The following is a 144,179-nucleotide window of genomic DNA, read 5'->3' as shown; positions in this document are numbered from 1 at the left end:
CATAAAACAAGTCTAGGTAATTTGGCGATTCCATGTATTTAAATTGATATTTTCAAAAAAACAATTCGTACACAAATAATGAAATATGAAAGTGAGAACAAAATTCATATAACATAATTTCTTATCAAGACATTTCAATCAAAAATTTTCCATTTTATTTTACATTAGAAAAATTTGAATATAATTTGGCTAGTTGGGATAAATGAGTTTCATCATGATTAATAACAAAATAATACAAAAATGTTTCATCTTAAGTAACTTACTCATTTAAATATTCAAGGTTATGCCTCCAACTAATGTCATCAATTTTTTATTTATTATAAAATTATTATTTAAAAAAATAAGACTAATCTTTTCATATTTATTCGTCAAAACAAATAATAAATATTAAAAATCAAAAAATATAAATAGTTAAAGAAGATCGATACATAATTATAGATAAATAATATAAATAGGATTAATGTATAAATAATATAAATAAAAATAAAAAGGATGATAACAGACCTCACTGAGCATAAATATGAATAAATAATTAAATATAATGAAATTATAGGACACCTCGCTTACCTTAATTAGAACTATCAAAACGGGTAAGCCAACTTGACCCGGATCCACCACGGGTTAATGATTTAGTGAGCCAACCTAACCTAGCTCACCTTCTAGCGAGCCAAAAAAATTCGAACTCGGCCTGACCCACTACGGGTTGGCGGGTTAAACAGGTTGACTCACGAGTTCACTTAATTAAAAAATATATAATTTTTTTATTTATTTTTCAATCAAAACTAAATTATAATTCTAATTAAAATCTAAATAAACTTTAATACAATCCAAATATGAAACAAAATAAAAAAAAAATACAAATTGTTCATGTGTTGGCAAAAAAAAAAAAACCTAACATGACCAAATGTAAAGCCCAACTTAATAAAAAAACACTTGTGTGACACTTTTATCTGCGAGTTGGTGAGCCAACCCGGCTCACCACGGGTTCAACCCGGATGAATCGGGTTCTAAATGAGCTGGGTAAAAAATCAACCCGTATTAAAATTTGTAAAAAAATTTCAACCCAACCCGATCCAAACTCGTGGTGAGCCGAGTTGGCTCGCGGATTCCAACCCATTTTGACAACTCTAACCTTAACAACTATGTTCTATAATGAAATATAAAATGAATATAATTTCAAATGTCTCTTTTCCTTACCTTAACAACTTAACAAGATATATTGGACTAAGAGTGTTTAAATATAACTATGATTTCTTCCTATTCTTCTCTTTATGATTTCTTCCTATTCTTCTCTTTATCTCTCTCCTTTCTCTAATTTATAACCTAATTATATTAAAATTTTATTTATTTTATTGCAAGTAATATTACTTGCATTAAGATTTTACCAATGTTTATCACATCAACGTGCTCCTTAATTTCGATAGTGTGGAGTATTTTTCTTTAAAATAATTCATGTTAGGACACTTAATTTTTCCTTTATCATCACTAACATTGCATTGGACAAAACTAAGTTTATTTTTCACTCCTAGTTTATAATAACTACTTTTGTATGTTGAATTAATCCAAATCTAATTAATTAAATAATTATATTTTAATGTTGCTAAAAAATAAAATATAGTTATACGTAAAAACAAGTTTTAATTAACATAAAAACCAATAAAAAAATAATGTTAACCGTTAAAAAGTTTACCAAAAAAATTAATTAAATATGAATGTGAGACTTCATTGAATGGAGAGATATTGTTTGGAAATTTCTAAAAGATATCACTACTAAAAACAATCATACTTCTTGTTAATTTTGTTTTAAATTTTTTTCGTAGATAATACTTACAAATTTTGTTGTGAAAATAAAATTGCAAGAAATTGTTATCAATTTTCTTGCAAAATATAATGTATAAAATACGTTTCAGAAATACTTACAAATTTTATAATTTTGTAGGAAATGATTATCCACAAATAAATTATCTGTTAATTAAAATTCTTAGAAAAAATAACAGAAAAAAATATTTTCTTGCAAATTTTTTTAACAAATTTGCAAGTAAAATTTCATGTAATACGAGATTTACTAGTAGTGTATTTTTGTTTTTATAAAATTTGTTATATAAATTTATATTATTTTAATTAATTGAGTTAATTATTCAATTTTCAATGTAAAAATGATGAAATTAATGATAGTTAATTATGCCTTAACCTAGATGGTATTAGTTAGCATTCTCCTATTAGATATCACATTTTACTTCAATAACAAATCTAACTAATCTCTTATAACATCATTACATTTTCATGAATTTTTCTAATATACATTTTAATGATTGTGAATTTAATTTGAATTACTCAATCTATTTCAAATTAATTGAAATCTACAAGTTACATTTAAATATATACAACAAATCAAGTTTTAAATTTATAAATGCAAGTTTCAATTCAATCCAATCACCTTATAAGCTTTTTTATTTAATATAATCAATTAATATCTATAAGCAACACATTCTAAACAAATATATAATTCAATGACACTTATTAATTAGTTCAACAAATTAATGATGAAATAATAAATACAAATAACTATCTTGAATGTTACAATGTGGATCCAAAGCAAAAAAAAAAAAACACTAAGAAAGACAGAAACAATTATGTCACACACTAAATGAAACATAAACCAATGGAGGTGGAGACTGGAGGAGACACTAATAACACATGGAGAATTACAAACACAAAAGTGTATGTATATAATGCTACCAATGACACAAGCAAATAAATATTGAAGGTAAGACTTACACAAACAATTCTTTTAATAATCTTCATAAAAAGATTTAAATGATAACAACTATACACATAATCATTGGTGGTGATTACTGATGAAATATCGTTATTATAAAATTGTCATATTGGCTTTTCTTTTTGTCAACAGTTTTTTTTATATCAATAATCATTAAAAAACATTATGATAATTTTATATATAAATAACTTTTTCTCAAACATTCTTCTATACAAGAGATTTAAAAATTAATGAATATATATTTATATATAAGTTAATCAATATTTTATATTTTAAGTTCAATTTAAAAATATTTAAGAGTAAATTAAAATATGGTCATTTTTAACAACAAATATGATTATTTCAACATTTTTCTATTATAGGAAAAAATTATAATTTAGGTATGACAAATTTTACTATTTTCACATACTAGACACTTTATGTGGGGTATTTTCATTCTTTTTTAGGTATGGAAGAAATTAAAAAGTGTAATATATGAGAAAAATAAGAAGCTGAGTTGGAAAATAATTGACATGGCAAACATGGTCCCCGTGGTTCCCATGGGAAGTTGGTTGGCACACGCGTTGGGAAAATCCTTTAGCTTTGGTTCCATCTGATGCATCCTTGTGGAGGCCACGCGCCAAAACTTCTTAATATGTCTTTTGCACACTTCTCCAAGACTAATATTTTATTTTTAGGATAATAATATTTTGAGTAATAAATTTTGATAACTTTTTTTATCATAAAATGTTATTTTTAAATAATTTTAAAATATTAAGAATAAAAAAATTTATTTAAAAAATAATATATAAAATTATAAGAGAAATTTGTCGAAATTTAATAATATAAAAATATTTAATAGTTAAAAAATATTTTCCTTATTTTCAATAGTAGGATAAATTCGAGAACTGTCCCTAAAAACTTAAAACTGCATTTTTTTTTATAACAATTAAAAGTATATGTGTTCAAAATGAAAATAATTAGAAGGGCTTTGGTGTCTCTGTGCTATCAGGATTTGGAGTTCTTTTTTGAGCCTAAGATCTCTTCAAAACCGAAAGAAGCTTTTCTTCCTACACCCTGTGATTGCTACCTGCGTCCCACAGTAAAAAGCAAAATGATCAAAATATCCTTGAAGTTATAATTTTACCCTAATTCTAACTCTTTCTGCTTTCACTTTCACTTTGTTTATGGTTTTCTGGTTTACATGTCTCCATCACACCATATAGTCACCATTGAAGTCCACCACATTATCCCTGAGTTCATGCATTGTCACTATTTATTCTTCTTTTTGTCAAAGATCATGTGAGAGCGTTTGTTTTATTTTTTATTTTTCTTGGGATGCATGGGTATTTTAAAAGTCACAGGGGTGCTACTAGTAATTGTAATGATGTAAAAGAAAAAATTATCCATACGCGTTCTACATTTTCCGCACGATCTCATGAAGAAACAACTTAATTTGATCTATTATCTTAACATTTTTAACAATTAAGTCATACAATTTAAAATATATATATATATATATACCTTAATTAATTTGTATGTAATTTTTATTAAAATAAATAAAAATAAAAATAAAAATAATAATTATTATTATAATTTATGCATTATATAAATATATTATTTTTTAATGATGTTTGTTTTCTTTTAGTTTATTTAAATTATCTCTTTTATTTTATTTTATTTTATTTTCTTTGTTACACATTCTCACTCAAACAATCTATCCAAAACAGAGAAAGGTGAATATAGTAATAATTATATATATATATATATATATATATATATATATATATATATATATATATGGAGAAAAAATTAAGAAAACTTACGGGAGTATGAATTTAAGTTTGTGTAAATAAAAAATGTTTAAAAGAAAATCACGTGGCGAACTCATCGGTGATTGCTGATTGCACTGAATGAACTTGACCTGGCCACGCGCCTTCGTGTGACAGGTGCTATCCCGCCACACGCCATCGCGACAACCCAATCCTCTTTCCTCTTTCTTCTGCCCTAATTCTCATTTTCTAACTCTCTTATTTTTACTCCAAACTCCATCCTTCAATTTCACTGTTCCAATTCTATTTCTGTTCAGTCTCCTTAGCGGTTAGTAAGCAAAACCTCTTTCTCTTATGCGATTATGCAATTTTTCTGTTTTCTTTGTTTTATTCAGTTATCCCCTTTTATTATCCTCTGAATTTATTGATGCTCTGTTTGGCTGCTAAGAATTGTGAGAATTAAAATTGGGAATTCAACTTCTTTTCTCCATATCTCTATCTGATTGGATTGCTTGGGAGGGAATTGATTGTATCAAGAAACATGGATTTTTCTTTGGTATCCGACTCAAAAAAGAAAATTAAATATTTCTTGGGGTGTTCAATTTACTAGTCCTTACTTTTTATAAGAGGAGTAAGTGCAGTCAGTATTGAAGTAGTTTTGTTGTTTCCTGTTTGGGAAATTTTAGAATTTTGGTGCTGGAAGGCTTTGTTCACATGGGATCAGAAGGTGTGGCTCCTGCTGTTGTTGAGACATCAAAAAGCAGGTCAGCTATTCTCATGTTTTAATGGTGATATGTCATTTCATTGGGACAACTGCAAGAATAAGATCGATATGCTCATGTTGTCTCTCATTTTTAAAGAATGTGACAAGGGCTGGTAGTTTTTTCTCACAGTGGCAATTCCTTTTGTACTTCTTTGGTTCAAATTCATGTGGACAAATTTACTGAAATTGTCTGAAACATTTGATCTATTGATTTGATGCAAATATAATTGTAATTCTGTGGAGGAAAGCTATTAGTTAATTTGTCTGGCTGTACTTGTTAGGACAAAAGATTTGACCAGAACTATTGATAAAATTTTCTTCTAAAATTTTAAATTAAATTTTAAAATAGCTAATTTATAGAAGTTCTTCACCCAGTTTTTCCAAAAAATTGTTTTTGATTAATATTTAAACTAATTTTAATATCTGTGAGAAACTTAATTTATTTTACTTTCTTAATTTTCTTCTCTAATAATTACATATTGAGAAGTGTAAAAGAACAGGACTAATATCACTACTTTTTCACTTCTCTTGCATGACACTATTCTATGTGAAATTACAAGTTCATCTCTTGCATGAGTAGTTTTATGTGGAATTACAGGTTCTTCATCTGGATTCAGTTCTTGTAAACTTGATTTGCTTCAGGTCTTCTTCTGGTAAAATGAACCAAGGGAAAGTTCCCAAGAAAATTCACAAGGCTGAAAGGGAGAAAATGAAACGTGAACATTTGAATGAACTCTTTCTTGATCTTGCCAATGCACTTGGTAACCTCTTGTGCCACTATCCTGTATCTTGAATATGTTCAGACTTTACATCCTTGGTTTCTTATTACTCAACATGATTTTAAGTGTTTTTTGTCTTCCTTTTCTTGGTATTTTTTTTTTGTGAGGATAGATGTGAATGAGAACAATGGAAAGGCTTCTATATTGTGTGAAGCGGCTAGGTTGCTAAAAGACTTACTCTCTCAGATCGAGTCCCTCAAGAAAGAGAATGTCACACTGTTGTCTGAATCGCATTATGTAAGATGGACTCTCTTTTTCCTCCTTCATTTTTACCCTTTTGAGAGTGTTAAATAACATGTGGATGACTGGAAACACTTTGTATTTACTTAATACTTCGGCCAGATCCTTGAGCAAATTACCATTTCATCATATTTTTAAAATTGATAAGTTTATGTAGTGTCACACTGTAGCCTTGTTTCTCTTTTGATTTCACATGATTGCGTTCCTTGGGCAGGTGACCATGGAGAAAAATGAGCTGAAGGAGGAGAATTGTAGCCTAGAAACTAAAATTGAGAAACTTCAAGGAGAGATACAGGCAAGAGTTGCTCAATCTAAACCTGACCTGAATGTACCTCCTAATTTGGAACTTGAGCCACTGGAGCAGTCAAATTTTCCAGGACAGAGTCTCCAATTGCATACTATGGAACCTAACTTGCAGCAAGGATCTGCAGTTTTGCTTGTCCCTTTTCGTCCCGATCTTCAAGCTTCGTTTCCAGCTCCTAATGTTAACGAAGTAGCTCCAAATTCTAGTTCTGTTATCAGTAAACCGCATGCAAGGTATCCCACAGCTGCAGATTCATGGCCATCACAGCTGCTTGGATAGTAACCAAACTTCAATTTAATTTGTATAGTTTCGGCATTGGTTTAACATGCAACTAGCTTTCTTGGTAGCAATGCCTCTGTGGAGATTTCATGTATAAATTATATATATTCAATTATCAACTACTATCTCACTCGTTTGCTTTGTTTTCTTGTGGCTGAAAGCCACTGGTTACTTGTAGAAACGTACGTTTTTGGGTGCTTTTCCTCGGGACCACGTCTGATGAATGAGTCGTCTATTCTCGGATGCAATGTTTTCTTCACACATTTTTTTTAAGAAACTTTTTCTTCCGCCCATAACATGCCAAAATTATTATTTTCTTCCGCCCATAACAATATATTCAATGAATGAAGCAAAGACCGAATTCAGGTTTACATCCTTAAACTAAACATTTAATAATATAAGAGTTCACTCATGGTGCTTACGAAGGACTTACCAATTTGCATATAATTTGCATATCAATGACACACAAAATGTTACCCCTAAGTGCATGCTTTTTGTGAATGATATAATATTTGATTGAGGTATACTTTGAAAAACTAAGAGCTTTTGTGTAAGTGCGAGTAAAAAGAGTATGTGCATTACAATTTTAACAAAAGACAATAAATTTAACTTGAAAGAAAAAGCAGTAGAGAATATCATACTATAGGCTCCTAAGTTTGAATGTTCGGACCAATCGTATAAAACAACGGAGGAATCAATAAACATACCACATGACTATAACTTGGATGTAAAAGGACATTACAAATTATTTGTGATAACCACATAGTAATTCAATTAAAAATTGCATTTTAGTACATAATAGGAGTAACGAGACAGGATAGTCCGGTTCATTTTTGTTCGCCTGTCCTTAACCCGCCAAAGAGGATATCATTGGGTTGACCTATTACCATAAATGGGCCAGAAAATGTAACCTGCCCTATCACAGGACAGGCTAGCCCACTACTTTTTTCTTAAATCATTTTTAATTTTTAATTTTCAAAAAATTTTAAATTTGTATTTATAATTTTTGTCTTTATATATACTTATAAATGAATATTTAAAGCATATTTATTTATATAAATATTTTTTAAGCTTTTAATTGATCAATTAATATTTTTAATTAGATTAATTAAAATAATTATTACATTTACATGTTAAATTACTTCATTGTAATTAATAATTGAAACTTAGTTTATAAGATTAATGATTTAAATTATAATAGTAATGTATATTTATATCTTTACAAAAAGTATAATATAAAAAAGTTGATCTTTTAACTTGTTTTTAAATAAAAATTTTATAAAAAAAAGTCCACTCTTTGTCGCTCATGTTGGCAAGTTAGACGGACCGGACCAAAACAGATTAGCGGATTAAAAATATTTATTTCGTTTTGGTAGACTGACTCATCAAGTCCAACTTACTTTACATCAATTTTAAAGGGATAATATGAATGATAAGTAACACTATAACAAAAATGATAGAATTTAATTTGAGATCAGAAGATAGAGGGAAACGACTTGAATTGGAATGAATTAAACTAAACTTTTACGTAATGTTTGATTCCAACGAGAGATTTTTAGGAAGTAAGAATTTGTAGATCAAGTTAAACAATCAATGCATCTTTTCACGAAGAACGAAGTCAATATTTTTTTAAACTTTCTTCGCATAACTGCAAAAATTTGCGATATATATTATATATATTAGAATGAAAAATATTTAATAATATTTTATATCTTTTATTATATATATTATTTCTATAAAAAATAATATAATATAAAAAAATACAATAAAATACTTCTTTTATTCTAATAAATATAATTAATTAAACTTCATAAAATATCTTTTTATTCTAATACAATAAATATTTATAATATATTAATAGAAACTAATTTTAAAAACATATTTAATCTATTATATCAATTGCATCATTCACATATTTTTACAAATTTTTTCTTTAAAATCTTTTATCCACTGCTTTAAATCTCTTATCTCTTAGTCTAAATAACATCATAATCAACTTTCCATATTTTTAAATTTGTCTATTCACTCTCCCTCATATTCATTCCTAGATCCAAATACGTTGTTAGAAATTAAAGTCATCCATCATTAGAGATGATAAAAAATTATATTAAATCATTTTAGTGAAAATTTATTGAAGTTAATTAACATTTTATTGGTTTTATTAAATCATAAATAACAAAATAAAGAAAAGGGATAGTAATTACTATACATATTATTGTTAGAATAATAGTTTATTAAATTTAATAAATTGAGTCGGTATTAATAATATCATAATTAAGAGATTACTAAATTTACTGGAATGAACATTGGAGTCTTGTGTTTTTTCTTATCTTTTATTTCTTAAGTATTTTAGCTGACAAAATTATTAACTTCTTAAAATGTTTACGGTTTTAGAATATTCCTATTTAAGAGGTCATATCATTATGAGTGAAATATAGGAAAAAAAAATTCTAGGCATCATGAGTAATGTTCTTTTTTAGACTTCTTTGCAGTGGCAACTGATAATGAAAAATTAAACATCATTTGTGGAGCCGACGAATCCTTTGTTTTATGATCAGTGTGACCATTGAGACGGTGACCCAGAATTTGGACAAAAAAAATTAAGATTAAATATGTTTTTGATTTTTTAATTTTCAGAAAATTTTAAAATTAATTTATTTTAAAATTTTGAATTAATTTAGTTTTTTCAAGGCATGTTGATTATTTTTTTTTAGACTCAAAAGTATTGATAGGTAATTAAACATGGTATACTTGAAAACAATGAAGTGCTCATAACAAAAAGAAGTTTGATGCACTAAAGCTTAAAAAATTTAAACCCAAGAACTATTTGTTCTGAGCCATCGGTGTATTTTGGGACCTGCAATTTTGTTATATTTGATTTTATGATATTTATAATAGATAAATGTTTTTTAATAGGGTAGCACAATAAAAAAAACTCTATAATTATATATATTTGTTGATTAAAAAAACTTGGGTTCAAATCAAGAAGCATCAAGGGTCTATAAAGACTAGACAACATCATTAACTTCGTGGTGAGTTTGAAATAATTCAGATAAGTATGGATAATTAATGTATATATGTATGATGACATTTGTAATTAGGATTCTCACATATGGTGACATAATTGAAGAAATAAATGTTGTTAAAAAGATACTTTGATCTTTAACATCAAAATTTAATTTGTTGTGTGCTTTAAAAGAATAAGAAGGAATAGATGCTCTTTCACAAAAGTTCATTATTGGTGTAAAAATAATAAGGAAAATGGTTTTTTAATAACTAAATTTTGTTAACTTTATCTTACAATTTAAGGTTACAATTTAAGGTGACATCTTTTAAATGACTTTTAATTTTTTCATTTTTTCATTTATTTATATTTCAAAATCACTTTGAAGATGTCACCTCAGATTGTAAGAAAAAATTGTCAAAATTTAGTATCATTATCTAAATAACAAATTAAACAGTTATAAGCTGAAGAACAAACATTGAAAGCTTCTATCAATACTTCATTCCAACTAGGGGTGGTAATATGGGCTTGGCCAGACAGGCCAGTCCACAAGCCCGCCTAAAAAAGCACGAACTAGGATATTGAGTCTGCTGACCCACAAAAATTCGTAACCCGCACTAGCCCGGATATGATACATGTATTAGATACGACACGTATATGATTGTCAATATGTTTATTTTGAAAATAATATGATACAATATGTTATATATGTATATTGAGAAGTATATAGAAATTCTTAAAAGTATGGTATTATATAATTGTTATTGTGTGAATCTAAATTAAAATCATATCTATTAAACATTGTCATAATTAGATACTTTATTGTTAAGTATCAATAAAATATCTTAAAATATCGAACATTAATACATCTCACACACAAATACCCATTTGAAATATAGGTTCATCATAAAATTTTGTAATATAAGTCCTGTTATGGTGAATGAAATATATAAAGAAAGAGAAGATTGTCTATCAATTATTACATATGATAGGTAATTTTGAATGTAAATTTATTTGTTGGTCTCTCCGTATAATGTATATATTTAATAGTAAACAAAAGTAATAAACTTTTAATATGTAGTAACAAAATCCACTTAAGAAATTTATATATGATTAATAATAACTAATTCCGTTAATGAAATATTTTATTCTTTCTTTCACAACATTCTAATACTATCAGTCGAATTAATAGTTGAGTGTACACTTAATTATCTTTTTTAATCTTTATAAATATAATATAATCCCTCTTACATAATATAAAACTAAAATCCTTTAAATAGATATTAATACAGAGTAGAGGAAGTTATTTTTTGATCACACAAATAAAGTGAAGTTATTCTAGAAAAAAAGAAGCACAAAGGATAAAGCCCTTACATTAAGCATACTGTAAAGTAATGTTTTAAGAAAACAAAAGAAAATAAAAAGAGGTTGGTAGTTTAGTTAGGACAATGTCGGTGGCGGCAATTTCGTGATACCCACGGAAACCAAGATTCTTTTGCTTCACCTTCAATTTGACTTCGTAAGTTTAAATTTTTAAACAGTTTCAGAAATAAATATTTAAGAGTATTACACCTGTTTCTCTGGAAAATGAATAAATATATCAATACTAAATTACATTAAAAAATTAGTGATTTATTTATTATATAATTAAGGGTTAGTTAGCGCCTAGGTAAATAACGTTTATTTGGTGAACCAACCCAGCTAATTAAATCGTGACGGGAGAAAACTTCACTGCCAGAGGACCACGGTGTTCCACAATCGATCCCAACCACGGATGAAATCTAGGGCGTAATATACGGTGAGATGCAGATAGTGTTATCGTAGTATCGGATACACAAAAAACAAACTTCCCACCGCAATTCCACTCTGTTCAATTATTCTCTTTTCTCGTTACTTTCACCACCGCTAGCTCCTGCTTTTTCTTCATCTTTCTGAATTTTTTCTCTCACACGCAACACACAGTGCTAAATTGCGCACACAGCACTTCACACACTCTTTTTCTTTTTCCTCTTTCCGTTGCGAGTGAGAATAGAGAAGTGACAGAAGAAGCCCCCTCAAAAAAGTTAAGCCCTTAAGAGAAGCAATTACTCTATACATCAGAATGGGATCTGGGGCTGGTAATTTCCTCAAGGTTCTTCTCAAAAATTTCGATGTCCTTGCTGGGTATGTTTCTCTTCTTTTTTTCTCTCTCTAATTTGCGTTTTCTTTTCTTTTAGACTGATGATATATTACATTGTCTATTTTTTGTTTCTATTGCAGGCCTGTGGTTAGTCTTGTTTATCCTCTGTAAGTGCAATCTCAAATCTCCTCTTTTCTTTACACTTAGGATTTTGTTTTTGTTAAATGTTTCGTTTGCATTTATTCCATCGAAATGTTAGGTCAGAATGTTGTTTGAGAATGATAGAGTGATTTCTGATTGGCGTGGGTTTTTGTATTATGATGCAGATATGCTTCGATTAGGGCAATTGAGACCAAGTCTCCTATTGATGATCAGCAATGGCTCACTTACTGGGTTCTCTATTCCTTAATCACCCTCTTTGAACTTACATTTGCAAAACTCCTTGAATGGTATGCCACCATTTTTTTTTTATCTCTTTTATCATTTTTCTTGTTTGGGTTAATTGTTCTTGAAGGTTGTTGAGTACTATGTAAATGCGGTGATAAGTTTGTTGGGTTTTCTAGAGAAATTGTTGTTAGTTAATTTATGCCACTAGTTTTTAGGGGGGTAAGGCTGACTTTGGCCTCCTGTCAATTTGGGGATATTCATGAAATCTTAGTCTTTTTGATGATTAATTAGGATGTAATTTATGCTAAGAGAAATCAAGAAAAAGAAGCTGCTAAATTATTAATTACATATTAGTACATAAGCATGAATGCAAGAGCTATTATGGAAGGCACTACAAAAGGCTTCACTGAGAATATTCTTCATAGTGTAACCAGAGAATGTTGAATTGCTGTAATGTATTTTCTGTGTTATATCAAGCTTTTTTGTATTAGTAAGTTGTGACAAATATATTTACAAGGGTAATTTCTTTAACATGTGGCTGAATTTTCACAACTATGTATTTCAGGATTCCGATATGGCCTTATGCAAAGCTAATTGCAACATGCTGGTTGGTCCTTCCTTACTTTAGCGGTGCTGCTTATGTATATGAGCATTACGTGAGACCTATATATGTGAATCCTCAAACCATTAACATCTGGTACGTTCCAAGGAAAAAGGACACCTTTGGTAAGCGAGATGACATTCTAACTGCTGCAGAGAAGTACATCCAAGAGAATGGAACTGATGCATTTGAGAATCTGATCAATAGGGTATTTCCATCTATAGAACCCAGTTGTTCAGTAATTATGCTTTGTTTTTGTGTCCCACTTGTGCTAACGGTGTCATGGCTTTGCAGGCTGATAAATCCAGAAGGGGTGGCGGTTATTATACAGCGTATGATGAGACTTATTAAGCGCAATCATGTAATTTCTGTCTTTCGTGGATGTACATGTTATTTATATTTTTGTTTTACCCTCTCTGTGGGAATACTTTTAACCTTTTTTTTCAACCCTTTACCGAGTTATTATTATCCTGTAGCTAGCTTGGGATTAGTCGTCTATGCTTTGTATAATGGCTATGACACCCATGGTATATGTAATGTTAGTTCAACAGCAGAAATTCGTTGATTTTTTTCCTTTTGTTATATTCCGAACAAAACCACACCAATGTTAATGCCACTAGAGGTCTCATTGCTAAAACATCTTTTTGTAAATCTAGTTATAGTCATCAATTAGCCTGACTTGAAGTAAAAACTAAGACTAAAATATTTATGCCAGGCGTAAACAAATGGAGTAACGAAAATGGGGTTGATGTGGTTTTCAGATGTATTGAAAATCTCATTTTAGACAATATTAGACAAAGTAAAGCTCTGGAGTCGTGATTAGTATCTCTTTCTACTAGACGTGAACAAAAAAACTTCAACAGGAGGAATCTAAAAAAATAAAATACTAGTTACGATAAATTTGGAATAGGGTTGGTATTGAATAAGTAAAATTAATCTGAAATCCTAATTCAATCTAATTAGTCCGAAAAATCTATAGGTCGGATATGAACTTTAAAATGTTAGATTTAGATTGTACTAAATTGGTCATGTGGAATCCAAATCTAATCCGATCTGACTTTGCTCAAGTTAGTTTCTACAATCATAGATAACTCTCTACTAAAGCAATAGAACAAAAAATACTTTAAATACTTATAGCTTAAAAACACTATCTTTAACCAAAACACATTTTATTCACAAATATATGTATGTGGTACACATTTTATTGTCTGGACGTAGTGTATGTTAGGGGTGAATCTAATTAAGATTTTTTTTTTCCGCAATTTTACATTTTTAATTCATTATATATATAAATTTTTTAATATATTTTAAAATATCAAAATTAGTGTAAATTTCTGTATTTTTGAAGGTATAATAGATGAATAATACTGAAAATTGAAGAAAAAAAAATTCTAAATTTAAGAGTGTTTTAATTATTACAATAAAGTCTTATTTTATATATTTTGTGTGTTTTATCTTAGGAAATGAACAACTATTATTATTACATTATAAATATTAATAAGCGGAACTATTAGAAATCATTTTAACTACATATATGAATTTAATTATCACCAATATTGAATGTGAAAAGAGAAATATTTATTAGACATATAGATAAAAGTTCATTTAATCTAATGCTTTATTTTTTTATTAGGTGTATTTTGGTCTGAATATTCTCAAAACCCATTATTGTCCAATAATGCAAAGTATAATATCATTTCTATGTAAAAAACATGATCTTATGATGATTGACAGTAAACAACTTCTGTTTTATTAGTGGTGTGTCTCTCCAATAATTTTTTTCAAAAAATTTAACCCAATCAATATCAAATACCTGCAAAAAAGTGGCTATTATTGCATTACCACTTCCATTTTCCAAAGAATGTTACTAGATAGATATAATATAAATGAAAAGGAATTATTAGATTTAACTCTTATTTGATGGAAAGATAAGTCATTGTTGTACCATTTGATTATCCATCCAGCCACTAACAAAAAAATTGAGGCACCACACACCGCTCTCAGTAATGATAAACATCATCGAGTTTGATTCAAGAAGTGCTGACAAATATCATGTATATACCAGCCTGGAACTGGTTTCGGGTGTGATCATGCTTCAATTTCAGCTTCAGCCGCAGCTTCCACGGCATTGAAAGTTTGATAAAGGTAATCTAGAGCTTCTTCTAATGCTGATTCCTTTGGATCATCAGCACACAAAAGCTTCTTGTTACAAACATCTGGATTAAAAGTAGTTGATGACATGTATTGCACAAAGCGCAGTATACATTAATGACAAACTTTTTGGTTGGATCTTGAAGATTGATCTTGCAAAGGTAAATAACTTTCACATATTTGACATTCTTCAAGAAGTTCATTTAGACAAGTTGATCCAACTGCTTCAACTTTCTTCACAATGCTGAGTTCTTTATGGGAAGAACTTGAATCTTTAATACCAACATTGCCAACAAATGTAATTCTTCATATTCTTGCAATCTGATAAAAAATATGAAACATATAAAGATAATGTTACATGCTTCTTGAAAGGGCTTAATAGTTTCAATCTTGTTAAGGGCCAAATTCCTCTTCTTGATTCTCTTCCCCTCATAAACAAGGCTTCTGCTATGATATCACAACAAGAACGCAAGAATTCTGATGCCAAACCTTCCAAAACTCTTACATGATTCACAAGAATGATGGACAACCGCTGGATGATCAGGCTGCTTATAAACATCTCACAGGTAGACTTTTTTTTTATCTTACTAATCAAAAACCAGATCCCAATTATTTTGTCCAACCACTTCTCATTATCAAACTGTTGTTCGGATACCTGGCTAAATTAAAGCTACTGCAACTCATTCTTCTTTTATTCCTCATATTTTAAACTGCAACTCAACTTTTTCAAATTCTGATTGAACAGGTTGTGTGGATACTAAGAGATCCACCACAAGATATTTTCATTGGGGAATCTTTAATATCTTGGCATTCAAAGAAGCGAATCACTATCTCGATATTCTCCTCTAATGTTGAATACTGCACCCTAGTTCTACCACCTAAGAAATTCAGTAGCTCGCTTACATTCTTCAAGAACTGCAAGTCTGCAACTTCCTTTTATTGAAATAACTCTATTGTGACAATCAATATGCTCAACACATAACCATCAATTTTACCTTTTATGAGCAAGCTAAATATATTGCAATTGACAACCACATTCTTTGCAAGAAACTTCAACATACGCTTTTACTTCTTCTACCTTGATCTACCAATCAACTCGCGAACATCATAACCAAGCCCCTTGACTTCAGTAATCTTCACAATCTTTTATCCAAGCTGAACATGTCAAGTATCCGTTCTTTAGCTTCTGGGGGCATTGGAGCAGTCACAGCAGTAAGACAAAATGATAAATTAATTTTCTGTTTATCCATATATGTCTCTATATGTTGGAAGTCTACATCAACTAAAAATAAGGTCATTTCATATTATATAAGTGAAGTGCAAACCTCACCTTACAAGTCGATTTTGTGGGGTTGAATTAAGCTTAAAACTCACTTCCACTATATACAGAGATCTGCCTTGTATCCATAGATCGATAACCATTTCTTCAATAAAATTGTGTTTTTACCTTCGTTTAAGCTATGATAAGATCAAAAAAAATCAGTTGACTCAGATTGTGAAACACAGATGAAATAAATACCAGCAGGGGAGTTTCAGAAGAATCAATAATGTGAGTTACAAAAACGCATTGGAGCTCCCCCGCTGTTGGCCTGCTCCACTTGACCTGAAATTTTAGGCCCTTACACTCAAAAGAACGAAATAAGTTTGTTTAATAAACTGAAAATAGTTTATATACAAGGTAATTTGTAAAAATTCTCTAACATTACAGTAGCTTCTCCGAAATTTGATTGTTAAGTTATGCATGAACTAATTTTAGTTTATAGGAAAAACTATCCTCTTTTATAAATGTTTAAGGTGAAGTATAACCAAACAGGACCGTACATTGATATTTTGAAGTGTTTAAATGATGGCAAAACTACTCAGAGCAAGCAGCATACTCATTCATAATGACACCATTGATGGAATCACAGTAACGTTTCAGCCATTGCAGGAACTCCAAGTTGTCCAAGGGTCAGCCTTTAACAAGTCTGCTAACTTCAACATGCTGCCACAGAATCATTAAAGCAACCATTGAATATAAACTGGTGATTCCAACCAGAGTACCTTTTTCTACAACTCTACATACACTCACATGCAAATTTATTATCTAAAACACATTTACCATTAAATCGCGAGGAAAAGTCACACTTTGCTAAAAATAACTTACCCAACCAATCAAACTGAGTTGAGAATGAACACCAGATAAAGCACCATAGTTTTCCTTAACCAAATTTCTAATGCAGCCTAAGTCCAGCCCACATTTGCAGTCTGCCAGTGATTCATGCTTGAGGATACATATTGAGGCCATGCTAAAGGATACATTAATAAAAAAATAGGTGATATGAAATCCACCATCAAATTTATTTATACTTTTCATTTGATTTCTAGGCCTTGATAAAGATAAACACAGTTTTTTCAGTTAAAAAATGTTGATCAATATACTAAAACATTTCCTAAGTATAAGCTATCCCCCTGAATATTTCATTCTCAAATATTTACTAAAAAAAACCATCTTTCAACTCCCAGTATCCCACTTAACATAATCGTCCTGCAGAATTTTGTAATTCTGGATCTTATCATATTCAGACTTTGCATCAAAGTTCACCTACAAATAAACCCACATTAAGAAAATAGTCCGAATTCAAAAGAGCTCAGAAAAGAAAGTTAAATCAAAGTAACGTCGCTACCTTGTGCATTGGAACAACACCGGGAAACGTCATATTCATCATCTGGCATTGTACAGCCCCAGGTGCAGCCTAGCCAAAAGCAAAACAAAATTATAATCTCAAAAAGTAGATTTTGCCCCACAACACAATTCTTCTTAGATTATAAAGAAGAGAGAAATTGAAAAATATATACATGGATGTGACACTAGAATGGTGGAGTTTAGCTATTTAAATTCTTCTTGCTATTCATAACTGTTCCAAAATTCGTTTGAAATGAATACCAAATGTTCACTTGCAGCAGTATACAGAAGTACAATGTAAGGTGCGAGTTTAGCAAGAACATGCAAAGGGGTGCACAGAGTTACCTCCTCGATGCGGTAGGGATTGAGGTGGAGCTGCTGTTGGTCCAAGTTAGAATCTGATTCCTGCCGACAAAGTAGGCACTATCCATTATGCCCATACTCGACGCCATTTCTACAAACACTGTAAGTAGGAGAAGAAGGAAAATCTTAATTGGGTTTCAACGAAGATTCAATAAACTTATTATCTTTTACAGTAATTATCTTGAGTTTGTATTGATACTATTTTTATGAGTAAAAATTATAGATATAGATTTACTTTACACAATTAATGTTTCATTATTAGATAAACATATCACAAATTATTTAACAACAAAAAATAAATATTAGCATGATTGACAAATTTGTTTATTTAGCTATTCAATAATAATAAAATATTGAAAGAGTCAGTGTGTTACATTTTATTTGGTAAATCTGTTTTACATTTAATAAATATAAAATAAAACATCTATCTTTAGAATGATTGATTTGAGATAATTTAAAAAGTTATATAGATTTGATTTAGGTGATTTAAGATGATATAGAGGAAATTTTTTGAAAGAGAGAATATGTGATAAAAGAAGAGTGATAAAATTGTGTGGATTATTGTGTCAGTTAACATTTTATCCTCACTGGAGTATTTTCCATGTGAATATTTGGCCAAATGGACACAACGTTGGTGTGAAAAGGAAAAGAAAAAGAAAAAAACATGTGAAGAAACCTAGTGCAAAAGATCTCCGATTTTTTTTCCCTTCAAATACACTATTTTTTTAAGTTTAAATTATTTTTTGATTATTTTACGACGTGTCAATTTGTAGGTTTTTTTAACTTTTTTTTAATTTTTTTACATATGTCAATTCGCAGTTGTTTCATATTTTAAAATGATTCAATTTAGTCCTAATTTTTGTAAAAATGAAATAAAATTGTCTCTCCTTAACTTAAAACTTGATTTACTTTTTGTATAAAATTTATGTTTATATTTTTACTAAAATTAACATTTTTATTAAAAACAAACCTTTTATTTTTAGTTTTATTATTAAACAAAGTTAAATCCTAGACTTAATTTCAATAATTAATCATTTTTGTCATAATATATAAAGATATCAAATGTATTATATATACTACAAATATATGGAAGATTAAAAATCAAATAATTTGTCACCCATAACTAGGGATGTCAACGGGGTGGGTAGGGTACGTACCCTACCCGCTGGATAAATATTCTCTCCGTACCCGTACCCATATCCGTCGGGTATTCGTTATGCGGGTAGCCGTCTATTTTTTTCATATCCGCGGGTATCCACGGGTACTTACAAAAATATTTTAAAAAATAAATATTTAACCATAATTAGTGCTTGGATCAACAAAGTCATTTTCTCCGATTGATTCTTATAAAAACAAACAAATAAAAAATCACTAACAATTTATATTGTAGTTTATTTTTGAATTAAATATTAAAGAAATTACTAACTTCATCAATGTCCACATCTTGCAACATTGTATAAAGTTTCATATTGTCCAATTTTAATCTAGAAGAGCATGAAAATATAAGAAGTTCATTTTTTTTGAATTAAAGTTTAGCGGGTACGGATATCCACGGGTACGGATACTATGATACTCGTACCCGCCCCGTTAACATGCAGGTATCAAAAATACCCGTATCCGCGGGTAACGGGGATCCATTTTTAATATCTGTTTCTACCTGTTACGGGTTTTATCCGCAGATACCTGCGGGTACGGATTTTTTTGACATCTCTACCCATAACTTTAGGAACTAAATTTCAAGTTCAAAACAAAACCAAAGTTTAAAGTTTCGTATACAATTAATTTAAAATATTTATGTTAATATTTAATAAAATTGTTAATTTTAGTAATAATATAACTATAATATTTATCCAAAAAGTAAATTGAGTCTCAAATTAAAGAGAGACAATATTACTTCATTCTTACAAAAATTGGAACTAAATTGAAACTAAAAACAAATATAGGGACCAAATTGAATTATTTTGATACGTGTCACGGCTGAGAAGTGACATGTGTAAAACAAAAATCACAAATTAACAAGTGGCGTTGACTTTAACATTGTTTGGTCAAACTAAGGATAATGACCAAACTGAATCATTTAAAAAAAACTAAAACCAAAATTGAGACAATAAAAAACTTGAGAACTAATTTGACACTTTTTCACAAATAAAATGATCAAAAGAGTCATTTAATTTTAAAAAAAAAAAAAACAAAACTTCACTTTAGTTCATATACCAAACTTAAAAATTTGATCCCAAGAAAATCAAATTTCCACCGACGAACACGATTATCTTTTTTTCTAAAGAAAATATTTTAAAAAATTAGGTTACAATTTGATTAGTCAAAATTTCACTATATTCACTATTGTGTCTGAAAACTGGTAAGCGGAATTTTAGCTTTATTTTTCAATTTTATTTTAAAAAATAGGGAAAACAAGTGGGAAAATTATTTCATGTTAAAATTTTAAATCTCAACATAAATTTATACTCAATTTTTTTTTGTATATATTTGTTTTTTTTAACATCTTGATTTTAGCAGTTTAAAAATTAATAAAATAGAGTGCTTTTATCATACTATTACAAAAGATAGGACTATAGAAATATATCATTTATATACTTAAACTAAACTAACAAGTTATTACATCAGGTAATTACTGCTAAAACTCTGACTGAAACTTTTCATCAACCTAAAAAATGACTCCTCATCCTTCAGACACCTCTAACAATATTAGCTTTCCTGACTTGTTATCCTGCTTAAACATATCTTTAAAAGAAAAACACATCTAACTCCATATAATGCTTTATCTACATGTAGAAACATCACAAGAACGATAAGAACATATCGTTATGATCACTAATCAATATTGACTCCTACTGATGATTAAAAAGATACATGCAAGCATAAGAGAGGTAAAATGTAACATAAAATAGAAATAGACCAAAAAGAGGGCGAAATTCAACTTATGCGAACGGAGAAACTAATCGGTTCAAATTCAATAAACTAATCGGTTCAAATTCAATAGCTCACCGAGAGGATCAATTCTACGATCTCGGTTCTTCGATCAGACCAACAGAGAGACATAATTCCTAGAGAGACGTCTATAAAAGTGATTTGTACTAAGATTATGTGTCTAAAAGAATGAAACTCTTTTACAACAAAGATTCTATTTATATTAAAATAATTAAGTCTCACTATTTTTAAACCATCACCACTCTTACGATATCATTTTGTAGGGTTTTATCTTTTTCAATTTCAACTTCCAATAAAAGTTTTTTAAATTAAAATTATTATTTTATTAATTTTGCCTTTAAAATAATTATTCTTTTAAATTTAACCATTTTTTTATTTAATTTTTTTTTAATCTTAATCATTTATACATTTTTATCATTATAAACCTAGAAAAAAAAAAGATGAGCATCCTTTATTAATAATATGTTCTTTTTGTCAAAGCAAGAAACAGGACATAATTGTCACGGGCCTTTGCGAACGATGGGTTGTGGAATGGGCCTTGTAGTTCAAGCCCGGCCTTCCTATAACTAGGGTTTTGAGATCACATAAAAGGGAATCTGTTTTTGAACCCTAGCAGCGAAAACCTTGTGCACCGTAAGGTTGAGAAGCAGCAAGAGAGGAGCCATGGTGCACGTTTCCTTCTACAGAAACTGTGAGTATTCTACATTGCACTCAATGCATCTACCTATCTATGTTTTATGCGTTTGTTTATCCGAATTTTCATTCTATTCAATCTCGGTGTGATATATGTGATCTGAGAATGAGGCATCATTTCCAACAGAATTGAATATGTTATTTGCCTGTTTGTAATTGAATAGATGGGAAAACATTCAAGAAGCCTCGTCGTCCATACGAGAAGGAACGTTTGGACGCTGAGTTGAAGCTGGTTGGGGAGTACGGGCTTCGCTGCAAGAGGGAGTTGTGGAGGGTTCAGTACGCCCTCAGCCGTATCCGTAACAATGCCAGGAATCTGTTGACGTTGGATGAGAAGAACCCGCGCCGAATCTTCGAGGGTGAAGCACTTCTCCGAAGAATGTTCCGTTACGGACTTCTTGACGAGACGCAGAACAAGCTCGATTACGTGTTGGCCCTCACCGTCGAGAACTTTCTCGAACGCCGCCTCCAAACCCTCGTCTTCAAGTCTGGCATGGCCAAGTCCATTCACCACGCCAGAGTCCTCATCAGACAGAGGCACATCAGGTCTAATTTCTCACAATGATCAATAAATAGTAGTCATTATTTATTCTGGATCATATGCAATGCTATTGATTTCACTAAGAATTGATTTCGGATAGTGTGTTGTATTGGTATCTTTTGTTGCATAATTACGGCTTGATTATTAAATAGATACTGAACTCGTGTAGTTGCGGACTTGCTCTAGTATTGATATTTTTTGTAATGCTTTCATTGGTTTTACTTTAGTAAATTGTGTAGCTTGATGGAGATCATTTGTCATGTTTACTTTGTTTTTTAATGATAGCTCCTTCTGGGAATGAATGTTGATGTTGTTTGTGATTTGGCAGGGTTGGGAGACAGGTGGTGAACATTCCATCATTCATGGTTAGGGTTGATTCTCAGAAGCACATTGACTTCTCACTCACGAGTCCTCTTGGTGGTGGCCGTCCTGGACGCGTGAAGAGAAAGAACCAAAAGGCTGCTGCTAAAAAGGCCGCTGGTGGAGATGGAGATGAGGAGGATGAAGATTAGGTTATTAATTGATAGCAACCTTTCAAGATCTTGTGCGCAGTTTTTAATTTATGATGTAGACAATTTAGAATTTTGTCATGCCCTGACTCTTATAAATTTTTCCGTACTTGTTTTTTGTTTGAGGTAAAGTTGTGCCTGAGATATGATGATTTTGAACTGTGCTTTCTCAAAGTATTCAAGTTTTGCTGCAATGCTTGTGGTCATCTGGTATTTTCACCCTCGTTATCAAATGCCCTTACATTTGCGATTTAAGGCTAGAAGCAATTTTAAAAAAATGATTTGGTAAGTTGCTCATGGTTTTGGTCTGAATGACAGTACAAAAGTGACCGTAAACATCACTGAAATTAGCAATAATATTTGAGTTGATTTTCTCTTGATTCTTGCTGGGTAGTGCTGCTTATATTAAGGATTTTAAACATTGTTAGTGTGAAGATCTTTTTAGAACAATTGTAATTAGATAATTCAATTGCGCTTTTCTTGGTACAAAACAGGGCAGAGTGTTTGCGAGCAAAAAATAGCAATTTATTTTAAGTGTGGAAAAATGAAGTATCGGCTGCAGGAAATCCATTTATTCAATTCATATTGCGTAAGTAAACACTTAAGATGTTTGTTGTTGTCTCCGACGACTCTTTTGCCTGCCCATAAGTATTATGTGCTAACTCGACCATGCTACTATTATAGATTCTAGATCTCAAAATCGTGCTTAAATGAGTTGCACACCTCGTTTAGTAGCGAATTTTCATTCCCTTATGAAAATCAACTATGTTTAGAACTTTAGTTTGTTTTTTTAGTAGTACTTGACCGACATTGGTGGGAACAACTAATACTGGAATGAAATGATTTAGAATAAAACTAATTTACATTATAGCATCTTTAAAAAAATAGTAATTAGTTATATATGATTTTGTATTATTATGAAGAAAATAAATTAATGTATTTCCTGTAAGCAATTAAAAATGAACGATCATTTAATTGTTATTCATTGGTAAACAGAATGTTCGACGAAATTATAAATTACAATTAGCGATAAATTAGAATTATAACTAATATTATATTGGTTTAAAATTTTTCAATTCTCCATTAGTAATAATATATATGAAATGATATTTTAATTGTTTATTAAAAGCCGATGTTTAATTATATACTATAACATATTTAGTCATACTCTGTTTAGATTGAACTGAACACCGTAACCACATTAAAAACGAGGAGATTAATTACGAAAAATAGATATATCAAATTAATGATCGAATTAAAGTAAAATTGATATGATTTGCTAATTTATAATTTAGTCAAATTAATATACGAATATTTAAGATTGAGAAACTCTTGAAACTAAAATTCACAAACTCTTAAAACTAGAATATAGAGGTGTATATTTGACTTATAGTTCATGGACCAACTCTAGTCCACTTTGAATATAGGAGTGTAAACCTTCAACTCATGATGACTTTACTCTACCCTTCGAGCTAAGTTGATGACTTTACTGTACCCTTCGAACTAAGTTGATCCTTCGATAGAGGTTGAGTTGGGTTGATCATCTGTTTGAGCTGATATGGTTCACCTTTGGTCTGGACTGACTTAGGTTGCCGTTGGGCAAAGTCAACTTGGATTGACCTTTAACCTGGATCGTTAGACTTGGGCTGATTCGCTTCGACTATCACCTGGATTGCTCGACCCGAGACAACTCCTCTAACCTTTGGTTTGGACCAGCTCGATTTGACTTTTGGATTTGGCTGACTTGAGTTAACATTCGGCTTGAGTCGACACAACTCTACCTTATATATGGACTGACTTGACTTGATTCTTTGGCCTACTGGTTGACCCTTGTTGACCCAGACCGACTCAAGTTGATTAGGGTCAACCTTCGATCTAGATAAACTCGCGTAGACCTTCAGTTTGGACTGATTCAAGTTGGGCCGACCTGAGTCAACATTTTGTCTCAAGCCGACTTGGACTGACCTGCAATCTTGACAGGCTTAGATCGACCTGTAGTCCTGACTAACTTGAATCAACCTTCAATTTGGACTAACTTTGATCATTCTTCGTCCTAGGTCAACTTGGGTCACCTTCGACCTAGGCTAACTTGTTTCGGAATTCAACCCTTATCAACTTGGCTTGATTATTAGTCTAGTTCACCCACACACAAATGCATATGTGCTATATATTTTTCATTTTTCATTTTAGATTTTTTTTTTCTCATACACATTGTGTGCACACGTGTATATGTGTTATATACTTTTCATTTTAGAATTTTTTTTCTCATTATATCACTATTTATGATCTCACATCCCTAGTGTTTTTCTTTTCTTTCAAACACAACACAACAACTTAACGAATAATACTTACGATTGACTCGTAAATTTGTTGATGTTGTACCATCTCTTAATTTTGTGTTGTGAATTGTAAAACTAGTTACATTTGATTCATTTGTGTTGTAAAATTTTATATTAGAATTCCCTTTGTGAAAAAATAGAAACACATCGCAAAACTAATAAATGTCTATATTTGAGGTGGATTAAGCGATATCATCAAATATTTACTTCTTTTATGGTAAATCTTAAGAATTAGTGTACTGATGAAGAAATCATTTTCCAAAAATGCGTGTTACCAAAGGAGACTCATTTATGAAAAAATAAAAATAAATATACTTCTTAAAGTTAGTCTAGTATTTGACATTGATTAGATGTTTCACACTTAATAAATAAAATAATTTGAAGGCTTCCTAAATAGCATGGTGATATAATGTCTAAAATACTAGGTATTAATCAAAATTTCCATGATACTCTATATTAACCAACTTTTTTATTAGAGATGTCAAAAAAAATATGTACTCGTGAGTATTTGAAGATAAAACTCGCAATCTAAATATTGTAAATAGATACTTGCAGATAACGAGTACAAATATTTTTTGTACTACGGATACCCTATCCGATATACTCTAATATAAATTAAAAAAACAAAAGTTAAAAAAATGGTTAAAATATTAACACATTAATTTTGAATGGGTTATTTTTTATCAATTTGTTTTAAAAAATCTTCATTTCTTTGTTAACTGCCATCCAACACTATTTAAATGAGTTGTTTGTACTTTGTTTGAAATTTATAAATGTTATGCATTGTATTTTTATTTGAATTTATGGTTAAAATATATTATTAAATATTAAATTTTTCTTTTATAAATATCCACAGGTACCCGTAAATATCCGTGGATATTATAAAAATATGTGAGTATCCGCGTAATGAATATCCGCACATATAGGTACAGATACGGGACGATGAATATTTATCCAGCAGATAAGATACAGAGGAGCTACTACCCGTATCTTATCATCATCCCTAACTTTTACCCTAATATAGTGTCCATTTTGTTCGACATCCAAAAGATCAAGGTGTTATAAGATAGGAACCAACATCTAAACATATGTTTTATGATCAATTGTGTGTTCCTCTACTTCTTCAAATTTCTTTCTGCACCCCATCTAACCAGATTTTACACACTAGATTATTTCTGGAAAAAAAAATCATAAGACATTCATCCCATTCCTATTCCGGATAAAAATTTCCGAAAGCGTATGGTAGGGTGTAGGAAGAATTTTGATGAATTACAGGATCAATCATGTTTTATTCCGGTTAAAAAAAATTACTTTTATCGACTTTTGTGAGTTTTTCTGTTCTTTTCCCTTTCTATCCTATTTTTCTATTTTGGTATTTCATATATATATATATATATATATATATATATATAAATTTTGAATTTATGAATTACACATTGAAATATGAAGTCAAGTAATGAGATTAAAAATTCTCATAATATTTGAAGTTGCAAGAGTTGTTTATTCATGTTTTTCGTATAAAATCTTACTGTTGTTATGCGTTTCTTATAGAACCACGAAAAATGATATCTACAAAAGAACGTTATGTTTTTTTCTCTCCTAATGTCCAGTTGACATCCCAATTGTTTGAAAACGAAAAATCACTGTGTTTGTTTCAGGATAAATACTGTGCACAAAGACGGATTTGAGAATGTTTGTCGTGTTTGGATCAGCTTATATGTGAAGAAATGCAGGCGTTGAATTGCGAAGTGAACACCGTTTGGTCCTTCGCAATATTGAAGAGAAAAGCAGGGAAAGTGAGTTAAATAATATGAATTCACGAAAATGTCCTTCTATTTCAATCAGAGATGTAAACAAAATTCGTTTCGTATCGGTAGATAAAATTCGTTTCGTATCGTTTCAAATTTTATATATTTAATTATTGTTATAAATATAATAAAATTATATATAATTTAATATTGAAATTTTTTTATATATTTTTCTTAAAATAAAGATAGTTTTGAAGTTATATTTTATATGAAACTCATTTTCAATAAATTTTTTTCTAATTTTATTTTTTCACCAAATATTCTCATATTTGATAACGTCTTCTTAAAATAATTTTCAAATAATTAATATGAAACTTCTCTCCTATAATTCAAAATAATTAATATGAAACTTCCACCTATTATTTTTTGAATTTTAAGAAAAAGAAAGATTTTTCTAATTCAAGAATTGAATCCTTCGTATCATGCTTGAAAATAGTTTAAAATAGGTGAAGAAGTAAATTTGCATTGTTTTCATCTTCACGTATGTTTCTTGTTATGACTTAAAAGAAAATGAATCTATTAATTTATTCTTCATCGATATATCTATTTAAAAAAAAGATTAAAAAATAATTTATCAAAATCTAATAAAAAATTATGAGACCTAATTACTATAAAAAAGTCTGTGATAATCATTTCACATATAAAAAATGGGTATGAAAAAACATATAGAACATAACTTTTTCTTTCCATATTCATAAAAAAAAAATATACAAAAAAACTCATAACATGAAAAGAAAAAACCAAATATCAAACTAATATTTCTCTATCAAGAGACAAAAGAGAGAGTTACTTTTTTTTTTTTATCTTAGAGGAAAAATGAGAGCGAAGAGAATGAATTTGTGTCTAACTTTCTAACTTTCTATTCTTTTTTAAAATAAAAAAACAAAAGAAGATATACAAGACTAGTAAATGAATATAATGTGTGAGGGACTTAAAAGGAGACAGAATAAGACAAATATTTCAATAAATTTATTATTTTTTATTATATTTAATTTTTTATTATATTAATTATTAATATTAAATATTATATTTTTTAAAAGAAATAAAAATCAATCCAAAAAATTATAAGAAAATATATTAAAAATATTTAAAAAAAAATTAAAATTTGGGGTATTATGGCGCCCTACAAGCCTTCTCAGCTACGCCACGGGATAAAACTCACAAAGTGTAGGAGATGAATATTGTAAATGGATATTCGCGGATAGCGGGTACACGTATTTTTTATACCCGCATGTTAACAGGGTGGGTATGAGTATCATAGTATCTATGCCCATGGATACCTGTACCGCTATACTTTAATTTAAATTAAAATAAATAAATAAACATGATTAAAACATTAACATATTGATTTTTATTATGTTATTTTTTATCAACTGGTTTTAAAAAAATCTGCATTTTTGCCTAAACTGTTATTCAATACTATTTAAATGAGTTATTTGCACTTTGTTTAAAATTTATGAATGTTATACGCTGTATTTTTATTTAAATCTATGGTTAAAACATGTTATTAAATATTAATTCTTTTTTGTAAATACTCTCCAGTACTTATAATTATCCGTAAATATTAAAAAAATATGTAAATATCCACATAGTAAATATTCACACATATGAGTATTGATATAAAACGAATACTTATCCAACAATAGAGTACGAGGGGTTATTACCGGTACCTACTCACTTCATTTACATCCTTAATCCTAACCCAATGTTCTTACTCCCTCCCAGCCTAAAAACTATGTCCAGATTTTTTACTACTTCCATTGCAACTCTCACGCAACCACCGTAGTGAAGCCACCAGTCAATTCCCGTATACAATCAGTTCTCTATTAAGTTTTAAATAATAACAGTAATATAAACATTTTAAATAATAACAATAATAATAATTTTTATCTTTAACTTTTTTAAATAGCAATTTCATTTTTATTTTAGCATAAATTTCACTACTGACATTTAAATTTATATCACATTTATTTATAAAGATAAAATGATAATTATCTAATTTTGTCTAATAAACAAATTTGTAATCTCTCATGTTCATCACATCTTAAAAAATTGATATATTTTCATCTCAAATCCACTCAAATCACACAATCTTTTTCTTAATTCAATCAATTACATATCCACCTCCAAATCTATTCGAATCCACTCCTTCAAATCCATCCATCAATTCAATAACAACCTTAATGAACCTATTAAGCATAAAAAAAATCTCAATCCAATGATCAATAAATCATTCTAATTCAAAATTTGTAACAATTTTAATTAGTTAGAACTAATAAGGAGATATGAGCTTTTATTCTCCTTAAAACATCTTTATGCTTTCACTTGTGAAAATTAATTTGAAGGAGAGTAAGAAGATGAATTTAAGTGAATTAGAAAATGAAAAGTGTGATACTTTTTTTAAAAAATTTAGGAGTGAAAATAAGTGAATTTAGAGATAAAAAGGATATACGAGTAAAAATGAGTAAATTTAGAGATAAAGTTTCTGAAAGTTTATGAGTGTTTTGAATTATGTAATAGATAAAAATTAAAGTTTTAATAAATTAAAATATAAGATTACAATTTTATATATTATTATTATTATTTATTTTTATTATTAATATTATTATTTATTATTATTAATATACTAATAATAATAATAATTATTATTAAAATTATTTATTATTGTATTTTTTATATTTTATTAATATTATTATTTATTATATATTAATATTATTATTAATGATAAAAAAGTCAAGGATAATAATGTAAAAAACTACTTCCTACCTTCAAATTTTCTCATCTTAAGCGAGATGTTCTGATAGGGAAATTTCATAAATCCATTCCAGATCTTTAAATACGAACACAGTATGTACTTACTCGCAAATTCATCTCCTTAAACTCCTTTTAACAATAGATCATTTATGACAAACGCATCTTAAAGTGTTGCAATTTATTATTATTATTTATATTTAAGAAATATTGAATTTATATCTCATGAGGTTATTTTAAATTGTATTCGTATCTTCTGTAAATTATATCCCATTAGAAAATACCCATACGAACACATAGACAAATTTCAATAACATCTGAAAGTATATTTAATACCCATATCATACAGTCAAAATGATGAATTTGACTTACTTTTGATAAATTTGACTTGTCTAACATGTTTAAATATTATCCTTTAAATTTACATGAAATTTAAGAAATTAATAATTATATTTTTCATATTCAAACATAAATTTTTTATTTCGCAAAGTTTCTAAAGTTAAATGCCAATGATAAAATCAAGAAATTATAATCATCGTGATTTGTAAGACCCTAGAAAATGGCGTTTTAAAAGTGATAGTGGTTTAAAAATAGTGAGATTCGATTATTTTAATATTAAAAGGTTTTAGTATAAATAGAATTGTTATAAACGAGTTTTATTATTTTAAAACACACCATCTCTCTAAAAACCACTTTTCTAGAGTTCTCTGACTTCTCTCTAGAGGTTCTGTCTCTCTGGTCGTCTGATTGAAGAACCGAGACCGTAGGATTGATCCTCTCGGTGAGCTCTTCAAATTGGACCGATCAGTTTCTCCGTTCGCGCAAGTTGAGTTTTCGCTCTTTTTTTTAGTCTTTTTTCTGTTTTCTATTGCATGCAAGTCCTCTTTCGCTTGCATGCGACGTTTTAATCATCAGTATGAGTCTCTGCTGATCAGCGATCATAACGGTATGTCCTGATCGTTCTTGTGATGTTTCTATGTGTAGATAGAGCATCTTGTGGAGTTAGAGGTGTTGACGTTTTTAAGGCGTTAACGTTTATAAAGTTGTCTAAACATGATAACAGGTAAAGGAAGCTAACTGTTTTACTTGAATTTCATCTAGAAATCATTCTGATGACTTTGAATTGGATGATTGATTGTTGTATGAGTGCTTGAATTGCGTAATTGAGTGTATGCTTGGATTGTGCTAGATTTCTTTGCTGTTGCATGTGAGAACAGATTGAGAATCTGGTATTTTCGCCTAAGCGAGCAGCTCTCGCCTGAGCGAAAACACTAGAAACTCATCCCCTGTTTCTGCGCGAGATCTCGCCTAGGCGAGCCAGTCTCGCTTGAGCGAGAGTCACTCTCATCTAAGCGAGACAACTTAGCCTGAGCGAGAATTCGCCCAGAGTTTGGGTTGTTCTCTGTTTTGAGCCTCGCTCAGGCGAGAATGACTCGCCTAAGCGAGAGAGCCTTTTTGCCTAGGCGAGACCTTCTAGCTTGGGCGAGAACCCCTGCAGTTGAGTGTTATTTCTTTGTTTCTAATGGATGAAGCTATGTTTGAATGTTAAAATATGAACTTAGTTATGATATGCATGAATTGTTATGACTGGTAATATGTGTGGTGAAATTGCATGAAGTTGGAATATGAGAAGAAGTGGTTGAACTAGGATTTCAAGGGAAATTCTAAGAGGAATGTTTTAGTGTATGTAAGGACATAAGGACTCAATTTTGGTTGGTATCCTGACGCTTCTAGTAACCATTAAGACTCATGTAGAGTATGATGGATTACGTCGGGGGGAGTAGCAGGAGGTCCTGGTCTATGGACCCGATCCGCCATAGAGGTGATGGGACTTACCTTGGGAGTGGTTGGGTGATAACCCCTTGTGTCCAAACTCTGCAGAGTTTGGGAACCGTCGCAGGTGCAAGCCACCAAGAGATCCGATGTCGCTTACATAATCCAGATATTGAGTCTAGAGTCATGTAAATGTGTTGTGGTGGTCTATATGATTATGGTGATAATGAGAAAGATTGCATGGTTTCTGTTTATAATTGAACTGCATGATTCCTTAATCAGATTAGCTTACCCTTGCTTTTTGTGTTCCTGTCTTGTGTTGTATGTTTCCTTTTGCGATGATCACCTATTCGGTGGGAGCAGATATGGTTGCAGTGTCAAAGGCACTTCCGGAGGATGAAGAGCCATCGTGTTAGTGTTGAAGAGGAGGTTTCCAGTGGAAGCTTTAGCAGTGATCGGTAGTACAAAGTTTATTAGTTTAGTTTAAGTGTATAAGTGATATATTTTTATAGTCATACCTTTTGTAAGACTGTATTAATATATTGGGTACACTGGATTATCTGTTTTGGAACTATGATGAAACTCCCTATTTTTATTAGTTTTAAGCTGCTGAAATTGGGATGTTACATTTATGGTATCAGAGCAGTTCGTCCTTAGGATGACCTGAGGGTTGTGGGTTTGTCATATCTTTTCTGTGTTGGAGTTCGAGTTTAGTAGAGTTTGTCTTTGAAACCGAAAGTATTAAGAACAAAAAACATCTTGATAAAGTAATGAGGGTGCACACTCATGACTAGATCAAAGATTATTTTCCTTTCTTAATTTTACTGGTTTGAGAAAATAAGAGAGATAGATAAAAGTTTTGGCTATCAATAGATGTTAGAGTTTTGCTGTTTGTGTCCATGTTTGTTTTGTTGCACCTCTGTGGTTTGCGTTTAGTGTTTATAGTGATAGAGGAATGCAGATTCAACGTCAACTTGACCTGCTTTTGAGATAACTTTTTGTCTCAAGAATATAGGTTTGTTGTATGAAGTAGATCGATGAGCGAGGAAAGTTAAGCTTTGGATTAGTAGACTATATAAAGAGGTTAAATTTTAGCATCAATGTTTAGACTAAGGAAGCTTCAAGGGCAGGCTCACGAGATCAAATATCACAAGTTTAGACTTTTACTTGTTTTGTTTTCTTTTGTTTATGAAGAAAAAAAGAAAGTTGAACAAAAATTTATTATTTTGTGCTCTCATTTTTGTATGCTTTCTTCTATTATTGAAGAGAAAAGTAATTCTTTTTTTCTTAATTGATAGTGAAATATTAGTTTAATAATTAATATTATTTTTTATCTCACGAGCATTTGGTATATTCATTTTTATAAATATCGAAGAAAAAACAATGCACTAAGTGTTTTTTAATAACTGGTTTTTAATTGTGACTTGATTATCATATATTTTTCTTTTATTAATTACATATCACAATTTTTATTTAGATTATGATAAATTATCTTTTAGTATTTTTTTTTTAAAACATAAGTATATTGATGAAGAAATAAAAGAATAAATTAATTATTTAAAAGTGATAAAATGGAAACTACTGTGAGAAAGAAAATAGAAAAAATCAATCTTTGACAAAAATAGGAAGTCAATTACATCTACTTGATTGATTTTTTAATCTGTCTCGTCTTATTTTAACTCTTCTTGTTTCTACAATCAGAAAGATGAAAATTATCAAAATAAGACTGTAAAATAAAACGGAAGATGAATTTTTTTGCTGACGATATAATTATTTACATTAAAAATAAAATATAACTAAAAAGTTTAGTATTGATTCAATTATTATGAAGTTAAATAATCTTACGGATCCATAATTAAATATATAAATTAAATATATAAATTTTAAATATATTTTGATACCCCTTAAATATCGAGCAAATTTCGCCACTGCCATCATGACATCTTGTTATATACTTTGTGAAAATTTCGAGTTCCAATGTTTCTTTTTCTTTCTCTATAACTAATATTTTCATTTATCTTTAATTTTGTCCCATATGTGACCCCATGAAGTGGACCTATTTCTTTTTAACAGTGTTTTGTCTGGTAGCTAATCTAAATCACTTACATAGCTCTTTTTCTGAAGAGGAAAATGATTTCTTCACAACTATTATATTTTTTATATATTTAAAGGTTAAATATATATATATATATATATATATATATATATATATATATATATATATGTCTCTGGATTTTTAACACAAAATTAAAGTTCATTTTTATATAAAATTTTAATATATATTTTTATCTTAAATTTTAAAAATAAATAAATAAAACTCTTTTAATTTAATTACATTAAAATTTTTGACGTGTAATTTTTCTATACTAACATAATATAAATTATTTATATTATTTAACATATTTTTATTTGATATTAAAACAATAACATATCAAATCGTTTAAACAGCTAAATGTTAACATAAAAAATATTTGTCATATAAAAAATATTTAATATAATTATATTATAATAACTATACTCATTTATTTGTTAAATTTAAAGATCTAAATGAATTAAAATTTCGTTTTGAAATAATTTTTTTTTCCAAAAATCTGATAATAATTAATAATCTTGTGATAACATTAAAGATAGTACATCAACAAAGTAAAATAATTAATTAGATAATTAAATATTTTATTATAATAATAAACCAGTAAAATTAAACTAATATAATTATATCAGTCTAAACAAATATTATCAAGTCAATAAAATTTTAGTAATATATATCTGTGCCCGATGTGGACCTTATACCCAAGACTTATTATACCTTGACCAGCCAAGATGGCTATTTCTGTGTGCCATGTGGGCCTTACAGTGGTGTAACTGTAGTACTAATACCAATGTGTTTTTCAAATTCTATGCTTATTCCTATAACACATTCTCCAAGAGTAACGACCTAAAATCATAAATTGAATATATAATACACCCATTTACATTTATTATTTTATTTAATAGTTATATTATCATAAAAAATGGATTGACAAATTGTGTTTTTGGTATAAAAAAAACATATTTTTTAAAAATAACTGCTAAGCCAACTCAGTCTATTAAACACTATCAGATAAGCAAGAACTACACCTGCAGGACAGGTGTCCTGTACAAACCATGAAAATACCGGGATCTTTATAGAGAGAGTACCAAACTTTTTTATATTTATATAATTTTGAATGTATTTATTTTAAATTTAATATATTTAATATATTTAGTATTTTTAAATTTTTTTATATATTTATATTTTAAAAAAAATATTTTGTTTATATTCATTTTTTATTTTACTTTTTAAATATTTTTTTAAAATTAAAAAGATTGTTTTATTAATTTTTTAAGTGAATATTTATTTAGTTTAATTATTTTTTTCAAATTGACTGATTTTTTTAAATATAATTATAATAAATGAAAAATAATTACAGTACAATTATAAAAATTATTTATATTTAATTTTATAATTATAAAAATGACAATAACAATTTTATTATTTTTTATTATTATGAAAAAATTAAGTACAATGTTTTTATTTGTTTATATAAAATTTATTTTGGTTTAATTATCATTTTAGTTAAAAATATTAAATTGGTCTTGTAAATTTTTTTAGTTTTAGTTTGACATTAATTTTTAAAATTGATATAATTTAGTTTTTTTTGTTAAATTTTTTAAAAATATTAATGTTTCTTTTTTCAAAATTAAAATTGTGAATAAGAATAATTTACTTTATTGATGTAATTAATTTTAATATTAAATTTAATAAAAAGATTTTGATCTTCTTAAAAAATATCTAATAAAAAAATTAAATTATATCAATTCTTAAAATATTAGAACCAAATTAAAATTAAAAAAATATCAAGAATTCCAAATGATGTTGGTTGAAGATGTGTCCTTGCATGAAAATCAATAGACCCACGACATCTGATCATGTCAGAGGATAATTCATAACCACCATGGTGAGAGGAAAAATTAAACTAGAAACTAAAGTTTCTGAAAAAAACTGCTTTATTTCAAATGGTCATATAAAAAATATTGTTTTTCTCTCATACATGCACATATTTATTTGTCAGCACAAACCTTCCAAACAAGTTATAAAGATGGCAATTGGTATGAATCAGCACCAGCCACTGAAAAAAATAAAAGAAGATTGAAAAAGTTTTGTAATTTCTAATGTTAATACAAATTGATTAGCAGTGTAATTCCATGCATTGTCATGTGTTTGGTTTATTGACTACAGATACATAGCATGTTATTTAATCTTTTTAAGAAAGCTTGCAAAAAAATCTTTCAAACTGACTACTAATATAAGTTCTAAAAACATATAGTCGCTTGTATAGAAGTTATAACTACACATGCAATTTTTTAAATTACATAAACAATCTCAATCTGATTTCCTTAAAAACAGCTTCCTTAATCTGCCACTAAATTTTACAACTTTGGAATCCCTGGATTACACCCTATACATTGACAGATTATGGAAAAGAAATAAAATGTTTTTGAAATTACTTAACACCTTCAAACAACACCCCATTCACATAAATGTAAATCGTGCATTAAATTCCAATAAAAAGTACCAACAAGTACAGAGAAAGAAAGTAAAGTTTCACAAGATTTTTAAAAGGAAGATTCAAAGTTAATAAACTAAAATAATATTCTCTAAAATTATTGTCTTCAAGTGGATGTGTTTGTGAATTTAATTCAAGTGGATACTGTATAAAAAATCCATGTATGTTAATGGCACACCCTAATATGGAATATATTAGATTTGACATTTAGTAAATTAGATCAATATATATCCCCAAATGAAGGTAATTAATAACAAGACCTTCAAAAGCTTACGGTGAGACATAAGAGAAAACTAAGAACTAGCCCAATTACTTTTTCCACTGTGAAGATCCTCGTACGATAATTCAATAATTCAATCATTCAAGCAAGAACGAAGTTCAAATCCTGAAATTCATTCAGCAGAAGCTAAAAAGTCTGACCTATTAGTCTGTAACCTTTAATTTCCTGGTATTTTATCGTTAATCGGATTGAACCTTGAAATTCCTCAGTTGAATAGACTATTTAGCTGAAGTAGAACAAAATTGATTATTGACAAACAGAATGATACAGCGGTTTGAGTGAGCAACTAACACTGTTATCTAACACACAAGGACGTGAAATTACTTTTACAAAGAGTGTTTTTTGTTGAACAGTGAGCAAACAGTGAAATAATGACAGAGTGTAAGGTTTGGAAAGATAAAAAAAAATGTAATTAGAGATAAAATAAATCAATTCATGAGTCCTCATTCCTCACTAGGATTTTAAGTTTGATCATTTATATGGTACCAAAGTTTCTATGATCAAGTAGTTAGTAAAAGGTTAAAATTTTGTGCAAAGTTGTGCATTGTCCTTGCTTCAGGCTCAAAGAACCCTTAAGTGAGAGTCTAGGGCATGATTTCACCGAAAAGATTAACCATTGGGAGAGTGCGTTCATAGATAGATAGATTAGAAGAGAAAATGATTAAGAAAACAACATGAAATGGAGACCAATTACAATTACATTTACCAGGATCAGCATCTGAGCTGCATGATATAACATTTCAAAGTGCTGTAATGGTCATTTAAAAGGAAAAGACTGACACCAACTATAAAATACCAACTTTAGAAGAACATAAATAAACATCTACTAAAAAGTCTATGATTTTAAATAAGCAAGAACATGAAAAGAAAAGGCCCTCAGCATCCCATGACTGCGCAGTTGCTGACAAAACTCCCTATGTGTCTTCTGCCAAGGATGTTCCACTGCAGTGGATATTCACCTGGGATCCAAGAATTGATTTCAGTCACACCTGCACTCTCAGCCGTAAGTCCACCAATAACCATTAGTCGATTCCCACATGCCCGAAATCCTATTCCCCATCCATGCACAGAGGATGTTCTCTCAGGAAGATCTCCAATGGTTACCCATTTGTTACTCCCTTTCTCATATCTCCTTACTATATGCTGGTTACAATCTGCAGAAAACAACACATTGTTTACAACTGCAACCAAAGGAGGAGCTCCTATATTGACTTCTCCACCTCGCGGAGGAAACATGTCCGGTATTTCACGCCATGTTTTCCTCTCCAGATCATACTCCTCACCGCTGGTTAACTCAGTTTTGTTGTCTTCTGCAATCCCACCAATCACATAAAATTTCCCATCCATGAATACACCAGAAGTCATCCTCCTTTTTCTATGCATGTTTGGGAGAGTCTCCCACTTTCTGGTGTCTGAGTTATAAAGCTCAGCTACGTTCAACACATTACCCACTGGGTCAACACCACCAGCCACTATGGCTATTCCTCCAATGCTTGCAGATGCAAACAAGCATCTGGGAATGTTCATTTCTACAGCAATTGACCAGGTGTTGGTCAAAAGGCTATATCCATAAACCACTGGAGCCGATACATCCCTTCCGTAAACAAGAAGATCAGTACCAACACCCAAAGACTCCTTGTCCGAACACATAAAGCAATCGTTACGAGGCATTTTTGGCAACTTCATCCACCGCTCACGGTTTGGATCATATGCCTCCCATTGGTGGAGATTGCAAGAGAAGTAAATCCAATGCTCTACCACACCCATTTCCCGCCTCAGCCGATACAGTTCTCCACTCCGAATCAGAGTTCGAAAACTACTGTTCAATGCAGCAACTAAACCATAATCAGACCTTGACAGTTTTAGGAGAACATTGATAGAGAGATCCTTGTACAGTTCTCCAATACGTGGGGTCTTGTCAGGAATCTCAGTTTCATGGTTTTGTTCATTCTCTTGGCCACCCTCCTCTTTGGGATCATTTGAAGGTTTGAACAACTTTCTTGGCGCATCTCCTTCCTGGGAACCCTTTTTGTTTGAGACATCCATGGAGGTTAAAGTATCACAAGCCCCTTTGTTCTCCTCTTCACTTGAGTTTGTCTTGTCCTTTGAAGCAGATGAACCCTTCAAAACACACAAAATTTAAAGTGAAATAGTCCTTGGTCAGTTCAATAACATCCATTTTGGAACAAAATTCTTACTACCACCACATGCCACAGTACCATAAAATATAGAAGTGCTCTTAACAAACATGCAAACAAACGCCTTATATCAAAGGTAAAACCACAGGCAACACATTAATCATTCTTAATAGTCATTGTTACGCTTGAATAATGTTTTTGCAATTCCGAATCACATTTCTGAATTCTGACACACAAAACAATTGTCCGTGAATAAAAATACTTTCTAACTCTCGAACCGACCAACCTAAATTAGAGTTTATTTTACGCAGATCAATACAGCATCGAGAGTAAAGTCAGACCCAAACGCTTCCAGAATTTAGTGCGGATATTAAATACACAGCCATGAACACCGCCACTAACCATAATCACATCCCTAACAAAAAAAAATCAACACAAACATCCAAAAAATTAAAATTGAGATGTTTTCGTGATTGGATCATGACGTATCAAGAGGGGAAAAAATGGACAATTCTGAGAATTGAGAATTGATCAGAAAAACAAAATTCAACAACAAAAAAACTGTATATACATCCATGTTAGAAGACTCCGCCAATCCATTTCATAAAAACCCTTTTCTAAAACCAATCCCTCGTTTAAACACAATTTTCTACAATCGCTCCTAATTTACATGAGAACAAATGATATTTTATCAGTCAAGATTGTTCACTCGTTTAACGTTCTTTTCCCGAATGAAAAACATGTTACCCAATTTTTGTATGATAATATAAATAATAATAAAATTATTATTATTATTATATAAATAAATTTTATAATTTTATTGTAAAGGATTTTATTTATTTTATAGGTACTTTTATAATTAAACAATAATTAAATTTTAAAAAATGGTTAAATTAAAAAAAAGTTAAAGAAATAATTTCTTAAACAGTACAATTGGAAAAAAAATTATTTAAATCTAAAAGATAAAATTGAAAAATAAATTTGAACTCAAAAATAAAAATCCTTTGTCTATATAAATATAAATAAAATTTACTTTGATATTAATTTTTTTTACTCTTACTTTACATTACCTTTCATTATTTTTTTTTATTAAAAAAGTTTATTTTTATTAAAACTATTTTACCGTAAAAGATTGTATTTCCTTGTTTCAAATAACTTTTTCTTTCCTTCTATAATCATTTCATTTCATCCATTTGTCAAATTATTGTTTTTTTTTTTGTCAAAAAAATATTTTCTCTTTATATTGGTAGCAACCCCATTCATCCCTTTACCACGCTTTCTCTACAATTGACATAAAAGATAAGAAAAATTATATTTTTACAAAATTAACAAGCATGCATGCAAGAAAAACTCCAAAAGAAAAAAAAAAAAAAAACAAACAGAAACCAAGAAAGAGTTGAAAGAAAAACTTACAAGTTTAGCACAAGAAGCTATAAAACTAAACTCCCTATAACTTGTGGGGTTTACCACTGTCACTCTCTAAATACCTATGAAGTTATTGCTTCTTCACCATTCACACTGAGAGAATAAGAGTCTGTGTTGTACAGAGATGTCCCTGATACTTTATTTATAGTCAAAAAATATGAATAAAGTAATAAAAATATTATAGATAATAACATAGAAAAATTGTGGGGCCTACTGTGACGGACTCAGAGTAGTGTGCAATTCCCATTCACTTTCAGTGGAGAACCCAAACAACTAACACTCATTGCTGCACGTGTTCGATGCACAGTGGCTGTGCTATTTCTTTCATACCTGTGTTTTAGTTTTAGTATTTTTCTTTTTTTTTTCACTCCCTCGTAATACTTTTTTTTTCCAACTCAGCAACTTCTTTATGATTAAACAGTTCCTTGTCTTTGCCTTCACTCGTTTATTAAAGAACATATTTATTCCTATTTATTATCTAGTTTCAAAACATTAATAAATATTTGAGAGTAACCGGGATGCTTGAATGTGGAAGTTACTTCATTATTATAATAATGGATAACGTTTATAAGTAATAAATGCAAGTTATTCTTTTAATACATATAATTCAATTTCTTTGACAGTATGTATTTATTGACCCGTATAACTTTAACTTTTGAAGAAATCAAGGAAGGTCCCTTGAACTATCACCCTAAAATTTAGTAGAGATTTATTTTTAGATTTCAAAAGAAATTTTTGATTAAGATTAGTTGAGATTTAATAAGTATATATATTCTCAAAATTATACTCTAAAAAAGGTAAAAAGAGATATTTATCTCATAAAAAATTATGATGAAGTTTTATGTGTATGAGTTCTTTAACTTGTGAAAGCAATTTAAGTTGACTTATATTTATTTTTTCTCTCATGAATATGAGTTGAAAAATTTATTTAACTAACATTATAAAATTTTATGTTTTTTTTTTGTTTCATTTGTTTTAATAAATTGTCGTTTTTTTAATGTCTATGACTTTTTTATAGATATTAATTTTAGTAATAACTAAATCAGTAATTTATAACTGTTAAAAATATCATATTTGACTAGAAAAAAAATATGAGATTGGAACAAAAACAAAATATAAAACAAAAGAAAATTGAAACAGTGTTAAAGTACCTAAGGGTATAATATAATATATGAGAGACTATTGTTTAAATTTCATCTAAGAGATGTCCTAAATTAAAAAAAAAATTGAAAATGGAATTAATTAAAAAATAATAATTTAAGACTTTACATATGAAAATTATATATCAGGTACTATTTATATTTTGATGATTAAAGATATTTCACACAGTCATTTATATTTTTGAAAAAAATTATTTCCTATCTATCAGTTACCGGTTTAGAACAAAATATTAATTTTAAGATTAAAATATTTCGTTAGTCATCGTTTTTACCAAAATCTCAATTTGGTCCTCATATTTTTATTAGTCTCAATTAAGTCCATATTTTTGTAAATTAGTAACAATTAGGTCTTTTCCGTTTAATATGAAACAAACACAGTTAATTGTTACTTATTTACAAAGATGTGAACCTAATTGAGACTGATAAAAATATGAGAACTAAATTGAGATTTTGGTAAAGAATGAGGACAACCTAATTTTAATTATATATCAATTAATATCTTGGTAAATACAAAAATAGATAATATTATTTTCTACATAATTAGGAGTGATGGTTATTAGATTAAAAATTTGAGTGATAAATAAGTAATTAATTTAATTTTGATGTTATAAATATATAATTAATAGTTTTTATTCACTTATTTAATATTTAGTATTAAAAAAATTAAAAGATTAATATATATATATATATATATATATATATATATATATATATATATATATATATATATATATATATAGAAAATCAAACTTCTCCGTAAATATTTTTACCAGAGAATAATAAAAATACAAAAGATGAGCTTCTCCAAAAAAAATTAAAGTAGATTATGTTTCATAATTTTTTTTTTTAATTTATACGTAAATAAATTTTAACATAAAAAATTTCTTTTCTTTTTCTCCTAAAAATTCTTACAGAAAAAATTGTTTAAACATATTCTAACTTCTTTTAATAAATTTTTAAGTTTTAGTTTGCTACATAACTTAAAAAACGGTTTATTATTATTTGGTAAAATATTTCTTCTTCATTTTATAGCATTTCAGGGACTCATTTACTAATTTTTTGAAATAATATTTTTCTTTTTGCATATAATACTAAACATTTCCTAGCTAATATCCAAATTTAATAATTTTAAAAAAATATTGAATTAAAATAAAGGTAGACTTAATTATCTTTTAAGTTTATAATAAAATTAAAAACTTTCAATCATGGTCAATTTTTCTAGTATATTGAGTATTCAACAAATTTAATTATTTTAAATGAGTTTTTACGGTTAAAAAATTAAATCTATTAAATACTCAATATACAATATACTTCAAAAATTTATCAGAGATTTAGTTGATATGAAACTTTTCAAATTTATTAAGAACTTAAAACATAGTTAAGATAAAAAGATATAATTTAATTATCTAAAAATATAAAATATATATTTCTTATATTTTCATTAGAGGTGAGATGATTAACTTCAAATAAATTATATTATAAATATATGATTAATAGTATTTAATGTTTGTATGTAAGGAAAACAAAATATATGTTTTACATAAGAATGGCAATAAATATGTGACTTTTTTAAAAAAAATTATTAAAATGACATGTTTTTCTTCAATATATAAATTATTTTAAATAATAATAATAATAATAATAATAATAATAATAACTTTAAGGATAGATTAACAACTAATAATGATATTTGTTTGAAAGATGATATTTTGAAAATATAAAAAGGACATATGTGTATTTGTATTTTTTTCAGTAAGAGTGTAACGTAGGTATACTAGTTTATATATAAATAATTACTTATGTACATCGAACTATTATTAATGTTTAATTAATATAGAAACCACCAAATTATTAAAAACATTAAAACATTTATCCAAGTTTTAGGTTAATAATTATATACATTAAATTGAATTAATTATTTTAAAATATTTGTATAAAATAACGTACATTATGTGTGGATACATGTACCTACAAATATATATATATATATATATATATATATATATATATATATATATATATATATATATATAATTATTAAACACGTTTCACTAAAGACTAATACATCACACGCTGAAAACTCCATTAATGGAAGTTAACATCATTATACATGACGCGTTGAAAACTCTATTAATAAAAGCTTTGACATCAGTTTTTGTTCTTTTATATGCTACCATAGTTTCTTTTATTTATCATAAACAATTTTGATACAAAAAAAATTCTTCAACTTTTTATTACTTGAAAATATTATTAATCTGATTATAATATTAGGGAAACAAAACATATTTTAATTTATTATTATGTAATGTACTTTTATACTTAATATTGAGAGATTCAAGACTATAATTAGAAACATACGACCCATAAACAAGGTTACGGTATCTTGATCATAATTAGGCCTCACAAAAGAGAAAAAAACAACCATTAAAAACGCTCTATCTAAATATAGGTAAGGTAGTTGGTAATTTTTACGATCTGCATTTAGTAAATTAATTGAAACTGAAAATTTATTTAAATGTTAAAGTATCTTTACAGAAACCTAATTGACCGATCTATTAAAGATAGATGGTTGAAACCAGAACAATTACAATAACATTTTTAGATCACTACTTTCAAAAGCATAATACTTAATAATTAAGGATTTTTTTTTTATAATCTATCAAATATCTTCTTACTTAATACTATGAGAATTTGATATTCATGTCGTAAAATAATAAGAATAAAAAAAAGTCAAGTTGTCACTACAAGAAAATTTTTAAATAGTGATCGATTTTAATAATAAATAATGATTAGTAACTATAGTATCCAATTTAGATATTAATTTACAAAATCAAAAGTTATTAGTTACTAAAATAGTCATTATTATGAATAAAAAATTATAATTAGTCACAAAATTGGTCTTTAAAATTAATTACCTTAGTTTTGACTATCAAAGGATATTGGTCACTAAAAGTTAGTTATTTAGGTTTTAACTACTAAAATAACTTAATTTTTAAATTGGTCTCTAATTAATTAGTGACTAATTTAGTAACCAATTATAATTTTTTATTTATAGTAGTAATTATTTTAGTAACCAATAATTTTTAATTTTGTGAATGAATATCTAAATTGGTTACTACAATTACTAACTATTTTTTTTTTTAAATTAGTTTCTAATTAAGGATTTTATTGTAATATACTTAAGATGAACCAATGACTTATGTACGTGGATCTGTCTGTTTCAGTTTTTTATTTTTTATTTTTTTAATGAATTTAAGATAAAGATAACATTGTATTCGTTTATCCTTTAGAACCCAAACAATATGGCTATGTTTAAATTTGTTTGTTGGGAGCATGTGAGTGGAGGTGGTAATTGGTGTGATTACTTGTCATACTATTATTGTAATGGGGCAATTGACCAAAAAATTGTTTCATATAGAATCAAAATAAAAATATCGAGTGATAAAATACAAAGATTTATAAATATCAAATTTTAAGATTTTAAATTAAAAATGATATTAATTTTTTAAATAAAACATAATTAATTCTTTTAATTTATTTTAATAAAAAAGTTCAAAATGTACCTCTAAAAAGTGCAATTTAAAATTAATTATGTTTATATATTAGAAGTTTCACATAATTAGAGATAAAATATACATGTAGATGCAAACCTTATTTTATATATCAGTTTTGTAAGATTGGGTTAGACTTAAAATTTACATAATATTAAAACTATATGAATTAGAATTTGTCCTAACAAAATTTTATATTTGTTAGATTTATTGTTCCACTCGTTATAAAACTATAAAAGAAGTATTGAAAATTCTGCATCAATTAAATATAAAACCATTTTAATATATATATATATATATAAAAGGTCTATTTTTAATTCAGGATTTTGGGCCCAACCTTAGTTAAAAGGGGTTCAACTTAGTCACATGTTCCTTATTCATAAAACTTTTCAGTTTCTTCATTCTAGCTTTTTCTCTCTCAGTTTCCTTTTTTTCTCTCAAACTCACCCCTTTCCAGCCACTATTCCACATATTTTTTTTTCAATTCTAACTCAGTTTCTACCACTTCTTGAAGCAGAGACTGAAACTGGAACTTTTGCGGAGTTCTGATCGAAACGAACTGAACATTCCCTTTCTCCTGATAAGTCAACCCCAACTTCGCACTCTTTCATTTTTCGCCTCTGAAGTTTCATCTCTATCTGAGCTCGATCAAGGTCTCATGTTTTCTTCCCCTATGTTCTTGCATGTCAGCTTCTTAGATTCTATTTGGGTTTTCCAGTGCTTTCCACTTGGGGCTTTCTTCCCCTCGTGTTAGCGCCATTCAAGGTAAGGGAAGCTAAGACTTTACTATTTTTTTAAGTGTCTTGCATGTTTTTGGTCTTGAATCATGTTTAAAATGTTGGTTTGATGTTCGTGGTTGTGTTTTTTTAGTTTTGTTGGTTGGGATTTTTGGTTTTTGCATGTTGAAACCAGTGAAAACATGCTATTCTAGCTTAAGCAATAATTTTTAACTTAAGCGAGATCAGTTTAGCTTATGCAATATGCAATATTTTCTAGCTTAAGCGAGATCAGTCTAGCTTAAACGAGAATTCTCAGCTTAAGCGAGAATAGTAGAACTTCACTTTGCTCTCTATTCGAATTTTAGTTTAAACGAGAATTTTTAGCTTAAGCGAGTCAGTCTAGATTAAGCGAGCAGTCTAACTTAAGTGAGAATTGCCGCAAAATGTTAATTCCTTTTCTAACTTGTGATTGACTGAGTTAATGTTATAAATATGATGTATGAACCTATGCATGAATGATGTGGCATTTTTTTGACATGTACTTGATGTGTGTAGCATGGGATGATAATTATTTTAAGATAACATGTGGAATGTTGATGATGAAAGAGTTTCAAGGAAAATTCTTGGTGATGAGGTGGTTAGTGTATGCCTTAATACATGAGATGTCTAGACAAAGGAAGATATTTTGAATTCTGATAATCGTTCGCACCCATATAAAGTAGAATAAATTATATGGTGAGAGTGATAAGAGATTCTAGTCTTGGGACATGTTTGGGCCCAAACAACAACAAATCTTAACCAACATTGTTGGGGGAGCCAAAATAATACGTTCAAAATTTATATATTTAATTATTGTCACTAATATAATAAAAATGAATACATAATTTAATATAATCATAACTAAAAAAGAAATAAGACTACAAATGAATATACGGAAGAGTTGAATTTGTATACCTATTTAAAAAAAAAGACTAAAAAATAATTTTTCATAATGTATTAAAAAACTGAAAGACGTAAATACCAAGAGAAAATTCAATGATAATCAAACCACACTTAAGATCCAGTTATAAAAAACACACACTACAATATTTTTTTCTTTTATGTTCATAAAACAAAAAATTAATATACAAGCTCATTAAATAAATTAATATACAATTATTAAACTAATATTTCACTATCATGTGATACAAGGGAGAATTACCTTCTCCTTTATTTTTTCGAGAATGGAAGACAACAACTTATGTACGAGAGCAAAAATAGTAGATCTTTTTCTCTTCAGAAACAAAAGAAAATAGCTGAGAATGGGAGATGATAACAATTCATGAGAAACTCAAGTCATATAATGAACCACGGTTAAAACCCGGTTATAAAAAAACACACAGTAACATATTTTTACTTCTATATTCATAAAATAAAAATTAATATAAAAGAGACTTATTAAATAAATTATTAAAGTAAGATGAAAGAATTACCTCATTTTTTTCCTTCTCGTGAATGAAAGAGAACGAAGAGAAATAAGAGCAAAAAAATAGATATTTTTCTCTTAAAAAACAAAAGGAAAAATTTGAGAATAAGAAATGAAAACGATTTATAAGAAGCTCAAACCATAATGAACAATAATAATAAAAACATCTTGATAAATCTTTTTATTCTTTATTCTTTATTATGTTTGATTTTATATTTTATTATTTATTAACATTAATTATTATATTTATAAAAGAAATAAAATATTTAATTTAGTCATCATTAATTTATAATATATTATCTAATATCTATAATATATCATCTAATATCTACAATATAAAAAAATTTAAAATACCTAAAATTTAAAAAAAAAATTCAAATTTTTGGGGGGGCCATGGCCCCTCCTGCCACCACAAACATCTGCCACTGGGCCCAAGGCATAATGGGATTAACCTTGTGTGTGGTTAGGTGATAACCTCTTGTATCTAGACTCTGTAGAGTTTAGAAACCAACATAGGTGCATACTTCTTTTAGAATTCTATATCAAGTGCATAATTCGGATAATCGAGTGGAGAGTCAATTAATTGTTTAGATGAAGATAAGCATGTGAATTATTTTTTGGTTGTATGTTGCTTGTGTATCATACTTGTTTATTTAACTGTTAAAAATTATTTTCACTAGCTTACCTTTCTATATGTGTTTTGTATCTTGTTTGGCTTTTCTTTTTGCGATAATCACCATTATTGGTGGGAGCAGATGATGAGGCACCTGTTGATCTGGACTCGGGACTCGGTGTAGGGAGATATTGCTGTTTATCTTAGTCATTATAGCTAGTTTCCTTCTTTGAGCACCCTTTTATAAGAATTTCTTGTGTTTTGTTTTAGTATTCTATTTTGAGTAGTCTTTGAAAATCCCTAATGTAAAGTTCGGATGATTGTAATGGTGATTCTTTTGTACTCTCTATCTAGTGTTACTCAAAATATCAAATCGTTTTTTTTCAATAACTTTCGTCTATTAAATAGAATATTACAAATATATATATATATATATATATATATATATATATATATATATATATATATATATATATAAATGGAAACTAGAGATTTCAAACACACTTTTCCAAACCCACATCTTTAGTTTTGTGAAACCAATTATTTTATTTCACCAGGAATACAAAAGTCATAATATATACTTTTATTTAAATAAATATAATAAAATAAAAAATTTATGATGTCCCATCTTAAAAATGGCTCCACATAGAATTGTTGCATTGTGCTCTCCAAAAGGAACCGTCATCATAAAAACCTTTAATATTCTCAAATACCTTATGATTTCACATAAAATATTATGATGAAAAAACTGATATCTACGTGGAATCTTTTGTTGACTAACACTTACAAATACATTAATAACTGAATAAATATATTGAGAGTGCACAAAGTGTTTTTTTTTTTCAAATTCGAAATCAGCCGTTAGTTAAATATATTAACAGGCAATAATATTATAATTTGATTATGAACAAAATTAGTATACATTGTGTACAGACTCATAATTTTCATCTTTCAAATACAATTCATTTGATACATAAATAAATAAAAAAAGACATGGAAAAAAATGAGCACGCATAACTATATAAAATAATAAATTTATTTATAAAAAAATAAAAAAATTATAGAGCTACAAAATTAAGACAATATAAAATAGGAATTTATGGATTTGTATTTAATATGGAAAGTAACATCATCTCTGTATATGCATGTATTTTGAACTGCCATGTGGTTTTAATTTTCATAATCTTTTATTTAATAAGGTATTAACAATATAAGAAAAATAAATATTTGATTGAAAGTTAATAAAAATGTAAATTTCATTAATGTGAACTTTAGAACTAAAAAAATGAATACAATTTAATATGACTTTAGAGGAGAAAAATGTATTTAACTGATAAGATTATATATTTTTAATTTGAAATTATAGTAAATTATAACTATTTTAAGACTTACATATACTTTTAGGCTTTATTATGTTTAATAAAGTCTCTTTAAAAGTTTTATAGCTTGTTTGTCCCTCAATTTTTCGAAAGTAAACATTTTTAATCTATTGATAAAATATTTTTCAAATTTACATAAAATATTAAATTCTTCATAATAATAACAATGTTAGTTATATATTTACGTAAAACATTAACAATCTTATAAATTATAATTTTTAATATTATTATCAAGTAATTTTTTTTAATATTTTGTGTTAACATTTAAATAATATATTATGCTAAACAAAAATTATTTAATTTTGAAAATTTTAAAAATTAAATACTTTATTAAAATTTTATAACACCCAAAAGATAAAATTTGGTCGTCAATTTAAATAATAGCATAATGTAAAAAATGCATACGATTTCTCATATAAATATATATATATATATATATATATATATATATATATATATATATATAATTTTATAAAAATAATATTTAAAAAAATTGTTTAAAAAATAAGTCACTTAGTTATTTTGGAATGAAAGTAAAGTGTTCAATTAATTATTTTATTAAATAAATAAATATATTATTTATTATTTATTCTAAGTATAACATTATCATAAATTACAAAATGATATACACTCTTCATAAATTTTGATAAAAATATGAATCTTACAAAGCACATCACTCTTAAATCGAAATTAAAAATAAAAAATAAAAATGGTGTAAAATGATGAAACTATTTAAAATAGAATAGAATAAGATATCATTTAAAAAATATTTAAAAAACAGTACTTAAATTAAAAGTATTATGAAAAATTCAACAAACTGTAATTTTTTAAATAAAAATGTGAGTTATGGCAGTATTATGAAAAAAATCTAAATAATTTTAAGTACAAATTTTAATTTGAAATTTAAAGTACAATAAACTATAATTTTTCACTCTTTTTTAAGTTTTTTTTGTTCGTAACCACCTTCTGCATTGTGACTATTCATCTTATAGTAATTCCTTCACAATAAAGCAATAAAGTTTCACACAATATTTGATTTAGCGTCAATAGGACATTTAATTGATTTCACAATTAACTGAAAATTTTACGTTAATAAGAAGCAAATAATATTTGTTTTTTGGTCGAAGAATTGATTCCAACTTTTTCATAGGGTGGAAATTAGGGTCTGGCCCGTCAGACCGATTCGCAGGTCTGCAAAAAAAAATGCAGGACAGGTCAGGTAGTGAGCTCGCAGTGGCCCGATTCCATAAGCCTGTAGCCTGCGTGGACCGGCCCGCAAGCCCGCATAAAAGAAATTATACTTGCGTATATTAATTACTTTTTTATGGACTCTTGCATTAACGTTTCAATTATTGTATAACTGAACAAAACAAGTATTATGTATATTTTAATGTGCTAAAATTTAAAGAATACACTGTGTATGTCATAGTATGAATATGATGAAAATGTTGAATTATCAATTTATCATCCAATTCTCCAAAGTCTTCACTTAATTTTGTGAACTTCTTAAAGTTTTCCAATTTTTAAACATTGAAAGTTTTATCATAAAAATTAAAAAAATTAAAAAAAAAACGGGCCAGCCCATAGGTCCGCGGGCCAAGTGTGGAACGAAACGAACCAGTAATTGTAGCCCGCAAAAATTATGCGGGACAAAACGGGTCAGCCGGCAATATACAGACCTTATGCGGGCCGAATCTAAATGGACCGGGCCGGCCACATTGCCACCGCTATTTCTCAACATGTTACCAAAGACACACTTAACCTGTCATTCATGTTCTTGAACTCACTCGAGATCACTCTCAAGTTTTTAATTTCTTCCTCTCTTTTAATGAATTGAATGTCACAAGACAATTTTATTTATGGGATTGAAGTTTGGTACAGACATTGTGTGATTGGTTTGGGTTTTAGAATTTTGAATATTTATTTCATGATAAAGTTAATGTTTGGTGCATGAGTTAGAGGGAGCGGTGACATCGAGTATATTATACCAATATATTTATAAAGTGTCACATTTGGACATTATCTGACCTGCATTTCACCATCATTTAGTGTGGAGATATATGGTTTTCAAATTTTTCCTAAACTAATGTATTTGAATTATAGTTTTCACTTTCTGTCACTCTCTATCTATGAATATATTTCTCATATTTTCAACTTATGTGAACAATAAAATTTAAAATAGAAAGAAGAAGCAAAAAATATCTAAAAAAAATAAATGCAATGAAAAAAGTAAGAATTACATATAAATGAGGGTTAAACCCAATAAATAAAATGAAGAAATATAAGTCAGTTGAATTAAGGGATAAAAAAGAGAGTTAAATTGAAACTCGGGATAGTTTATAAAAAGCACTAAATTCTTTCGATAGGAGAAGTAAATGTAGACGTCAAATAAACATTACATCTAATTAGAAACAATTTCAGAGACGATTTTTTCTATACACAAAACTAATTCATAATAAAAATTATTTTAGTTACCATTAAATATTTATTATAATAATTTTTATTAATAATAAAAATTATTTTAATTATTAATAAATTTTAATTTATAAATTGATATTTAAATTAGTTATTATATAATAATTAATTACTTTTTATCATTAAAATTACTCATTATTTAAAAAAAAAAAATTGCAATGGAACATTATAAATTAGTACCATTAATGTTTGAAGTAAGCTACATATCATCGGTGTCATTTCTCAAATCTAAATTTATTAGACATTTTACTCTTTTAAATTTTAAAAAGAGTTATAAGATTACTAAATTTTATGGAATGAGCAAAATACTGAGTGAGGAATAATACACTAATTTGCAGATCTTGCCAAGTTGGAGTTCCACCATAGCCACCACGAATCCAAGGCCGAGAAGTCATGGAAGATGATCGCAAGATCCTTGCAATTCATACTGGGTTGCAATGTGGAGTTGAGGATCACCGATACAATTTGTATTCTTTAGTTTATGTAGAATTCTTAAGTTGTAGAATTCTTTTGTTTACATACAATTTCATAGAGTAAGTCTTTTGGGATAATATTTGTTGTACAAATTAAGTTAATAAAATTGTTTTTCCTATAAATTGTATATTGGTATGTGTAGGTAAATAAATTAAGAACGGAGAAAAACTGAAAAATAAAAATAAATTAAAGAAAATGTTCACTTGATATCATCGCAACATTAAATTCTTTGCTTTTTTAATTCAGAAATCTACTAAGATTTAAATTTTCTGATCCACAACAATTTGTTGGTCCACAAGAGGACTTAAAATTTAAGTATGTTGGTCAACAATTAACATCACTCAAAACACAGTGACAACAACTTTTTACCATTTTGAATGTTCCCGAAATCAAGGATTCCATTATCGGTAAGTATAACATTCCTTAGATGATTGACAACGAAACCTCACATCATATGACAAAAAAATTATTTTGTTTGATAAATGTGAAAAAGATTACAATGACACCAGTGTGATTGTCGAATCGGAAGGATGTCATTCCTATGAAGGAGGGTGGTGTGATTTGGAGAGTGGTTTAAAGCTCGAGAATGTTCTATTTGTGTCTCAATTAACTTATAACTTAATTTCTATATCAAAATTAATTGATGCTTTCAATTGTATAGTTCAATTTACTAATGCATTATGTGTAATACAAGATTGTCAAGATATGGAGTTGATTTTTTTTTATTTATCAGCCAGAACACATATATTAATAGGAGGTAATTAAGTTACCTCAACACATAAACAATAAAAATTAAAAAAAAAAAAACTATGACTTTTTTTCATCATTTTTCACATAGCATAGTATCTCACAATCATCACAAAAGAAAAGACACAAAAATTACAAATAAAAGGCATATCCTTCGTGACTTTGCCTTGAATACAAAGCTTAAAAAATTTTGAGGTAGTATCTGCACAGAGTAAAAAGACATGGAGTTGATTTAAGCTTCTGAACGGATGTTGAGGTAGTATCTTCACATGGAGTTGTTATGGTGATGCAAGAAAAGAGTATATGGAGACAAATATGGGAAAGAAATGAGAAACAAAATTTCATTGACAAAATATAAAGTTTATCAACTTAACAACATGCATGAGGTACTTTTTTCCAACAGACATCGAAATTTTGTTCCGGTAGAAAAAGAACCTAAAACATTTTACAAAGGTACACAACTAGTAGATAATATTGTTATCATTATGGTTATTTATTTTATTATGAAATATATTATTAGTCTATTTATGGACATTATTTGATGGACATAATTATGAACATTATTTTATTATTAATTAGAAAATATATTTTTAACCTATATCTATGGATATAATGATCGATATTATTTGAGTTTTTAAGAATGATATTTTTTGTCTTTATTTAGTTCATTGTATATGTATATATATTGGTGGCCTATGAATATAAAGTAGATGAATTTTCTTGTTCTAAAATTTATGATGGTATGAAAATTATGATCAGAGCTTATTTTCACGAAATTTGTTATTTGTTGAATTTATTGTTTAATTTGTTTTCGAATTCGTTATTGAACCACTTATTAATGTCTAGTACAATACATAAAATGTTATTCTTTGGTGCAAAGAGTATTTTAAAAGTTTCACATCAACTATGCAATATATATTACTTAAATTTTTATTTATTTTCAGCTTAAATACAATAAGCACCAATTAATAAATCAAATTATCCATGTATGCTACATAAAGAAGGGTAGGAGTTGAATCCTGAACTCGTTGAAATGGAGAAGACCATTTGAGACAAATTTATTCGTGGCTTTTAGCGTCCCAGAAGAGATTAGACCTTGAGAGAGAGAGAGAGTTATTTAAGGATTGAAAAAAGTAATTTAAAAAAAGTAACGATATAAACATTTAATTACTATTTACTATACTTTTTTTCTTCCTTCTTTGTCTTTGCTTGTGTTAAATAGACTTATTAATATTTTCCGAGATAAGGGTGCCTAAACAGACAAATAACTGTCCCTCTATTTATGCTGAGATTCCACCATTTGACCTTTGCAATGACTTCAAATTACCAAAAAAGTCATAGAGACACTGTTAGTTACCAAAAACTAGCGAGGGCATTTATAGAATAAACTAGTTCGATTGTGGAGGATGTTTGTCCTGGTGGCAACCTATGAAAATAACATGTTTGTCCTTAGTTATCTGTCTCCAAACGTTTATATATACGTAAAACTAAGACAACTCAACACTATAATCTGGTTCTCTTGTTTTTCGTGTTCTTCTCTGGAAACACGTACGGGAGAAGAACAAGATGCAAAAGAGAACCACGTGAAACAAAGCATTTGGAGATTGGCGTAGATATCACGTTGCATGTTGAATCGTCCTTTATTCTTTCTTGGGTTTTTAGAAAGGGCTAATTGTTTCCTCTGATGGGAAATTTCTGTGCTCGCTGCAAGAATGATGGCAATTTGAATCCCCACACATGTTCTGGTAGCATTTTCCATAATTAATTTCTATTAATTGTCACTGTTTCGGGAGCGTATGTAGGGGTGTGTTTTCTTTTGGTTTTCTCGTATAACTCCTTAATGGATATTTGAAGAAAAAGAAAATGGTTGTGGATTTGATAATTTGTTTTGTTATTATTCATCGTGATCATGCACGAATATATATATTTTTTTAAACATGACGCTTCCCGTGAAATAGAACATAAATGTAATTAGATTGCACAGCCATCGGAATTGTTTTATTCTACTTGACCAGCTCCTCTTTATTTGGTTTCTCATGCTTAAGAGATTTGGCTCAATTTATAGAGTCATAATGGATTCTCATGAATTGAATCCTCATCTTCTTTGTTTTTCTAGACAATAACGAATGTTAAAGGAAACCATCGAAGAACTAAGAATATTTCGTGACCAATCTGGGGTCCTTTATTAATCATACCACATAGCTCTATGAAAATGGTCATCCAAAGCATATATAGTTGCATGAAATAATCCCAGTTGATAGTAAATGTTCTTTATTATAGAAAGTATATAGGTTGGGCTAACTAACGAAACAATCTCCTTCTCCCCGTTTGTTTTATGCTTGCAAACTTTCTTTGGAGACTCTTGGGAACATGTGAAGAGATTTTTTTATTTTTTATTTATAAATACTCTTAAAAAGAAATAAAATTAACCTAAGTATTCTATAAACTAAGCCAAATTTTGAAGAAGCTAATAGAAAAATAACTTTCATAAACTAACCTACACATAAATTAAGTCTAGTTTATAAACCATATGTGATTTTATTTTATTTTTCTTCTAGAAAGCAACCCTAATTAATTATGCATCTCATGTCATAAATTTTGTGCAGATGTTTCTTTTTTTCTGTTACAAAAGAAAAATGTTGTCTTTTCACTGAGATGAAAATAATTTTTTAAATGTTACAGAAGTTCCCAGTAGAGGCACCCAGTTGTTCGTTCATTCAAATCCAAACGGGTATGGACACGTTGAGGGAGGGAAACCTGAGATTCTTCCTACTCCAAGATCTGTAGGGGACATACTTTCATCCCCACATTTAAAACCCTTCACATTATGTGATCTTAAGAAGGCCACAAGAAATTTTGAGCCTTATAATCTTATTGGAGAAGGAGGATTTGGAAATGTTTACAAGGGGAGGATTAATGAAACTAAATCCTTCGGGGGTACAATTTCTGGATCTGGAACAGATGTAGCTGTTAAGAGGCTTAAGCCTGATGGCTTTCAAGGGCACAAGGAGTGGCTGGTAGGTTTCTTCCACAGGCCTTTAACCCTACTCCTTTTGTTTTATATGGATCAAAGTTCATAATAGTTCTCTTTCTTTGCAGTCTGAAGTCAATCATCTTGGCCAACTTCACCACCAGAATCTCGTCAAACTTATTGGATACTGCGTGGAAGGAGAGAACCGACTTCTAGTGTATGAGTACATGCCCAACGGAAGCTTGGAAGATCATATATTTCGCAGTATGTTTATGCCCTTGTTAGATTAGGTTTCAGAAACTAAAACACTTCCAACTTGTTTGTGCTATGATTTAACATTAATCAAGAAATCCAAACGTTTCTTTGAACTGTGCCACTGCTGTGTTGCAATTTGATCAACCATGGAACTGTAAATTGCAGAGGGCAGAAAACCACTTCCCTGGGCTACAAGAATCAAGATTGCTACGGGTGCTGCTCGAGGTCTTTCCTTCCTACATGACTCTAAGCAACAAATTATCTACCGTGATTTCAAGGCTTCTAACATTTTGATAGATTCAGTACGTTGGTTAAACTTGCATTGCACATTTTGGGAAAAATGCTTGCAAATACTGTATGGTGGTGCCTTCATTTAGCCATCTTTATTTCCTATCAGTTCTATTGTTTTCCCTCTTACTTTTTTTTTTTTTCTGAGATTTTTAAATAGAATGTGTTCCTAAATTTAACACACTCGTCCAATTTGAAATACTGATTCGAAGTACATTTATAACTTCAGTGTTCTCGTAGTCAATCATTTTAACTTTAAAACGTTTTCATACAAATTCAGGAATTTAATGCAAAACTGTCAGACTTTGGATTGGCCAAAGCAGGGCCCACTGGTGATCATTCTTATGTCTCCACTCAAGTTCTGGGCACTCACGGCTATGCTGCTCCTGAATACATTGCTACAGGTTTGTGTTTTTTCTTAAATGCTTTTTTAATTTTAGATTTTGTGATTGAGATATCTTAGGAACAATGCGTTTTTTGTTTGATCAGGTCGGTTGACATCAAGGTGTGATGTGTATAGCTTTGGGGTTGTGCTATTGGAAATATTATCAGGACGGCATGCTATTGATAACACAAAATCTGGAGTGGAGCGTAATCTGGTAGAATGGGCAAGACCCTATTTGGGTGATAGGAGGAAGTTGTTCCGGATTATGGATACCAGATTAGAAGGGCAATACCCGCAGAAGGCAGCTTATACAGTTGCAATAATTGCGTTACAGTGTATTTCTGATGCCAAGAGTAGGCCACAAATGTCCGAGGTTTTGTCTGCTTTAGAACACCTTCCATCCACTAGACGTTCAGCTAGCCCCACACAAACCCATACATAGTTCTCTTTCAGACACCAAATAGAGAGTTTTCAAATCCCAAAGAGAGAAAATAAGTTGGTATGTTATCTCTTCCTCCCCTTTCATGGGTACTGTTTGTTAATTAGGTCCCGTGAGTGGGTTAGTGACGGATAGCTACATAACCCTTATTCTCGATCAGGGGAATCACTTTGCTCTTTCCATCATATATGACACCATTCTTCTTGCAACACATGTAAATGTTTTTTGGTTTATTTTCTAAGATATTTCTCATATTTCAACATAAAATGACATAGGAAAAAATTCCGTATCACATTCCACCCTCAAAGACCATCATATCCTAACATAAAAATATAAAGGGAAGCGAATGAAACTTAAACCTTAGGCAACAATTCTTGAAATCTATTCAAATTTAAATAAATAGGAAGCAAACTCAAGAGAATAACTAAAGAAGATATAAATTCATTATTCGCTCAAGGTAAGTACATGTACTGCATTCCACCCTAGCTAGTTTGTAAAGCTATTTGTAATTCTGAAATCCACTTAGCTAGCTAGCTGTGAATCTGTAAAGCATGATGTGCTCGTAAGTCTCCCCAGGCTTCACAATCTGTGTTGGAAAATAAGGGTGATTCACAGAATCCGGGAAACCCTGTGTCTCCAAGGCAATGGCAGCAAACTTGTGGTATATGGCCCCATGCTTGCCTTTGGTACCATTCAACTGGCCACTAGTATAGAACTGCATACCGAGTTGGTTTGACCACAGCTCCATGTTCCTCCCAGAGACAGGGTCTCTCACTACCGCAGCCTTGCTTAACTGCTTTTGGAAGCTTTTGTCCAGCACATAGTTCATATCATATAGATCCGGAAGCTCACGAATGTGGGTTACAACTTTTTTTGGTTCAAGGAAATCATACGGGGTGCCCTTTACAGATCTGGTTTCGCCGGTGGGAATGAGAACCTTGTCCACGGGTGTGATGTATGAACCAAAGATCTGAACATTGTGAGAAAGAATGTCACCACTGTTGTGTCCCCCAAGGTTCCAGTAAGTATGCTGCGCAAGATTCACTGGTGTGGCTTTATCCACTGACTTCGCAATCATTTTCACAGCCAGTTGGTGTGCTCCTATTAGCTTGTAAGTCACTTGGACTTTAAGTTTTCCAGGAAACCCTAGCAAATTTAACCCAAAATATCTTTACAATGTGCCTAATTTTCTTAAGAATTTGTAAGTTTCAAAAACGTTATCCTATGAAGCCAAGCCAAATGACATAGTCTAGTTAGTACCTTGTTCGTTTTCGTGACTGTGATAGCTAAATGTTACATGACTGTGTTTCTTGTGGGATTCCACTGACCATATAACGTCACTGAAGCCTCTTGTGCCACCTGATTCATAAGAATAAATGGTTCGGTAGACAATTAAGTGAAAAATGATCAGAAAGTTGAAATCGAAAGTATTAACATTGATATATACCGTGAAGTGTGTTCCCGTGATCATTTGCGGGTAAGTGGTAGGTTTTGCCATCCAAAGTGAATTTAGCTCCTCCAATCCTATTGGCCACTCGTCCAATCAGAGCCCCGAAATAAGTTGTGTCATTCTACAACAAATTTTAAGATCATAAGTTTGAGAAATCTCACTGCAATATACAATATTTTCTAATGATAGTCCTAATAAACAAACAACAAAATCATTATACATTGAGTGTACTTTATGAAGAGTTAATATCAATATTTCAATAGGAGATAAAATACAATAACGCGAAATGTAGATACCGCCCAACTTAATTTTTGTAATCAGATCTTAAATCGGAAAAAGTATTGGATTGATCAGACACTAGAGAACAAATCAATAAATAAACCAAAAGCTTCAACCAAAAACAAAGAGCAAGGAAAAGGGACAAAATCATTATAGTTTCTTAACTTGAGTATCTCTTAACTGAGAATCAGACATTTCTTGTTTTTTGTTTTTCTTCTTTTTCAATTAGCCAACTGAACCAGAATTAATCCTACCTTGTAAGAATCAATGGAATCATAGCCAAGAACAATATCAGCTAGTTTCCCTACAAAGAAAGTCACAAGTTACATGCTTGTCTGATTGGGTAACATAGAAAGAAATCAATAATCAATAAGTAAAGAATGTTGGGGAGAAGACAATACAAACCGTGTTTATCAGGTGTTACGACAGACAGAATTGTAGCACCATAATTTGTGAAATTCAGCTTGAAATTTCCTCTCTTCAATTCATAGAACCCAATTTTCTTATGATTGCCATGAGCCTGAACAAGGAACAGAAGCCCCAAGAGAAAACATAACACCAACAACACCTTAGTCATGGTTCAGTGGATCTAATGCTTTTCTGTAAATTATGATCCTACCTCAGGATTTATATATGGAGGGAGCCAAACAAATAAAAAGTTTCAATTAAAAGAAAACATAAAAGAGAAGATAAGTATAAATTTCCATCTAAGGTATTAATTAAATAACTTTAAATTTGCATTAATTAGGATACATTATAAATGAGTAGTTCCGTTTCTCGAAAACATTGTCTTAGTGCTCACGGAATTTCCGATCACTTGATTTTAGAAAAAGTCAATCAAACTCATGATTAGAATAACTAGTTATTAAATTAATTTAGTTAACAATATTAAAATTATTCTAATTTTGTGTTTTTAAAATGCCTTTAATATAAATTTGATGAGACATATAATTTTTTTCCAAATATTAATACTTTTAATATGTTTATTTAGTAACATGCATATTTATTGATGGTAATAAACAAATATTTAAGATGTTTTCTTTAATCTTTATAAGGTTAGAATTTGAAAGAGTTAAATACATTAACATATTTTAAAAAAGGACCTTGTACAGTATTAAAAGGTATCTTAGAAACTAAAAAATGTTAAAAAAGATGGAAAAGAACATTCCTTTTATGCTTATTTAAAAAATTATAAGACAGAAGAGAATAAATAAAATAGTTACAGCATTAAATTATACAAATGGGAAAGTAAAAAGTGTAAGGAAAAAGAATTATACATAAATGAATATATGTAATTGATTATTATAATTTAGAATTAATTAAGTTTGAAATTGAGTACTTGTTGGTTGTTGGTTTCTTAAGTACTTCAAATTTATATATTTTATGATTATTTTTTTTATCGACTAATTTTTTTATTAATTAGATGATGCGGTTGTTATTATATATATATATATATATATATATATATATATATATATATATATATATATATATATATATATATATTGTCACCTTCTTACTTATCTCCAATTCTTAAAAAAATGAGAAGTTTTGTAATTAATATAAATAATTATTAGTATATTTAGAATATAATTATTAGAAGAAATAGTTTAATAATTATATTCTAATAATATTTTAAATAATTATATTTTATTTAATACTTGAATCCTTGAATAATGATTAATTTTAGTGACAATAAATAGTTAATTACTACTAATTTAGATATCAATTTATAAATTAAAAATTATTGATAAATAAAATAGTTTTGAAAAATTATAATTGGTAACTAAATAGTTTTATTATGAATTGATTACTAAAAAAATCCTTGAATAATGACCGATTTAGTGATAAAAATAATTAATTACTATGGTGGCTAATTTAGATATCAATTTATATTATAAACTAAAATAGTTTATATATATATATATATATAAATTGGTCTCTAAATTAGTAATTAAAATAGCTTCTATTATGAATTAGTCTTTAATTTGGTCACTAACATTAGTTATCAAGATTTTATCTAGAGAATGAATTGGTCTCTAATTAAGAAATTAATCTCTAAATTGGTCTATCCACACCTTTTGTCATTAAAATTGGTATTATGTAAGAGTTTTCTTGTAATGCATCATTAGTTGAGATAAATATAGTTAATTATTACCCATTAAGATTAAATGTATAAATTGTATATTAAATATTTTTAATGCAAAACTTAAAACATAATTATTATTTAAGTGAATCATATTAGTTTATTATTATTGTTAATTTATTATTCGTAGTAACCATCCTTAATTTCTAAAACTTAACATTTTAGAAATTGAAATTTATGCTTTAAATATGAAAGTAATCATCTTTATGTATAATTGAAATCTATTTTATTTTAAGAATATTTTTTTAACGTAAAATCTTTTTAACTAGTCTTGAGCGAAACTTTATTAGTATTATTGTGTAAGTGTAACATTACATAACATTCTTTTTTTTTCCTACTTTTCTTTCTTTTTCTTAAAATAAAGAAATACAAAAATGTAAAATGCTTATAATATAATTAATGTACGTTTGTTATTTATTATTAATAATACATTATTTTGTAAATATATGTGATTATTGTAACACTCCGGATTAGTAAACTACTCTTCTAATTTGAAGTATTTTAAATTTCACATTAAGTCCAATAACTAAATAACTAAATAGTAGATGGCTATGTATTAAAATATGCCACATAAGTTCCGTAATAACTTTTCTTAAACATAAATATATTCTAGATTTGGAGGAAATCGGTAATACATAAAAGAAACTATACATAAGCAACTCATATATATCTATATTATTCCTGAACTATTTTACTATTGAGGATTTTTACTTGCACTTTTTTCTCTTTATGTATAATATACGATCATTGCAGATGGATAATCTCTTTATGTATAACATATAATCATTGCAGATGGATAAACTGCAAAAAAAAAAAACAAGGATAAGCAAGAGTTATTAAAATTATAATAATAGTTCATCATTATGACAATAACAAAAGATCATACATATAATTGTTTTCACATATCAAATTTATAACACAAATCAAGAAAATGCTACAACTATAAAGATTCTCACGGTGTTCCCTCGATATGTACACGTAGACTCACAATTCTACGTGAAAAAGGGTTTCCCTTGACTCTAATGAGTATTTTTATCCTCTGTCCAAATAAAAAACAATACCAATTTAGTCAAAATGATTCATTAGATGTTAGAGATATATTTGGTTTTTATATTATAATTTTTTGTTATAATTTTCTATTATGTTATTATTTTCTGTTGCTTGTATTTTGTCTTTATATACAAGCATAATTCACTTATGTAATTAACTCATTCTCATATTTTCAATAAAGTATCTCTCTTCCAACCCTCCCTTAACTGATGATATTAGATGAAATATACCTTCCACATCTTTCGCCCTTTGCCACTTTACCTCTGATGAGTTTTGTTTCTCCTCACCCTATATTTCTGCATCTTGAAAAAAAAAGAAATGATGTATTTATTCTTTTATATCTCTTTCTTGTTAATAACAATTATCAACCATATGAAAATCTGATTGTACAATTTTTCAGCAATGGAAATTTGTTTGTACAATTTTCTAATCTGATTATATTGCATGTCTGTACAAGGTTCTCCAATTTCTCAAGGTTTTCTCCAATTTCTTAAGGTTCTCCATTCTCAATCTCTTAGGGATCTCTATCTCTCAATGATCTCCATCTGACTATGTTCCAAACTTGTTACTTTTAAGTTTGACTTTCATAATTTTCATGCCCACCTGGAGAGGGGTGTTAGAGATACTTTTGATATCTTTCCGTTATTATCTTCTGTTGCTTGTATTTTCTCTTTATATACAAGCATAATTCACTCATGTAACTAACACATTCTCATATTTTTAATAAAGTATTTCGGATGTCACTGTCTAGATCCAACCCAAAATTCACAACTAAGAGAATTCAACAACTTAAAACACAGATCGATGGATTCAAAACATGCAATACACCAACATTCAATTCACATATTGATAAACAATTAATTCATACCTAAACAATAAATAATTGCAAGAAAATTTTATTGTTACTAATATTTTTGTGCAATATTAATTTGAGAGTTAAATGTTATCTTTGGATAAACAATTTATTGTACATTTATTTTATTGATTACAAATTATTTTATTTCTAAAATCAAATTTATTACAATTGACTCTTAAGTATCTCTCTTCTACCTATACATACCCCTTTTTGCATGGGAAATACACACAACAAAAAAGTATAGTTCATATAAAATTGTTCTCTCTTCTTCTCTATATTATCTTTTAAAACAATGGTTGTTGTATCTTGGACGATCTGACTGGTTGTTGTATCTTGAGAGAGAAATGCACAAAAAATTGTTTTGCCCTATGCACCCAAGGGCTTTTATATCTAAGAACAACGCTCCGCCCTTAACCCAAACTATTTCTATTACTTTCTTCAATTATAATTGTATGATATTTTTCTTTTATTTGTTTGACTGAATCTTTTATATATATATATATATATATATATATATTAATAATTTTATTTTTTATTTTTTATTGCTTAATTTTATATTTTATTATTTATTAACATTATAATTTATAATATATATATATATATATATAATTTAATTTTCATAAATAAAATATATTGCATATAATTTAAAAAAAAAAAATGGGGGAGGGGGGCATGCCCTCCTACGGATCAACTAAGATCCGCCTTGATGCCACAAATATGATGTGCAACCAATGGGCAATGGATTATTAGATAAACTTCATCATTTATAACATCTTTCTCACACTTTATAAGAAAAAAGAATGATCAAATATGCAAACTCATTGGAAATAACCTTCCTTTTTAGTAGTTGATCACGCATTTGAATGTTGTTATACAAGACTTTTTAGACAAATACAATTATTCTTTTACGATGTTTTAACTTCCAACAAGAGAAACTTTACGATTACTTTTCAATTATAAATCATCTAACCAAGACTCCTCCTACGACAAACATACTCTTTTCTTAGGAATCAACCACCATCCATTAAAACACGATCCGTGATAAGCTAATTTTAGAGATAATTAAAGTTTTATAACATAAATGGTGTAATCATAATATTAATGTGTAAATAATGATTATTCATTAGCTTGCAATATTATTAAAGCAAATAAACACCCTTACGTGGATTCAGGAGATCATTTTAGAAAATGGAAAAAAACAAGAAATAGAATAATGAAACGTGAAGTTGTTTATATTAAAACAATATGAGAGTAGAAATGAATACAAAGGGAAGATAAATTTCTTCGTTATTTAATTATTTTTATTATTAAAAATTATAATAATTAAATATTTCTTCTAATTCATATTTTTTGTTTTTTTTTCTCTTTTAAAAATGATGATTATCTTCACATTTTTTTTTCAAATAAATTTCTTATATAATAAATATTTTGTATTTTTTGAGTCAAATCAATTCCAATTTTTTCATGTTTCATCAATTTCATAGTGTAAATACAAGCAAAGCATTAATAAGACAGACAGTTGACAGAAATTTAAGAATGTTTTATAGATGGATTTAGATATTTCACACAGTCGTTAAAATAAAAAAGCAATTCATGATTTAGGATTTTTTTTTTAAACAATAAATAATTTAAATGAATTCTTGTATAAATGATTAAGCGAGCTTTATATTTACTTCGCATCAGAAGGAAACTATTATCTTATCAACATCGGTATCAAGATGAAGCATAGATATGAATATTTTATACGTTCGGGTTTTTAGAATTATTATATCTTTATATTATTTAGTATGTTTTCAAAAAATATTTACAAAGTTCTTAATATTTTAATATTAGACGAGTTAAATTTCATAAGAAAATAATTATATTACCTTCACAAACTAACTATACATATACAATCGCGTGTGTGCGCGTGTGTGCATGTGTGTGTTAAGTTAAATTAAAACTTTTGATGACGTAACTATTTGAAATTATAAGCTTAAATAATTAAAATTAAGTTTTTTTTCTAATGATTCATTGAAATTAAAATATGTTGGTCCAAATTTAATTTTTTTCCCTAAGCCTAATTCTTTAAGCAAATTTTCATTTTATTGAACAATTTAGGAAGATAGAAAAAAAAAATGTTCATCCACAGCTATACAGTTTCGAGGCTTGATGCTATAAAACTTACCGATATACAGTAGCAATTTGTTCATTTATTTGGTTCTGAGCAGTTTATTGTGTATGATAATTATGATAAGGTATCAAATGCCTGAGCCTCACGTGCTACCTTAATGAATACATCTTCCAATGTGGTGTCAACTAAACCCCATGCACAAACACTGAACTTTCTCTTTGCAACATCAACAGCTTGGAACACATCTGATATTCTTACATCCTCTTTTGGCAGCTCAAACTTCTGAGTACCCGACAGATGGTATATCTTGTTGGCATTTGGGGTGAGTTTCTGCACCATGTTCTCCACATCTTTTTCATGCTCTGAAGATGTTGTCACTGTCAACACGTAGGTTCCTCCATACCTTGCTTTAAGCTATAAGAAACCAACAGAAATAGCTAGTGTTATAAGAAAAATAAAAGTCTACATAAATCTGCATTTTCTACTTTGCAGTTAGAGAATAAGCAGTTACATTCAAAGCTGCCTCCATGAATCATGTAACGACAAATGAAAGTAAAATGCCTTGTGCAGTCTATGGGTTTTCTATAAATTGCATAGATTTAACAGATTTATTTGAAAAAAAAAAATTGACACAGCTAATCATTTGAGCAACAATGTTACCTCTTTTGCATTTCCTACACACTGCAAGCTGCCATTGACAAAAATGCCCAATCGATCACATAAGGCCTCTGCCTCTTCCATGGAATGTGCTGAGGACATGAAACCAATATTTGTCAATATATATGAAGAGAGATCATTTTATTGTGAGACATAAACAAGTTGAGCATTCTATATCATGTATACACCAAGGAGAGTAATGTGATATAAAATCAAAATCCTAAGAGTGAGAGAATACTGGTGAGAATGATTGCACGGTTCTGTTTTGCATGCTTGACGACATTCCATAAGCTTTTTCTTGAGGCAGGGTCTAATCCGGAACTTGGTTCATCCATGTAAACAACCTTAACAAATTTTGCACATACAGAATTAACGAAACATGACTTGAATCTTCAAAGAAAAATTATCAGAATGAATTGAAATCTAAAACATACTTTGGGATCCCCAATCAATGAAATTGCAACACTAAGCCTCCTCTTCATCCCTCCACTGTACTTTCCAACTTGTTTATCAGCAACTCCTCCGTGAAAAAGGTTTAAACCCTTCAAAGAGTCCTCTACTGCCTGCAGAAATAGATTGGTAGCTAAATTTACTAAAGTCTTTTGTTTAGACAAAGAGAAAGCTATTAGGTTTTTGTTTAAATTTAGAAAGTTAAGATTGAGATATTGTTAGTATTTGATTTTTTGTTATATTTTTGTTTTATATTCAGATTTTTTTCTAGGAATAAAAGATGGTTTAAGCTCCTTTACATAATACATCCTTTACCCTTCTAAAATATATTTTCTAACCATAAAAACAAAACAAATTGGTATAAGAGCTATCTTGCTAGGGATTTGCAAGATTGAGTGAGTCTATCCATAATTCTTAAACCTAAACACAAGCCTGATATTCTTAGAAGAAATCATAAAGGTTCATCAATTCCAATTCCACTTTCATTATTTGACACTAAATACTAACAATGGAAGCCCATCTTGATGCTTGCGATCTATGGGAAGTTGTTGAAGGTGTGTATGAAGCTCCAATCATATGAGATAATTCAACGATTGGTCAAATCAAAATTCAGAAAGAGAGGAAGGGAGAAAAAAAGGTCAAAAGCAAGAACAACCTTGTTTGCTGCAGGATCATCCACTATGTTGATCAGAAAAATGTCGCTCAAAATATCCAATTAGAATTGAGAGTTTTTGAAGCACAAGTACCATAGAAATGAAAAGATGAAAGGATTACAAGTGTTGAACTAGATCCAAGAATTTGAGATGCAAATAATGAAGGAATCATAAACAAATAAGAAATACTCCGACAATAGAAATGTTGGAAAAATTCAACAGGGGAATTATCAAGCATTACTCTAGAATAGTTGTTGAATGCACCACATGCACAAGAGTGGCGCAACTAAATACCCTTAAGTCCTAAATAATAATAATAATAATAAGTTATTGTTATAACAGCATAATTTCTCTCAAACTAAATTACTCGCGCTGAGCAACTAAGACTTTTAAGTCTGCCATAAAAAAGTTGGTGCTCTCTAATAATTGACATGTCCTAAATAATAATAATAATAATCTTATTAATAAGACATGATTTCTCTGAAATTAACTTACTTGCGTCAGGACTGAGCCTCTAAGATTTTTTAGTCTGCCATAAAAAAGTAGGTGCTCTCTACCTGTCAAGCTGTCCCACAGCAAGCTACAGTATAGAGAAAAAAATAAGTTAAATTTTTTTACTTGTTAGAAGTTTGATTTTAGAGAAAAAAAAATAGAGGAATTTTCAACTTACTCATGTTGTGGACATACACCCATGGTAGTATATATTCCACCCATTTGAGTTCTTATGTCCAAGCCTTGAACAAATGCCCTACCAGAGGTTGGTTTTGTGAGACCAATCATCTATAAACACAGAAAAGCTAATTACATTTATGACTTCAAGAGAAAAATAATGAATTTAGCCCATTAGAGGTCTATTCGTAGGGTAGTTTTAAACTTGTTTTGTTTTCTTGTGTACACATCGTAAGGTAGTTTTAAACTTGTTTTCAATTCGCAAAGTAGTTTTGGGAATGCAAGCAAATTCTAATGTACATATCGGTTGGACAATTATAACTCACCATATTGATAAAAGAGGTCTTCCCAGCTCCATTGGGACCGAGCATACCAAAGCATTCCCCATGAGGCACAGAAAGGAACAACCCTCTTACTGCAAATTTATCTGGATTTCCATCCCTCCCTGGATAGACTTTTCTTAGATCGTCACATAAAATTGCATGATTAATAGTTGGTTCAAGTAGCAGCTCCTCCACCTTCTCCTTCTGAAAAGGAAGAAAGCAATTAACACCTTATGCATGCAACTCAGTCTCAACATATTGAGTACATCAGTACAACCAAACTTGTAACACATACATGAGTTCTTTAAGATAAAATACAAGCTTTTATTTTGTGTGCATAATATCATTATTTTGTGTACATCAGTTACTTTTAAGAGACAAATGAAATCTTTATTTTGTGTGCATAATAGTATTATCATGGTTTAAATATAGTGTCACATGCCTTGTTATTAGTCTCAACATTTGTTTCCATATTTAATTTAATTAGGATTACAAGTCTTCCATTAGTGTAAATAGAACTAGAAATTTTTTCTTTTATATAACATCAATCTCATTGAAACACGCATGGTGGGTCATATCATATTAAGTTATTAATTTTACCATATTCAGTCTCTATTCTGGAGTTATGAAATATTTTGTGGAGTTATGGAAAGATATTATTGAGTGATGAGATATTATCAACATTGTAGTTTTAATTATGACAATAAAGATATTGGAGATATTGAATTATTATTCTAGGGAGATAGAGCTCTATATATATATATATATAGACTCTCTTGTAATGGTTTACTATCAATTGAATTGAATCAATTTTCTTCTCTTAAGTGTTCAAGTATTTTCAACCTTGTGCAACATGATACTACTTGTTGCTGAGGTGGCACAATTACATCAATTTCTAAAAAACTAACATATGAAAGACAGCTCTTGATAGACCTTAGTTTACTCATTTTAATAATCCAGATGAACTCATAATATAAGTACATTACAAATTTATTTAATAGGAAATAATATTCACCTCTTGGATGACATCAGGTTTCTCCATTTGAGAGAATTCTTTTGACACCTCCATTTGGGTGTCAAGCTTTTGGAAAGGAGACTTTTTCTGAAATCCTTTCAATAAGAAAAGAGGACATTTTCTACTTCCTGATGACAAAACTTGATCAATGTAGAAGGCAGCAAAAAGTATCACAATCCACTCAGCAAACATGATAATTAAGACCTCTTTCATGCCATTAGTGCTTTCACTCAGACTATGCCACTTCATACCATCAGTCCCCCTTCTATTCCCTTGAATGGAAAATTGTGCTAACTCATATAACCCTCGGTATAAAGCAAACCCAGGATACAACTCCATAAGAATTATCCACCCTCCTGAAGAAACAACATAGAAAATTGTTAGGCTAGAATATTAGAAACTTACAGCAAAGGATATCAAAATTCTAAAATGATATCAAAGGATATTCATATAATTGTTGTTGAGTTGAGTCTATCAAACCAATTGTTATCAATCCATCACCAAACCACCCCGAAAAGTCTAGTCTTCTAAACTTGATAGTCTGTATGTCTAGTCCTGAGTGTGTTGGAGATTCAAAATTTACTACTGATATAGTAAAAATATTAAAGGACAACCCATGTTTCAATAGCCAGCTTGAGGATTGAGTTAGATTAAAACCCAAACTCTAAATAAATGTTGTAAATAACATTTTATTAGGATAAAAGTATCTTCAAGATCTTCGTTTTAACATAAAGGATTTTAACATTTTCCTATTTATTTTACCATATTTTGTTTCTTAATTTTAGAAAGATTGATTATTACAGTAGAGAAGCTAAAAATGTAATTTAAATGATTGTTACAGTAAAATCATTTTCTTGTTTTCCTATGTAGTTTGAGTTGGTAGTAGAGCTTCTGCGTGCAAACAAAGAAACAACCATATGACTTTGTTGTCAAATAAAGATGATCACAACACTAGATCATCTTGATAAAGGAGCCACCACCAGTAACTGGAACATGTAACCCACAAACTAATTTTGAGGACACCCACTCACCAACTCTGCCACTAATAGAGTTGTCAGATATCCCTGAGTTTGTTTCTGAGGGACTGTGACTACCATTTGCCTTCATTTTGAGTAGATATAAGTTTTTCGGTTATCTTGCCAAAGAAGTTGCCTTTTTTAATCAGGTCTATAACATTGTTTCTTTTTATAATGTCTAAAGTAAAATTCATCCTTTGGGGTCTTAAAGTTGTTCCAAAAGTAGTGGATCCTAAATGGTTTGTTGGCTTTCACTGAGGACATATTACATTAAGAGGATTTTCAAGGGGTGGTTAAGGTTAGACCACATCAATGGTGGAGAACCGAGGTCAAATGAATCTAATTTTTTTGGAAGTTAGGATAATGAAGACTCATTGATTATGACTTGAATGTGGCATCCGATGATTTTTTAGATAAGTTGAAATTGTATGTTGTCTTCCTCTGGTAAAGAGATATATGAGACTTTCTCATTGAAGAAGGATTTTGTTGTCTGCTATGACATTGAGAATAGTCTTTAATACGAAATAAAGTTCTCTCTCCACATGGAAACATCACAAAATTGTGAAGATGTGTAAAGGAGATGTCATTATAGATGCTAAAGTTGTGGAATCATGATGAATCTTCAAATTCCTACATGGTCCTTAACTACCTGTTGGGTTTAGAATAAAATTAAATGAATTAGTCGTTGGAGTCTTAATAACAATTAATGAGTTAGCTATTGTGGGTAGTAAATGTACTAGCCGTTGTGGGAAGTTAGCGTATTAGCCGTTGTGAGTACAACAAACATAAAAATGAGTCTATAAATTGTATTGTTCATTGTATGAAAAACAACAATAACAAGAGGTGAATAAAGTTTTTTCACAAGTGAGGTTTATTGTCTACAAAGTGGTATCAAGAGCCAGTTAGCTTGAATGTCTGAGTGAAAAAAAGAGAGAGCTAAGTGTTTGAGAAAAAGAAGAGAGTGAGATGACCAGTCTTACAAATAGTGTATCCCTGCCAAAGTTGACAAAGGTTGTCAACTATGACAATTGGAATCTCAAAATAAAGGCTCTTAGCTCCCAAGAAAATTGAGAGGTGGTTGAAGATGGTTTCGACAAACCAGCCAACACTACAAATTGGTCAAATGCGTAGTTGAAGGTGCTGAAAGAAGCATGTGTGAAGGACAGGGCAACTTTGTACATTTTGTACCATGTTGTGGACGAGTCCAGCTTTGAGAAGATTGCAAGTGCTAAATCTTCAAAGAAGCGTGGGATATATTCATGAAGGCGCATAAGGGGATGACCGAGTGCGACTCCAAACACTTAGGGACGAATTAGAGAGCATGAAGATGAAAGAGACAGAAGGAGTAGCCGAGTACATAACTCGAGTTGAAACCGTGACGAACCAACTTGCTAGAAACGGAGAGACGTTGTCCGCTAGTCGAGTTGTGGAGAAGATTATGAGGTCATTGATAGAAGATTTTGACGGTGTGCACGACTGAAGAGTCCAAGAACCTATCAACGCTTACGGTTGAAGAGGTTGTTGGATCCCTTGAGGCACATGAGCAACAGAAAAAGAAGGCAGAGCCACTTGATCAACTACTCCAAATGAAGGAGAGGCTTAGAACACTCAAGGTATAGGAAGATAACGAGGAGGTAGAGGAAGTGATCCTGGTGGTAGAAGCGGAAGACAAGAAGAAGAGAAAGAACAAAATTGGCGTAGAAGAGGACGAGGACCATAGGGAGGTCGATCAAGCAACTCAATTGTTTAGTGCTACAAGTGTGGCAAGTATGACCATTATGCAAAGGATTATTACTCAGACAAGTGTTTCACGTGTGAAAAGGTCGGACATTTTTCCAAAGATTGTCAGTATGAGAGTGGAAAATAAGAGACAATAAACCTCACAGAAGAAGTTAAAGAAGAAGCGACATTGTTGATGATGGCGTATAGCTCGGGGGTCGACCACAAGCAAAGTGGACAACTCGGCAAGAAGACCGATTAGCATAGAGAATTTAGCAAGAAGGCTGAGTATAGTTGATCACTCGACCAAACAGTCACGTAACATGGATAGGTCGACAAGACAACTGAGTAGGTTGCATAGGCTAGTGAGACATGCAGATAACCCGGAGAGGCTGGTGGAGCGTGTAGATACCCCTGATAACATGGTGGAGCATGAGGCCAGCTCAATGTGGCGCCTACATAGCTCGGTTAAGTCGATGGAGCAAGTGGAGTACTCAGATAGCTTGGTGGATCATGTGAAAAACTCAAGTAGCTCGAAATTTGAAGAAGAGCTTGTAATCCAAAGGTTAGAGATTACAAAAGGTGAGTTGCAACAAAGAGTTGAAGAGGAGGTTAGAGGTAATGCAATTTTACAAACAAGCTTAGAGAGAAGGAAGCAGACTTTGCAAAAGTGGCGCTTGGAACTTGAACAAGATGTTACAAGTTTGAAAAAACAGTTGCAAGTAGAGATGGATCTGAGAGCTGCACTAAAGGTGTAAGATGAGAAGCGACGACTTGCAATGGATGAGGAAATATATGTGATTGAGCGCAACAATATGTGAAAATCTTCTGATCCCTCAAAAGGAGGTCAGCCTATTGACAAAAATCTGGTTAAGAACGAATTGGCTCCTAGGATAGTAAGGAACCCAATGAGTAACAAGTTGGCCAAAGAAAAGAACAAGTTGGCCAAAGAGAGGAACAAGTCGAGCAAAGAGAAGATCAAGTCGAGTACGAAGAGAGTAGAGAACAAGCAGATTACAGTAAAGAGGAGTCGTCCATGAAGAGAGCAAAGAACTTAGCTATTCATGAAAGGGTCAAGCACAATGTGAGAAGGATTATTGCACGTGGAAAGTTGGGATGGAGAACAGAGGAACCGAGATGAAAGATAAGAGAAGCATTTAAGTTTACAGGAGAGTTTTGTTGGATTTAGAATAAACATAAATGAAGTAGTTGTTGGGGTCTTAATAGCAGTTAATGAGTTAGCCATTATAAGTAGTTAATGTACTAACCGTTGTGGGAAGTTAGTGTACTAGCCGTTTACAGTCGTTGTGAGTACAATAGACAGAAAAATGAGTCTATAAATTGTATTGTTCATTGTATGAAAAACAATAACAAGAGGTGAATGAAGTTTTTTCACAAGTGAGGTTTATTGTCTACATAACCCAATTAGGGTACAAATCTTTCAAAGAGAGAAGTTGTCACAACCATCAAAAGTCCTTTTATTGTAAGGGGAGAAGAAACCCAAGGGGCTATTATGCTTGATGGAGGAATCTCCAGCATAGGTTTTGCCATGACAACAAGGATAGGGATCCTCAAGAAATCAAACGTTGGAGAGGATTTCTTAGAAAAAGGCAGTCGTGGAGAGAATATAGTCCGTACTATAAAAGATTTGAGCACACTGAGAAAACATGCTTCAAACTCCACAGGAGAGCTTTTGCACGCATGAGAGACAACATAGGAACCTCATAGAAATGGGCAAGCCATACTACCTAAAAACATAAAGAAACAAATAAACCCATTGCTCCACCTTAACTAAATCTTGATATGAAAGCCTACAAGGAGGAACTTGATTGTCTTAGAACAATTATTGAAATAATGAATAAGCCTTCTCTATCATGTACCTAATTCACGAAGAAACATGAGTTCATTCAATATTGTTAGCCCTCTTGATTCAAGAGCTACAAACTACAAACCACATGACTCCATTTCCAATGCTCTTCAACTCATACATGCCAAAACGACTAGAGAATAACTTATTACAATTGTGAATGGCAATAGAATACCCATATGTAGATAAGAGAATATAATTTCAGAACCATCTATTGTAGTAAATGAGGTTTTATATGTTCCACAAGTAGCCAATAATCTTATCTCATTTAAAAACTTACAAAAGATTTTAACCACTCAGTAATATTTTTCTCCACTCATCATAAAAGACTTGGACATACCTTCTCAATTTTTTGTTCCCTTAATTGTTTACCAAAGAATCCGTTGAATCTTTCGAATGTGATATTTGTTAATTGTCAAATTGGCATTAGTAATAATAAAAGTAATCCCCCATTTAACTTAATTTTACTCTTGTGTTTGGGGACCTCTCTTGGAATTTATCTATAAAAAGAAACTGATTTATTACATTTATTGAGATTGTGCCCATGTCACATGAACCTATATTGTGATAAGGTTTGGGTGTGAGCATCTTGCTAATGGTCAAGGGGTTAATTTTTGGCTGGATAAATGGTTGGCTATTCCTGTAGTTGACTGGTTGGGACTCACAGTTATTCATTTAATCAAGTAGTTGGAGGCTAAGGTAGCAAACTTTATTTCAAATAGATCATGATCTATACCTAATGCTACTAGTTCCAAAATTTTCGCTCTAACTACTACAATCTATGATTTAGTGTTACCTAAGTTTGATATTGAGGTTTCATTTCGATGGAATAATTTTTCTGGAGCACAAGTTTGAAGAAAATTATTCCTCCATCAATCACATGATTAGCCACAATATGATTATGTTTCTTGTCATCTTTGCGGTGTTGATGTTCAAACAACAAAAAAACTGTTTTTGAATGCACCTTTGCAAAAAAGTCTCTTGGCTTGGCTTAGCACATCTTTCTAGAGCCACATTCTAGCTAATTCTATACCTCTTCTATTCTTTGTTTCTTGCAAAGATTCTAGAGAAATCAAGCCAAGACTGTTATATAGGCTTCTTTATTTGGTGTTATGAAAGTTATATGGACAACTAGGAACAAGATCTGTTTTGATAATCTTAACTATCCTATATCAGAATTAAACACAAGATTTATGTTGAGGTCAATCAGACTGGAAATTGGTATATTGGTTTATGAAATCTAAGGTGCAAGAGCATTATTCATAAAAGTTTTGGAGCATACACACATCCTAGGAAGGTTGCATCCTGTGTTCCTTTTTTTTTTCCTTCCTCCTCATTCTCATTGATTTACATGTAATAATGGGGCAGCTAAAAGTTCTACTAGTGTATCTAGGGTAGGGGGTACTATTAGAAATCATCATGCTTTAGTTGTCGGTTGTTTCTCTTAATGGTGTTCATAATGTTCTATATGTAGAGGCGGTGGCTGTGATTCTGGCTTTGGAATTGCAATTTTCAAAGGACGAACAAAACTTTGGATTGAGAGTGACTCTCTACTTGTTATTCAAACTTAGTCCAATACTTCTATTATTCTTCATGATCTTTATTTACAAAATTGACTAGGGAGATTAGGTTTGCACCCACTTACATATTATAATTTGGTCACATTTTTAGTCCAAGCGGGATCTTCTTCAACACACCATCTCAAGTTGAGGACTATCTTGAGCATGAGACTAGAAATTTGGGGTGGTCTAGTAGTAACCCGATAGTGAGTGCACAATGGACCCAACACACCTTACTAGGTTAAGCTCAAATACCTACCCCATAAAATTGGCTTATATTTGTGTCCACTTTTATGCTATTATTTAACCAAATCTCTAGTTGATATGGAATCTCCAACATATGTAATGGATGATTGAATTGTTTTGTAAATAGAATAATGTGTGTTTATTTTTCACTTATTTTTAGAGAGGGTAATCAATGTACTGATAAACTTGCAAAGTTTGACACTAGATCTCAAGGTTAGAATCGGTGGGATAGTGTCCCCAACTTTATTTGTCTTGAGTTTTTCAAGGATGGATTTGATTTACATTTCTATAGGGTTAGGGGTGTTGCATATGAATGGTGTTGTTTATGGTGCCAACATAGTTGGGATGACAAATAACTAAGCGATGCCTTAGAATCCTCATTTCTAATAAGAAAAAAATTGCCAATAAGAACATAAAATTATGTATGAAAACCAATAGAATAACCCAAAATGGATATGATCACCGACCATTAACTTACTTGGAAATGATGTATTTTGAACAAAGAATCGGAAAAGAAAGCCACCTAATAACCCGGTTCCAAAGACACCTATATATGCAGTTACTGCAATTATCAAGAACACAAATTACTCATTAATAATTAGATCTAAGAAAAGAAAATAGTAATACACCCATTTTTATGAATTACATAAACTGATAAAAGTAGTTATCATGAAACCTGTTGCAGTCTTGACATTTGAAAACATGGTAGCCACCAAAAATGCTAGCGCAATTTGTAAGTTTATATAGATAAAATAAAATACAAATTGGATGCTGTAGTCATTGACTGTGAAGATTTTTAATCCTGAGAATAAAGTCAAAAGCATTAAAGAAAATGGGAAAATCTGAAGAGGAATAAAGTCAATAGTTATATTCTTACCTAAGAGTGAGCCAAATATCACAAAGCACAACATGTAAATTACTGATATGACAAGAAAATAACCATATGAAATCATCCAGTATGGCCTATCACCAAGACCATGCATTTTCATCATGATTCGTAATTTTTGTTGCTTCTCATATACTAATGATGTCAAAATAACCTGCACAAACATAAAGAGCTTATTAAATTTAACATTTAAATGTATTATAGAAGGAAAGATCTAGGGCTACAGATAAGAAACTTTCAACATAAAGCATGTATCTTTTACCAGGTTTGATGTAAAGGTATTAAAGCAAAGAAAAGGAATTACATATGTTTTATATTGATATGGGAAAGGCATATGATTAATTACTACGAGAAATACTGCAGAAAGGCTCTAAGGTGATTGCATTATTTATATTCAAACCATACAAGACATATACAATGGGGGTAACTATTGGTGTAAGAACACTAGAAAGCAAAACTAAGGGATTTTCCTATAAGGATAAAGATCACATCAAGCATTAGCCTTGAATCCAGTTTAATTTAGTTTCGGACGTAATTATTGGGGTCATACATAAAATTATCCGTAATTATATGCATTTTGTGGATAACATAATTTCGATTGAGGTTTTAATTAAAAAGATTAACTTCGAACTTGCTCAGAAGGTAAGCTTTGGAATCAAAGAGTTCTTGATTGAGTCTCAGTAAGACGAACCATATGTATTTCAATTTAAGAAAAAACCATAATTATAAAACTTGAGTTTTAACTCATAAAAGTGTACGTGTTTACGATCTCACACACCTTATCCAAGTTAACCCAATCACATAATCATTTTGAGCGGACTCAATGGACTTGATGTAACCTCACGCGAGCATGGCCAAACTTGTGAGCTCATGACTAAGTTAGCAAATTCAGCTGGTTTTTCTGGTTTAATTGAAAATGACATCACTTTGTGTCACTTTGCTTGCGAAAATAAGAGAAAGGAGAAGACCCATAATTAAGATTCTCTGCAATGCCCTTTTTTCGTTGTATCTCTTTGTTGCTACTCAAAGAAGTTGGTGATGAAGATATTGTTTATTCATGATGCCCATCTATCCGTTCACTTCTATGTTTATCGTGAATGTTCTAACATGTGTTTTGTGTAGCTGAAAAATAAGTTAGGTTACATAGCATTTATAGTTGGTACAACAATAGACGGTCTAGTAAACCTATGAACGAGTTAGCAATTTGTATGATTTGGTGATTTGAATTGAATTTAAATAAGTTGTAAATAATAAAATGTTTTCCAGATAAACAAATATAATGATATGTTGTCATAATGATTAGAATATATATTTTTCCTTGAACACAATTAAAGGTGTGGAAGGAACAACCTCTAAGAATACATGAGCAACTGGAACAAAAAACTTTACAAACCCTCATGAACAATGGAAGCACACCCATGATTTCTTGGACTATGATTTTGCGAAGAGGTTTGGATGGAAGGATAATGAGACTGAATTGTCAACAATTGAGGTAGCTTGGGGAAGAAGCTTAAAGGTGCATGGTATGTGGAAGCATTTTAAATAGGGAATGCAGGCTGAACATTTTACCTACGATTTGAAGATATTGAGTTCCGCACGAATAATATGGTGTTTGGATTTAACTTGCTTAAAAGCATCAAGAATGCATTTTTGAACTATGATGCACTTGCCATGTAGGAAGATGCTTAAACTCCGACCCAAGACACCAAATAAATGTCAATTGATGGAATCTAAAAAGTTACAATCTGAAGATTTTGTGGGAGGGCAACTGCTGATGTTGGAACTAGTAAACTGTAGGGACAAACCAATTCAGTGCTTTTTGTTCACAAAAAGGTATTGATTGTATGAGCAATGAGCATCAATGGAGATAATCAGATGTAGGAATCCTCTTTTGTTGAGTAGTTTTTCGAAGGAATTTTAAAACTCTCGGATTTTACAGAAATTATCTTCCTCTTACCATCCTTCATGAGCCCTTGTATAAGAAAAAACCACCACTGCATATTCCCAATCTCCCAATGAATTTTGTTGTAGATTCACTTCACATAATATTAGTAGCAAGGAAAGTGGTGAGAGTTCATAAACGTCATTTACATCATATTTTTCAAGGTCCAATAGGGAATTTCATATGGGCGAGTGGGCCTGTTTCAAGTTTCCAGCAAGAAGCTTGCATAAACTTGCTCCGAGTACCGATAGAATTTCAGAAAACATAGGTACAACTGCCTACTTGCAGCATCCTAAAAAGTCTCTAACCCACTCAACATTTAATATTACAAGCATCCTCCCACTGATTGCCAACCAACCTAGTACTATATTTCCTGAAAAGATCTCAACAAAACATGCAAAGGAAGAAGGGTCATTTCATCACAATAATTTTGGTTCAGTGGCACAGTGTACCTAATGAGGAGGCGACATGGGTTCTTCTATTCAATTTTCAACAGTCATCCCCACTGTTTGAAATGCAAGACCCTTGAGGGCAAGGTCTTCTTTTCGGGAGAGGTATTGATATGTAAATATAAATGAGATGTTAGTTAGTCAGCTAGTTAGATAGGATTTTAAAGCTATTGGGTACCAGCCTATAAATAAGGTAGTATTGTTATATTTTATACAGACTAAATATAAAATGAGATTGAGTGATAATAACATAAGTGTAGTGCACGATTCTTGGTCTTTGTTCCTCTCATCTTTCCTCCCTCAATTTGGTTCTCTTTCCGCACCTAAATTCTATATCATATTTCAAAAGTCAAAGTTAACCAACAGCAACTATTTATGCAATAAATGATGGTATCATCCTCTCATTGCTCTTAACTTTTCTTAGTTGTTATAGACAACTCAATTCATAGCTCATGTGTATAGATATATATTCACTTACAGGAAAAAGTTGCAAGATGACCCATGTAAAGAACAGAGAGCCCACGATAGAAGATATGTCAAGCCTAAAAATGGTCTCAGGTTTTGGCATTTCCTTTACAAACTCAAAAATTATTTTGGTTCCGGGTCCAAGCAGAAACTGCAGGTAGGAATTGGAAATCTGCATGCATATATTGTCAGATTCCTATTATAACCTGTCAAAGACCAAATACTACTAAAATAAGAAATGAAAAAATGTGTATTTCTGGAAATTACCATCATAACATAAGATCAATAATATTTACTGACAAAATTAACCTTGAAATTTTCAATACAAATACAGCCAGCGCATCATGAACATAGTTCCACTTCTTCTATTCAAATCATGCATTTTAAAAAAAAATGTAACGGTTAACCAAGTTTTTCTTCTTTAGGAGTATGTAGTTCCTTGGTGCAAATGTATTCCATCAATAATGAATTATGAATCAATGTGTTTTTTATGTTAAAACTAATACTATTGTTCAAAAGCCAACATAGTTGCAGTCACTGTAGGTGATACTGTCTTGAAAAGTACTACCTATAAAGGAGTTGACGCGAAATGTTGAGTGAAGCCACAATGAAACTGTCTCCTAGCAGGCAGAGGTGCAACACTGACTAGAGACGTGGCCTAAGTAATGCCGTATAATGTATTATGGGAAAACCTCACTTAAACTAATGTTGCAGTGTTGAGTTAAACTTTAAGTTCAAATTCTAAGACCTATGATAAAGAAAAATTTAAGATCATTACAAGCTAGCAAGTAGCACGTTCTTTTTATTTTATAAGCTCAGATTGATCTATCTGTTCATTCATTATATTGAATCAATGGTTAGGATAACTGCAAAGAGGATGAAACAATTAAAACGAGTTATATATACCAGATTTACAGAGCGAGGAATCCGCAACAATGCATTGGCACTAATTCCTGTGTCTTCTTGATAGTAGGTTGAGTTGTACCATATACCAACATTATATCTATTACCATTTGAATTTAGAAAATCAAAAGCTGCCAAAATAATAAAAATAAGTATTGTCTTCCACAAATTGCATGAATTGAAACATAGTGATAGTTAAGTACCTGAAACTATCTCATTGATTTGTCCCTCTGAGTTACCTCTTTGATAACCTTTGTATAGCTCACTGTTGATCTCAGTAGAACTATTACGCCATAAATTTTTAGCCAGAGCACATTTAATCTCTAGATTCAGGGAAAACAAATTCAATTAGTAAATATACTCTACATGTCAGATGCAGGCCCTAGTCAAGTCTAGAGAGAAATAAGATTGTGTATATAAAGTACCAGTTTACTCCATGAAAAAATATTCAAATAATTTCTGGGTGCATTTATTTGGCAAAACTGATCATAAGATTATTACCATTGAGCAACTGTTTCAAATGCATCATGAAGGTTGCACTTATTGTTTTATACTGAACTTTACACATTTTTATTACATTCATTTGATGGTTCCCCAAGCTTTTCCAAAAACATGGAAGAACATTTAGGTTCAAGCAAATAGCTACATGAATAAAATAGCAATCAAAACACTACCCCTCACCCCTCCAAAAAAAGAGGTACAAAAGTTTTGAAATATTCTCTAACAATCTGTCATTTACAACGATTCATCATCAAGCATACACCAACTAGCAAAACCATATGAACATATGATACCTACATCTACACAGTCCTTGGGAACCACCAAGAGTGACACAATGGATTACAAATTGACATTACAAAATAGCCATGAGGCGTGAACAGCGATGCCTAATGGTTCAATTTCCTGTTAACACAAGGTACATTGATAATACAAGGACGTTCCATACCATTGTTTGCTCCTGTCAGCGAGGGAAAGGAGAATCCAGAGTTCTCTGTTCCTGTGCAGTTTGTTTGTAAATAATAAATGGGGAGTTTCGAAGAGAAAGCAGGTTCAATAAAATTGTTCCTTCCAGGTTTTGATTCAGATCCCTATATCAACATCATTTTGACAACAGCAAACATCACACAAAAAAAAAAAAAAAAACACTTGCAAAAGCAGGAAAACTGAAATGTCACACTAAAATTAAGAATATATAATACGCAATACATACCCGAACAGTTTACTCTGCCATTCAATCACAAAATAAATTTGTTTGTAGATTTCTAATCACTTAACGATGTAAAAGCTCTTATAGGTATTCAGTGTAAAACCTTCCACACTAACCGTAGATGTCTGTAAATCTCTAAAACTAAAAAAAAAAAAAAAAAAAAACATAAAAAAGTAATGTGTAAACAGTACACACTTCACCAATTGTGATATCATCGATCAATCACAAACGCCACACGTGGAAACTTTGCTGATTTTTCAACAATTATCTTAAACGTCACTTCTTCTAGCATCTTTTCTTATTAATAGACAGTGTAAAAGTCTTTGTATTCTTCGACGCATTGGAATTATTAAACTAAACTGAACAAAAAGACAATAACATACAACAAACTCACCAGTACATTCACGGCCAAACCAGCAAGGAAATTACTACCAAAATCACTTATACTCAGGGCACTCCGAAACATGTTCTCAGATACGCCTGTAAAAAAATGAACAAACACGTCACGAAAGAAAATCAGCAACAGAGCGAGAAACACAATGTGAACGGATCCATTACACCATACTCAGCGCAAAGGAGTGATTCTCTCCGGTGAAGAGCAGAGAAAGAGGACACGAGTCGGTTCTCCTGCACGATGCATCGGGCAAATCGAAAAAGGGAAGAAAACCGGTTCGCACAGCCCGGTTCGGGGGAGCAGGAAGTTGCAAGAGCGGTGGCCATTCGACGGGGTTGGGAATGGCGCACATGGCGGCTTGAAAGAAATCGGAATACTGGACCCCGCACCGCTTCTCTGACTCAGGGCACTGAGAGATTTTGGTTCTGTTGTCGGCACACACGCAGCCGCATTTGAATTTGCTTTTATTCAATTGCGTGTCGAATAAGAGTTGGAGCAGGAAAAGCAACAAGCATAGCACCACCGGGACCAGAATCAGCCGAAGGTTGGTTTTCACATTCCGTTTCTTGGAAATATGAGAAAATCAAACATCAACATAATTTCATGCGATAGAGTAATCATAGAAAGAAAGAAAGAAAGAGAGAGAGAAAAAGGGAAAGCGAGTAGTGGAACCTGAAAGGTAATGTTCTTGAGAAGAAGCGCGTTTGCTTGAGTGGAGAAGCTAGCAGAAGCAGAATTTGCCATAAGTTTGGTGTGTGAAGAGCGTAGACTGAATAATGGAAGCGTGTTTGTTGGTGGTGCTGTTTGATTTCACGACAGTGTCTGTCTTTGTGGGAGGGAAATACGAGAATGATATTATGACGTTACATATATACAGTGAATTCTTGGTAATATCTCGCTCGCTCAATCGTCGAGGTTCACCTTTTTAATTTTTTATTTAATTAAATACGGTTTTTCTTCTAACAGTAAATTTTAACTAAATTTATATTATAGATTTTGATTTTTTACTAAAAGATATTAATTAAATGAGATTTTATATTCAAGATATTAAGGGAATAACTGAAAGTGGTTTAAAGTATATTATTGTTAATTAAATCTTCACAATAGAGAAAAATTATTGTAATTAAATAAATTGATACTATCAATTAATTATAATCTGATAAATGAAGTACCGAAAGGTTTATTTATTTTATAACAACTATCTTAACGTTAGAAAATTAATTAATCAACACCTAACAACATTAAGATTAAAAGTGCATCTATGTTAAACTTGATTAAATAGGATAGTAAGGGGACGGTGGAGATGATTTTTGCTATTTCATACATATCTTCATAGAAAAAATACATATCATCCTCATATCAAAATCTAACGGATATATTCTCATATTCATACTTATACTTGTTTTTTTATTGTTTTAATGTTAATTAATTAAATTTTATAAAAAAATAAAAAATTACGATAAAGACAACATAATATATCATATATTTAATATTAAGAAAAGGAGTTGTTTTTTATATAAAATACTTAGAAAAAATTATAATTGCATAAATTTCAAATTAGAATACCAAATAAAATCTCATGAAAATCAAAGCATTTATTAAATTTGCAAATATTAATAAATCCTAGTTGATAAATTTTAAAAATATTTTTGAAAAAATATAAAAGGAAAATAAATATTCAAATTAAAATATATTTTAAATGTCTGTTTACTTCAATTTTTTAAATTCTAATGAATCTCTTTTTTATACTCTCATAAAAAATTATAATACAACACTTGATCAAAATCACGCGAAGAACAAATATTAAACTAATAATAATAAAAATTTAACATAAATCTTGTATATTTTGAAATTCAATATATGTTGGATGGTGATACAAAAAACATTCATGATAATTACATTAAATTTTTATATTATAATAAATAAAATTTATTTATTCAATTATAGTGACAAAATTATAGCATAATTATAATGAGTTAGGAAATAAAAAAAATTATATAAAATAAATTTAAATAGTATTCTACATGATAAAAATAAACAAATAAAAATATTAAAAAAATTATCAAATGTGTGTCTTAAAAACAATTTGAGAGATTATTGAATTAAATTGTACGAAGGTAAACAAATATATAATTAAGGGTATTATAAGATGAAAAATACCTTAGAGATCTAAGAAAACTTTTCAAATATCAATACAGTCAATGGTTGAGAAATAACACAAAATTGTTTTAACGAAACAAAAAAACAAAAAGGGTTCTTAAAATGAAACAAAAATAAATAATAATATATGTTATCTAGTAAAGGAAATGTTTATGTTATTAAACACTTAAATTGAGAGTTTTAAATATATATATTATGAATATTTTAATAATTTAAGCCGGGACGGGGATATGGCGGAGACAAATATTATGGCGGGTATAGGGACACAAATGAGATAGATATGTACATCCTTATACCCATCCCCAAACCCAATCGAAAATTCGGAAATTCTTCGTACCTATACTCATACCTAGTTAATGTTGAGATTTCCCGTCAAAACATTAACGGATTCAGACAATACCCACGAAAACAAGTTTATTTATCATCTCTACCGTAACTACCATGTTGTTCATATTTTACATAAATCATGTTTACCTTTTTAGAACTTAGAAGAAAACAAAAAAAAAAAAAAATATATATATATATATATATATATATATTGTTTTTGGATTATTTTGTAATAGAGTGAATTTATATTTTATTGCTGAAAATATTTTGTTTACGTCTCTATTATACTAAAGTAATAGATGATATAATTTTAAAAAATATAAAAAATAGGTAGTTTTGTAAGAATGATTAAACATATCAAAAGTAAACAATGAATAGCCTTGTATGTCAAATATAATGCAATCAATTTTACTTAATTATTTTCTTATGTTTATCTATATGTATTATATATATATATATATATATATATATATATATATATATATATATATATATATATATATATATATATATATATATATATATATATATGTGTGTGTGTGTGTGTGTGTGATCTTTAAATATAGCTCATTTTATAGTAAGCATTAATTACAAAATGTTATTTATTACTTTAAATTGCTTTAAATAAAATAATAATATTTGATAGTATTATGTTATTAAATATATTTTATAAATTATTAACCCTCACCCAAAATGAATTTTATCACACTCTATTGTCGCTGTAAAAGAGAAGACCAAACCAAGAAATGAAAAAGAAAAAGTATTAAAAAAATAATTAAAATATCTAATAGTTAAGAGTTAAGTCTCAACACGGCATTGCTGACATTTATAAGTCAGTGTATTCATCTTTGAAGCACCAAATATTTACTTATCATTTTTTATTATTATCTAATAAAAGATAAATATAATTAAAATTATTATATAAATTACATTACATCGTATTAAAAATAAGGATGATAGTGAAGTGTACAAATGTATATGTTTTAATATCTCATCTTGTTCAAAGTAAAAATTTTTTTTTATTTTTTATATTTTATGAGTATTAAAGTTTCATCTCATTTTCATCCCGTTGAATTATATATATATAATTTTTTACAAAAATAAATAAATATTAAAAATATGATATTATTGAATATTTAATGTTAAAATAATACATACTTTTCTTTCTCTGGTATCAAATACTAAATAATAAGTTTACTTAATTTAAAATATCAAATATTACTCATTCTTATATATTAATGTAATAATTTTTCATCAAAAGTCTGAAATAAATTATATTAATTTCCAATTAAAATAAAAAAAAATCTGCAGCTGTCAAATTGTTTTCTTACTGGCCAAGAAACTTTCCTCTAAACCCAAAAAAGAAAGTTCCCTCAATAGGGAAACAACTAATCTGCAATTAAATGCAAAGATGTAAATCACAAATAAAACAGAAGAATTAATTATAGTTGCAACTTTTGCCATATGAAGTGATTTTATTCCCACTCAAAATATATCCAAACAAAGGAAAAATTTATAAAATGCCCCATTGAGATCAAAGGATTTTCTTACAAAATGAATTAAAAAAATAATAATAGTACTGATAGAATATATTCTAACCTAAATTTGTATTCAATTACTTCATTCGGCTTCAAAAATAGAATATTGCATCTTTTGACAACAGAATAGCACATTACGTAATACACTTTTTTAAATAACTTGTTGGAAGCTATAACAATATTTATTAAGGAGAAATAAAAAAAAAAATGCTGATTATGTTAGTAGTACTACAATCTTGGTTCTGTGCGGTTTTAATTTAAGTTCGAAATAATTAAGTTTCTATTTAGCAAATCTAAAATCTTACGTTACCATGTTTTCACATAAATTCAATTAATAAATTTATCTTCTACTTTAAATTTAGCAGGCATCAAATTTTACTCATAAAATTAAATTTTCTTCTTCTTCAAACGTGGTCGGACAGACTTTTAAATCTTTAAATAAGATTTACCTTTTAATGTTAGTACGTCAATTAAAAGAATTAATTAAAGATAAGGTAACACTTAATTCACCAGCAAAAATCACTTTTTTATAACGATTTTTATATCGGTTATAATTTACTCAGTATATTAAATAACGCGGTAGCAGAGTTATAATTATATTAAAACTTTACCTGTATAGAAAGCGATAACCAGTATAGACACAATTGTCTTTCTATTTGAAACTCTTGCTTATGGATTTAGATATACAAGTAATTCTTTAATCCATCTATAATCAACAAATTATATGGAAGACCATGTTGAATAATAGTTACTAAAATACAGTTATTTACAAATTTTTGGTCAATTTCCTTATACTTTAATTTCCCGACATGATCAATAAGGTGGAGAGGGAATGAAGTGTCACGCGCATGGGCCTCTTTACCCCAATTTTTTTTAAAAAAAAGTTTGCTTGCATTTTGGACTGGATTGTTAAGTTAAGAGTGAGATTTTTTTTTTTTTATGTTCGGGCTTGTGAACCAACCTGGCTCACCATGGGTTTGACCCAGGTGAGCCGAGTTCTTAGTGGGTTAGGTCCATTTTTGGTCGTACTGAAATTTGTAAATCTTTTTAGTCTAACTCAACTCAAACCTGCGGTGGACCGAGTTGGTTCACGGGTTTTAATCTATTTTGACAACTCTAATTACAACCTATACAATTACATATGCCTCCTGAAGTCACAAACAGGACCACAAACATCCTCTTATTTTATATGTTAAGGGAATATTTTTGAAGTTCTCTTTGGCAATGGTATGATATGTGTATCAGTAATACAACTTTTGTTGATTTAAGTAAAATTTTATTTGTTTTATCAAGTTTGAATATATTCAATACGTTATTCTAACATTATTTATTTTCAATGCTTAATGTATATACATCGTAGATACACTTAGAGGAAGAATGATCACATATATGGATTTATTGACTCTATTACTATTCAAAGTTGTCAAGGTCGCTCAAAATGTTGTCAAGGTCGCTCAAAACCAAAGCATGCTCGCCTAAGCTAAAGCCACTGCCGCCATTTTCGCCTAAGCGACGCAGGACCTCGCTTAAGCAAGCGATCGTGCAGTGGAGACCCTCTCTTGCCGCCATTCTCGCCCAAGCGAGATCAGATGCTGCCAATCTCGCCTAAGCGAGATCCTTTCTTCAGCTCGAAGTACTCTTGCTCGCCTAAGCGAGATGTTGGCTTCAACACGTCTCGCCGAAGCGGGTAGTTATAAGTGTGGATATTATGTGATAAGGCACATGCATAGAATCATATTCGCAAACATTATTGACTCATGAGATCTGGTAACATATACAATTGATAACTCATCTTAAGTATTGTACACTAAAAGTTTGTTGACTCAAATTATTAATTGTGTAGATTTTCAATGACACATCTCCAATGAAGCAGGGATTCTCAGAGGAAGTTCGTGAGCAGTGAGTTTCATTTCTTTTGAGTACTTATAGAAAAAGATGATAGGTATTTTATGAGTTTGCATGTAAATATTAGATGTATAGCTATATTAGGTTTGGATTGTATGATATTATTAGGACTTTGAATAAAAAATCTATGTTGGAATATTTTGGCTACTTTGATTATATATATGCATATTTTCTATGTGAATAGTGTGGAAACAAACAGATCTGTAATAAAAGAAACTTCACATTTTATGTCAGTGAAGGCACAACTAATAAAGAAAGTATCACTTTTTATACTAGTTGTATCCTTACCTAATATAAAAAGGGACACTTTTTATACTAGTTATATCCTTAACTGATATAAAAAATCACTTTTATTATAGACTTTTCTCTTTTTAAGTGGACTTTTAATACCAATTTAAAATCGACATAGAATGTGAACTTTTTATATTAATCTCTAGAATCAACATAGAAAGTGAAAACTTTTTAAGTGAAAATTTTTTTAGTGGCGATTTTCATACACCAGTGCAAATTAATTCTGATACAAATGACTAATGTTAAATACAAATATTATTCTAAATATTAATTTTTAGTTTCGTAGTTGTTAAGAAGAGACTAAAAGACTAAATATACTTTCAAGGACTTAAAATACTATTTAATTTACTCATATTTTTTCCCTTTTTTGTCATTGGACTAATATTTCAAGGAAGCTTAGAAGGAAGTCTAATAATTTGAAAAAAAAAATACCACAAAAGTTGCAACATGGACATACATTTATTATGTTTGTTTGTCCCTTCCTCGTGAAGAATTATTTATGTCTACGGTAAATTTATGCAACACCTCCCTCAAACTCATGAAGAGTTTATTTCTATGGCTCACTTTATGCAACACGTCCTTCAAACTCATTAAACTCCTCCTTTATCTTATTTCATTTCTTTGTCTTTTTCCCTCACATCTTATTTATGTTTATGCTCTCTTTAATTCAATTCAAATTTTTCTTTACAATTCTCACTATTTTGATTTGTTTGAGCCTTGTATATAAAATGTATGGTCTTAATATTTTATCCTATCACATATTTTGAAAGAAAACTATTATTAAATTAGGTTCTTAAATTTATTTTAATTGATTTTTGTTCACTCAATAAAGGTTAAAGATGAAAACATGTAACTTAAATCAATATATATAATATATATGGACCATACAACATCACTCAAGCCTCCTCTAGCCACATGATATTTATAATAAAGTTAAATAATTTCAGAGGTCCCTATTTTTGTAGCGAAATCATAAGTAGGTCCCTCCATTTTTATTTGACTCAATTGAGTCCCTATTGTTGAAAATTCGTTGCAATCAGTTCCTTTTCGTTAGTTGTACAGTAACGGTGTTAATTATGTGCCATGTGTCAGCACATGTTTATTTTTATTTTTATTTTTTAAAAAAAAAATTAATAAATTTTTATAAAAATAAAATAAAAATTGCCACGTGTCAATCTGACATTGTGTCACATGGCAGAGACAATGTGATGTGGCAATGGCAGTGTCACGTGTCACTATTGGATGTGAAAACTCTCAATGTAGTTCTTGTATTTATCATTTTGTCTCAATTTGGTCCCAATTTTTTTAAAACTAAATCAATTTCATCCCTATATCAAATTTAATTTTTATATAAATTTTACAATGATATTTTTATTATAGTTGATATTTTTAACAAAATTGAGTTTATTTAAATGTATATTTTGCACTAATATTTAAATAAACTCAATTTTGTTAAAAATATCAATTATAATAAAAATATCATTGTAAAATTTATATAAAAATTAAATTTGATATAGGGATGAAATTGATTTAGTTTTTAAAAAATTGGGACCAAATTGAGACAAAATAACAAATATAGGGACTACATTGAGACTTTTCACATCCAATAGTGACACTGCTACTGCTACGTCACATTGTCTCTGCCACGTGGCACAATGTCAGATTGACACGTGGCAATTTTTTTTTTAATTAAAAATTATAAAAAAATTAAAAATTATAAAAAAAACGCGTGCTGACACGTGGCACATAATTAACACCGTTACTATACAACTAACCAAGAGGAACTGATTGCAACGAATTTTAAAGAATAGGGACTCAATTGAGTCAAATGAAAATGGGGGGACCTACTTGAGATTTCACTACAAAAATGGAAACATCTAGAATGATTTAATGATGGTGGTCTTGTAGTTAATATCAAAGTCAATCTTGGACAAATGGGATGATGTGATTTCAACCTGAGAACAATTATATGAGAAGGTTGAATTTGAAAGTATTAATATATATATATATATATATATATATATATATATATATATATATATATATATATATATATATCATGTCTTTTGTAATAAATCTTATGTGATAACATTTATAAGAAATGGCACGTATCAATTGAAAAGTTTTAAATTTATGAGAAGAGACCACAAAAATTTATTAGGAACTCAATTGAGAATTCTCAAATTTATCATGGACTTAAAATATAATTAAGCCATTATTTAAATGTATAAAAAATATTAGTCAACTTAAAATATTTAAATAATTTATACAATTCAAGGTCGAGAGAGTTTAGAGTGTAAAATAAGGTTGAGTGAGAAAATTTTCAAATTTCACCTATTTTGAATGTATTTGAATTTTTATTAATTTAACTAATTGAAATACTATAAAAAAAATATTGTATTTTAAATGTTTTTATAATTTCTCTATACAAACAGAATATTTTATTAAAAAAATTAAATTCTTCAAAAAAAAAAATAATATTTTTATTAAAATACTCTATTAGTCTATATGAGACATGTTATATTAGCAAAATAAATATGATAATTAATATTATTCATAGAACTAGAGTAAAAGATAAGTCTTACTAATATTAATTTTTAATTTTAAGATATTTAGGAAGTGATTAAGAAGTGACATACACTTAAAAAAAACTATTCAACTTTAAACAATTATTATTATGCATCTCAAAATCTTTCAAATCTTAGGCTTCTACAAAATTCTTATTTTTAAATTGTCAAACTTATTTTAGCTCACAGCTTTTATATAAAATAATGATTTAAGAAGAAAATAGATAATAATGTACATTTTTCTAATAAAAGATTGAAAAAACTCCGTTCTCAAAAATGTTTGAAAATAAAAGTTGGACACAATTTAAACTAAAAATATCAAAAGTGGGATAATAAGAATATTAATTTTAAAATGTTCAATTTTAAAGTTATTATCATTAGAAATTATCTATATAATTAATAAACTTTTAATTTTAAAATAAGTTGTCAATAAAGTTAACAAATACTAATAGATCCTCAATTTTAATTTATCTATAAAATAACAATAAAACGATTTATGTTTATACACTTAATAAATGTGGATTTGAAATAAATTATTATCTGTAATATGAAAGTTATAGTAAATCATTATCATATGTGGTTTACCGTACACTACATTGATAACTTTAAACTAATTCACGGTATATTTTTATCATACACCTTGACGATAATTAAAAAAATAAAAACTTTCAAATGAAATAAAACCTGGAGAAGAACTATCTAGCATACAAGCCAAATCATATAAAGATGTTAAATAATCAGGAGAAAGTTTCTAATATAATAAATATAATTTGAAAAGAGAGAAGATAGTAATTTTTAGAATAAATTATTCACGATGTAATATAATAAGGAGGTTATCATCATTGAGTAAGAACTCAATTTTCATATTTATAAATAAGGTTTTAATGTTGATGGCTAAGACTTTATAAAAAAGAACTCCCGAATTAATTGGACAAATCAATTTGGAAGCTTGAAAGCTTATTTTGCTTAGTTATTGTAAAAATGTTGTTTACTTAGTTGAATTTTGTAAATGATGATAATTATTGTTTCATCTTATCCTTATATTATTTACATTTTTCATATTTACCATTATCAATTTTATTCCATTAATATCTGTTCTATCACTCAAAGTTACCATTCATATTATATATCACTTGTCTTGTCTATGTATACATATTCTTTAAACATGTGTAATATTATATTATTAGATGATAATATAATATTATTAAGTTAATATATAAAATAAAATTATATTTATTAAAAATAAAGTAAAATATGTAAAAAAAGATGAAAAAATAATTATCAATAAATAAAAAAAAAATAATGGTCAATTTTCAAAAGTTTAATAAATAATTATATTTTAAAAAATAAAATTAGTATTTTAAATGTGGACACAAAAAAATCTCTTTATCTCTTTATATATTGTTATATATTCATATTTATCATCATCCTTATTTTTAAGCTTCAATATCTTGTCTTTCTATCACTCAAAGTGTGTCAAGTAGCGTCGGAACCTACATAGTATAATTTATCCAAACTCATCTTCCACCTCAACACAGCCAATATAGTCCCTTCTACAGCAATGAAAACCTCCTCTAATAACGCAACCAACATAAGAAAAAAATAGATTTGAAGAAATGCAAACAGATCTATAACCCCAATTCAGAAAGAAATGTTATTTGAAGTGCAAAAGATTGTTTCTGATTTGCTAACACAAATTAAAAGCGAAAGAAAAATGTCAGTGTAGTAAATATAACTAAGCTATATACCTATATTAATCTATTGACGGGTAATTATGGTACATTTTACATCCATCCTAATCTTCGCTTTGTCCATATAGTTAATAGATCCTTAATTTTGAAGTAAATTATACTGAAACATGTGAAAATCTTGTGAATATAGCATTATAAAATGAATGCAAAGGATGCAATTCAATGCCCAATCCTCGGCTTAACAAGGGAAACTTCCATTTCCCCCCACTCATCTATCGTTTCTATTTCGAACATCAAGCGCTTGACAAGAAAGCGAGTACAAAAACCTTTTCAATATTTTGTCATCCTAGGTTGGTGAGAAATCAACATAACAGAAGAATATGCTTTTATGATAGACGATGGGATGTTCAAATCCTAAAGAAACACATTGGAAAAAATACCTCGCAGGAGCATACTCTGGTTACCAGACCACACTTCAGGCCGGAACAGAAAAGTTCTGGTAACACCAAACACGTGTGCTAAATGAGAATTGGACATTCCAGAAATCATGCCGAAAACATAATTAACATTAGGTATAGTTGCATCATGCAAAACTAGAAACCTATAATGTACAAATCACCTTCAAAGCCCAAAATGCAGCAAGTGAAGAAATAATCTGAATTCAAGCACACCTATAGTCCTATGATTCAACAATTTTCATCAAAGATACACATAAACCACACGAGTTTCGGCATCCTCATGTTCCACTCCAGAACATCGGTTTTCCAAAAATTACCTCCTCCACTCTGCTTGAATTACCTTTCCTGCAAGGCGAACAGACACATTGATTATTACGATCCGTTCATAGTAAAAAGACATACCAGAATTTGACTCTGACTCAGATTGAAATTAGACTTCACATTTGCTAGGTTGTTTAATTGTTACCGTTTCGGAATTTGCAATCTAGACATGTTTGACATTAAGCTAATCTGGCAACTTAGCTAATAGAGTAATTTGAAATAGGTGAAATTATTTATCAATGAATGTAAAGCATTATAAATTTTTCGGGTGAATTTTGCAAACCACTATATGAAAAAACTATCACATACCATTCCCATCTCTAGAAGATGATGATACAGTTCTGTCACTTCTGTTGCCCCCTTTGCCACCTGAGTGAACTGGTCTATGTGTCCTAGGTGAATGCGAACTAATTTTGCTGTTAGTTGATGATGGCAAAGAATGGCGCCGGGTCTGGTTGTTTCTTTCACTTCCATCTTGTCCAAATCTCGGGGATCCTTGTGCCCTTAACTTTGCCTTTGCAGATTCAGTTGCTGCCATGTAACTTGGCAAAGTTGGACTATTCTGTATTCCATTATCTGCACGTTCCTGCTTTGCTACATTAGACCCTTTTCTGTTCGGTTTCTGGTTTTCACTGCCTATTGGATCTTCCTTGTGACTCAAATCTCCATTTGTCAAGTGAGAATTTTCATCTTTATATATAAGCTCTGGCAAATCTATGGGCTCATTTTTTAATTCATCGGAAATATTTTTATCTTTAGTTGTAATTTCAGTCAACGGCTTCGATTCCACAGTCACTTGATTACTGGTTGGTGTGTCAAGCATTTCATTACTAGCTGAAAGTCTTGGAGTAGTTTCTATATCTAGCACACTGGAAACAGTTAATGCTGCTTCCTTCTTGACCTTCTCATTAAAACTAACGACCTCTTGTTCTGAAACAGAAAGGGATGAGGTAACTGTGGCCTTTTCCAAATGTTCCTTTGGCATCTCAGTTTCAACTTCTGAAGGAACAGCATTCTCAACAACAGGACTATGAACCTTTCTCAAGTTACGTTTAACCTTTTCAAGCTCATTTTGTGGATTTTCCTGCACGGGATCTGAGGTTTGACTTGGAATTTTCCTTGTGTTTCTTTTAGGTTTTTCAAATTCAGGATTTGCTAGCACTGGTACTGAATCAAAATTCGAAGTAGGAAGCTTCCTGTTCGTACGTTTTGACTTACTCGTTTGAGTATCTCCAACTGAAATACTGCCATGCTTTCTTTGAGCCTTACTATCCTGAATTTTCTTGGGTTGGGGAACTGGTTTCCAAAATTGAGATGCTGACCAGCGCTCCAACCAACTTAGGACTGAATTTGGATCACCCGGAACATATTGCAAACGCAATGCCATTATTGTAGTTGACGAAGTAAAAAGCTGGAACAACAAACATTATCACATGCCCAAGTTAACTGATCATAAAAGACAAATAATAACAGAACTATAGAATTATATGCCCTAGATTATTGACATAGAAATAAAAATTAAAAAAAAAAAAAAACTATATACACCCACAAATTTTAGTGTTAAGATAGGCAAGATAAGCATACAAGATATATTAAGGTACCCTTTGTCACTTTAAAGACAAGTTCACCGTATAGAAAATTTAACCAAACAAAAGTATAGACACAACGAACATCCCGCTCAAACCCAGACAGAAGAAATACAGTCTCAACATTTTAAGATGGTTAATCATAGATTCTTGGTATGAATTCCTCCACCTACACATACATCCCAGGTGAATCAAAGCCTATTATTCCTGTGAACAACTAATTGATTAAAAAAGTAGCAGTAAATAAACTGCTGACCCTACTATTAAGATGAAAATTGAGCATGCACACACTTTAGCAACAACTAATTGATTTTACAATCTCATCATTGATTTAATTTATTTAAATTGGAGTCTCTAAAATTTTCAGCCTAACTTTACATATGTTAGCAATTCCAATCTATAAGTATAAGAAAACGTCTTTGTCGTTTGTTATTTCTAAAAGATGGACTTTAAACTTAACCCAATCTCACAACACACGCTCTTATGCTGAAAATATCAAATGTGGGAATAGAGAAGGGCCTGATAAACCAAACAAAACTCACTAAAATAAACTTTGATAGCATATAAACAAGTGAATCTTAAGCCTAATTTAACCTCAAAACTGACTTGTAAGGTGAGGTGTGCACTCACTTCTACACTATAATTTGATCATATCACTAATCAATGTAGAATATCCAAGAGATGTAACAAACTAACATTTCTTGGTATACCTAACGACAACAAATTTCATAAAGATAGTAACTTTGAAAGTATGAGCTCCAGCCTCTACATTCACGCAAAAAGTTCCACTTACTTTAAACAATGGTAAGTCAACAACAAAAACAAAATTTTGTGAACAGCCGGAGAGTATTAGAAGGATTACTTGTAATTTGTGTGGTGTAGACACTAGTATACATATGTGTATAATAAAGAGCATATGTTAATAAGGAACAAAATCAATGATTAATAATGAGAAATATTTTTAGACATTTCCCCATTTGATGTAATCACATCTTATCATATTTTTCTATTTAATGTAACCAAATTATCTATAACAAGGGGAATGGGGAACAGCAGACCATACATAACCAATTTTACGCCCAATTTCATGTTGAAGGTGATGATGCTCAAACGGATAGGGTACACAATCGTTTATAGTTGTAATCACTTCAGTATCTATCGTAACTAACTGCATTCAGTTATACTGAGTTGTCAGTTACTTAGATTAGTTGTAGTCTCTAGTCAGTATAGATTTCTGAGAACCTGAGAAACCACGAACGAAAATATACATCTTTGGTCCATACTATAAATCCTGTTGTTCATTCAGGACTCAGTTGCAGATGTTACATAATCATCTTACATAAAAAACTAGTTATGTATTAATTGAACAATGTATATTATTACCTGACGAAACCAATAGCATTAGTGTGGCAAAAAATCAATCTTTTGGAATTGGTAACTATTTAGAGAAATTAATGGAGTGTTTTACTGTCTCTCTCACAATGTTGTTTTCTCACTACAGAGATTCAACTTTTTACAATTAAAAAAAATAAATACACCGTAATTAACCAATTTACAAGGAAATACTAATTAACTTAGTTAATAGCATTAAATTTGTCCTACATCTATAAGTTCTTTCTAAACCTACCCTTAATATTAATGAGACATGCTTTCATTTTTTTTTTAAATATTTGTATACTCTCATCATATATATTTATTGCTCTTGTTGCATGTGAAGAGACAAAATAAAGTTGTCAAAGTACATAAAAGGCAAATTAGACTCCCAAAAAACCTTATTGAACTTGGACATAATTAAGGGTATTTTGAAAGAAAAATTATGTATGATGCATTTTAGATTGGTTCTCATAAAAAGGACTGAGCAAAATCTCTATTTTAATTCTTATTAGAAGGACCAGACGGAGCATACTATAGTACATTCTGGAATGAAACTTACACAGAATAAGTAGCCAAAGAAGGAACTTAACATGAACATAGAGTAATTACCTTAAGAATGAATGCATTTGCTGACAGCTTTGCAATTTTCGTGGATATAGCAATTGGCTTGACAAATTTGCCATCCTAAAGGTACAAGACATCGAGAAGGAAAACTATTAGCAGTAGTTAGAAATATAACACAGGTAATCTTCCCCCACCTTCTCTCATCCCTGACTTGTGAACACTCAAAAACGCGAAGTTATCAAATAACAGCTAGCCAATAACCAAATTCACTACTGAATAACCAAAAGAAACTCGTTACCAAATTCACAAATTGTTCAATACAGATTGTTGACGCATAGCAATATTTCATGATGTAAAAACTAGTCAATAAAAGTTGAAGACAATCTTAACAGCCTGTATAATGCACCAACTTCTTCTGATTATGACAAAAAAGTAGTGGATGAAAATGACCATATTTTTTTGTAGGAATGAATAATTCAGAATAAACCTATTGCTTCGTCAAGTAAGTGTTCGTATTTAATAGAACCATTTAGCTCTAATATGACCAAGATATCCGGTAAAGTATAAATTCAGATGCATATCGGCACCCCACCCCCAATAAACCAAAAGAATACTCTGACCAAGACAACACACACATTCGTCACTTGCATACTTTTCCCCACAAAGAAAGTTTAATCAGAAGAACAATATGAGTAACTAACAACTATTTACTGAATTCAATTTTCGAAAAATTACCAGAGGGTTGCATTTCTCATGGATTTCAGATCCAACATTAGACTGCCTAACTCTTCCTCCACGAGCAAGTGCTTGGAACTTGACAATACCATACATAGAGCATAATGTAACAACAGCTTGTCTCCTAACCAAGTGCCCACGAATGAGTGCTTGCAGCCTTATTATGCCTTTCAGGGCCCTAAATGCTCTCCGAGCCTTCATGAAAGAACTCCCATTAGTTAAGTAACAATAACAAATATCACAACTTATAACAGTCACACTATCGAAACTTGACAAAGATAGTTCTGATAGGTCAAGAAATTGTCTGTATGCCATCCTCTCATAGACCTATTTATCAAATTATAAGTGAAGCATTGAATAACTCAAGAAAGCAAAAGATTTTACTGATGAAGTACGCTTTCTATAAAGAGTGTCATAGCAGGAGGAACCGCCAAATCAGGCAGAGTTTATCTTCACTAAGAAAACAATTTCCCAAGTAACGATAAAATCAAAGATATTACGAGCTTTATTTTAGAGAGAGTTATTGGAATTGCAACATGGACTAGACAGCTTCTCTTGACAACTAAACTGACAGTCTTAGATAATATCTATAAAAGGTCTCAAATTGGAAAAGAAATATCTGAAGGGGGGAAGATAAATTACAAACCCCCATAGACTATAACTCTAAATATCACACTAAGCGTCAAGGATGAGTTCTAATAATAATAAACAACTAAACCTCTTAATTTCTTGGTCCACCAAAGACTCCAAGTCAGATGTAAAGATAATTTACAATAATAGCAGAAAATCAATTCCACTCAATTACTATTCTTTTGCAGTATAGATTAAAACATAGTTTTCATATTCACAGTTCAGTTTTGCTTTCAGATAACTTTAATCAGTAACGCATTCTATAGAACAGTTAATTGCATACCAAATAACCCCTGAAAGCAGCTTGTGCCTTTGTTGCTGCTTCCTCCAGCCTCGTTTTCTCTGGATCCAGTGCATCCTCTTCATTAGTAGATCCTACTAAGTCTATTTCTTGATTGTCAGGTAAAATATTATCTGCTTCTTTGTTTTCCATCTCCTGGACTTCATCGTGATTGGGAATAGTATCGGAGGTTGGTTCTAAGGACAAACCCGTTTCCGGCACCTTGGAGGTAACTATTACTCCTTTTTTATTAACAAGCTTCTAAATGGAATTATAGTAAACCAAGTCAGGCATTTCATTGCAGAAGAAAGTCCATATTACATACTATCACTGTTGTTGAGAAAAATAAGTTTAAGATATACTTTCAACAATATAACAGAATCTATAATCCTAGCAATATATGACTAATCGTAGGTTGTTTGCAAATTCTGCTAAGTGTTAAAGGTCAGCACAGTGCAAAAGTAGCAGAAAAAGTTAAGTCCTGCAACAACAACACCAAACTAGAATGTATTATTTAAGGAGAACAAAATTTGGGTTCTCTACTTCCTGTTTTCATTCTCTCTGTCCATGACAACGTTTGATTAACAGTACCGATCACTTGCATCAAAATTTATTGGAAAAAGAGCGCTAGCAACGAGCTCTCTAGGACATCTAACTTCTTATTTAATGGCCTCGCACATGATTTTGTAGTTTTCAATGAATTTTATCGAATAAAAAGTGTAAAAGAGAGTGTTAGAGTGTCTTGCATTTTTCTTGAAGGAAAATATATTTGGCTATTTATGTCATGAGAAAAATTATGTAATTTGACAGAATATTTCTGAATGTATTAGTGAAATATGAATGTGGATAAACAATGAACAGAGTGATGAGGTTGCCTTAACTATCACAATATTACCTCTCTGCTTTTTGAAATATTTGATTTGGATGACTTTTTCCCAAACAGTACGGTTTTGATCCATTTTCCTGGTGACTTACCCATCCTGGGACCTGTAAAAGAAGGTTAAATGATCTCTCAATTGATCTCCATGATTGTTGCTTCATATTAGTAAATTTGAAAGTATGTAATTATCCTGAAATCATGCAGGATGCCTGATTGGCTGCTTAACTAGATCACCAAATTCAATTAACTTAGTGCAACTTAAATAAACTACAGTGAACTCATCAGTTCCTTTGTTTAGCCAAGCATATAGGTCGATAAATCTTAAAACTGTTATGCCCTCCATTTGGTACGCGAAAGTATTCAGAAAAAAAAGAAGTAAGATAAAATGTTATGATTTTCAGAAATAACTTTTTTAAAGAAGTCACGAAAGGAAATTACATTAAATTTATAGTGATATTCAAATAATACCTAAAGAAACATGTCAATGATAATATAGAAGTTAATAGACCTTTGAACAATAATAACAGACCTTCTACGTATAAAAGCATATCTGGCGACGGGTTCTCAATAAATTTAATTATGCAAAGAAAATAACTTATATAATAATAACTTTTTTCCCTTTCCGCATTATTTTTAGCTGAAACATACAGCAGCCTTTTCTTCCATTCGGATGTTAGTCTCTGAATAACTACCTTTCCTTATCAATAAAGAAAAATCATCAATGAATATGTAATCAACAACAGAAAAACAAAACTTCCCAAATAAAAATCAAGTATTATCAACAACTTGGGATGACATAATTACTGACCAATCAACTATCCACAGTAAATAGTCATAGATATCATGCACAATTAGTACCATCTTTTAAACTGATGCAATAATACACCACTAAAAAATGGTATCATGTCCATATCCCTTTTAATATGATGCACCGTCACTCTTTGACTTTTTCCCAACCCCCACCGCTAAACCTCGACTAAAGAACAAAAAGCGCTATAAGCCACCGACAATCATAACGCACGGGAAGGAAATGATGAAAAAAAAATACAATGCAAACAACGTTTGATCTCTCGAGCTCGAAGCTCCTGCCTGCTGAGATTCGATTGAGCACTACAAATCTAAAAAATTACAAATCAACAGTAATCAATCAATCAATCAATAACATAAAAGCACAGAACAGAATAAGATATTAACACAGAAAAAAAAGGTAACTTCAAATGAAAAATTGAATTCACCAAAACCAAGAATTGAACATATTTCACTTGAAATGCCGCAAAACTGAAAATGTATTAACGGACAGGAAAAAAGGTAATTGGAAATGCACTAATACAGAAACCCTAGAATACCCAAGATCTGCTATGGGTAAGAACTAGGAGGCACGGAACAGTGCTCGGTCCTTGAATCAGTGTCTGAAATTGGTGCCAACAAGCTAGAATGAGGCTAGATCTGAAGATTACCTGACCAATGTGGAACCTTTTCACTTCAAATCTACCATTCCTGTTACCCACACAACCAAACAATGAGAATGCAAAATTAAAACAATAATTTATTTCCCCATTTGTTTAGTTTACTATTCTAGAGCAAGAGGATAAATATATACAGAGCAGTGCACAAGAGAAGAGAAAGACACAAGAAGTTTGTGTACCATGGAAAAGATAGAGAGAGAAGATTGATCTAAAGCTGCGTAAATTTTGTGGTTGCTTTGTTTGATGCCGCTGCTCTCTGAGAACTGTGCTAGCTGGATGAGTGAAATTTGAAATAACAAAAAATGTCTGAAAGAAACTGAAATGAAATGCCTGGATAAATCGTAGGGAAATCACCACGTGTCATTCATGCACAGTCTAGAGCCATCGTCGTAACCGTCGGATTCAAATACTTGGTTAGTTTTGAATCGTTGACCACAGAGAATGGTTTAATCCAAGGGTGCAAATGAGAGGTTGCGCTGCACTCGAGGACACGCTAAGAAAAAAGAAGTTGCTGTGATTTAATAGAAGGTTGTTTCTTCTGGGAGTGCCAGTGCAGTTACTTCAAAACGAAGTGTTCCAGTTTCTTTAATCTTTATTCCGAAGCATTAGAAAATTACTATTAGGCCCCTGTGTCTCTAACTGTGCTTCACGCGTTGAGACGCGTCTGGTAGAGATGAACCGTTGGTGGAAATAGATGGAGGGTAGAGATGAAAGCGCGTGGCTTGTGATGAGGGTAGTTCGCGTGGTGCAAGGTTTGGAAGCCACGGTGGCAAGAACAGTGTGGGAGATTGCGTGGAGCATGCGACAAAGAGAGAGTGAGGGTAGTGTAGTGAAGTTAACAGCCCCACCTTATCACTCCCCGTAATAAACGCACCATATTCATGCCGTTTTTGTATTTATGGGGCATAGGTGATTTTCTTACGTAAAATTTATATTTTGTCTGTGTACAATGAAAACAACAACTTAAAACTTATCATTACAATTTCAACAACTATAATTATTTAGCATTAGTTTATATATATTTAAATATTTCGCTATTATCATATCATGACTAAAAGAAGTTGATAATGACTAAATTTTTGGCCAAACTAATTTCATGACTTTTAGTTAGTTTATTTTTGTTTCTCTAAACTTTCTTGTAATTCATGTAATTTTTTTCTATAATTATAATTCTTTTCTGTTGTATTTTACTCATTTTAGATTTATGACATAAATTTAATTTGGATGTGATGAATATTTGATTTTCTTTTTATATGGGAGAGTTGCTCTCAATATAGAACAATCACCCCACTTAGTTTTCTAATAAATTTTAAACATTCATAATGCCGTGTTCTTTTATTCTTCTGTTTTTATGTAACCATTTTTTACTTTATTTTTTATTCTATGGTTTTCTTTTCCGTTTTAAGTTTAATGGTAATTCATGATAAAAAAATATATCTTGTTCAGATTCTCTTAAGAATTATATATATATATATATATATATATATATATATATATATATATATATATATATATATATATATATTAAAAAAATATAAAATAGTTTTAAAAAAAATAATAAATATATAATTGTTATTATGTAAATCCAAATTAAAACTATATTATTAAAGTTGTCAACATAAAAAATATAATTTATTATCATCATAAAAGTACTACTATAAGAAAATTCTTAAATAATGACTATTTTTATTAACAAAAAATATGTTAATTTTCTAATTAGAGACAAAGTATTTCGGTAGCTAAAATCTTGGTAACTAATGTTAGTAACCAATTTAAAAATCAATTGTTTTGATAATCAAAACCTTGATAGTTCATGTTAGTGAACAATTTAGAGACAATTCATAATAAATACTATTTTACTTAGAGACCAATTATAATTTTTGGAACTATTTTAGTTGTCAATAATTTTTAGTTTTTAAATTGATCACTATATAGTGACTAAATATTTGTTGTCACAAAAATCGGTTATTATTCAAATATTTTCTTGTAGTTTACTACGATTTTATAAAGTAGAAACTTCATTGATAAATATTGATATAGTATCTTAAAGTATCGGATACGGATACATGTCAAACACGAATACGTGACCTAAGTTGAAGTATCGATACATCATCTATGATTACATAGATTTAGAAGCATAAAATAATTTTGACCTAATGGACTAACTTAAATAATACTTACTTAAATAAACTCTCAGTTAAATAATACTTATCCAATGAAGTTACACTCTCAGTTAGCCTGTTCCGAGTTGAATTAAATGAGTTAATTCAAATTTACTTAAATAAAAAGTCAATACGATTGTTTTTTGGATTTACCTTTTTTATAGAAAATAAAAACTACCCCAAATTGACTTAAATAAAAAACCAATAGGATTTTTTTTGGGATTGACTATTTTTATAAATAATAATTATAATTATAATTTAAATCAAATAAATATAATAATAAAAACAGTTTTATCAATTATAAGGTATATAATAAAAACTATATATTCAAAAGTCATTTTAATGTTATTTTATAATAAAAATTATAGCTGTCAAAACGGGTAACCCGGCCCGACCCGGCTTGACCCACCATGGGTTGATGATTTAGTGAACCAATCTAACCCGACTCACTTTTTAGCGAGTCAAAAAAATTCATGTTCGGCCGGCCCATCACGGGTTGACGGGTTAAACGGGTTGGCTCACGGGTTCACTTAATTAAAAAAAATACAATTATTTTTATTTTTTTTCAATCAAAACTAAATGGTAATTCTAATTAAAATCTAAATAAACTTTAATACAATTCAAATATAAACCAAAACAAAAAAAAATACAAATTATTTATGTGTTGGATAAAAAAAACAACCTAACATGACCCAAATGTAAAACTCAACTTAATAAAAAAAATAAAAAACACTTGTGTGACCCATTTATCTGCGGGTTGGCTCACCAACCCGGCTCACCACGGGTTCAACTCGAGTGAGCCGGGTTCTACATGAGCCGGGTCAAAAATCAACCCGTATTAAAATTTGTAAAAAAATTTCAATCCGACCTAAATCCGTGATGAGCCGGATTGGCTCGCGCGCAGATTCCAACCCATTTTTACAGCTCTAATAAAAGTAGATTTACTTGGACATTTCATCAATAAAAGAATATTAGTTTGGTAATTTTAAGCTAACATTTTTTCAATCGTTTTATCACAATATCTTTTCAATTTATTTTACATTTGTCTGGTTAGTTAAATATTTAAATGACATGTCATAGGAAAATTTAAAATCAAGCCATCTTTTTCATCATAATTATTTGTGTAAAACTGCAGGTTTAATTTATAGGTTAAATATAATTTTATTTTTTAAAATTTTTATGTTTATATTTAGAATTTTAAATTATTGAGAAGTGAATTTTATATCTAATTTAAAATAAAGTTTGTAAAATAAAGTTTACACTATATTTATATATTATAAAATTATTTTATCTTAATAATAACGTAAGACTTTCGACATAAATTACTCTTCGAACATAAATTACTTTTACTTCTAAAATTTACTAATGAATGGAAGAAGTTTATCGAATAATAACATGAAGTATGACTAATGTAAACATTGTACAATACAAGTAACTGTAGTTGTGTGTGTTGATGATTTGGTGAGGGAATTATGGGACCGCAGGAGAGGGGGAGTGGATAACAGAAAACGAAAACACATGTATTTGCACACAAAATTTTACGCCGTTTTTTTTTTTTTTTGTTTTTTTAGAGAATTTAGAAGATAAAGTGAGTGGATTTAAAGTTAAATTTTGTGAAAATTAGTGAATGATTTGAATGATGTAATAGATTAAATAAAAATTATAATAAATAAAAATTAAAAATTATTAAAATATCCTCTATAATAAAATTATATAAAATAATTCTTAAATTAATTAAAAATATTATATTTTAAAAACTATTATTTAATAAATTTTAATAAAAATAAATTATATTAAATTATTATTATTATTTTTTAATAATTACTATCACTTAAAATTGTTATTAATATTATTACTATTAATTGTTATATATATTATTTAATATATCAATATTATATATAAATATTATTATTAATAATTAATTATTATTAGTATTATTATCATATATATATATATATATATATATATATATATATATATATATATATGGGTAAGAAGTATATTGTTGGCTTTGAATATAATGAAGTAATATGGGTAAAATTTTGATTGATTCTCTCAAATCTTCTTTGTACTGGAGGAATGAATATTTTACCTTATCTCATAATTTCATTTGTGTTAATTTTTCAATACGAACACAAATTTTTTTAATAATTTATCCTTGTAATTTGGTGCATCGAAAGGATTTCCTGATGCGAACATACCTTTAATATTGTTAGGTGACCGATACTTCATTTATTCATTAATAAAATTTAGAAATAAAAGCAAATTAAGATTTGAGATAAAAATAAAATTAAAATTTTACATGAAAATTTATGATTAGAAACATTAAGTCTTAATTTATTATTTTTTTCTTTTAACCTTTTTTGTTTTAGACGACAACAAAGTGCATGTTTACCAAATCAATAGATATTGCAAAAGTTAAAAAGAAGGTATAATTCTAAAATCTGAAAAATAAAAATTGTTGAGTCGTAAAAGATGTAACCACTCTTTAAAATTTATATATTAAATTCTTATTCAACAATGCAATGGTAAAATAATTTATAATTAATAAATAATAACATTTTAATGATTTATCAAGAGAGGTGAAAATAATTACCTGGAAATAAACTGCTGAAATAAAAAAAAAATACATAAAACAAATTACAATGTACCCTTCATATTTACTCATTGTATCCGATACCTCTTTCTTTTTAACATTATTTTTGCCTTCATTCTAATGTCGGTGTTAAGTAGTACGAAAGATCACTAAAGCACTATGCAACACATAAAAAAAAGAAAAAAACTAGAATGTTTTATGAAAATGTTAATTTAACTTTGTAATAAACCAGCACGATTTTGCATATTTTGAGCAAATCCAGAGAATATCATATTTTAGGCTAGGAATTTTCGATTCATGCAACAGGTTTTAACAACTAAGGAAGAAGCAAATCCAAAATGTGTGAATATAATTTGTTCATAAATACACTGTCTCGTTCTCAAGTCAAATTTATTATTTGTGTCGCTTCGCTCCTCGTAAACACAACACATGGTGATTCAACACATAACTACCAAGCTATGTATTAATTAAAATTAATATACTTATTATTATTATTATTATTATATATTATTTGTCATTAAATCAAATGCATCTTCGTACAAACACATAAAAATATTAAATTTAATAAATTCACCGCAATAATTATAACTATTTACGTTCTCATTACTTGGTTAATTAATCATTAACTAACATATTTCCATTCTCAATTGTATAAAAGGTATTACAAAAAATATATATGGTTTTGGTGGTGCTCTCCTGATATTGACAATTTATTTTTTTACTGTGAGACCCACTTTTATTTCATGAGTTAAGTGATAAAGTTCGAGTCAGCCTACCAATTTTATATTCTTTTTCAAAAAATCTTCTCAGTTTTTTCCACTCAACTATTCTCTCTTTTTTTCTCACTGGCTCAAAAATTAGTTTTCACTCTTACTCTTCTTGGAATAGAAGCTCAATTAGGACACTTCAAGATTTCCCTTCGAGCTAGCCAAATGCTCCCTTCATCTCCTTAAGTTGTTTTAGGTCTTAGTGCTTTCCCACTAAGGACTTTCTCCTCCTCAAGTTTAGCTTTCAGTCATGGTAAGGGAAGCTAGGGATTTTCACGTTTTCAAACTATATTTCTTGTTTTTAGTTATGTTTTGTGTTTGTAATGCTTGGATGATGGTGTGATAATATAATGTATGTAGTTTTTGGCTAGATTTCTAATGTTGCATGCAGGAGCAGGAGAGGAACTGCTATTCTCGCTCAGATTAGAATCCTCTAGCCTAAGCGAGAATAGCAGAGAACTCTCAATTGTTACATGAGTTGTCGCTCAAGCGATAACAGTCTCGCTTATGTACACCGAATTTGATTATAAGTTACAAAAATCAATTCTTATTACAATAGGTACATCCACTGGATGAGAAAAAAAAGATTGATCAATAAATTTTAAAAAATTGCACCAAAAGTAATACGCAACTCCCCACTTATTTGTTCTTTGTGCCCCACTTATTTGCCTATCTTGTTTGGCCTATTTTTTTCTTCAAGTCAGCCACCTAGTGCAAGAATGAATGGTTGATTTTTGTAACATATAATCTAATTAGTGGTACATAAGAAGTACATCCCTTTGGATGATAAAAAAACAAGAATGATTAGTAAATTTTAAAAAATGGTACGAAAAGTAACAAGCAACTCCCCACATATTTGTTATTTGTTCATTGTGTCCCACTTAAATTAAGATCTTATTTGACTTATTTTATTTTTTACGCAGCCACCTTGAGAAAAAATAAGGATTGTTTTTGTTACTTGTAACCACTTTCTAGATACATAAGAGGTACATTTATTGGATGACAAAAAAAGATTGATCAGTAAATTTTAAAAAAAAATGTACGAAAAGTAATACGCAAATCCCCATTTATTTTCTCTTTGTACCCCACTTATTTGCTTATATGGTTTGACCCATTTTTTTCTTAAAGACAGCACCTACTGTAAGCAAAAAGAGTTGATTTTTGTAATTAATAATCAAATTCGTTGTACATAAGAAGTATATCCCTTTGGATGATAAAAAGAAGATTGATCAGTAAATTTTAAAAAATTTTACGAAAAGTAACAAGCAACTCCCCACCTATTTATTGATTGTGCCCCACTTAGATTGAGATCTTATTTGACTTATTTTATTTTTTAGCCAGCCACCTTGAGCAAAAAATAAGGGTTGTTTTTGTTACTTGTAACAAAATTCGTGATACGTAAGAGATACATCAATTGGACGACAAATAAAGATTGATCAGTAAATTTTTAAAATTTTTAGGAAAAGTAACAAACAACTCCCCACATATTTGTTCATTGTGCCCCACTTAGATTCAGATCTTATATGACTTGTTTTATTTTCTATGTAGCCACCTTGAACAAAAATTAAGAGTTGTTTTTGTTACTTGTAAACAAATTAGTGATACATAAGAGGTACATGTACATGCATTGGATGACAAAAAAAGATTGATCAGTAAATTTTAAAAAATTATACAAAAAGTAATAAGCAACTCTCCACATATTTGTTCATTATACCCCACTTAGATTGAGATCTTATTTGACTTATTTTATTTTCTAGGCAACCACCTTGTGCAAAAAATAAGGCTTGTTTTTGTTACTTGTAACCAAATGTGATACATAAGAGGTACATCCATTCATGACAAAAACATATTGATCAATAAATTTAAAAAAATTGTACAAAAAGCAATAAGCAACTCCCCACATATTTGTTAATTGTGCCCTACTTAGATTGAGATCTTATATGACTTATTTTATTTTCTAGCCAACCACCTTGAAGAAAAAAATAAGGGTATTTTTTGTTACTTGTAAACAAATTCGTGATACATAAGAGGTACATCCATTGGATGGCAATAAAAGATTCATCAGTAAATTTTAAAACAATTTACCAAAAGTTACAAGCAACTCCCCACATATTTGTTCATTGTGCCCCATTTAGATTGAGATCTTATTTGACTTATTTTATTTTCTAGGATGCCACCTTGAGCAAAAAATAAGGGTTGTTTTTGTTACATGTAACCAAATTCGTGATCCATTCATGAGAAAAAACATATTGATCAATAAATTTAAAAAAATTGTACAAAAAGCAATAAGCAACTCCCCACATATTTGTTAATTATGCCCTACTTAGATTGAGATCTTATATGACTTATTTTATTTTCTAGGCAACCACCTTGAAGAAAAAAATAAGGGTTTTTGTTTTTTTACTTGTAAACAAATTCGTGATACATAAGAGGTACATCCATTGGATGACAATAAAAGATTCATCGGTAAATTTTAAAAAAATTTACGAAAAGTTACAAGCAACTCCCCACATATTTGTTCATTGTGCCCCATTTAGATTGAGATCTTATTTGACTCATTTTATTTTCTAGGATGCTACCTTGAGCAAAAAATAAGGGTTGTTTTTGTTACATGTAACCAAATTTGTGATACATAAGAAATATAACCATTGGATGATAAAAAAAGATTGATCAGTAAATTTAAAAAAAAATGGTACGAAAAGTAAGAAGCAACTCCCCACATATTTGTTCATTGTGCCCCACTTAGATTGAGATCTTATTTGACATATTTTATTTTCTAGGCGGCCAGCTTGAGAAATAAAATAAGGATTGTTTTTGGTACTTGTAACCAAATTCGTGATACATAAGAGGTACATCCATTGGATGAGAAAAAAAGATTGATTAGTAAATCTAAAAAAAAATTACAAAAAGTAACAAGCAACTCCCCACATATTAGTTCATTGTGCCTCACTTAGATTCAAATTTTATATGACTTATTTTATTTTCTAGGCAGCCACCTTGAGCAAAAAATAAGTGTTGTTTTTGTTACTTGTAACGAAATTCGTGATACATAAGAGGTAAATCTGTTGGATGACAAAAAAGATTGATCAGTAAATTTTATAAAATTGTACAAAAAGTAACAAGCAACTCCCCATATATTTGTTCATTGTGCTCTACTTAGATTCAGATCTTATTTGACTTATTTTATTTTCTAGGCAGCCACCTTGTGTAAAAAATAAGGTATGTTTTTGTTACTTGTAACCAAATTCGTGATACATAAGTTGGATGACAAAAAAATATTGATCAGTAAATTTTATAAAATTGTACAAAAAGTAACAAGCAACTCCCCATATATTTGTTCACTGTGCCCCACTTAGATTGAGATCTTATTTGACTTATTTTATTTTTTAGGCAGCCACCTTGACAAAAAAATAAGGGTTGTTTTTGTTACTTGTAACCAAATTCGTGATACATAAGAGGAACATCCATTGAATGAATAAAAAAGATTGATCACTGAATTTAAAAGAATTGTTCGAAGAGTAACAAGAAATTCCCCACATATTATTTCATTGTGCCCCATTTACATTGAGATCTTATTTGACTTATTTTATTTTCTAGGATCCCTCCCACCTTGAGCAAAAAATAAGGGTTGTTTTTGTTATTTGTAATCAAATCCGTGATACATTAGATGTAGATCTGGATGACAAAAAATGATTGATCGGTAAATTGTAAAAAATTGTACAAAAAGAAAGAAACAACTCACCACATATTTTGTTCATTGTGTCCCACTTAGATTGAGATCTTATTTGACTTATTTCATTTTCTAGGCAGCCACCTTGAGAAAAAAATAAGGGTTATTTTTGTTACTTGTAACCAAATTCATTTGGATGATAAAAAAAGATTGATCAGTAAATTTTAAAAAATTGTACGAGAAGTAATAAGCAATTCCCACATATTTGTTCATTGTGCCCCATTTAGATTGAGATCTTATTTGACTTATTTTATTTTCTAGGATGCCACCTTGAGAAAAAAATAAGGGTTGTTTTTGTTACTTGTAATCAAATTCGGGATATAGATCCATTAGATGACAAAAAATGATTGATCGGTAAATTTTAAAAAATGGTACAAAAAGAAAGAAGCAAACCAACACATATTTGTTCATTGTGCCCCACTTAGATTGAGATCTTATTTTACTTATTTTATTTTCTAGGCAGTCACCTTGAGAAAAAAATAGGGGTTATTTTTGTTACTTGTCGCCAAATTTGTGATACATAAGAGGTACAACCATTGCATGACAAAAAAAAGATTGATCAGTAAATTTTAAAAAATTCTACGAAAAGTAACAAGCAACTCTCCACAAATTTGTTCATTGTGTCCCACGAAGATTGAGATCTTATTTGACTTATTTTATTTTCTAGGCAGCCACCTTGAGCAAAAAATAAGGATAGTTTTTGTTACTTGTAACCAAATTCGTGATACATAAGATGTACATCCATTGAATGACAAAAAAAGATTAAATCAATACATGTTAAAAAATTATCCGAAAAGTAACAAGCAACTCCGCACATATTTGTTCATTGTGCCCCACTTAGATTCAGATCTGATATGACTTAATTTATTTTCTAGGCAGCCACCTTGAAAAAAAACAAGGGTTGTTTTTGTTACTTGTAACCAAATTCGTGATACATAAGAGGTACATTCATTGGATGACAAAAAAAAGATTGATCACTAAATTTAGAAGAATTGTATGAAGAGTAACAAGAAATTCCATACATATTTGTGCATTGTGCCCCACTTAGATTGAAATCTTATATGACTTATTTTATTTTCTAGGCAGCCACGTTGAGGAAAAAATAAGGATTGTTTTTGTTACTTTAACCAAATTTGTGATACATAAGAGGTAGATCCATTGGATAACAAAAAAATATTGATTAGTAAATTTTAAAAAATTGTACAAAAAGAAAGAAGCAACTCACCATATATTTGTTCATTGTGTCCCACTTAGATTATGATCTTATTTGACTTATTTTTTTTCTAGGCAGCCACATTGAGAAACAAATAAGGGTTTTTTTGTTACTCGTAACCAAATTCGTGATACATAAGAGGTACATGTACATGCATTGGATGACAAAAAAAGATTGATCAGTAGATTTTATTGTACGAAAAGTAACCATCAACTCCCCACATATTTGTTCATCATGCCCCACTTAGATTGAGATCTTATTTTACTTATTTTATTTTCTAGGCAGCAACGTTGAGCAAAAAATAAGGATTGTTTTTGTTACTTTTAACCAAATTCGTGATTCATAAGAGGTACATCCATTGAATGACAAAAGAAGATTGATCATTAAATTTTTAAAAATTGTACGAAAAGTAACAAGTAATTCCCCACATATTTGTTCATTGTGTCCCACTTAGATTGAGATCTTATTTGACTTATTTTATTTTCTAGGCAGCTTGAGCAAAACAATAAGGATTATTTTTGTTACTAACCAAATTCGTGATACTTAAGAGGTACATCCATTGGATGACAAAAAAAGATTGATCACTAAATTTTAAAAAATTGTACGAAAATTAATAAGAAATTCCCCACATATTTCTTTAGTTTGCCCCACGTAGATTGAGATCTTATTTGACTTATTTTATTTTCTAGGATGCCACCTTGAGCAAAATAATAAGGATTATTTTTGTTACTTGTAACCAAATTCATGATACATGTACATCCATTGGATGACAAAAAAGATTGATCAGTGAATTTTTAAAAATTCTACGAAAAGTAACAAGCAACTCTCCCCAAATTTGTTCATTGTGTCCCACATAGATTGACATCTTATTTGACTTATTTTATTTTCTAGGCAGACACCTTGAGCAAAAAATAAGGATAGTTTTTGTTACTTGTAACCAAATTCGTGATACATAAGTGGTACATCCATTGGATGACAAAAAAAGATTAAATCAATATATGTTAAAAAATTATACGAAAAGTAACAAGCAATTCCCCACATATTTGTTGATTGTGCTCCACTTAGATTGAAATCTTGTTTAACTTATTTTATTTTCTAAGCAGCAACCTTGAGCAAAAAAACAAGGATTATTTTTGTTACTTGTAACCAAATTCGTGATACATAAGAGATACATCCCTTGGATGACAAAAAAAAGATTGATCACTAAGTTTAGAAGAATTGTGTGAAGTGTAACAAGAAATTCCATACATATTTGTGCATTGTGCCCCACTTAGATTGAAATCTTATATAACTTATTTTATTTTCTAGGCAGCCATGTTGAGGAAAAAATAAGGATTGTTTTTGTTACTTTAACCAAATTCGTGATACATAAGAGGTAGATCCATTGGATGACAAAAAATATTGATTAGTAAATTTTAAAAAATTGTACAAAAAGAAAGAAGCAACTCACCACATATTTGTTCATTGTGTCCCACTTATATTGTGATCTTATTTGACTTTTTTTTTTTAGGCAGCCACATTGAGAAAAAAATAAGGGTTTTTTGTTACTCGTAACCAAATTCGTAATACATAAGAGGTACATGTACATGCACTAGATGACAAAAAAAGATTGATCAGTAAATTTTATTGTACGAAAAGTAACCATCAACTTCCCACATATTTGTTCATTGTGCCCCACTTAGATTGAGATCTTATTTTACTTATTTTATTTTCTAGGCAGCCACGTTGAGCAAAAAATAAGGATTGTTTTTGTTACTTTTAACCAAATTCGTGATACATAAGAGGTACATCCATTGTAATTCCCCACATATTTGTTCATTGTGTCCCATTTAGATTGAGATCTTATTTTATTTATTTTATTTTCTAGGCAGCCACCTTGAGAAAAAAAATAAGGGATGTTTCCAAATCCGTGATATATGAGAGGTGCATCCATTGGATGACAAAAAATGATTGATTAGTAAATTTTAAAAAATTGTACGAAAAGTAACAAGCAACTCCGCACATTTTTTTCATTGTGCCTCACTTAGAATGAAATTTTATATGACTTATTTTACTTTTAGGCAGCCACCTTGAGCAAAAAATAAGGGTTTTTTTGTTACTTGTAACCAAATTCGTAATACATAAGAGGTAGATCCATTGGATGACAAAAAAAGATTGATCAGTAAATTTTAAAGAATTGTACAAAAAAAAGAAGCAACTCACCACATATTTGTTCATTGTGTGTCCCACTGTTGGGTATTGGGCTCCCTTCCTATGTGGAGAAAAGGCCCAAAATTTGAGAAGCCCATGTCTCACTTAAACCTAGTGGAGAGGAGGCTATAAAATAAAGAGAGAGGCAGAACAATAGAGTCAGAACACACTGAAAGCCCTAACACATAGAGGGAGAGGTAGAGGGAAAATTTTGTTCACGTTTTTCACAGAGCTGTCACAGTAGAATCGACGGTGCGGATTCGTTCACCGTTGGATCGGGCTGAAATTTTTACAACAGGTTCGGGACTCATTGATCTTCATTCTGACCGGTCGGATCTTTGATACGAGGTCTGAGTTGGGAGATATTAATTTCACACTGCAGCAGTGATTTTTAGAGGTTTTCCTCTCTTGTTCTTCTCTATTTGAAAGCTTTGTTGCTTTGTTATTTGGTTGGGTGTTGGCACTAATTTGTGCTATTGATTGAGACTCTTTTGTACTCTTGTTGATCATAGTGAAGCTATTTCTTTGGTCTGGACGACTCGTGGTTTTTACCCTTGATTTGAGGGGTTTTCCACGTTAAAAATCTTGGTGCCTTTATTTGCGCTTTTGGTGATTTATTATTGCTGCTCTTTGATTATTGCTCCTCATATATTCTTGCAAGTTAAGGGAAATTATATCCGCTGCATTCTCTGGTATATTGTTTGTTGTTGTTTTCCCCATCAGAGTGTGAGTCTAAGTCCCACATTGACCAGAAATGAGAAAGTAGAGCACTATATAAGAATAAAGACCCATAAACCCATTGCCTTAAGGTTTTGGGTTGAGAGTGGTGTCAGTGTCTTATGTGGTTAGGCTCAGATCTCATTGGTGTTGTTCTCCCCAGTGAAACCCCCTCCTTTATAAACCTAACACCCACTTAGATTGCGATCGTATTTGACTTATTTTTTTTCTAGGCAATCACATTGAGAAACAAATAAGGGTTTTTTTTTTTTTACTTGTAACCAAATTCGTGATAAGAGGTACATGTACATGCATTGGATGACAAAAAAAGATTGATCAATAAATTTTATTGTACGAAAAGTAACCATCAACTCTCCAAATATTTGTTCATTGAGTCCCACTTAGATTGAGATCTTATGCTACTTATTTTATTTTCTAGGCAGCCACGTTGAGCAAAAAATAAGGATTGTTTTTGTTACTTTTAACCAGATTTGTGATACATAAGAGGTACATCCATTGGATAACGAAAAAAGATTGATCAGTAAATTTTAAAAAATTATACGAAAAGTAACAAGTAATTCCCCACATATTTGTTCATTGTGCCCCACTTAGATTCAGATCTTATTTCACTTATTTTATTTTCTAGACAGCCACCTTGAGCAAAAAAATAAGGATTATTTTTGTTACTTTTAATCAAATTCGTGATACATAAGTGGTACATCCATTGGATGACAAAAAAAGATAGATCAGTAATTTTAAAAAAATTGTACGAAAAGTAACAAGCAACTCCCCACATATTTGTTCATTGTGCCCCATTTAAATTGAGATCTTAAATGACTTATTTTATCTTGCTAGGCAGCCACCTTGAGCAAAAAATAATGATTATTTTTGTTACTTGTAACCAAATTCGAGATATAGAAGAGGTACATCCATTGGATGACAAAAAAAGATTGATCAGTAAATTTTAAAAAATTCTATGAAAAGTAACAAGCAACTATTCGCAAATTTGTTCATTGTGTCCCACTTAGATGAGATCTTATTTGACTTATTTTATTTTCTAGGCAGCCACCTTGAGCAAAAAATAAGGGTTTCACGAACCAGATAGGCAAATAAGTAGGACATAATAAACAAATAAGTGGAAAGGTGCGTATTAGTTTTCGTACAATTTTTAAAAATTTATTATTCAATCTTTTTTTTATCATCCAGTGGGATGTACCTTCTATGTACGCAAAATTTGATTATAAGTTACAATAATCAACCCTTACTTCTTTGACTTGGTGGCTGACTTGAAAAGAAAAATAGTCCAAATCAGACAGATAAATAAGTGGGGCATAATAAACAAATAAGTGGGGAGCTATGTATTACTTTTCGTACAATTTTATAAAACTTATTAATCAATCTTTTTTCTATGATCCAACAATGGTATGTACCTCTTATGTACCCCGAATTTGATTATAAGTTAATAAATCAACTCTTATTACTTGCTCTAGGGGGTTGGTTTGAAAAAAAAAAAGGTCAAACCAAATAGAAAAATAAGTGGGGAATACTAAATAAATAAGTGAGAGGTGCGTATTACTTGTCATACAATTTTTTAAAATTTATTAATCAATCTTTTTTTTTTATCATCCAATGGGATGTACCTATAATGTACCCCGAATTGGATTATAAGTTACAAAGATAAACCCTTATTGTTTGCACTAGGTGACTGCGTTTAAATAAGAATAGTCCATACGAGATAGGCAAATCAGTGGGAGCATAATAATTAAATAAGTGGAGAGCTGCGTATTACTTTCCATACAATTTTTTAAAATTTATTAATTAATTTTTTTATAATATAATGGGATGTTCCTCTTATGTACATTGTAAGTTATAAAAATTAACCCTTATTACTTGCACTAGGTGGCTGCCTTGAAAAAAAAAAGACCAAAAGCAAACCAGTGGAGAGTTGTGTATTACTTTTCATAAACTTTTTTAAAATTTATTAATCAATCTTTTTTTATCATCCAATGAGATGTGCCTCTTATGTACCCCAAATTTGATTATAAATTACAAAAATGAACCCTTATTGCTTGCACTAGATGGTTGACATGAAGAAAAAAATATGCCAAACTAGATAGGCAAATAAGTGAGGTACAAAGAACAAATAAATGGGTAGCTGCGTATTAATTTTTGTACAAGTTTTTAAAATTTATTAATCAACCTTTCTTTTATCATCCAAAGAGATGCACTTCACATGTATCACAAATTTGATTATAAGTTACAAAAATCATCCCTTATTATCTGCACTAGGTGACTGACTTGAAAAAAAAGAGGTCAAACTAGATAGGCAAATAAGTGGAAAGCAGCGTATCAGTTTTCATACAATTTTTTTAAATTTACTAATCAATTTTTTTTTATCATCCAATGGGATGTACCCTTATGTACCCCAAATTTTATTATAAGTTACAAAAATAAATCCTTATTATTTGCACTAGGTGGATGGCTTCAGGAAAAAAATAGGCTAAACCAGGTACACAAATAAGTGGGGCACAAAGAACAATTAAGTGTTGAGTTTCGTATTACTTTACGTACATTTTTTTATAATTTTAAAATTTACTAATCAATTTTTTTATCATCCAACGGGATGTACCGTTATGTAACACAAATTTTATTATAAGTTACAAAAATCAACCCTTATTGCTTGCACTAAGAGACTGAATATAATAAAAAATAGGCCAAACCAGATAGGCAAATAAAGTGGTGCACAAAGAATAAATAAGTGTGGAGCTGCATATTACGTTACGTATAATTTTTAAAAATCTACTAATCAATTTGTTTTTATCATCCAATGAGATGTATGTACACTGAATTTGATTATAAGTTACAAAAATCAACTCTTATTGAATTCACTAGGCTGACTAGAAAAAAATAGGCCAAACCAGATAAACAAATAAGTAGGACATAATAAACAAATAAATAAGTGGAGAGATACGTATTACTTCTTGTACAATTTTTAAAAATTTATTATTCAATCTTATTTTATCATCCAATGGGATGTACCTTCTATATACCTATATACGCCAAATTTGATTATAAGTTACAAAAATCAACCTTTATTGCTTTTGGCTGGCTTGTAAAGAAAAATATTCCAAACCAAATAGGCAAATAAGTGGGACATAATAAATAAATAAGTGAGGAGCTGCGTACTACTTTTCGTAAAATTTTTTAAACTTTATTAATCAATCTTTTTTTTTATTATCGAATGGGATGTACCCGAATTTGATTATAAGTTAATAAAATCAACCCTTGTTAGTTGCACTAGGTGGTTGGCTTGAAAAACAAAATAGGCCAAAAAAAGATAAGTAATTAAGTGGGGCATGATACACTAGAGTTGCCTGTTACTTTTCGTACAATTTTTAAAAACTTATTAATCAATCTTTATTTCAATGAGATGTACCCCTTATGTACTCCGAATTTTATTATAAGTTACAAATATCAATGCTTATTGCTTTCAGTAAATGGATGGCTTGAAAAAAAGAATATAGTCCAACCCATATAGGCAAATAAGTGGGGCATAATAAACAAATAAGTGGGGAGTAATGTTATACTCTCATTAAAAGATTTTGTAATCGTTTTTTTATCATCTAATGGGATGTACTCGAATTTGATTATAAGTTAATAAAATCAACTTTTATTACTTGCAGAAGGTGACTGGCTTGAACAAAAAAAGGCCAAACCAGATAGACAAATTAGTGGAGAATGATAAATAAATAAATAAGTGGAGAGCTGCGTATTACTTTTTGTACAATTTTTAAAAATTTATTAATCAATCTTTTTGTTTATCATCCGATGGGATGTAACTCTTATGTACCCTAAATTTTCTTATAAGTTACAAAAATCAACTCTGGTTGTTTTTACTAGGTGGCTAGCTTGAAGAAAGAAATAGGCCAAACCAAATAGACAAATAAGTGGGACACAAAGAACAAAAAGTGGGTATCTGCTTAATAAATTTTCGTACAATTTTTTAAAATTTATTGATCAATATTTTTTTGTTATCATCCAAAGGGATGCACTTCTTATGTACAAAAAAATTGATTATAAGTTACAAAAATCATCCCTTATTACTTGCACTAGGTGACTGGCTTGAAGAAAAAAACTAGGACAAACCAGATGAGCAAATAAGTGGGGCATAATATACAAATAAGTGGGAAGTAACATATCACTTTTCGTATTATTTTTGAATATTTACTAATAAATCTTATTTTATCATGCAATTACATGTACCCCGAATTTTATTATAAGTTACAAAAATCAACATTTATTGCTTGAACTAGGTGGTTGACTTGAAGAAAAAAATAGGCCAGACTAGATAGGCAAATAAGTGGGACACAAAGAACAAATAAGTGGGGAGCTGCATATTATTTTACTTACAATTTTTCAAAATTTACTGATCAATCTTTTTTTATCATTCAATTAATGTACCTCTTATGTAGCCTGAATTTATTATATGTTACAAAAATCAACCCTTATTAGGTGACTGGCTTAAAAAAAATATTCCAAACAAGATAGGCCAAATTAGTGGGACATAATAAACAATTAAGTGAGGAGTTGCGTATTCCTTTTCGTACAATTTTTAAAAATTTATTAATCAATTTTTTTTAACATCCAATAGCTCTTATGTACCCCGACCTTGATTATAAGTTAAAAAAAGTCAACCCTTATTGGTTGTTGGTTTCAAGAAAAAAATAGGTCAAACTAGATAGACAAATAAATGGGGCAAAAAGAACAAAAAGTGGTTAAAAATTTATTGATCAATCTTTTTGTTATCATCAAATGGATGCACTTCTTATATACCACAAATTTGATTATTAGTTACAAAAATTATCCCTTATTACTTGTAGTATTTGTCTGGCTTGAAGAAAAAAATAGGCCAAACCAGATAGGAAAATTAGTGGGTATAATAAACAAATAAGTGGGGAGCTAGGTAATACTTTTCGTACAATTTTTTAAACTTTATTAATCAATCTTTTTTTATCATCCAATGGGATGTACCTCTTATGTACCCCGAATTTGATTATAAGTTACAAAAATTAACCACCAGGTGGCTGGCTTGAAAAAAAAAAGGCCAAACCAGATAGGCAAATAAGTGAGACACAAAGAAATAATAATTGTGGAGTTGCGTATTACTTTTCGTACAATTTTTTAAAATTTACTAATCAATCTTTATTTTATCATCCAATGGGATGTCCATCTTATGTACCCTGAATTTTATTATGTTACAAAAATCAACCCTTATTGCTTAAACTAGGTGGCTGACTTGAAAAAAAAAGATAGGTCAAACCAGATAAGCAATTAAGTAGGCACACAAAACAAATAAGTAGGGAGCTGCATATTATGTTACTTGCACTAAGTAGTTGACTTGAAGAAAACAATAGGCCAAACTACATAGGCAAATAAATGGGGCACAAAGAATAAATAAGTGGGGAGCTTTGTATTATTTTTCGTACAATTCTTTTAAATTTACTAATCAATCTTGTTTGATCATTCGATTGGTTTGTCCTACTTATGTATCCCGAATTTGTTTATAAGTTACAAAAATTCATCCTTATTGTTTGTTTGCAGTAGGTGCCTGACTTGAAAAAAAAAAATATGCCAAACCGAGTAGGCAAATAAGTGGGACACAAAGAAGAAATAATTGTGGAGCTGCGTATTACTTTTTGTTCAATTTTTTAAAATTTACTAATCAATCTTTGTTTTATATCATCCAATCAAATGTACCTCTTATATACCCCGAATTTTATTATAAGTTACAAAGATCAACCCTTATTACTTGCACTGGTGGTTGGCTTGAAAAAAATAATAGGCCAAACTAGATAGGCAAATAAGTGTGGCATAATAAAAAATAAATGGGGAGCTATGTATTACTTTGTATAATTTTTTAAAATTTATTAATTAATCTTTTTTCTATCATATGTACCTCTTATATATCCCGAATTTGATTATAAGTTAATAAAATTAACTCTTATTACTTGCACTAAGTGGTTGGTTTGAAAAACAAATAAGTGGGGAATAAAAAATAAATAAGTGGAGAACTGCGTATTACTTTTTTTACAATTTTTAAAAATTTATTAATCAATCTTTTTTTTATTATGATCTATGTACCTCAAACTTTATTATAAGCTACAAAAATTAACTTTTATTGTTTGTATTAGGTGGTTGGTTTGAAAAAAAAAAAATAGGCCACACCAGAAAGACAAATAAGTGGGACACAAAATATAAAAAGTGCTGCATATTACTTTAGATACAATTTTTAAAATTTTTTAGAATTAATGGAAATATAAAATTGTACTCATTATTAATATATATTAATATAAAATAACATAATAAAGTTTGCAAACACAACTTATTTTCTCTACTTATATATAATTACGTTGTTCAATATTTTCTAAAAATGTGATTTAAAAAATATTACAAGAAAGTATTTATATTTATATTATATAGTATAGAGTAATTTTTTCAATCAAACCATTAAAGTATAACTTTATATTATCATGATTATTTATTTTAATTTTGGTTAAAAAAATGAACAATAATAATAAAATATCAAATATATACATACATAATATACATCAAATAATTTAAAATTAATATAAAATATTTTACATATTATCTAGGTAATATGATTTTAATCCGACCACAAAATTTTAAAATAAATCTGATATACATGATGTACACAAAACATTAACGGCTTTAAAATATTTAAAATGTAACGAGAATAAATGCTTGGTAGTTACATTTGCCTCCACTTACGATCTATAATAATATATAAAAGATTTCTCTTTTTGTGTATACTTTTCAAAATACCGATTTTACCTTTTAAATATAATAATTTATTAAATTTTTAAAAATTGACCGTTACTTTTACAAACATTTTATAAAATCAGATGTCTCTACTTCTTCTTTTTTTTTTATTTATCAATAATTATTCTTTTATTTATTTTTATATATTTCACTTTATTTTTAATAAATATAATTTTAATATATATTAACTTAATAATATTACAAATATAATTTTATTTTAATATAATTTTAATAAATATAAATATAATTTCACCTACTAATATAATATCATCCCGACATCTGCGTTTAGGGTGCCTGTGTTACGCTGGTCGGAAAAGGGGACCTGTTGAGCAGTTTCTTTAACATCCCAAACGGAATAAAGAATAAAGAGAGCGGTCTTTTTTTAAAATTTGAAATTCAAAACAAAACATTACGAACTGACATGGGAGTTGTTCCACCCAACCAGAAGCATTGTATCTTTTCCCGCTCATTGTCACTTTTATAAACCAATTTTCTACTTTTTTATATTTAAAACATCAGAAACCACCACCACTCAGTGTTGTTTCTCAATTCTGAAGCAGAAGATGGAAATGGAAGAACCCCTGAAGGAACAGCCCCTCTCTGTTGGTACTCTCTCTCTCTCCTTCTCACCCAATTCCGTGAATTTACTTTTTTATTTTTTTTATTTCTGCATGTTTTTGTGTGGAGTGACAGTGATAATAGCAATAGTTACGTGAAATTTAGTTATGACAATTGAATTGTATGGTGGTTCTGTTTCAGGGAATTCTGCGAGATCTAAACTACAGAGGTATCCACTACGATCGTCCTCTAAATTCAAAGAAAGCAAACCGGACCCACCTGATGCCACCAGTTCTTCTGCGTCTAAAAGGTGTTTTTCTCATGTCTTGCTGTTATCATGTTAGATTACGTCATTAGGTATTTTCTTGATTGAGAGACAATTTCATTTACTTATTCTTGTCTTAAAATAATTTTCAATTTCGATCTTGCTAATGTTGCTTCTCATATGGATGACATTCTCTGCACCAATAACGAATATGGAACATGTGATTCGGTGTTTTTTCTGGGCTTTACCTGGTTGTTTGGTCTATATTGTACTTATTTTGGCATTACTCATGTTTTAGGATAAAAGAACTTCAGTAGTCTCTATTTTTATTATTTGCACATGTTGGTTTTTCTGATTTTTAAAGTTTGTCGCTTTAAAACATGAGTTTAGTCTTTGCAGCTTTTACAGGGACTAACACTGAAGTTCTCTTCACTCATAAGGCCAAATTATTAGTTCTTTTTGTGTGTGTGTGTGTGGAAAAGTTGCTAATTATATACTTTGCAAGTTTAGGCCTTAACTTTCTGTAATGGAGAGCTTTATGTTCCGCTTTGTTTTTAATCTATCTAGGTTGTGTTTGGGAATTGGGACAATGGTAGGAAATCACGTGGCAGTTGGAAATCCCACGTTCACACAAAAAAAAAAAATGTAAAGAAAGTAATAAATTAATTTTCTTAATATTTTGTATCGTAGTTGGTATGCAATTTAAATTCCCAGAATTTCTTTCTTCCAACTTCTGATATTATTACAGTTCTTACTCGCTTCGCTGTTTGACCTCTCTTCTCAAGGCAACATGATAACTGGCTTTTGTATGAACTGTGAAATTTGAATTTATTGTAAAAAAAAACTTTCATTTTCAGAGGGTTAAGTACTCCAAGTGTTAGCAGAAGTGTGGTTGGTCTTAGTTTCTCCGGAAAGGACAAGTCTACTGGTGCTAAACCACCAAGGAGATTCTCTGTTCCTGTCAAAGCCTCTCCCTCTCCAAACCCAAAGTTGATTGGCAACATTACCCCAATCTCAGAGACCAGAAAAATTAGGTATGGTAATGATGACCAAGGGCCTCAAAGCAGAAGTCAAACACCCGCATCTGACATTTCCAAAACACATGGTCGAATGAAGTTCAATCTCATTTCTTCCTCTTCATATTGGTTAAACCAGATCAAGCTCTCTGAATCTGCTGCTAAGCACTCAGTTTCACTTGGATTCTTCAAACTTGCTTGGGAAGCAAGATGTGAGGTAACAATGTATATCAGTAGATATTGGCAGTTGTTTTTCTTAATCTTCTTCACTTGTTTTTGTCTGCCATATTATCTTTACGGATTGCAATTTGCAACAGAAAACAGTATCTTTTCCTTGTTCTTTTATCAATTATAATTGAACCCTTTTCCGTTTCATGATTCCTTGGTTCAACGGCAACAACCGTAGCCGTTCCCAAAGATGCAAGACGAGCTAAAATCTTATGTGCAAAGACATCGGCTTGCTGAACTCGAAGAAGTGAAAGAACTGCTTCAAAGTTATCACATTGCAGAAAATACAGAGCAGAGCCAAGTTTCTGAAAGCATATCGCAGGTGCTAGAGGAGGGAACTCGATCCTCTGATGAAGAAGTACACTGCTGTTCATCATCCATCATGGATACTGTAAAAGTGAAACCCGAACCATTGGAAACCGAATCCACTCCACTTACTCCTGTTAAAACAGAGTCACCAAAAAAGGAAACTGGCCAAAAGAATAACCTCGGATCCACGTTGCGAGAAGATCTCAAAAAGAACTCTGCAAATTCAAGACCTGCTTCTGACAAGGGAAGTTCTGGTTTGGTTAAAAAATCAAAGAATCCAACTAAGCAACAGACTAAGAAGGGAAGGAGTGAGGTCAAGAACCAACGAAAAAAATCTGTTATTAAAGGCAAGAATGCAACAATGTTTATCTTTCAACACTGATGATATTTTTTTCGTTCAGTTAGTCTGACATTTCATCATCATTTTCTTTCGCAGTTCCAATCAGCCCTACAGGTTCTGAAGACAATGCACAGGGAAACAAAGAAAATATGGTAACTTAATAAATATAATTTTGACAAAGTTGTGGGTTATATGACTAAACATTTTACTTATTTCACGTGTAGGACGTTCGGTCACCTGATGAGGTCAGTTTGTTGACAGAAGTCTCGTAAACAAGACTGCAGATCTTAATTTAATTCTCAAACTTTGCTTATAGTGCTTTATGTTTGCTCAGTTTGTCTCTATAGGAAAACAGGTGAAAATTGTTTTGTCACCGTTTTGTGCTTCGTTTCTTGATGTGTTATCAAACCAAACTGTATTGAATATTCTGGCTTGTCTTGTCTAGAAGTGCTGTTATATATATAATTATAATATATATTTCTGACGTAATTAGCATGTTTAAAATCATTATTTCTTAAATGATTGTACGGATTTCAAAAATGTTTTAATAATGTCTTGTGAATATATGTTAAATGATACATAATGTTTAAATTGGAATATAATGTTTAAATTTGGAATATGATACCAAAATATATGGTACAATAATATCGTCCAAAATGAGAAATCTTTTACCTAGATTCATTTTAACCAAATTTGGAAGAAAATTCGTGTTTTCCGACATGTTCTTGAGACTGAGGCTTGCTGACATTTTCTGTTTTCTCAAATAATTAAAGTGTGGGTTTGAACATAAATTATGTTAACGTGATTTTTATTACAAAATAATTTAGATTACTATAGATTGTCAAACATGTAGTACAATTATTATTATTATTATTATTATTATAATTATAATTATAATTATTATAATATATACAATTAAGCGCAAATTTAATTTATCATAAATGTATTACAAGACAGTGTAATTGCTAAATAGTTATTTTTAGATTGTCTATTTTTATTTTAAGGTTATATTCAGATCTAATAAAGTCTAACAAAGTTATTTTCACACCTAGAACTGTGATTTACCTACGTCGACTTCGCTGTCACAACAGAAGGCTGAAACCAAGATCAACATGCAATGTGAAAAGGAATTGAACCTAGTTTAAATAAAGCCTTGGTCAGAAAAGCTACAACTTATACATTGAGCCGTGTTAGACAATAATCAAATTCAAATTGACAGGATTTTATAATACATGAACTGACATTAACAATGCATAGACTAGGACTGATTAAACATAAAATAATCCTAACATTCAAAAACAGTAAGGAATACGACATGAAAGTTGGCACAGTGATTCTTGTAGGTAGCAGTGCAACCTGATTCATGTCTTCAAAAGCCCACAAACATATCACAGGTGGTCAGCTTAGTCAGCTGTCCAACTTTGCTCCACAATTTCTCTAACTCGTCTATTGTACTCGCGCTTGTTCGCACTGAACGTTCGAGCTGCTTCTGAATTTGCAGGAGAATTTGGGTTGGGGTCACAAAGTAGTGACTGCCACAGAGTAATAAATACTTTTCAGAAAGTAATTGTAACATGTTAACAACTATATAGCAAACATGTCAAAGACTAGTACCTTGAAGTTAGCAATTTAGACATGCACAATTACTTCTAAAAGACCCTGGACTCTCAGATATCACAGCAACGTTATATCAGAATGGCAAACAATAATGTGAAACAATATCTTATCCATAACAAATGGTGTGCACTCTTACAACAAGAGAAGAAAATACTGATACCGTCGTCTGTTAAAACCCATAAAAAGAAAAAAAAATGAAATAAATGTTATAAGAAAATGAAATCTGAACAGAAAAGGTAAAGTAATCTCCTCACAAAGGTTTCCCCATCACAGAGTTGTCCCTTTCCCAACTGAGCTAAAACGCCGTTTTCAGACAATAATCAGTTAATTAGTGATCCATATTCTACTCCCCTACCCACACACTGTTCAACTAACTGCCCAACTGATCAAGTTACTAACTCTAGCAACTTTGCTTTACTTTTAACTCTAATTAGTTGGCATTGCTGACCTATTATTTGTTTCCTATTATTGCAGAGGTAGCACACGATTTACCGGGAAGCACACTTACCAGGTTCAATTCCCATTGTCCAATGAGTTCCAATACTCACATGTAGCACATCCTTAACTCATGCCTAGGACCTCCATGTTAAAAGAAATGAACCCCCCTCACCAAAAAAAAAATACATGCTTCTATCTTAGATGTGTTCTTCCGTGGTTTATATTAGCAAAAGATTCCATTATGACAAGTCCACAAAGAGAAATCCTTCTAAATACAATAACCATCAAGAGAGGGAAGTATGGGGGAAGAGGAATTGAAAATACATTATATCTGAACCACAATGCAGCCCCTTAACAGATCGACCTAAAAAGAATTCTTACAAGCCCCTTGCTCCCACAAGGAAACTAGGAAAACGAACCTGTTCTATTAAAATATTTCACAAATTTAAAGGCTTACAATTCTGGAACTACACTACAATTTACAGTAACGAGGTCAAACATTTAGCAGGGATACGAAAGGCTGACAGACAATATAAGAATCATTAAAATTGAGAGCTAGTAGATAAAAAAAAAAGTGCCTTGAAATCTTTAAAGAGAATAATAAAATGAATAGTCTTTTAAAAAAATCATGTTCCTGAATTGCATATTCCAATTTACGTTGTTGCAAATGTAAAATTAATGATGTAAAAGGGAAAGCCAAGTTAACATTGTTGCAAGTGAATCAAGGAATGAATCAGCAAACAGAAAAGGACATTTAAAACGAAAGGTAATGCCTTGAAGCAGAAATCACTTCTTAGACAGAAAGACACAAGTAATTTAAAAGGCCACATGATCTTGCATTAATTTGTGCAAAATGTTGGTGTGGTCATGCATAGGTCAAGGCAAACAAAACCAGACCTCAAGTTTGGAACTAATTGTGCAAATATAAGTGTTTGCCATCTTCTTATTGTAATATACTAACAATGAAAAAAAAAATGTAGAATTGTTGACTATATTATACAAGATAATACCTGGATAGAAGTGAGTATTGCAGCTACATCGTATATAGGACTCCATTGATTTTGTAATATATCCAAACAAATACTTCCATCAGCATAAACTTATCACAGAAGAAAAACGACATTATTAGCAAGATAGGTAATTTATGTATAAGAAGATTAATCATTTCCACCTTAAACTTACTGTTTGGATGAAACATTCGGGAGACAAATCGTACAGTTGGTGGCTTGTTAGGATAATCCTCAGTAAACTGGAGAGTCAACTTAAACGTGCCTAAATAATTCAAAACGTGAAGACATTGCTGTGATAGGGCTAAGAGAAAAAAAATGTGATTTCCATGTATGTGAATAAAATTTACTTACTATGAGCATCCAATTTCATTTAATATTCTAACAAAATATCCCTCTCTAGTAAATGTAAATGCAATCTCTAACATTAACGTAACAAGAACAAAAGTCTTATTCCTCTGAGTCATCACCTGACAGAAACATAAACCAATATAAAAAGAAACAATATAAAACTAACGTATAACAATATAATAAACAGAAATTAAAATTAGTACCGCCAATCAGAAACCAAAAAGAAACAATGGTAGCAACGAAATTGTTCCAAGATAGAAGCCATGGTATAAGCAAGCTCATCTAAGATAACCTAACCAGTAGCGTTGCATGCAATGTAAAAGATGGCTAAATAACAGAGATGACACATGCATAAAATTTTTTCTAAGATATACTAAGAAGACAGACTCACCTCCATCCCACGGAGTATCATCAGGACTGCAATCCAAAGCAGACAAGAAAGCAGAAATTGCTTATCCATCCATACTTTAACAAAGTGGGGAGGAAAATAAAACCAAACGAAGTGACTATAATATATAAGTAAACAGCACAGTGCATCTTCTATCCAATTCAACTCACCCAAATATGACAGCATTCCACAGCATTATATTGTTATCCTGAGGGGCACCACTGATTCCTGCAGGTGGGTCCTGTTGCAGCCTCTTGAAATCTCTCATGAGCCTCTTCCTAGCCGGAGTCGACATTGCTACCACCAAGAAAAACTAACAGCCACAAGAGAGAAAACATGAAAGACTTCAATTCTCTTTTCAACAACAACAAAAATAAAGACAAAACCCAGTTCACCACTATATGCATAAAAACACAATTAAATATATATAATTCGAGAGTACAACTCGCAAAAATTTTGACAACCACATATGGCAACGACTCGCGCCAAATACATAAACATCAAATAAATTTTAACTAGTCTCTTACTAAAGCTTCATCATCCAAAACATAACAACAAACCCCAAAATTAGAAAAAGAAAAGAAAAAAAGAGTAGGAATTTCCAAGGAACATTGAAGGGGGCTTTGATGCAGATCCACCCTGTGTACCAGTCATCTACCGTTTAGGCCATAACAAACGCAAATTCAAACTAACAAAATGAATAAAAAGAATGATAAAAAAGCGAAGTAATTGAAAGTGAAGGTAAAATGAGAAGAAATTGAGTCACCGAAGTGTGTGAGTCTGAATGATGGCGAGTAAGAAAAGCAAGAGCAATGAAAGATGGAGGGTTGTGGGATCCAAAGTGGTGGCGGCAGAGAAAAAGCTATTGCTTCAATCTCACGACATTGATTGCAAGAGCTTAGAAGCGTGCCTTAACTGTGTCTGTCTCTGATCAACCTTCTCTCCATCCCGTTTATAATACGAAAATTATATTTTCATTTTCATTTTTTTACTCACATTTTTTTTTTCTAAAATGATTTAGTACGTGAAATTAATTAGTTTTAATAAAAAAATAATGATATATTAATTGATAATTTATATTAAATTATATAAAAATAAAAATAAAAAGTAAGAGTCATAATATTATTATTTTTATGATATTAATATTTTAATCAAAAATTTCGTCTACAAGAATTTTAAATTGAAAAAAAAAAACATTTAAACACATTCAGATTTTACTTTTTACAAATAATAAACAACAACTCTTATTTCACCTTAATTATTACTTAATCTCGATAGGTATTATCATTAACTTGATATTGATAATTAACGAAATAAACTACATTGTTGATATTGAATGTTATGCCTCATTAACGCGTGTTTAAAATACTAAAACCATGAGAAATAAAAGCTTCAAAAATAAAAAATAAATAAATAAAAAGCAGACAACCCTTACATGTAAAATGTTAGCTAAGCATATGTAAAGAAGAGAAATAAAAGGTTACCCAACATCCATTTCTAGGAATCATCTTTGAATCAAATCATATCATTTATGTATTGATACCTACCTTTATGTATAAATAGAAAAACATTCAAATTAAATTAGAATATTAATTAAGATATTATATAATTTTCAAAATATATTAAAATATAAATTATTTAATTATCTTCTATGTTAGCGAAAATTGATATGAATAATTATTACAGTATAAAAGTTTAATTTGTTTGATGAAAATACTCATTGCGTAATAACAATAGCAACAGTATGATGTTTAATAAAAATTCCACTAAAGATATTTTTTTAATTATCAACTATCATGATAAGTATAGGATTAACTCTCTAAGTTATCCTCATAAATTCCAGTCTTTTAAATAAATAAACACTACTATTTGATTCAAAACTCAATCATATATTTCTTAAAACATATAAATTATTTATTGTTAAAAAAATTATACATAAAATATACACTGTAAGAAAATTTATAATTAATCATCAATTTTAATGATACAAAATATTTTTAAAGATAAATTTCCTAATTAAAAAATAATCTTTTTTTAATAGTTAATTTTAATAATTAATTTAATTATCAATTTATAATAAAAATTATTTAGTCACCAATTTAAAAATTAATTATAATTTTTATTAATAATAAAAAATATAATAATTATTAATAAATTTTCATTTATAAATTAGTTAATATATTAATTATATATATATATATATATATATATATATATATATATATATATTGTACCATAAAAACGTCCCTGTTGCGTTCCTTAATTTGGCTCTGTGTGGACGACAAAACATAAATCTTAATCAACATATTATCAGTTTCTCAATTATTTATCCAAATAAACAATGATTGATTGAGAGAGAAACCTAGATGTGTGGCACTGCTACAATACTATATCTATATATAAACAATACTCTTCAAATATCACCCTACATGTAAAATAATTAATTTATTATGTCATACAACTTTTTCGGTTTAAGTAATATTTTTAAATTTTATATTGTTGTTTATTTCAAAATTTCATGTCGAAAATAGTTCAGTAAATTAATCCTAGTCACCTAAATTTAATTCACAAAATCTTTTGCTAGAACCCACCTCTTATATAAATCAGTGTTAAATAGTAATCTATATTATGGGGTTTAAAGAGCTTACTTTTTTATTTAATTTAATTTTATGGTATAAACACAGGAAAAGAGTTTACAAGAAAGAATAAATTATAATTTTAACTTATCTAAACAAACTCCATAGAATAACTTTAAAATAGCTTAAGACTTCGACATAAAAAAAATATTATTTGTTTTTTTATTCATAAGAACTTATTTGATAAGCACTTATCAAACAGTTAAAAATCATCTTTAAAAGTCGTTTAAAGTTTTCCAGATATTCTATACAAAAATTAAAACAATCAGTTGTAGTTAAAATAAATTTAAAACATGCTTAAAATAAATTATTTTACTTTTTCAAAAACTCAACTATTTTACTTACGGGGATTGTTTTTATCATTGTAAACAAAAATAAATAATTTCTTATTTAAATGTTATATTGGTTGTTTTGATAAATTTACTTTACCGTTTTCGTCTTTAAAAGTTGTTTTTTTATCATTTTTGAATTCTCTACAATAACATTGTAATATTTTCATTCTTACAATGAAGATCTTAATTATTACTAGTAAAAGATAGGATAGCTACAATGTCATATTATCGCTTAATTATATAATTACAAAGACGGGTGCTAACACACTAAAATTACCTAAAAAATATATTTACATTTAATATTTTGATTTCATAAAATAAATAATTACAATTTAGAAATTGTCCTTGATTATAATTAAAGAAAAATTGCACGAATTTAAATATAAATATATTTTTCAAATAATAACATTAAATAAGATTTTGATAAAAAAGAGTTATTTACAAATATTAATTTTTTATTGAATTCAAAGACATGAAATTTGTATATTGTATAAAAAGAATTTTATAGAGCTTTCAATAATTGCATATCCAATATAAAACCAAGTTATAGAACTTTCAAAATTGAAGGTATTATACAAACTCAAGTACTAGAGTTTCAAATTTATATGCACAATGGCTACCTATGATCAATACCAAAAGTTAGATGAAATATTTCAAAGGGACAACTTGGATAACCACCTAACCGAAGTTCATTGAACTTTCTTACTAATACAAAATATCAAAAGTTGAAGCACAAGCTCAACTCAATTGAACTAAACAAAGAAACATTAAAAACAGTAAATTAAATACAAGGCTCAAAACAAACATTTTTATCATTCATTGGATAAAAATATAATATTACCAGATTACAAGGGACAACTTCGTGTAGTCATCCAAAACTTTGAAAGATAGACAAAAACTGTCAAATACATTTAAAATGCACGCCAAACTAATACTTACAAAATGAATAAGTATGAAATAAGATTATATTTTAGAATCATTCCACTTTGATCCGCATCAAAAGATAACTGAAAAATTCATCAACAGTTTGGACAACAAAAGCCAACTCAAAATTATCTTATGTGAACAAAGAAAGTCAAAGTGCACTTTGACAATAATTTTTATAACGGGACAGCTAAAAATATACCCATATGGAATTTGGGCAGTGCACTAAAAAAATCAAAGTACAATTTAATAATTCCAGATGGGACAACTCAAAATATACCCTTATGAAACGTCCACTGTGAACCAAATAATAAAATTGTTATGCGCCAATTTCATTCGGTGTGTATGTCCAACTCAAGTTATAGGGTCCTAAAATTGAAGCCTCAGCTCAAATTCTATGGACGACTAAAACAATAGATGTGTATGAACACATATTTCAAATTGTGCTCCCTCAGTCTCAGTATAGTCTCAGTATAGTTGCACACCCAATATTCCAATTGTAATCTCCTAATATCATTCTGTCTTAGGGAATTGTCACAAATAGAATAAAACATTCATCTCACAATTCAAATACAAACACATGAAATTTGTATTCTAAATAAGAAGAATTTTATAGAAATTTTAAAAAACTTGGAGGTCCAATATCAAACCAAGTTATAGAACTTTCAAAATTGGAAGCACTATGCCAAATCAAGTACTAGAGTTTCAAAATTATATGCAACACTTACCCGTGATCAATACCAAAAGTTGGATAACACATTTTAAAGGGGCAACTTGGATAACCACCAAACCGAGATTCATTAGACTTTCTGACCAATACAAGATATCAAAAGTTCAAACACAAGCTCAACTCAATTGAACTAAACAAAGAAACATTAAAATCAGTAAATTCAATACAAAACTCAAAACCAACCTTTTATCCTTCATCGAATAAAAATATCATATTACCATATTATAAGGGACAACTTCATGTAGTCATCCAAAACTTTGAAAGATAGACAAAAACTGTCAAATACATTTAAAATGCACACCAAACTAATACTTACAAAATAAATAAATATGAAGTAAAATTATATTTTAGAATCATTCCACTTTATCTAACAACGCATCAAAAGATAACTGAAAAATTCATCAACAATCTGGAAAACAAAAGCCAACTCAAAATTATCTCATGTGAATGATGGGATTACTCCCTTAAAATCTATGAAAGGAGTAGGATGTTGTATCTCTACTTATCATTATTTCTTTTCTTTCTTTTCTCTCAATATTTTCCTCTTTTCTTTTAAACTTTGCATCTCTTCTTACTCTCTTTTTCTTTATATTCTTTTTTCTCTTTTTTCTCCTTCTCTTTCTCGAGCTTCTCCTCTTTCTCTCTTTCTCTCTTTATTTGAGCTTTTTCTTTCGTTAAGCTCTCTCTTCTTTTTCTCTTTCATCCTCTTGTTCCTCTCTCATTTCATTCTCAAAATATTCTCTTTCCTAGTACTTTGTTCACTAAATTCTTAATCTTTCCTTCTCTTCTAACTCCCTCAACTCTCTTAGTTTTTCTTCCTTCCTTCTGGCTATCTCAATTTTCTTTTTCTTTATCTCACGATCATAATCAAAGGTAGGTGGTATGAATATTCTTCCCATGCATCCTCTCAACTCACTCCAATTTTTAGTCGAAGATTTTCTTTCTTTTTCCACTTTTACTGCCTATAATCCCACCACTCTCTTGCACATTACTTTCCTCACCAGATTCCATAGTATACTTTCAAAAAATGTTTAAGTGTGTGAAAAACCTGACCAAAGAAAGGGCATCTAAGTGTTTAAAGATTTGCATCTAGATATCACAATTATAAAACATAAACCCAACATGCATATCACAAGCACAAAACTTGTACATAGAAAACATAAAGAACAAGAAAACATAAAAACAGGAAAACATAAACTAGACAAGAATGACCTCACCCTACACGTTAAGAAGCTATTACATACCAAGCTAAGGTTAGGATTGCTCTAAAGCATTTTTCCACCTAAGCCAAATGAAACAAAAACTGAAATAAGAAAATTGCACCACAAAATTCCGTGATATCAAAACAAAAATGAAAAAAATAAATAAAAATAAAACTGGATGTTGGTTGCTTTTCATATATATCTCTCTTGGTCCAACCCACATCTAGATCTCTTCCTCTAGTGTTTCTTGCAATTGTAGTCCCAGCTCACTCCTACAAGTCCTCTCGGAAAGTCACTCAAATGTCTTTCCTCACAGTTCCTCCTTCAACTATACCTTCAAGAGTTAGATAATCACCTACAAAGTTGCTAAATCAGTGAGTTTCAAGCCAAATGAACCAAGAGCACTCAAGTTCTTCCACATAAGAATAGCAAAGCAGAAAAAATCAAGAAAAGCTCAAATGGAAGAATTGCACAACATCAAGTGAAAGATTGAATGACAAACTCAAGGAATTATCAAGGAAGACAAGCAAGAAAGAAAAAGGTAAAACATCAAAGGATGACACACAAAAGAGAACCTAAGGAATGTGTCTAGAACAAGATTAACAAAACTAAAATCAAAAAGACACAAAACAAGTTGAATCAAGAGCATATGCAATTGAATTTGAAGATGATAGTAGTATATGTGCTACACTCTTAGCACACTAAGGAAGAAAACAAATTCCAGAGTCCTACAATACTTTTCATTATTATTTTTTTTTCAGATTCGTTTTTTTTTCCAGCATAATCTTTTCATTGATTTTCTTTGTTTTCTTGCAACTCTCAAAGACTTTAAGAACAACTCACAACAGTGTCAATGTACTACTTCCAATTTAGTGATCAAATGCATATGGCAAAGGAAAAATGATCCAACTTAAAAACAATTCAGAAGGCAAACAAAGTAACAGATCTTGGCAGTGCAGTAATCAAACAACAAAACAGTTTCACACAATCAAAACTGAATTGGTGACAGATGACACAGCTGCACTAAAAAAAAAAATCAACAGTGTAATAACACAGAAAGATGCATACGATTTTTGGAGCATTGATGCTGGTCAAATTAGTCATAAACTACGACATTCAACTCACAACAGAGTGGCTACTGCAGAAAAGAAAATCAAGCTGCAAAACTCACAAGTAAGCCCACGGTCAGTGCACACAGATATCAACCAAACCAAGAAATTTGCCAACATAATCAAGACAAGAATGAAGCTGCAGATATATGGCAGGATGCACAGTCTAGGCTAATCACACAACAACAAAATGTGATTAAGCAAACACACAAATAAAGCAAATGCAGTTTCCATTCAGATTAAAATAGCCAGAGACCAATCAATATTTTCAACATCTGGATATGATTCAATCATATAAAAGTAATCAGACTATGAAAACAACCAGATCACTTTCAACCAGAGCATCAAACTCAATCAAAAAGACTAGTCCAGCAGCAACAATTTACCACAGAAACAAAATTCAATCATCTGTGAAGGAATAGAAGATTGCACTAAACAAGGTACTGATAATGCCTATGCTTTCAGCTAAACCAGAACTTCATGAATACTCCGAACACATCCACATTTCAACAACTCAGATATGGTTTGGTCAGCAACAATCATTGGCGAGCACTTGGTTCACAATCATACGAACATCAAATAGAATCAAAAACAGCAGTAGAAACAAACAAATTGGCAGAAGAAAATAAACAGAAACATGATTTTCAGATTATTTGTTCATGATCTAAGAACAAATTCAGAACTCAACACAATAGAAAACTAGACAACCGAAATCAAAAAAACAACTGAGCAAATGCGAAACAAAACACAAATTAAGCACACTTCTATGGAATCAACGAACATGTAAAACAGCTACACAAAAACCTAAGACAAAACATGATTCAAAAAAATTAAAGCTAAGTAAGAAAACGAAATTAAACCTAAGACATGCATTTGAACGGCATATTAGACAGCTTAAGACATGATATCATCAGTATTGATTCAAAAATATTAGGAACAAACAAATTTGATGCAAGCAATGATGTCAATAAACACACACTGTAACAACATTGTAACTCGAGAGGATTTTAGGAAACGGGGAAACTTAGTTCATTTATATAAAAGAGGTTCATTGCAACTACATTAAGAGCGTTAATTAACGTACATCCAAAGATTGAGATCCGACATGAGAGGCAGAAGAAACCCCTTCCCTAAACCTAGATAACAAAAAACCTCACTCCCAAACGAACAATCAAGAACTCACAAAAAATAAAATAAACTTGTCCCTACACTTCGCAATAACACTATTACCCACTCGACCTCACGCGTTCGAGAAAAACAACTCCAACAACAGAATATAAGAACTGAAGAATCAATCAACACACACAAAAAAACATAAAGAAAAAAGGGTAATCATCTGAAGGGAAAAAAGAAAAAATCAATGCATGGTTGGCACGATACCCCGTCGAATAACAGAATTGGAGAGGCTACAGAAAGAAGAAGGGAGCTTCTGGAACATTCCGATGACGCCCCTACGAAACCCTAACCATCAACGGCAAAAGAAGAAGAACCCATAGCCTTTGAAAAGGGCGGTTTCGGTGAGAGCAAAAGACAAATAAAAAATTAAAAGCTTTGTGAAATGAAAGGAAAAGAAGGAGGTTCCCACTATGTAATACAAAGGATTTCGTAATTTAGATTTCATTTTTTATTTTATTATAACAATATTTTTTAATGGAGGTGTATATTTACTTTTGCACTCCTGGTTTTATCGTGAATCCAAAAATAATAAAAAGAATAATCGTTGAGGAATAAAAAAAATAAAAAGATAGTGTAAACGGTATAATTGATATTATGAGATGTGAAAAAAAAATCATAATTTACAAATATTAATTTTTTATTGAATTGAAGCGTATATATATATATATATATATATATATATTCTATTAAATTTAATCATCCAGTTATAACATATAGGAAGAAAGAAATCAAATAAATATTAGAGTTTGAAGAGATTCATTTCTATTTTTATCAATTTACTTGTTTTGTAAGTAATTTATTTGTTTTAAATATATTGTCCTTAAAAGAATGGATAATAATTTTTTATTATTAAATTTTGATAACTCTCTTAGAATTCTAAGTATTATTTTTTAAGTGATTTTTTCATTTTTCTCTTTCTTATTCTTAATATTTTAAACTTACTTAAAAGATAACATTTTATATTATAAAAAAAATTATCAAAATTTAGTAACCAAAATATTATTATTAAAAAAATATACAAGATAAAAATGGAGAATCCTCGTTCCAGGGTGCACATGTTTGGCAAGCAAAGAAGTCACACTACTAACTTCTAAATTTATGCATACCCATCAAAACAACTTAAATAATAAGATTCTAAATAGAACGTTTATGAATAGTATTTCCCAATTGAAAAGCAAAAGCATGCATCCATTCGGGAAGCTTATACATACAAGTCAATATCAACCAACCTGCAAAGGAAAAACACTAAAATAAATTTTCTTTGTTAATAATTCCTAAATAATAAAATTATTCATTACCTACAAATGCAGTATTTACTAGCACTACACTCTCGAGTATTTACTCAAATGCAGTAGCTTCTGGTTCAGTCTTTCATAGAGTATATTAATTTCATCCCAAAAAGGAAAAAAGGGTAAACATTTATGTTCATAATTTATTTACGTGTTGGTGCTGAATGTTACTTTGCATATCTTAATTAATTACATCAATAATCCAAGAAAAAAAAAACTACAGTAGCTGGTTATAGAAAAATCATCAATTGTTTAATTGGTGGTGTCGCTATTATCAGCAGGAGATGCAGATGCACTTTTGGGGGTAGAAAACGGCAAAGACGAAGGTGGTGGAAACATCAAACTTTTCGTCTGTGTATTATTCGCCGGCGTTTTGTTCAAGAAGCTCGATGCACAACCGTTGACTTTCGAAGTTGAACAAGACAAGGTAGAAGATGAATTATTAGACGCTGCGAACACCTCACCCCACTTCAAGTTCTGACCCAAACTCGGACTTTCACCGACACTGTTACCACCTTGATTTCCTCGAACACCGCCACCGATAAACGAAGTGAGCGCTGCTGCCAAAGCTGATTGAAAATTGGGGTCTGCTGTGATCACTTTCGTTGCTGCAGATATAGTATCAGCTGGTACACCACCTTGAGGAACGCTTGGAATATTGCTGTTGTTCTTTTGCATGTAGGATTGGTATATATTTTCCACTTGTTGTCTCCCAAAGTTTACGTTCCCAAGTATGTTCCTGCTATTGTATGTAGGTTGAATAGTATTATTATTATTGGTAAGGAAGCCGTTGCTCCAAGACAATGCGTTGATTTCTGAGGAACTACTGAAGCTTAGGCTTGAGGAAGAGGGGTATCTGGGTTGGTTGTAGTTTGAAGTGAATCTAACGAAGGGTGACGAGGAGGAAGAAGCTGGGTGTGAAGTGAGGTCGAGAGTGATGGTTGGATGTGAAGGTGAAGATGAGAGTGCAGGGTTGGAGAGGTATAATTGCCTTGGTTTTGCACCATCTGAGAGATAGAAATTGAGGCCGTGGAGATTGGTAGCAGAAGTGGTTGCTGTTGATGAAGGTGCTGAGGCGGAAAGAGAGGTTGATGAACCAGAAAGAAGCATGGAGGCTGCTGCAGAAGTTGTGGATGCCATGGCAGTAGCTGAAGGTGGAAGAGTGTGGTTGTGGGTCCCTTCATACGTGGTAATTAAAATCGACATGTCATCAACACATCTTTGTACCTGAAACATGTACACATGATGTCTAGAATCATTTAGCTTTGAGGTAAATTGAAACTCTTGATTGTGATAGAAATAGATATAAATATAGATACCTGTTTTCTGACCGGGCATGATGGTGCAATGGTGCAACGATAGTACGCTCGAGGGCAAGGATTTCCCTTTGCAATCTTCTGTCCATATTTCCTCCATTGACATCCATCGTTCATCTGTGTCAATAGTAAATATCAAAGCGTGAACAAATGGTTGAAAGTCTTCAATAATATTTATATATATGTACTTTGGTTTGTGCAAAGTTTTTGTCTCATGCATCATCACACCCTTCAATGATAGTAGAGGGCGTGAAAAAATGTGTTTTCTCATGAGTAAGCATATAGAAAAGAGGCTAAAAAGAACGAGGTGAGAGAATAGAGATTCACTGTTGGAGTGTCACATCTTGCTCTAACGCAAACTCGTGGCTTCTTCATAGGGTTTTGCTGAGCAACTTCATCCTCTGTGTCCCTAATTGCCTTCTGTGTCTCCTTACTGGGTGGCCAAGTTTCCCCAGCTTCTTCCTTTGGGACTTCAGAACTGTTTTCTGGGCTTGGATTAGGCAAAGCTTCAGTTGTGCTTCCTGACTTTGATTTGCACTCTAGTCCAAGAGTCAACTCTTGGTTAAACCCTTCATCATCCTTCAATGCCTTATAAACTTTTATTTTCTCATCGTTTCTTTGATTGCTTGGAACTCTTCCCAGGCTGAGAGAAACTAGATCCGATTCCTCTACTGTGTCTTCTTCGTTACCATTTCCTTTATCAACTAGTTTCCTTTTTGTCCCTTGCTTAAGTATGTCTTGAAATTGCATTTCCAGTGTCCGATACTCATTCATTATTTTGTGCAGAGACCTCTTTAACCGCTGATTTTCTTCTCTCACCACACCCATTTCAGCTTTGGTGCTCTCAAGTTGATCATCAACCTAGAATCAGCCATGCATAGACACATATGTTATAATAGTTCCTGAACCGTGGAAATCACAAAAATGGGATAAAACAAGAACTGATTGTATATCATTGTAAATTTATAAAACCTCTTCCTTTTTGTCTGCGGATGTGCTAGGTCCAGCCTCCTCTATGGGTGGTTCCTGTATCGCACAACCAATAATCATCAAATTAATTTGCAACCATACAATTCAACTTTTCCCAACTATAGTTTTTGATATCTCCCTTCATATTTGCTTTAATAAATTTTATATAAATGTTCTATTACATTACTATTGAATCATTCAAATATTTTTTATTCCTTAACTGTTTACATATAAAACAAGGTTATGTATATACTCCCTCCAATGAGTAAAGAATGTTAAACAACGTTCTTGAAGATAAACAATTACATTGTTTTTACATGAAATAAAAAGTTTGGGAGAAACGTGTCATTGTAGGCATTAATAAGGACAAAGGAAAATGGAAACTGTTATGTACAGTAGTAGAATGGAAGGAACCTATTTGTATTCAACGAAGAACTATGTGACTATAAGAAACTCATCTAGAATCTTTCCCCGTTCTTACTTGGACCGGTTAGAATCTATTGATTTTAACTTGCACGTGCTGGATGAATAGTATCATGTTGAAAATATAATTAATTTTCTTTTCAGGCACATGCGTCGGTCAACTCTTACCAGAGGTCATTAATTATTGAAATAACCCTTTTAGTAATGCTTGCCAAAAAGAATACAGTGTTTTTCAATAATATTCGCAAAGGGCATTAATCATGCATGATTGGACATTTTTATCAGTTTCTCAACCGGAAATAGAAAGCTCTTTTTTTTTTTTGTAACTTTTGGTTTAAGATTTCTTTAGAAAGAAGAAAAAATTGGTTTAAGATTTTATGTACAAACTCATCATTCAAAAAAGATGTTACTTCATTATTAATTTGCACCGACTGGGATAAAGCTCTTTCCCTTTATTTATCTTTGTTCAGAAAACTATCGTATTTAAAATCTTGTTTACGGGAAATTAGTTTCCTTACAACTTAATCTAAAGACGTTAATATTGACGTTTTCTTTTGAATATAAAACTTATCTTCGAGTTGACTAATTCAATTACTTTCATGTACTATTGTTCAAGTTGTAGATATACACCCAATTTTCCTTTCTTTATCGTTAACAGATAAATATAGATATATATTTTGATATTTATTATGGATTTTACCAAACAAAATCCATAAAGATTAATTGGCTGTGATTTTAGGACGCTGGTGGTGATGATACGACAAAAAAAGAGAATCCGAAACTGTTTTCGGAAAAAGCTATGTCCTGACCATCGAATTGAATTTCTTGTGAGGATTGAAAACAGCTTGCAGAAGACCGACCAAAATAAATTAAACATTTGAAATCTGGAAGTAATCAACATTAATGATCAAAGTATCGAACAATTGACTGTGTTTCTTTGAACAAGATCATTCTTATAATTTCCTGGTTTGGTCATTTATGGAAAACTTGAAGGATTTTTCTAGAGAGAAAAGAATCTTACATGAACCAACACAAAAGAGATGCATGCTTATAGAAACAAAAACTAAAAACTAAGATTTATTGATGTTTTTGTCATTTAAGAGATAAAAATGATGGTTCTTAGGAAGAGAGTATTAATCTTCACCTCGACAAGAATCTGTTGTTTACGAGGACCATCTTCATCATCAGCAACAGTATAGTCATGAGTTCTGTTTTCTTCCTTGAGTCCACTTCCTCCGTCACCAGATCTCTCGGAAGGAAGCTCCATTGGTGGAAATTTTGGTTCTTCGCAAGCCCTTGCTCCTTCTTGATCTGTTTCTTTACTTTCTTCTGGGTCCTCCAACAAAACCCTTCCTTTTATATTAGCATAGACACTGGAGAAAAAATTGCCTGCATGAAGTAATAGACACATGAGAAAATTGACTAATTAAAACGAAAAAAAGAAAGAAAATTAGTGATTGGTGGCATCTTTGAAGTTTCGTACGTTTTGTAAAGTCACATGGCCCAAACGTCGACAACAACGGTTTTCAGGTCAACATTTTTGCCACCACCAGTGACCGGAGCCTCTCTTAGTTTCCTCTCTATCTATATCTATATATATTGTTTTAATTAATTAATTAATTAATTTCTTGGTCTTCTCTTCGAGTCAAGCATTTTAACCTAATGCGACTTCGTTGCCTTTGGCGTATATACACACACCAATTAATGATATAGTACTATAAGATTTGAAGACATTTTTATCTCATTCATTTTTTTTTTTAAAGGAGAATTATAAGCATGAGTGTAAATTTTAGACATGGGTGTAGATATTTTTAAAAATTCAAATTTAAGTCTAAATCTTATATTAATTAAATACGAAAAAATAAAATACCATAAAAGAATAAAGATTTATAAATCTATATTTTTTCCTTTTCCCATCTTCCAATGACCCAACTACACCCATCTAGATATGCAGGAAAAAAAAGAAAATTCAAGTGAGACAAAGCGAGGGTCAAAGTAGGGTTGTGAGAATATATTCTTGGTGTTGTTTCATGCTGATGTAGTTATGACATAGCTTCATATTATATCTAAGGTTTTAAACTTTTACCAACTTGTTCGTGGATATGAATTACGGTCACTGACGTAACAACTCCGAAGGTAATTAAAGGAATGGTGAATGAAACTATCATGGGCGATTTCTTTGAACAATACTTTGTGTAATATTCGAAAATTCACCTCAAGATTTCTTGTGGTGTACTATGTAACAACAATGTGTGACTATACTTGTTTCATGTTGCAAACGTATTAATTAATATAATAAAAGGAGCCACTTATACATTTTTTCTTATAACCTTTTTTCAACCAAAAAGTTGTGATTTCTATATTAGATATTTAGTTATAAAGTTTTATAAGCTTTTGCGATAAGTAAAACACTTTTGTAAGATTTACAATGCATAGCGATTGAACGAAATTAACCATACAAAGTTAATGTTAGTGAGTAGGGATGATAACTAAATATGTAATTGTGAGTATATGTCTTATTTCAATTCATATATAGAAAACACATATATCAACCAATGATACTGATAATATTTAATTTTTCGTAAATGAAGTTGAATATTATTCATGTCCTGTTTTAAATTATTGATATTTTTAATTTATTAGATAATATAAAAACATTACTTTAAAAAGTCTTATTTTCTTATAGATAAATTTTCATTCAACTTTCAAATGTTTGATATCATTTCTAAGATATTTTTACATTACCATTAACAAATTTTATAATTGTTATAAATTTTACTTATGTCCTTTTGACATTATTTTCTTTATTTTTTATCTATTTTTTTGAAAAAATATTCAATATAATATCGAATCCGTATAATTAAATATGTAATCAAATGAAAATAAAATCGATACAAATTTCATATTCGATAGAATCAAAATGAAATCATCCCTATCAGGTATACAACTACAAAGAAATGATATTGATAAAGAAAGGAAAGAATTTGCTGAACTTTTTTAATTTAAAAAAAAAAAAATTGTTACTAACAAACAATTTTATGCACGGACATAGAAAATTAATAAGTATTATTGGTTCCCTAAACTATCGATCAGTATTATATACCATATAGTTAAATTTATAAATCTAATATTAGTATACAAATTTAATATAAAATCTGTACCGAGTAAAACAAGTTTAACAACTAACAATTTTTTAGTATACATACGAAAATTGTTTATGGTGACACTGGTGACCATATTAAAAGTATCTATGGTCATGAGGTTTAAATTATTGAACAACTGCATCGTGATGCTGTGGGGATAATACTTTTCTATAGTAAGCATCACTCTTGAGCTTTTTTTCTTCGGCCAGTGTTTAAGGTTTCCAAAATTATGAACCTTAAAATCAAGGGTACAGATCTAATTCAAAAATATGTGGAATATAACAAATACTATTTTAACTTAAAAATTGTAACAAGTTAAACACTCCAATCTGATCTTAATATAAGGCTACATAGTTTTATCCAAAATCCAGATAAATAATAAAGTAATAGCTGTAATTTTATTACGTTATTCAAAACAACTTTTAAATCAGTCAACTCTACAATGGAACACCACTACACTACAAAGTTATTTCGATTAATCAGGATTTTGAATTTGAAAGTTTCTTTATCACAATAATTAGTTTAAATTAAATGTTGCCCGTGTGAAAAAAAAGTTATACTTAATTTATTAAGAAATTTATTTTAAGTGTAATTTAATGTTATAAAATTAGTTTGTAAGATGAAGTTTATATTCTTTGTAAATTGATCTCATGTATATATCTTCTATATAGGATCTTCAACGCACTGATACATGAAATTGTGTAATTTAACATTATTAGTGAGCTTACAGCCGTTCATTAATAATAATATGATAGACAACTAATAATAATTTTCCCATATAAATTTTGATACCATTTGATACTACGTTAATAACTGATTTTTAAAAACAACTCAAATCCATAAATTTGATTTGTAAAATAAAATTTGCATTCATTTATATATTCTAAATTTATCTTATTTGTATTTAATATAATATAATTTGGAGTAGTTTTTTCTTGGATTGATTTTAATTTAAGATCCATAAAACACAACCGAATAATTTTAATTCAAAAAAAAAACTAAAACTAAACTTTAAATGTAATTCTGAAGATGGAAAGAAACTCTTAAGACTACACGTCGCATGCAATTACATTTTTTTTTCTAACTTTCGCATTTTAAAATTAAAATATAAATTATATAATTTTAATAAATTGTTTTTATTATTCAGTAGAAGAGTCTCATTGTCTCATTCTAAGTCGATCGTGTTGTCAGCCTCTCTTTTTCATTTGGATTTGCTTTAGAAATACGGGGAAGCTTATTATTATTAAATTTTCCATTTTTAGATTTTACTATTACTTATGGATATTATTAATCACTAGAATACTTTAAAACCCTTAAATGTAGATAATGATATTTTAATTCATTTTTTAAAATCATTTTTAACTTATCACTCTTATCTTTAAATTATTACATCATATTATTAAAAAAAATCAAAATAAATAATTAAAAAGTGATGGGAGTATTGAATTAAAAATGGGTCCAAAAACGTGGTCAAAATATCATTATAGAGTAAGTGAAATCATCTTAAAATAAACAAAGATATTGTTTTTCGTATCTCAGTAAAAGAAAAAAAGAAAGTTTCTGTATTTAAAATTTGGTATCTACGAGCCCCCCACTCCGCCCGTTTTTTCGGGTCACTGCTTACTATATATTTTAAGCAATAGAAGAAAGACTTCTGAATGCGGTGTGTAAAATTTAAGCACAGTATTCCAGATATCAAACTATCTTATTGGGGTTTCATAAAACCTTATAACTTTATTCCATCATATTTCATATTATATATACCTTTAACTTGTATACCCCATATAACTTTTTTTCTAATATTTTTATTTTATTTCATACGTATTGTGCGAGTAAAAAGGTAAGAAAGTGTGGAAAAAAAATATAACAAAAAATATGATGAAACAGGAGGAAAATAAAGTTAGTGTAATTTATTGTAAGTTGATGATAAATTTCTTAACGTTGTATATAACCTAATCCAATGAGAGGAAATTTAATATCCAAGTTGTACAATTATGGAATAAACGATGTAGAGGCTTATAAAATGGTCAATGGAAAAGACCAAAGAGAGTATAATAATATTAGTCAACTAATGTCCATGTACATTAATTGATTAACGTATTAAGCATTACGTATTAATGTGGATCGCGAATTTGTTTAATGACAAGTAGTTAATAATATAGTATGAATGTGCGTCAGCGCAGCCATAGAAAATGAGAGAGGCAAATTAGGTT

General features: G+C 29.8%; 10 protein-coding genes, 1 long non-coding RNA gene and 2 pseudogenes across 21 annotated transcripts; 5 read left to right on the top strand and 8 right to left on the bottom strand.

The window, feature by feature from the left end:
• The first annotated feature begins 4,583 nt into the window (after window positions 1–4,583).
• PYE (basic helix-loop-helix (bHLH) DNA-binding superfamily protein) lies at window positions 4,584–7,025 on the top strand. 2 transcript variants are annotated; one of them, XM_028061232.2, is made up of 5 exons: window positions 4,584–4,858; window positions 5,217–5,294; window positions 5,936–6,054; window positions 6,185–6,309; window positions 6,527–7,025. In XM_028061232.2, exons 2-5 carry the CDS (start codon window positions 5,245–5,247, stop codon window positions 6,893–6,895), a joined length of 663 nt encoding a protein of 220 aa, XP_027917033.2. In that variant the 5' UTR covers window positions 4,584–4,858; window positions 5,217–5,244; the 3' UTR covers window positions 6,896–7,025. The 2 variants fall into 2 exon arrangements, with proteins under 2 accessions (XP_027917033.2, XP_027917034.2); XM_028061233.2 differs by having other exon boundaries at window positions 4,667–4,858; window positions 5,892–6,054.
• Window positions 7,026–11,805: 4,780 nt separating this feature from the next.
• LOC114176394 (HVA22-like protein a) lies at window positions 11,806–13,588 on the top strand. Its single transcript, XM_028061436.2, has 5 exons — window positions 11,806–12,062; window positions 12,159–12,185; window positions 12,345–12,467; window positions 12,971–13,214; window positions 13,301–13,588. The coding sequence occupies exons 1-5, from the start codon at window positions 12,001–12,003 to the stop codon at window positions 13,355–13,357; spliced, it is 513 nt and encodes a 170-aa protein (XP_027917237.1). The 5' UTR covers window positions 11,806–12,000; the 3' UTR covers window positions 13,358–13,588.
• Window positions 13,589–14,889: 1,301 nt separating this feature from the next.
• Window positions 14,890–18,362, bottom strand: LOC114176945 (microtubule-associated protein RP/EB family member 1A-like; annotated as a pseudogene). The gene is made up of 7 exons (XR_014993315.1): window positions 18,168–18,362; window positions 17,824–17,892; window positions 17,676–17,741; window positions 17,017–17,141; window positions 15,516–15,604; window positions 15,343–15,429; window positions 14,890–15,267 (listed from the first exon to the last, which is right to left on the bottom strand). The product of XR_014993315.1 is annotated as a microtubule-associated protein RP/EB family member 1A-like (transcript).
• A 3,306-nt stretch (window positions 18,363–21,668) lies between these two features.
• Window positions 21,669–23,071, top strand: LOC114174970 (small ribosomal subunit protein uS4y-like). Its single transcript, XM_028059705.2, has 3 exons — window positions 21,669–21,825; window positions 21,992–22,373; window positions 22,697–23,071. Exons 1-3 carry the CDS (start codon window positions 21,798–21,800, stop codon window positions 22,878–22,880), a joined length of 594 nt encoding a protein of 197 aa, XP_027915506.1. The 5' UTR covers window positions 21,669–21,797; the 3' UTR covers window positions 22,881–23,071.
• A 14,018-nt stretch (window positions 23,072–37,089) lies between these two features.
• Window positions 37,090–40,085, bottom strand: LOC114179775 (F-box/kelch-repeat protein At1g26930 pseudogene; annotated as a pseudogene). Of its 2 annotated transcripts, none has more exons than XR_014993686.1 (2): window positions 39,966–40,085; window positions 37,090–38,535 (listed from the first exon to the last, which is right to left on the bottom strand). The product of XR_014993686.1 is annotated as an F-box/kelch-repeat protein At1g26930 pseudogene, transcript variant X1 (transcript). The 2 variants fall into 2 exon arrangements; XR_014993687.1 differs by lacking the exon at window positions 39,966–40,085 and adding an exon at window positions 38,839–39,275.
• A 13,973-nt stretch (window positions 40,086–54,058) lies between these two features.
• On the top strand, window positions 54,059–57,109 carry LOC114177066 (putative serine/threonine-protein kinase PBL3). Of its 2 annotated transcripts, none has more exons than XM_085671375.1 (6): window positions 54,059–54,305; window positions 55,246–55,577; window positions 55,660–55,795; window positions 55,952–56,088; window positions 56,355–56,478; window positions 56,564–57,109. In XM_085671375.1, exons 1-6 carry the CDS (start codon window positions 54,245–54,247, stop codon window positions 56,899–56,901), a joined length of 1,128 nt encoding a protein of 375 aa, XP_085527501.1. In that variant the 5' UTR covers window positions 54,059–54,244; the 3' UTR covers window positions 56,902–57,109. The 2 variants fall into 2 exon arrangements, with proteins under 2 accessions (XP_085527501.1, XP_027918098.1); XM_028062297.2 differs by having other exon boundaries at window positions 55,243–55,577.
• A 210-nt stretch (window positions 57,110–57,319) lies between these two features.
• LOC114177067 (uncharacterized) lies at window positions 57,320–59,284 on the bottom strand. The gene is made up of 5 exons (XM_028062298.1): window positions 59,033–59,284; window positions 58,882–58,931; window positions 58,346–58,469; window positions 58,159–58,257; window positions 57,320–58,044 (listed from the first exon to the last, which is right to left on the bottom strand). Exons 1-5 carry the CDS (start codon window positions 59,202–59,204, stop codon window positions 57,425–57,427), a joined length of 1,065 nt encoding a protein of 354 aa, XP_027918099.1. The 5' UTR covers window positions 59,205–59,284; the 3' UTR covers window positions 57,320–57,424.
• A 5,458-nt stretch (window positions 59,285–64,742) lies between these two features.
• LOC114176099 (ABC transporter A family member 7-like) lies at window positions 64,743–82,062 on the bottom strand. 4 transcript variants are annotated; one of them, XM_028061026.2, is made up of 18 exons: window positions 81,885–82,062; window positions 81,384–81,777; window positions 81,213–81,298; window positions 80,558–80,699; window positions 79,815–79,934; window positions 79,615–79,742; window positions 78,722–78,880; window positions 75,844–76,006; window positions 75,643–75,768; window positions 75,445–75,528; window positions 68,560–68,915; window positions 67,548–67,748; window positions 67,223–67,332; window positions 67,048–67,132; window positions 65,884–66,012; window positions 65,688–65,793; window positions 65,453–65,541; window positions 64,743–65,206 (listed from the first exon to the last, which is right to left on the bottom strand). In XM_028061026.2, exons 1-18 carry the CDS (start codon window positions 81,954–81,956, stop codon window positions 64,907–64,909), a joined length of 2,850 nt encoding a protein of 949 aa, XP_027916827.1. In that variant the 5' UTR covers window positions 81,957–82,062; the 3' UTR covers window positions 64,743–64,906. The 4 variants fall into 4 exon arrangements, with proteins under 4 accessions (XP_027916827.1, XP_085527390.1, XP_085527391.1 ...); XM_085671264.1 differs by having other exon boundaries at window positions 75,643–76,006; XM_085671265.1 differs by lacking the exon at window positions 78,722–78,880.
• A 10,143-nt stretch (window positions 82,063–92,205) lies between these two features.
• Window positions 92,206–100,392, bottom strand: LOC114177104 (protein IQ-DOMAIN 31-like). Of its 3 annotated transcripts, XM_028062350.2 has the most exons (9): window positions 100,340–100,364; window positions 100,165–100,248; window positions 99,977–100,016; window positions 98,535–98,626; window positions 97,643–97,900; window positions 96,730–96,924; window positions 96,040–96,114; window positions 92,780–93,881; window positions 92,206–92,494 (listed from the first exon to the last, which is right to left on the bottom strand). In XM_028062350.2, exons 4-9 carry the CDS (start codon window positions 98,616–98,618, stop codon window positions 92,463–92,465), a joined length of 1,746 nt encoding a protein of 581 aa, XP_027918151.1. In that variant the 5' UTR covers window positions 98,619–98,626; window positions 99,977–100,016; window positions 100,165–100,248; window positions 100,340–100,364; the 3' UTR covers window positions 92,206–92,462. The 3 variants fall into 3 exon arrangements, with proteins under 3 accessions (XP_027918151.1, XP_027918150.1, XP_027918153.1); XM_028062349.2 differs by having other exon boundaries at window positions 100,165–100,392; XM_028062352.2 differs by having other exon boundaries at window positions 97,643–97,897; window positions 100,165–100,392.
• Window positions 100,393–120,614: 20,222 nt separating this feature from the next.
• Window positions 120,615–123,405, top strand: LOC114176752 (uncharacterized). Its single transcript, XM_028061893.2, has 6 exons — window positions 120,615–120,806; window positions 120,960–121,068; window positions 121,881–122,256; window positions 122,446–122,923; window positions 123,013–123,068; window positions 123,141–123,405. Exons 1-6 carry the CDS (start codon window positions 120,764–120,766, stop codon window positions 123,186–123,188), a joined length of 1,110 nt encoding a protein of 369 aa, XP_027917694.1. The 5' UTR covers window positions 120,615–120,763; the 3' UTR covers window positions 123,189–123,405.
• Window positions 123,406–124,036: 631 nt separating this feature from the next.
• Window positions 124,037–127,665, bottom strand: LOC114178828 (ubiquitin-conjugating enzyme E2 2-like). Its single transcript, XM_028064942.2, has 6 exons — window positions 127,484–127,665; window positions 126,888–127,030; window positions 126,721–126,746; window positions 126,154–126,243; window positions 125,982–126,070; window positions 124,037–124,448 (listed from the first exon to the last, which is right to left on the bottom strand). The coding sequence occupies exons 2-6, from the start codon at window positions 127,010–127,012 to the stop codon at window positions 124,320–124,322; spliced, it is 459 nt and encodes a 152-aa protein (XP_027920743.1). The 5' UTR covers window positions 127,013–127,030; window positions 127,484–127,665; the 3' UTR covers window positions 124,037–124,319.
• A 4,776-nt stretch (window positions 127,666–132,441) lies between these two features.
• On the bottom strand, window positions 132,442–135,229 carry LOC114178819 (uncharacterized). Its single transcript, XR_003603386.2, has 2 exons — window positions 135,031–135,229; window positions 132,442–132,896 (listed from the first exon to the last, which is right to left on the bottom strand). It is a non-coding gene; the product is annotated as an uncharacterized LOC114178819 (long non-coding RNA).
• Window positions 135,230–136,238: 1,009 nt separating this feature from the next.
• On the bottom strand, window positions 136,239–140,394 carry LOC114175851 (WRKY transcription factor 72A-like). The gene is made up of 6 exons (XM_028060682.2): window positions 140,307–140,394; window positions 139,968–140,212; window positions 138,404–138,457; window positions 137,759–138,292; window positions 137,435–137,548; window positions 136,239–137,342 (listed from the first exon to the last, which is right to left on the bottom strand). The coding sequence occupies exons 2-6, from the start codon at window positions 140,088–140,090 to the stop codon at window positions 136,368–136,370; spliced, it is 1,800 nt and encodes a 599-aa protein (XP_027916483.1). The 5' UTR covers window positions 140,091–140,212; window positions 140,307–140,394; the 3' UTR covers window positions 136,239–136,367.
• Between the last annotated feature and the right edge of the window lie 3,785 nt (window positions 140,395–144,179).

Source organism: Vigna unguiculata, chromosome 3, assembly GCF_037176805.1.
Source record: "Vigna unguiculata cultivar grain cowpea cultivar isolate G323 ecotype 2 chromosome 3, ASM3717680v1, whole genome shotgun sequence".
Lineage (NCBI taxonomy): Eukaryota > Viridiplantae > Streptophyta > Magnoliopsida > Fabales > Fabaceae > Vigna > Vigna unguiculata.
Note: the sequence above shows the minus strand (reverse complement) of the source record. Positions and strands in the feature narration are given on the sequence as shown.

Coding starts and splice junctions, on each gene's coding strand:
- LOC114174970 (XM_028059705.2), top strand. CDS start 21,798: ATGGTGCACGTTTCCTTCTACAGAAACT. Junction 21,826..21,991: donor CGTTTCCTTCTACAGAAACT/GTGAGTATTCTA, acceptor GTAATTGAATAG/ATGGGAAAACATTCAAGAAG. Junction 22,374..22,696: donor ATCAGACAGAGGCACATCAG/GTCTAATTTCTC, acceptor GTGATTTGGCAG/GGTTGGGAGACAGGTGGTGA.
- LOC114177066 (XM_028062297.2), top strand. CDS start 54,245: ATGGGAAATTTCTGTGCTCGCTGCAAGAATGATGGCAATTTGAATCCC. Junction 55,578..55,659: donor AAGGGCACAAGGAGTGGCTG/GTAGGTTTCTTC, acceptor CTTTCTTTGCAG/TCTGAAGTCAATCATCTTGG. Junction 55,796..55,951: donor GGAAGATCATATATTTCGCA/GTATGTTTATGC, acceptor TGTAAATTGCAG/AGGGCAGAAAACCACTTCCC.
- LOC114175851 (XM_028060682.2), bottom strand. CDS start 140,090: ATGGAGCTTCCTTCCGAGAGATCTGGTGACGGAGGAAGTGGACTCAAG. Junction 138,458..139,967: donor AACAACAGATTCTTGTCGAG/GTGAAGATTAAT, acceptor TGTGCGATACAG/GAACCACCCATAGAGGAGGC. Junction 137,343..137,434: donor CATGCCCGGTCAGAAAACAG/GTATCTATATTT, acceptor TACATGTTTCAG/GTACAAAGATGTGTTGATGA.
- LOC114177067 (XM_028062298.1), bottom strand. CDS start 59,204: ATGACTAAGGTGTTGTTGGTGTTATGTTTTCTCTTGGGGCTTCTGTTC. Junction 58,470..58,881: donor ATTCCATTGATTCTTACAAG/GTAGGATTAATT, acceptor AATTTGTTGTAG/AATGACACAACTTATTTCGG. Junction 58,045..58,158: donor CAGTCACGAAAACGAACAAG/GTACTAACTAGA, acceptor TAAATTTGCTAG/GGTTTCCTGGAAAACTTAAA.
- PYE (XM_028061232.2), top strand. CDS start 5,245: ATGGGATCAGAAGGTGTGGCTCCTGCTGTTGTTGAGACATCAAAAAGC. Junction 6,055..6,184: donor TGATCTTGCCAATGCACTTG/GTAACCTCTTGT, acceptor TTGTGAGGATAG/ATGTGAATGAGAACAATGGA. Junction 6,310..6,526: donor TGTTGTCTGAATCGCATTAT/GTAAGATGGACT, acceptor TTCCTTGGGCAG/GTGACCATGGAGAAAAATGA.
- LOC114176752 (XM_028061893.2), top strand. CDS start 120,764: ATGGAAATGGAAGAACCCCTGAAGGAACAGCCCCTCTCTGTTG. Junction 122,257..122,445: donor CTTGGGAAGCAAGATGTGAG/GTAACAATGTAT, acceptor CAACAACCGTAG/CCGTTCCCAAAGATGCAAGA. Junction 122,924..123,012: donor AAAAAAATCTGTTATTAAAG/GCAAGAATGCAA, acceptor TTTCTTTCGCAG/TTCCAATCAGCCCTACAGGT.
- LOC114176394 (XM_028061436.2), top strand. CDS start 12,001: ATGGGATCTGGGGCTGGTAATTTCCTCAAGGTTCTTCTCAAAAATTTC. Junction 12,063..12,158: donor AATTTCGATGTCCTTGCTGG/GTATGTTTCTCT, acceptor TTTCTATTGCAG/GCCTGTGGTTAGTCTTGTTT. Junction 13,215..13,300: donor TTGAGAATCTGATCAATAGG/GTATTTCCATCT, acceptor ATGGCTTTGCAG/GCTGATAAATCCAGAAGGGG.
- LOC114176099 (XM_085671264.1), bottom strand. CDS start 81,956: ATGGCAAATTCTGCTTCTGCTAGCTTCTCCACTCAAGCAAACGCGCTT. Junction 78,881..79,614: donor TTCCTCGCTCTGTAAATCTG/GTATATATAACT, acceptor ATATGCATGCAG/ATTTCCAATTCCTACCTGCA. Junction 66,013..67,047: donor GAGGCTCAGTCCTGACGCAA/GTAAGTTAATTT, acceptor CTATTTCTGCAG/GCAGTAGAGGACTCTTTGAA.
- LOC114178828 (XM_028064942.2), bottom strand. CDS start 127,012: ATGTCGACTCCGGCTAGGAAGAGGCTCATGAGAGATTTCAAGAGGCTG. Junction 126,244..126,720: donor TGATACTCCGTGGGATGGAG/GTGAGTCTGTCT, acceptor TGAATTATTTAG/GCACGTTTAAGTTGACTCTC. Junction 126,071..126,153: donor CCGAATGTTTCATCCAAACA/GTAAGTTTAAGG, acceptor TTCTGTGATAAG/TTTATGCTGATGGAAGTATT.
- LOC114177104 (XM_028062349.2), bottom strand. CDS start 98,618: ATGGGTAAGTCACCAGGAAAATGGATCAAAACCGTACTGTTTGGGAAA. Junction 97,901..98,534: donor ATATTTCAAAAAGCAGAGAG/GTAATATTGTGA, acceptor AATTCCATTTAG/AAGCTTGTTAATAAAAAAGG. Junction 96,925..97,642: donor CTGCTTTCAGGGGTTATTTG/GTATGCAATTAA, acceptor TCTTTCATGAAG/GCTCGGAGAGCATTTAGGGC.